The sequence below is a fragment of the Agelaius tricolor genome, unplaced genomic scaffold, assembly GCF_023055355.1.
Source record: "Agelaius tricolor isolate 1412-34295 unplaced genomic scaffold, bAgeTri1.0.p SCAF_9, whole genome shotgun sequence".
NCBI lineage: Eukaryota > Metazoa > Chordata > Aves > Passeriformes > Icteridae > Agelaius > Agelaius tricolor.
In genome coordinates, this window is record NW_027269269.1 from 37,363,707 (window position 1) to 37,507,885 (window position 144,179).

General features: G+C 37.8%; 2 protein-coding genes across 4 annotated transcripts; one reads left to right on the plus strand and one right to left on the minus strand.

Annotated features, from left to right (window-relative positions):
- The first annotated feature begins 18,033 nt into the window (after nucleotides 1–18,033).
- Nucleotides 18,034–70,841, plus strand: TMPRSS15 (transmembrane serine protease 15). The gene is given in 27 exon segments (XM_071433929.1): nucleotides 18,034–18,308; nucleotides 21,018–21,148; nucleotides 21,578–21,645; nucleotides 22,465–22,506; nucleotides 24,723–24,859; nucleotides 26,616–26,660; nucleotides 29,482–29,589; nucleotides 31,531–31,650; nucleotides 38,062–38,170; nucleotides 40,857–40,966; nucleotides 41,837–41,974; nucleotides 42,557–42,706; nucleotides 44,988–45,090; nucleotides 45,543–45,693; nucleotides 46,870–47,011; nucleotides 50,634–50,723; nucleotides 51,988–52,113; nucleotides 52,582–52,713; nucleotides 55,165–55,275; nucleotides 58,095–58,227; nucleotides 61,869–61,964; nucleotides 65,202–65,251; nucleotides 65,715–65,889; nucleotides 67,457–67,638; nucleotides 67,837–67,932; nucleotides 68,842–68,981; nucleotides 70,671–70,841. Coding segments are annotated over 27 exon segments (3,201 nt in total). The 5' UTR covers nucleotides 18,034–18,163.
- A 3,841-nt stretch (nucleotides 70,842–74,682) lies between these two features.
- Nucleotides 74,683–101,025, minus strand: CHODL (chondrolectin). Of its 3 annotated transcripts, XM_071433669.1 has the most exons (8): nucleotides 100,815–101,025; nucleotides 85,598–85,910; nucleotides 84,771–84,928; nucleotides 81,021–81,068; nucleotides 80,568–80,651; nucleotides 79,143–79,245; nucleotides 76,773–76,851; nucleotides 75,097–75,226 (listed from the first exon to the last, which is right to left on the minus strand). In XM_071433669.1, exons 1-8 carry the CDS (start codon nucleotides 100,903–100,905, stop codon nucleotides 75,224–75,226), a joined length of 879 nt encoding a protein of 292 aa, XP_071289770.1. In that variant the 5' UTR covers nucleotides 100,906–101,025; the 3' UTR covers nucleotides 75,097–75,223. The 3 variants fall into 3 exon arrangements, with proteins under 3 accessions (XP_071289769.1, XP_071289771.1, XP_071289770.1); XM_071433668.1 differs by lacking the exon at nucleotides 76,773–76,851 and having other exon boundaries at nucleotides 74,683–75,226; nucleotides 100,815–101,017; XM_071433670.1 differs by lacking the exons at nucleotides 76,773–76,851; nucleotides 81,021–81,068 and having other exon boundaries at nucleotides 74,683–75,226.
- Nucleotides 101,026–144,179: the final 43,154 nt, after the last annotated feature.

Sequence of the window (144,179 nt, forward strand, 5' to 3'; positions counted from 1 at the left end):
TCAGGAACATAATTCCATAATTCTTTCCCAAAGACAGCTATCATTTTCTTCTGCCTATAAATAATGATCCACACATAAATCTCCTTTGACATATTCAATCTCATTTCCCATCTACAGCTGTTGTTGAGCTTGGATGGATTTCATTAAAAATCCTGTAGAAAAGACTACACTAAATTGTGCATAAAATCACCACCATGCTGGAGATGTATCACCTGAGAAATCCTGTGGGATACTTCTGGGTTCTGTAAACATAAAGAAAAAATTTTGATGCTTTATTTTCCTGTGCTGAAATCCTGAGTGATTAAAAACCACTGTGTCCTCTTCACACATTTGAAGTTGATTAAATAGTAATATTTACATAGGTACTGGTAAAGCAGAACCTAAGGAATGCTTGTCTCATCTTAATGAGTGCAGTATAGAAGGTAAGAACCAATGCTAATAAAAAAGCATCTCTATTTTTCTGAATAAAAACCATCAACAGCTTTTACTCCTTTTTTATCTTAAACTGAAAGTTTTCAACAAAAATAGTCTAAATTAATTTTTGGTGGTGTGCTACCTTGTCTTCAATGATTTGAAGAAAAAATTAGTCTAGAAGATGCAGAAACATGCATGCCTAAGGAGTCTGTGAAGCCATCTGGAATGCATTGCTTTTCCTGATTTTTAGGAAGAGGCAATCCTTTTATCAAGAAGCAGAATTGTTCTAGCAAAGTCTGTGTGATCATCAATTTCCAAGTGAATGAAAGAATAAAACTGTTTTGATAATTACGCAGAGACCCAAATGTAATGCTTGAAGAATAAATACAACAATTTCTGGTAACTGCAGTTTTTACCAGAAACAAAGTTTGTTTGTAGTTATTTTCTAAAATTTCATAACCGTAATCATAATAATAAATCAGGAAAAATGTCTCTAGAGTAGGAAATCAAGGCTGGCATTTTCAGAAATAGAGTTTATTGTTAAATTCTTTCTTTTTTATGTAATTCAAACTGAGATCTATTATTTCTATCAAAGTTGCATAGGCTGAGTATTGTCAAATCAGGGTGAAACTTAGCTGTGGGAGTATCCACACAAAGATTTCCTGCAAACATGGTTTCAGTGGTTACTTAACTCCATCCAGAAGATAACTTTGGGAACATTTCTGTGTGTTTTCCCTATCCTAAGCTGTCAGAGCAACACTAAGAGCAGCAGTACCACTGCACTTTACAAAGATGCATCCTGAAACCCAGGCTTCTTTCTAACGCTTGTCCTTTTTTCCCCTTCCAAGTAAAAGAGGAAAAATAGGGGATTTGGAAAGAGCAGCACTGCCCTCCGGTGGGCAGATTAATCCTTCACAGGGGGAAGCCTTGGTTTTCCTTGAGATCTTAGAATATTTAAAAATATGAATATGAATGATGAAAACCCTTTGATTTTGGAGGGTTTGCGGGGGGGGTGTGTGTTGTGTTTTGGGTTTTGTGCTTTTGGTTTTTGCGCTTTTGGTTTTTGCCTTTTTTTTTTTTTTCAGAAATCTGAAAAATACTTCTATGTAAGATTAGAAATCACTGTAAAATAGAAGGGGAGTGTCTTTTGTAAGACACATGAAGAAGACACATGTGGCTTTTGTAACCTGAAACCACTACAGTGTCAGTAAAGGTGAGTTTACTTCCTTCATGTCTGATTCACTGCCTCACATTTTCAACCCTGAATGACCATTTGCAATTAATCTGATTGGAACAAAATATTCTGCTTTTAGTTATTGAACAGAGCACAATAAAGACTAACTCAAATCAATAGCAAAAATCTTTTTGTTATTGGACAAAGCACAATAAAAACTAACTCAAATCAATAGCAAAATAGTTTTATTCGAAGTTAATCAGAAACAGCAAAGGAATAAAATGTGTATGTTTTAAATTTGCATATATACAACTATGTTTACATAGAAATAATGTTGTTAAGCAGTTGTTTCTGCTGAAATATAATTCTTATGGAACCCTTTCACAGGCTTCCTTCCAGGTACCAGCTCTTTTTCCTTTTTTTTCTAAATATATTATGTGGTGAAAGTCCTTCTGGATTCCTTTACCACTAGTAGTTTAAGATTAATTTAGGGAGATGTTTGGGGTCTTTTAAGTACCTTAAGAAAAATTTCCTCATACCCAGTTAGCTGAGAGCATGTGTTTAACACTAAGAACTCTCTCACCAGGACTTTTTCACCCATACTTCGAGCTAAGACCTGCTCTTGCAATATTCACTCTTCTAGCCATATGGGCATGGCTGAAATTTCCTATAAAGAAACAACATTTGCTCCTTTGCTGATTTTATTGGCACACCTTCCCTTAAAAAATTTATTTTTAATGCTCCAACTAATTTCCTACCCTTGGATAATCTCTCAGGCTCAACAGACATTCCTCAGAGGGAGGACTTTTTACTTCACTTTGAGGCTGACTTGACTTACCGGCTCTGTGTTAGCTTTAAGCATGTGTTTTCATATTTTACTGAATTGGTGTTAAAATTCTGAATCAGGTTTAATTTTCTCTTGCTGATTTTCCAACTGCCACAGCAGTATGCTTCCCTCAACAATTAATTTGTTTCGTAGTCATGATCATGCAATTTATTCTAAAACCATTCTCAAGATTATCACCATCTCACCTAAAACCATTGTTAAAATGTGGGACTAAACTTCACTGTAGAGTTATTAGTTGAAATAATAATGGACTTTTAAGGTGGCTTAGCTCCTTTTTATATGCTGAGAATAGTTTAAAACTAAGCTGACTCTTTCATGAATGCAATAACTCAATGAGATATACATTAAAGTTTGTTAGAAAATTACTTTTAAACATTGTTTCTTAATTAGATATATGTTTAAAAAGCTGTATTTGAATATAGATTTAAAACATTACTGAAATTACTTTTAAACATTGTTTCTTAATTAAATATATGTTTAAAAAGCTATATAGATTTAAAACATTACTGAAATCTGAGATATTTACCTTGAATTTCAGTTTTATTTAACCAGTATAAATATGAAGTGTAGTAAGATTAAAATACAGGTATGATTTTTAATTTTTTTTTTTTTTTGTAAATATAATCACCATTCTGTGATGTCCTGGGCCTTGCTCTACCACCAGTGATGGCTGCAATGGTGATGTCAGTGAGAGTCTCCCAGTTTGAGTGGGCTTTGGATCAGGCCTGTTTACATCAACTTCCAACACCAGCTGGATTTATAAGAGTTGCTTGACATAATTCCTGGAAAAATGGTGGGCTGTTTCTGGAGAAACAGGCACTACATCCCCAAGCTTAGCTGATACTTCTAGATATTAGAAGAGACAATTTAATTATCTGTATCTGTACATTTTGGGTGATGAAAGGGACATATCTCCCTGCTATCTAAATTCCAATATACAGAAAAAAGACCTAATGAAGCTGAACTCACAGCTCCAGGAAAGAACATTTTAGTTCTATTATTCTCCAAAATTGCAAAAGGACTAATACAGCCTGAGGAGGATTGTAAAATGAATTATCCTTAGCTGCACTTTTCCTTATGGCCTGATTCCAAAGCAAAGCACTTTCCTTTCACTCCCTATGAATATCTTTTGCTGTCATTCTTTGGTTTATTTTACTTCAGGGACACGGTCAGCTTTTATCTGCCATTAGAGATCCATTTCTGACAGCAGGTAATGATATTTGAAACCTTTTCCCTGCACTATCACTTTAGACTCTTTGTGCCATGAAATTGGTCTTTTTTTTTTCTTTTTCTCCTTCTTAGTTTGCAGATAGTGAGTTGATGCATCTGCCTCCTTGATGTTTCCCATTGGGCACTAGGAAATGACCAGGCAAAAAAGCCAAGTCTGGGTGAGATCAACACAGAAAGCAAAACCAGAAAAAAAAATAAAAAAACCACAAAAAAAAAAAAAAAAAAACAAAAAAAAAACAAAAAAAAAAAACACCACCAAAACCAAGAGGTTTTTTCCCCTCAACTTTTCATTTAGCTAGAATTTTATATTGACTCCCAAACATGACAGACTGACTTTTTCCAAAACTCCCTTTTTTTAAGAATTGAAAGCTGTTAAAAACTGAAAGGTTCAGTTCTTGGCTTAAATCCATCTTTAAAATTATAGAAGAAAAAAAAAAAAATCTATGATTAGTTCAGTCACTTTGCCTACCTTGATGTCTAAGGTCAAGGAAGTAGCAAGTGACTCAGGGTGTTTGCAGGGCTGCCAGACTCTGGTTCCATATGTAGCCCACTGAATTGAGCCTGAGCATAGGTCCTGAATTTGTCTCCCTTATCCATGCTGCACAACCTATGTATCACTTCATCAGCACCACAATCCCTGGGATCACCTGCCTGGATTTGCTTTGATGTTGTTAGGCAGTGTGAGGAGACCACATGTCGTTTTCTGTGAGCAGCTCAGTGGTATGGAGTGAAGGGTTAATTCTCTCTGACCCCTCTTCAGTCATGTCTGGCTTAGCTGAGCCAGCTCAAGGAGCACAATTTTAATCTGATATAGCCCAGTGGCAAAAAAAAACCCCTCTCCTTTAGAGAGTCCAGAATGTGCTTAGAAAGCACAAAAGGTTGTGTGACTCAGAGAAATCTGTTAGGGTCACAGATCATATGGGCTTTGCCTAAATGTGCACTTAGCCAAGAGAAGGATGTCAGACAGCTGGAAACAAGCTATTTCCCACTCACATTGACATTCTCTAATATTCTATTCCACATTCCATAGAGTCAGAATGGCCTAGGTTGGAAAGGCCCTTGCAGATCATCTAGTTCCAAGCCACTACAGTGGAGAGAGACACCTTCCACTAATTCAGAAACCTTCAGAAGTTCTTGAAAAAGTTTTGATGTACCAGGGGTCTAAAATCTCTGTAAGCACTCTTTATGAAGGAGGCCTTTTAGAAAGATATATCTTAAAGTGTCTGAAAATAGGACCTGTCCATCAGGTCCCAAAATTATCATTACTGGTATGTTGTTCAGTGAGCCCAGTAGACATGCTACAGTCAAATGTCTGTTTCAAATTTGTAATATTGACTTCAATGCACAGTGGAACATGACTGTGAAAGTTAAACAGACTGTAAAAGAAAGAAAGGATGCTCAGTGTAAATCCTGTAGCAAAAAGCAGAAATCCCAGCAGTTCATACAGTGGTATAAAACCTGATCAATAAGTACCAAAAAACTTGTTTTCTAACATAGAAAAAGAAAACAATGTTTTATTTTTCTGAGCTAAAATAGGACTACTGTGCAGAGAATAAGATCCAACAATAAACACAGTGGCTGCCTCCTGATATTGAATATATTGTTTCCAAAAGTGTGGCAGATCAACAAGGAGTGTGATTTTTAACAATATTGGTCTGACTGTGAATTTTGTTAATGCAGAAATTGGTATCTTCTTACAACTTTTCAGAATTGAGCCGTTAGATAAGAGTTTCCTTCCCAGGAGGTTAAAATTCCCCATTACCTAAATAGTGGTAAAAGCATTGGGAAAATCACCTTTACATTTCTTTTTTTCCCCTCTTTACCTTGTCATTTAGTGTCACCAACTGTCACCAGTGTGAAAGCTTCATATCATTGAAGTAGATGTGGTGGTTATCATATCTACTTTATTAATATTTATTTACTCACTAAATTGCATCATTAGATTAAGTAATATTCTTTTTATCTATTGTACTGGGTCCAGCTGGGGTAGAGTTGATGTTCTTCACAGCAGCCTGTATAGCCCCATGTTTTGTAATCAACTCTGAAACTCTCTCATATTCTGGCTGTGGCTGAGCAGTGCCCAGGTTTTCTTGGTTTTCCATTCTGACTCCCACACTGAGCAGGCTGGGACAAATTCAGGTCAGAGGGATATTCCATGCCATATAACATCATGCTTAGCAATGAAAAGCACTTCAAAAACACTGGCCTGTATTTTATTGAAGCTTTGGAATTCCTTGCTATGGTTTGGAAGTGGCGGTGCCAACGCAAGACCGATGGCACCTCTGTAGGAGTCACTGGTGTGTGTTTGTCCCTGTCCAGCTGTAGTGCAGAAACAGCTTTGACATCAGCAAAGCCACATTCAGCAAGGGAAATTCAGAGCACCCTTTCCCAGCTCCCTACAACCAGGCTCCAGTGTTGCAGGCAAATGCAGTGCTCTGACACGTTTAGTAGAGAAATTTCTATCCAAAATTTTAGAGGTCAACAAGTCAGGATAAAATCACAGAATGTTAAAGGGTTGGAATGGACCTTAGAGACCATCTTGTTCCAAACCCCTATCATGGACAGGGACACCTTCCACTGTCCCAGGGTGCTCCAAGCCCCATCCAGCCTGGCCTTGGACACTTCCAGGGATGGGGCATCCACAACTTCTCTGGGAAACCTGTGCCAAGACCTCGCCACCCTCTCAAGGAAGAATTTCTTCCTAATATCTAACCTAAATTTCCCCTCCTTTAATTTGTACCCATTATCCTATCACTACAGGTCCCAATGGAATGTCTTTCTTCAGCTTCCTGGTGTATACTCACTGTTCCTTTCAACAGCTTAAATACTGCTTAACAGATATTTTCTTCACTGTAATATGCAAAATTTTGCATTACTGTAGAGAAGAGAAAGCAATGAGTTTCTTTAAGAAAAATTTGAATAATTAACACTTGAATTACTCATAGCTGGCAAATTTTTTTTCCACATTATGTCCTTGTTTAGTCTATACATTGTGATATTTTCAAAATACATTACCTTCTCTCGTTTTTGGGGTTTTTTGTTTTTTTTTTTTTTTTATTTTACCTTTTCTGATATTTCTGGTATTTTTTACCTGGATTGCGGGTTTTTTTCTAGTTTTCTGGCATAGTCTTCCAACATGTTACCTCTTTAACTTTCATCTTACCATATCTAAAACTCACTTTGAACAGAAGGTCTCCTAATTCTATGTATTTTAATTTTCTCTCTGATGATTGAAATTAAGAAATTAAGTGAAAATTCAGCTTTTGTCCTTTATTTAACAAATTGTTTGTCTTCATTTCTGTGATTTTTTAAATGACCAAGTACATCTTGTTGACTTTCCCAAGGGGAGTGTAAATGCTATTAACAACCTCATCTATTTCAAAAACGTTGTGTTTTTCATGTATTTACAGGAGATGGTTTAAAAATATTTTAAGTGAAAATATCTCTAAATATTTGAATTTGTTTCACATAATTCCTAGCTAATAGAGAGCATATGAAATTATACGATGGGAAGAAATTATATTTATAATTCCATTATCCTTTTACTTAAGTGTTTGGAATTTGAATAAATATGATAATTTGTACAGTTGCACTATTCCACCATTTAATAGGCATTTTACTAGCCTGCTTCCTCCTGAAAAGTTACCCTTTTCCTTTGTATTTGACTGTTCATGTGTTCAGATGTGACTGCAGTGAAAATCACTTTTTTGTGGGAGATTATGCTGTTATCAGCCTCCACATACACTTTTCTCTTGAAAATGCTGCAAAAATATGTGTGGCAACAGAATTTGACTTTATTTTTTATGACCTCTTTTTTCTCTTGGATAAACTTGATCTCAAAGATAAAATCTCAAAGATAACCAGCAAAAACAAGTGTTACTGGGCTGGAGAAGGAAAATGCAGGATCTTAGTGTCTCCAAATGAAACTGTAAGCTCATGGAAGAAAGTCAGATATGTGCTACAGTGTAGGAAAATATTTTCTTAAGAAATAAGAAAAAAAAATAAACTAGATTAACTTGTCATGTATGCTTGTTTAAAAGCAGTCATCAATCATGATTAGTCTTTCTTCTGGACAAGAAATAGAAGCTTAAAATTTGTTATAAAATATGTGGGACTCATTCAGCATTTACAGATTCTAAATGTTATATCTGTCTTGTTCTGTCAACTTAAATCTCTAAAAACCTGTTAGACTTAAAAGTCCTTATTCCTTCAGAGCAGAGACTTTAAGGCCATTTTATAGCAGACTGTGCTAAAAGTTTTTGTCCCCAAGACAATAAATCTACTAACTGTAAATATATATGGTATTTTTTCAGTTCATAGTAACAGGAAAATTTTGCAATACAGTTGTACACCAACAATGATTCCTAAAATTATATTTTCAACTCAATATGATCTTACCATTTTAAATTCAAGTTCAGTCTTTTGTGACTGAAACAGTTTAATTTCCCATTTATAATTTGAAGAATTGACAGAAGTATGAGAGAGGGAACTGCAGCCCTTTAGCAACAAAATTTCCAACTTGGTTCCACTTCTGTAAGCTTTTATCAATTCCATATGTAAATGAAAAAAAGCAGAGATCTCAAATCCATCTGCTGTGTTTGTACTTAACAAAACTTATTTTCAAAGGTAAATTGATTCAAAATGTGTTGTTTCTGAAAAGCTGGGAGAAAATCAAAGGGTTTATGAGCAATATAATGTTTGCAGGGTTATGACTTTTCTATTGAAATAATTTATATATATGTTAGCTGGAAATGCTAAAACTCCTGTGTAATTGTATAGTGATAGATGAATACAAGCTAAAATGCAGATATATTTGCAAGGTTTTAAATGCTTTTTATGCTTTTAAATGCAATTCAGTAGAATTGCACTGAATCATCCCATTCCCATTGCCTGTCCCTTCCTTCCTACAAGGGAAAAAAAATGAAATCTGAAATATTGGTCACTTCTATAAGGGTTTTGTAAGCCCTGATTTTTGACATCATTGCATTTGATCTGTTTCTAATAATTTTTATGCTTTTTCCATGTTTCAGTCTGACTTAAAAGAGCAAGTTTTTTTTCCTTTTTTGCTTTTGTTTCTTTGTTTCTTTTCCTTCAAACCATATGAAATCTGTCAGAGTTGATTTACATTGGGATGTAAATCCTTCCACACAGATTAGTCCTGTGTCTCAGTGGTCCAGTTCTCATTGATTTTTCAGTGGCAATTCCAATTTTTAAATGAAGAAAAACTGAAGCTGAAGGCTTGTAATAGAGAAAAGCTATAAAATTTCAAATATCATTGTTAGTATTTTCTGCTGTGTTTGATATCAGGGTTTTTTTCCCAATTTAGACAGGCATTAAAAAAATCAGCTGTTGATAGATTCAACAACAGGGTTATAAAATATTTTTCCATTCAGTATCTTGGGAGCATTTACAGAGTTTTGAAATTAAAAATGTTCTCTTTGTAGTACCTACAATGGGTAATGAGGAACAATTTGAACACAATGACCAAAATTTGGAGTCCTGTTCAAATAGGTGAGCCCAGTTATTTGAATCTTTGAGAAAGTAATTACATGCTTAGTTGCTTTCAAAATCCAACAGCATTCTCCTCGTCCTTCTGTGCTACCTGTCAGCTACTGCTAAAATAATTATTGTGTTAAAATAAAACCAAGAAACCAATTGTACTTAATTTTGTTTATTAATCATCTTGTCAAAGGTCCAATGTGAAAAGTTAATTTGGTGCAAGAAGCTAAATGGATTATCATAGAGGTCTGACGTGAATATCTCTCCACATGTGTCCAAAAGAATATAAATTACTTTTAGTTCAGTAGTTATTTAGGGGGTTTTATACAGAGGACAAGAAAATAAGAATGACCAAATCATTTAGTGCTCTAACATGAGATCTGTGTAACCTGGTTTGGGGAATCTTTTAAGAAGAGGTACAATGGTTTTCTTGCCATACCTTTCCTCCAAAGTTATGGACGAGACAACACATAATTGTTTTCTTGCTGTTATGTTAGGTGGGATTTTTCAAAGGATATAAATCACTGATATAAATCTTTTTCAAGTCAGGCTCAGCTTCTACTGAAAGCTGCACTACAAATTTCAAAAGGAAAGGAGCAAGGCTGAGGCTGAATGCTTTTGGAAGGATGTGTAGATAATTTTTAACATCAAAAAATGTCATGCTCCCAAAATGCTTTGGAATATGTGTATTTAGAGAGTAAGCTTATTCTTACACTTGACACACTGAGCACTAGGTAAATGCTTATCAGTTTTGTTTTACAGCCTCTCTGGCCTCAGCTCTCACCTCATTTTTTGTGCTATTTGGGAGTGAACTGCAAGGATTTCAGATTTACTTCTTCCCATCTTCTCCCTTTATTTGGCTAATCCGTTTCTGACCCACGTATCTGATTTTCCTTTGCTCTGCCTGATGTGAACAACAAAAAAGTAACCACATGAGGTGGCAACAAAAGGTATAATAATGGAGAAATTTGAGGGTTTGTTTCTTATGGTCTGCCCTGCAGAATCTCAGGCAGTTAAGTTACATCCATAACACAGATACACAGGAGAACAAATGCTTCATAAAACCAGACTGGATTTCACATAGAGATTTCCAAAATCATTCCAAAAGGTTATGGACAAGCTATCTTTGTATTATTGATTGTATAAGTTAGCAATAGAGATGATTATTGCTCCTTAAGCATTTCTTACTTCTCCTATTATGGAGATACCAATGGTTAGGGTTTTTCATAGTCTTAAGAAAAGAGATCAGCTTAAATATCTGTTGGTCTAAAAGAGACAGATATTTAGCAAGAGGATCTGGGAATTTTAAAGTACTTAAATTTCAAAGAAACACATGTTACTCTTATTTTTAATAGTTAAAATTTAATGGCCTTTTAAGTACCTGCTGCAAGCCAATATGTAGAAAAGGGCATAGCAATGCTTATCAAGATCTGCAGTCAAGAATGTTCAGTGAACAGTTGAAATAACAATCATGAAATACAGATCTTAATGTTTTAATTATTATTTGAACATGAATTTTCCCATTTCTTCATATTTTTGAGACAAAAATCTCTGAATATTCATCAAGAATAACAGTTTTTTAAGTATCATGGACAAACTTTGGAAAGACTGTTGCAAACTACACAAAAGATGAAGATGCATTTTAATGACAGCTAACTTTTCCCCAGATTTTTCCCCATATTTTGCAGTGGTTATAGATATCCTGAAGTGGTTTACATAGGACAGAAAGAGTCTAAATTATCCCAGATTTAAGTCCTTGTTTCAGACCTTTCCCTCTTCTGTGTTTTGTGGCCCTTTAACCTGCAAACATAGATGAAGATTTTCTTTCAAACTTCTTTGGAAACAAATATATACTGACAAAGCCCTTTGATGTCTAGTACAGAAAACTTTGTTTGCATTTATTCTATCATTCTGATCAAAAGGTAAGGATGAAAGAGGAGAACCATTCCCCTGCCTCTTGAATTTTCTTTTCAATGCTTCCATAATAGCCTACAAGGCACAAATCTTTATAGATAACAACATCCCTGTGATTTGTTTTATTCATAGAAACCATCACTTTGTGGCAGATTTACTGCTGTTTTCAGTGATTGCTCCACAATGGCAACAATTTACATCAGTTAATCAGAGAATTCAGAGAAGCAATAATGTTGCTACTTCCTCTTGACCTTTGTCTTTTACCTGCCTGTTTTGCTGTGCGGTGTTATCAGCTGAGTTGGCTCTGATTCTTTCCCTGGTGTGCCATATCTGCTCCTAACTCATCCCATTTACTTGTCACAGAGAACTTTGCATTGACATGCTCTTTCCATTGCTCAGATGGTTCATGCTGTTTTCTGTTTTCTTCTTGATTGCTACTGTCTTCATTTTATTCCCATGACCCACACCTTTTTTCCCCTAATAATAAGGGGGAATATAAGGAAATTTGTGCATGCAGTTGTTTAAACTCAGCTAAATAATTCAATGTGGTCTATCAGTTTATTTTTTGAATGCAAGGCATAATGTTATTCTCATTTTATCTAATTTTGATTTATTAAAAATTTTACATTTATGATAAGATATTTATTTATGATATTTTGTCAATGTAGAAGGATTTTATTGCCTCCAGAAGCAAATTCTTACCCTCACTATTGGATCTCTAAAGCTGGGTGAAATTCTACCTTTATTCTCAGTGCCTGTTGCTGGTTCTGTGATCCCTTCTGCTGAAGTCAGCTGGATTAATCATAGATTTCCTCTGGATACTTTTAATTAGCCCCACTTTTTATTATAATACATTCAGAAACATATTTCTCTGAGTCCAATTTAAAATAAGATTCTTTGATTCTGTGTTGGAAACTGCTGGGAAAAGGAAGTGAATGTTGAGCTGCAGCTAACCAGTCAGACATGCCATGGACTGACCCAGAAAAGAAGCTCAGTGCTGTCCTGTGAGATCTTCCTGGATGTGCTGAAACAAGGTCAGTTTTCTGTTTGCTTTAAAAAGGCCTTCCTCCAAATTGAGGGAAAGGTGACATGTTCCAGTTTTGCTTTCTGTGCAATTTTTTTTCCCAAGACAGTCTGAAGAACTATTGCTTATGACAGCAGTGCCTTTTTAATTACTTTACATAGATACAGATTTTTTTAACATGAAGACAGATTACTCACCAGCAATTTATTTGGATCTTTTAATTGAGTAGTTCAGCTTAATCCATATTTCTGAACACTTTTCAAGGGATATATAAAATCTGTAAGGGATTTATACTTTTTTTCTTCCTTTTTGTTATGGTCTTACTGGAAGTCAGAATTTAAACTATGAATGCACAAAACAAGAGATATTTGCTCATGTGATAGGAATCTAAAACTCCTCAGAACTGCTTCTGTATGGTCTTCCACACAAAGTAAATGTATTGGTTGCTTCATTCATTACTAAATTATCCATTACTGTATTATTTTGCACATTACACATCTCCTCTGTTTAGTTAGATTCACCCTTAGGAATCTTTTTAGGTGTGCATGTGAAGGTTCTTGGGCAGTGTCTCAGAGCAAACACTCACATGACTCCATGAGAAGATCTTCCCACTACAGTAAATCTTCCCGTGTGATGAGGTCACCAGACATCAACTCAGAGATTTCAATAATTTCTAGCTCAATATACACTTAGACCCAGGATTTGGGGAATGTTTAGGGACTGAAGGCAGATATCAGGTCCATTTCCCTTCTCTATCTTCCCACCTTTGACATACCACAGCCAAATGGAGACCTACCTAACCTAGACCTAAGGACACCTACACTTGTTCCATGGCCTTGAAAGCAGGTTGGAGTGCTTTCAGTTTGGTTTTGTAGGGCTTGCCATGGTCCATTGGTTGGTTTTTTAATTATCATAAACCGTGTGACTTCAGGAGGGAAATGGAGACACTGTTCCTTCATACCTTTCTCTTGATTAAAATACAGGTGTTCCCAAATTTGTTCAACACTTTTGTGTTCTACAGCATAGTTTTCTCACCACCTCTAATCCAATTTAAATAAAATAATATTGCTCATTTCTGATATCTTTAATACTGCATGCACTTTTAAAATTTTGTGATCTTCTCTAAGAACATCAGGATAAGAAATAACATTCCAGAAAACAGAAGATTTAGCAAGTCCTCCAAGCTGGGTTATTCTGGAAACAGGTGAAAAGAGAGTGAATACAAGGACTATGTACTCCTCTGCTCCCATGACTCGATCTTTGAAGAGAGTATAGCATATTATTAATGTATATTATGTTACTTGGGTAACATTTAATAATGAATTGCACAAATAATTCTGATAAAATTTCTGATAACTTGTTTAGTAAATGAGTTTTCCTTTCATATGAAGTTTCACAGTTGGATGATCACTACCATGGATCTTTTTTTTTTTTTCTTTACTATGGTGTTACTGCAACCCAGCTCTGGGGTCCCCAGCACTGGAGGAACATGGAGCTGTTGGAGCACATCCAAAGAAGGGCCACCAAGGTGATCAGAGGGATGGAGCACCTCTCCTGTGAAGAAAGGCTGAGAGAATTGGGATTGCTCAGCCTGGAGAAGAGAAGGCTTTGGGGTGACCTAATTGCAGCCTTCCAGTACCTGAAGGGAGCCAAGAGAAAAGATGGAGAGAGTCTATTTGCACCTGGAGTGACAGGACAAGGAGGAATGACTGCACACTGAAATGTGGTAGGTTTAGATAGGATATTAGGAAGGAATTCTTTACTTTGGGGGTGGTGAGGCACAGGCACAGGTTGGATGGGCCTCTGAGCAACCTCATCTAGTGGGAGGTGGTCCTGTCCATGGCAGGAAGGTTGGAATGAGATGATCTTTAAGTTCCCTTTCAACCCAGGCCAGTCTATGATTACTGAGAAGTTGTTCTTCCATGTGATCTCCATTTTAAACTTCTCCTTTTGCCCCAAGGGTGAAAATAGCTTATGGTCTGTTTCTGTACCTTCACAGCAATCTTTTCCTTTGGTTTTCTATCTCCCTCTCTGGAATTCTGCATAGGGGAAGGGACAAACACTTTAGACATCTGAAAAGAGCTGCCAAAAGGAAGCAGATTTTCATTTCATTTTGGTAGGTCAAGGCAAGTCTGTGGGGGTGACAAAATGTTTTCCCACAGAGAGCTGGCTATTAATGTAATGTCAGGCTTTAAGTATGTTTGTGATAGTCTGGGTATTAGAGGAATTATCTGAGCAGAACATCCCCTCTCCTCCTATGTCAGCAGTCTTTTCATCCTGTGCTGGAGACTGATCAAGCAAGGAAATGCAAACAGCCAAATAAAGCTAGAAAACCTGTGGAGCTGCAGATAGGGATGCAGTATAAATGACTTAAATTGTGAATCTGTTAGATTTCAACCCTGTCAATGGCCTATTTCTTTAAAAATGACCTAACCTGATGATTCCCTTGTATGGCTATATTAATTTATAGAAACCTTGATTATCAAAATTAAATAAGTTGTCATCTTTCTCTGGGTTTTATCACACTAATAGAGTATTTGCCTTTATATATTTAAAGTATTTTAAAATCATGTTGTATTATTTTATCATAAAGTTCATAAGTAGTGTCATAAAACTAGAGTTTAGAAAATAGCATATAACTGATTTTATTAGTTTAAACTGAGTAATCTCATTTATTTTTAATTTTTAATTATTTCCTTAGGTGATTAATTTCTTTGCTGCAAGGTGTCCATGACCTGTGAGTATTCACAACTTGCAGTAGATGGTAGTAAACTGTTAGTAACAGTGCTAATGCTCAGTCTTTTCCTGAGTGGATCATATCATTTCACCAGTTTAGTCATGTAGCAAACCAACCAAATCCAACTTTCAAGAGTCCTATCAATCCACAAAAGAAATTAAAGTGAGAAACAAATTTTAGGATTATGACAAAAATTAAAAAAAAATGCAATTAAGACTGTAGAAGAAGAATGAACAAGTAATTATATGAGGACTATAAATAGAAGCAAATTAAGTCAATGTCTAGAGGGCAGTTTGCAGTCACAGGATGTGCTTGTCATTAAAAAGCATAGAAATGGCCTGGAATAAACTCCATAATGTTCAACCAAGGTCAGCAAGTCCAAACTCCAGCATCTGGGGTGAAATAACCCAATGTCCCAGCACTGATTGAGCCTGATAAGCTGATAGGGATGTCTTATTGCTGCCTTCAGATATCTAAGGGATGATTGCAGGGAAGGCAAATGGACTCTTCTCAGAATTGCAAAGACCCAAGAGGCAACAAACACAAAGTGCAGCAGCTGATATTCCAATAAGACACGGAGGGGAGAAGAAAGTCACTATGCAGGGAGTCAATGCATGGTGTTTATGGAGTCTTCCACCTTGGAAGTATGTAGATCTTGCCTTGACATGGCCCTGAAGAGCCTGATCTAATTTCAGTTAACCCTGTCTCAAGCAGCAGTGGGACCAGATGCTTATCATAGGTCCTTTTCAGCATAAGCCTCCTTGCTTCTGTAATTCCTGACTGCTGGCAAGGAAGCATTGGCACACTGTTGAATTTTGCTTCCTTCATATTGAAGGTTTACAAATGAAAATGTGGAAACATAGGTTCTTAGACTGTAAGAACTTCTAACCAGCTCATACTAGTACAGACTATAATATTGTGCAAACAAATTAATCCAAGAACTCACTTTTAATTGCTATCAGCTCAGTGTCCAGGGCTTGCCTATTAATTATTGCTACCATGGCCTTATTGCCAGATAACATTGTTTAACAAATGACTTCATTTGCAGGAGTCACAACTCCAACTTGAGACTACCCATGCTAAGCTATGTCTTTGGCCAGACTGTAATCAATCTGTATGAACTGTAAGTGGCCACAGTTTTTACTCTTCTGGGCTAATGTCTTCACCATCAGAGCATTAATTCAGAATTTAAAATCCAGAGGCATCTTTGGGTAATAGTGTTTGTCTTATATTAATGATAAATAGTGTCAATGATACAAACAGGGAAATTATGCAAAATATGACAAACGAATCCAAAGTCCATCAACACAACACTCCTCAGATTTGTGACAAAAAGTATTTGAGTAGGAATAAGACAGGACTAAACTAGTATTGTTTCAGGCAGCATGGACAATTGCAGTGTTTTAACCTTGCCTGGCTGCCAGCTGCCCACCCAGAAGATTCCTCAGTGCCCTCCTCAACACAGCAGGGCAAAAGTAATTTACGGCCATCCTCAAGTGGTGCAGGGAGATCAGGACTGAGGGCTTGTGGTCAGTCCACAACAGCTCTCTGTCACTCCCTCCTCTTCACGTTCTTTCCCTACTCCCTGCAATGGCACAACTCTGCTAGGTGTGGGATAACCTAATATATGTAGCTGAGGAAAGTGAATTATTTAGAGACGTCATCAATTTGTGTGGTAGAGTCAGTGCTCAGGAAGATGTCGAAACTTAAACTCCTTGCAATGAAGGATATTAAAATTATTGCTGAGAAAGCACAAAAAGTTACAAAGACCCCACTATGGCACAGTTCAGCAGAGCTCAGCACTACAAACATGACCTGGCCATAATTATGCATCTATATCTACACACATTTGTATTCATATATGTGTGTGTCTGTGAGATACAATATATACAAGAGCAATTCCTACTCTCTCTAGCAAGATGACCCAGAGATCTAATCCATTTGCAAGATACAGACTCAGTTTTCTCTTGCTCTGTAAGGGCAGTATGTTTAAGCTGATTTTGTTTTAAAAACTTTGGGTTTAAGTAAATAATTATTTATTTTTAGTAAGGTGAAATATTGCTGTATTGCTTTCATTATGGTATAATGTTACACTAAATTGAGGTTCCTGATGTCAGGCCAAGATTTTGATTCTGATTTAGTGCTTTATATCCTTTCAAATGGCAATTCTTTCAAATCCCATAGTTCTCAAAGAGTGAGACAAGGGACTAGTTCTCAAACTAGTGAAGAAACTATGGTCTGCTATGTCATCCAAGGGTCTCATTTCAAGACTTTCTCATTTTTTCCCAATTTATATTATCTCCATTTTTGCCAACTAACAGATAGGTGGAGCTTCTCTCTTCCAAAGATTGGCTCAGAAGTTTCCCTTTCCTTTGACAGGCAGGAATATGGCTGGTGTGCCCAGTTTCTCCACAAGGAAGAGTGTCATGCCACAAATCTGGGTTTAGCACTCTGATTGAGAGTCAGAAATAGTAACTCCCAGGGCTCAGAACATAGAATCAGTATGGTTTTACTTTTCTGAAGCTTAAAAGTTTTGACAGATTAAATTTATAAAAAAATGGTTCCACTGGTTACTACACTACCTGTTTTATTTACTCTTGCTCTACTACAGCTGCAGCTCTCACCCTCCACAGCACTTTAACTTTATCAAGGACTTGCATCCCATGGCACATTTATGCCTGGCAAGAAAATACAAAACAAGCATGCATTTCATAATGTCTTCTCTGATTAGTTCTCCAGTTCTGTGGTCAAAGAACCATGTCTTACACAGATTAAATTTGTGCTGCTGAATTACTGTTCAGTGCTGAACATGTTGCTGAGCTATGGCACATTACTAAACAATTCATTTCCCAGCACTTCCTTTATAAATGAAATTACTTTTAAAAAACTTTCTAAGTAGAATGAGGAAAGATACAGCTTTCACTGTTGTCCTCATAAATACCCTTGTAAAGAATTATCAAAAGAAAACTGTATAAGCAATAAATTTGGCAGCAATATTTTATATTGTCACTTAAAAATATCAAATTACAAGAAATAGTGCAAATCCAGTGACCTACCTTACATTTCTGTGGGTTTGCTTGTTCTTTATTTGAGACAAGTATCTTCAGTGCTTCCCCTCTGAGTGGATTTCTTTTCTTCTTATTTACATATCCTGTGCATGATTATCTCTGCTCAGAATGTTGTAAAAACCTATGTCAGTGAAGTTTTATGATGTAATTCATTTACAAGCATCTCCTATAAATATCTGTTTGTGTGGATTATTACTTTCCTTCTCAGGCTGTGTCTTTTGTCAGGCCTTAATTCACAGAAGTTTTTGAGACAGAAATGAAGCTGAAAAAATCATCTGATGAGAAATATGTTTCTCCTAGTAGCTATGAGATTTTCTTTGCTTCTCTGCTTGCAATTTTTGTGTGTGTTTGTGTTGGACTGATTGTACTTTCTTGGTTATCAATCCAGGAGTTGGAACGAGGTAAGCAGCCAACCTTTAGCTACAGATCTTTAGGAATTTCTTAGACTTTGAAGACATTGCTCTTAAAATTGTAGGGTTTTTTTTAATTTTGTTGTTGTTGTTGTTTTGTTTTTCTTTTTTGGGGGGTTTTTTATTTCATGCTATGTTTTTAATGCTGGGAGGGGAAGTGGTGTTTTAGGGTTTATGTGTTTTCCTTCCCTGAAAAATGATGTGAACAAAATAGGGGGAAAAACTAAGCACTGGAATCATGCTCTGAAGGCATATAAAATAATTTTCATGGTTTAGGCTTTGGAAAAGATCCCTAAGATGCAATCCAAGCCATAAAGCTTGAGTTATTCCACCATATTTACCAGCCGGTGAAGGTAATATGGAAAACTGTGAAATTTTACCTTTTTCTCCATGTATGAGTTTTGAATCAGAATACAAATAATCCACTGAAAAGCTAATAATCTCCTAGAGTTTGTGGGGCCCATCTCTTGGAATCTATTAATTTCTTTTTTATTTAAAAAATATTTTTAAGTCATTTCTTGGTATGAGAGAGTTCCTGCATCAGTCAGTTGCTTGCCCCAGGTAAAGTCACTCTTAGTCTTTATTCAGTGCTCTGAATTTAATGGATGAAGTTACTGATACTCAAAGCAAACTAAACAAAAATATCAATATATATATTGATATCTATCTCTCTATCTATATATATATATAAAAAATACATATATTAATATATATAAATATATATATATATATGATAGATGATAGATAGATAGATAGATAGATAGATAGATAGATAGATAGATAGATATAAAGTTTCATGATTTTTAAATGGAATTAAAATTTTGGTTAAGGAATCGTGTGGATATAAGTTAAGTGGGAGGGCCACACCTTGAGGACTGCATCTAGTTCAGGGCTCCAAAACATGAGAGGGATATGGAGCTACTAGAGAGAGTCTCAAAGTGATTTTTGTTGCTGAAGAAATATTCTGCTGCATTGAGGATTTTCCTGCTTTCATTAGCCAAAAACCCATACTATTTCATTCTGATGGCTAAATTTTCATGAAGACTAAACTTTCTTTAAGACTTTTGTTAAAAAAATAAAAACAATCATCCTAAGCCATTACATCAGAATACCATGTTTGTTCCTTCAATTGCCATTGGTTTTGTTTCCAGATTTTAAAATTGCAACACCTACCAACTTTCTTACCCTCTTACCAGGATGTTATCACACTCCTGTAAAATAAAAGGGTGCATTATTGAATCTAGAGACAGGCTTTTATTTAATGACTTGTTTTTAGAAGAAAAATAGGAAAATATTTTAAAAAGTATGATTAGAACGTATTTTTAATTATAGTTGATATATAATTTTAAAAGGCTTTTGCTATTTAGAAATATTTTTAAACAGATTTGCAATTATTTTAAAGGCCAGCCTACAAAGAAACTCAGTCTGCTATTATTTGTTGATATTCAGTTGGTGTCACTATGCTATGCCTTCCATAATAAACTGTTCATTGTAGTATTTATTGCTTATCTGCTGTTGTGATTCAGTTATTAAATTTATTAGAAATGCCTCTGCCCAAATTAATGTGCAAATGAGACCGTATGCCAAAGTCAATAGTATGGGTTTTATCTAACAGTAAACAAGAGAGAGATAAAAAGGAAGGAATAGGAAAGAGGGGACTGGGAGGGGAGAGTAAGTTGGAGACTGATTAAGTAGAAAACATCAACACTCCATGGATCCCAATGGCATCCTGTTGATCTTCTTGGTGGTGAGGGTTTCTTGAAAAACACAGAATCCAGTGGATTAATATACATTTGGGCCAGGTGGGAATGCCCAGGTTCCTGTTACGAGGTGTCCTCAGGGAGGAGAGGGCTTTGGTGGTCACAACCTCTTTATGCATTTTAACCATAATGGACAAAACTCCTTTATAACAAAGTTTAAGCCATAAACTATAATATTTCAGTCTCTGACCTCTGCTTTTGTCTCCAAACTTGCTTTGATGTTAATGCCTTCAAACACAACCTAAAATATCACTGGTACTGCAAGCAGTAAGCAAAAGGCATTTCCTATCAATCAACTTTAATTCACATATTTTCTGAGAATTTCCAGTGTGTTACACAGTGAAGAATTTTTTTTTTAATGTATCATGAATTCCTTTATGTATACCTCATGTCCTGTAGCATATTAAAATCAAGATTAAATTTGCAGCAAGGATCAGTTGTCTAATTTCTTTATAAATTCTCCCAGAATTTCATGTATTATTGAGAAAGGTCAGGTCAAAAATAGTTTAACTATTCTGACACTGGATGTTTCCAGTGCCATCATCGAAAACAGTTTACACATATAAAAAAGGACAAAAATACATAAAGTGTGAGGCAATAATTCATAATTTTTTTTTTCCAGAACATACAAAATACTCATAATTCACTATTTGCCTTCCCATTTACCTCTGTCCCTTGTGTTAGACATAACTGGGCATATCATTGTGTCCTTTATGCACTCACAGTGTTGCAGGAAAACAGCATCTCAAACAAAACTGAAAGTAATGAAAGCTAAGGGCAAATAGAATTAATTAAAATATGATTACCATTATAATTATTGTAAACCAGTAAAAAAAGCCGTAGAAATTATTGTTTTGATGATCTGTGTGAAATAAAGTCTAATGTAATATTTTTCTTTTTTTTCTATATAATTAAAACACCTTATTTTTTCATTATCTAGCTGAAGCAGATGTGAATACTCATAGCTATATGGGAACATTAAAAATAGTCTCTGGCACATCTTTCACTTCAACCTTACAAAACAGTTCCTCAGCTGATTTCAAAGTCCTTGCCTTTGATGTCGAAAAATTGGTAAGAACTTATCAGGTTGTGGTTTATTTAAGACTATTTGTAGGTACATTAATTCCTTAGCATTAACTGCTGTTAATATTTTTTTCTTTCCAAAAAAGAGTTATTTCAGGTCCTAAGCCTGCTCAGAACCCAGTGTATTCCTTATTTGAGAAAATCAGTGAATCATCAAAGCCATTGTTTCTGTAGTCTAGAAAAAGTTATTTAGTACTGAAACCATGATTATAGTGTGAGAATGTGTGTCTATTTAATTATTATCACATTATTATTATTATTATTATTATTATTATTATTATTATTATTATTATTATTATTGTTGTTGTTGTTGTTGTTGTTGTTGTATTGTTATATATTATTATAATGATATTATTATATTATTATTTAATTTTAAAAAATTATTGTACTGGTTCAAGATTTCTCTTTTTCTTATAGATACAAAATATCTTTCATGAAAGTGATCTGAAACACAAGTTTGAGAGATGTGAAATCTTCCAGTTCAAGTAGGTACCGCTTAATTTAACTTTGAAAATAAATGTCAAAAGTCCTTACTTAGATATTTCTCTCAGAAGTATTTACCCTGATTATCAAGACATCCTTGGTTACCTCCTATGTTATGCCTTTCACATCTTACATCTTCCAGTGTGCTCAGTTTGACACCAGTGTGTTTCCTTGGGCAAACTTCCTTCTCAAGCTGATGTGTGTTCCTGCCTTGACCAGAAAGGAGGAGCCCTAATACCCACTCAGAAAAATTCCATATTTCAAAGGACTGCTGAGTTATTTTTTTGTCAAGGTGCTGTTTGCAGGGTTGCTGATCCTTGCCATCTAGAACAAATTTCAGGTTAGAGATCTCCTGGCCTAAGCCTGGAGGCTCAGGCATTCATATGCCCCTATGATCCACTTAATTCACATTCCTTAGGGCGTTAGCAAGTAAGGCTGTCATTTGACACCAGGAAAAACTGCAGCCTCTGTGTCCTAAAGATCCTGTGACTCTGCTTCATTTAGTAAAGCTCATTTTCAATAGTCTGGGGTGTTGGTTGACCTACTGAAGGGCAGCTGACAAAAGTTATACAGCCATGTCTGTGGTGTTAATTCCATCTGCACTATTCTTAATAAGGTCCTGATTCAGCAAAACACATGTAACAATAGCTCTCATTATTAAACAATTGTTCATTATTAATGAACAATTAACAAATGTTCATTATTAAACAATTCCAGGACATGTCCCCATCCTGTCCAAAGCATTCTAATCTCTGTGGGAGCCATGTGGTGTTGGTTGTGGTTTTTCTTTTTCTTTTTTATTGTTGCTTCTTTTTCTATAGGAAATCGGAAGTTGACCGTGACAGATTGACATCAGAGACCAGGTAATTGTATATGAAAAAGTTTACTTAAAATATAGGCAAGAGACAATGATACTACTAATTTAGACAATTCTTCTGTGGACTGTGAATAGATTTAAAAAAAGAAAAACCCCAAACATTTTTAGAATTTAGATAAGGCCCTCTAAAAAGGATGAAGCTTCAAGACATATATTTTCTCTTAAAATTTCCTTTAGGATTAGATTTAAAAAAAAAGTAATAGTCCCTGGGACTGTAGATTTAGAAAGAAAAATGGAAGAGTGAGAAAGGTAAGAAACTATCTAGAAAGGAAAAGATATAGGTTTGTGCTGAGTTTGCTCATGTAAAGCTGCTTAAACTGAGGGCAGATCTCATGTCACTACCAGTAACTCAAGTTTTAAATCAAGAGAAGTCTAATGACACACTGTGATAGGCAAGAACAAAACAGAGGAAAAAGATTGACTCTAGCAGAACTGAAGAACCCTGGGAAATTAATGGTATAACTGGCTGTCTCACGGGTGAACCTAGAAAATTAAAGTACACATTACATGAAAACAGATCAATAGTTTTGTGCTACCACATGTTCTTGTGGTATCAGTGTAATTACATAAAGTTGATAAATATGTAGAGGAGATTAGTTTATTTGAATGACTGTCCTTGGAAAAAAAAAACACAAACAAGATATTGGGGTATTATCTGACCATGAATATCAGTAAGGAGTGGGAAGCAGATTTACATTGGAGCAATCTTTTCATGGTGAGGACAAAACCCTATTAGCTAGAAAGCAGAGTATGATCACTTTATGAAGGATCATATAATATTAAGGGAATGGACTGCACAGCAGCAGGAGTGGGCCACTTCCTAAGTGTTGTCCTTGTGAAGGTAGATCCAGTCAGGAAATTTGGGTTCTGCACAAAGAAAGGGACTATTCTCATCAAAATTTGGGCATCAAACATGGAGACATCTCTGAGCGGTTTGCTCAAGATTGCCTTTGTAAGTGCTGGGTTTTTAGTTTTCTCATCTGGTCAATTTAGATGCCTTTTAGGAGGAGACCAATTATGCCAAATAACAGCTTATTTCTTTCTATCAACCAAAATGGGAATCTAGATATCTGCACTGTAAATAACTGTGTTGGCAAAACTCATCCCACCACTGTATCTTGACACAACAATCATAGGGATTGCAGAAAATCTGCTGGTTTTGAATGTTGGATCTTGTTTTTAATACAACAGTAAGGATCTGTCTTAACTTCTGCATCTAATAACTTTGTCTCAGACATTACTTTCTTTTCATTTAAAAAGTGTTTACCCCTTCAGGCAATCTGCTTGGCATTTCACCCTTGAAACGCTGCTGCTGAGTCACAAGGAGAGCAATAAAAGCTTTTGTTTGCTCAGCATGGCCTAGAGGTTATCAGAAATATGCAAGAAAGGGAGCTTTTCTACATATTGCAAACCACAAACTATGCTCAGCAAAACGACAGGATTAATCACTCCTTACAAAGAGCACTACTGAGTCAGTTGCAAGTGGGTAGTTTAAGGGTAAAAAAGTTTACACCTGAATTTAGGTAAAGGAGAAAATGTTTATCTTTGGCAAGTGTCACACTTCAACATTACCTTACTCCAGCTACAAACAAAAAAACTTCATAATAGTGTCTAGAAAGGATGGAGAGAACAAACAGAAAACACTCTGGATAAAATTCATAGAAGTTAAATGCAGTTTAACCACAATTTCTAAATATCTCTGTTTTTAGCCATCATTGTTTCCTTGTGAGAATCCAGGCAATCACTGAGCAGATCTGCAAAAATGCAGAATCCACAGATTTGCTTTATAAAAATGGTCACTTTGTGTTATATTTTGCCATATTATACAATTTTCATAATACTTCCAGGTTCACCTTCAGTATTCTAGGGCTAAAACTAATAGACCTGTTGAACAACAGTAAAGCTATTTCTTTAGTTCAACTCCATTACAGCAATTGAAATGAATGTTGCCTTGTTGGGTTTTTTTTCTGATAGTGAGAGTAAGAGTAGATAAAGAAAAAACAAAGTTTCTCCAAGATTTAATCTGACCTCATGATTAAGAGATGTTTCTTTATGTCATCTTTGCCAGTCAATATTTAAAAATCAATCTGCCTTTGCCATTGGAACCAGAGTTAGAATGAGATATTGTCTAGATGATTTCACATAGCAGATTTTTTTCATCAGTTTGAATAACTAATTAATTTCTCTGTTTTGTATTGCTAGTGTGGTTGTGATCCTCACCCTTTATTTTACCCAGATGGTAACACTTGAGAAAATAAAAAATGAGCTGGTTTTGGGTGTCACTGCAAATAACCCTACCAAGACTTTGAAAATTGATGTGAACAGCATACAAATCACAGGTAATATTAGAAAGATTTTTTTTTGAGGTTTTTGTTTCTTTTTTTTTTTGGGGGGGGGGGGGGTTGTTTGTTTGTTTGTTTTTGGGGTTTTTGGTTGTTTTAATTCTAAAAATGCCTCAGAACTGCAGGTACCAGGAATTAGCTCCCAGACAGCAGTTGGATTGCTACTTTTTCTCTTAGGTGCCCTCCTCCCCCATTACATAACTTTCAGTAACAGCTTAAAGAAGAATTTACAACCTTTTCTACTAGAAAGTATGAGCCAGCACTGTGTACATTCCCTAGGGAGGGAGTAAAGGGCAAAGTAACGGTTTCCCAGTGAAAACCACTCAGTTCCACCTCTTATGAGGCATAATATTTGTAATTTTTAGCCCTCTAATTAAAGCAATTAAGACCCAACCATGTTGTTTCATAAGTAAATACAGTCACAATTTTATTCTGCTAAAGAATGAGAAAAGGGCTCAGAATTGCAGTGAGTAAAGACTCATTTACTGAAAAATATGTCCTGTAGAAAAACAAACTGCTTTGGGAGCAGTGCATCCAGGGAACATTCTCCATATTCTTGTAGAGCTTAGGCAAATGAAAGTGGTGAAGAAAGGAACAGGGCTTTGAGGATTTGTAGCTTTAAATTCTGTAAATATACAGATATTTTATGTAAGTACTAGAAAATATATCAAAGTCTAAGTGGAAACCCTTCAAGATCAATGGGGATCCTTTTCTCTTACCTGAATAAACCTTCAAAACAGCCCATCACTGAGGATGAGGTTAAAAAACAATCTTTGAATTCTTTGAAGCAGAAGTGGATAAGCTGACATTTGAAGACCTGCTGGAGTTACTATTAAGTAAAAACTGAGGAATGGCAATCTGCTGTGCCATGTCTCTTAATCTATACTAAAAGCTGCATTTTTTTCCTAAGTACTTCAAGTATTCAAAGGCTAAATTCAGAGTCTGGGCATATTTAGTTCTCTTTGCTGCTTGTTTATTGCAAATTACTGCACAACACTGTGGAAATTGATTGCTCATTATACTTCAGAAATGCCACCAAAAAAATAATTAAGAGCCTCTTAAAAGGTTCATCCACTGATGAACTTTGAAGTAGTCAAACTTTTACTGCTGTGGATCATTAAAATGCCTCTTTTCACATGAGAAATCACCTGTCCATTCTCCCAGGAGTGCTTCAATAAAATAATTGTAACTGATTAACAATCACAATCATACGAGGCACTTTTGAATCATGCATTTCAATATGTTCTGCTAGAGACAATATTCCTATTTCAGAGAGGGAGAGAGGTGTCACACAGGCATGACTTGCTTGAAGTGAGTTTTCACAGTGATTAAAAGTAACTTTCTTTCTTGTAAACTATGCCAGGTCAACTTTAACTCATTCATCTCTTCTAAATACTGTTCTCTAAGACACAGGGGCTCTGCAAATCTGTATAGAATAAAAAGCCTCGAGAGAGATTTCCCAGGTGAAAACATTCTATGTGCAATACAATCAATAGGGACTGAGGATTGAAAGGAACTGCAGTGGCTTTGAAACCTCATAACTCCAACTCATTTTTGGGATCTTTCTTCCTTGGAAGATCATGGAGTTTGAGAAAAGATTGGGAACAGGATGAGGCAAAAGGGGGGAAGAGGGAACTGACAGTGATTCAATGAGAAATAGCCACAGATGATTTCTTTTTATTCTTTATTTCCGTCATCTAAAACTAGACACTGTGCTATAAAAGAAGTTTATAATGAACTTGTTTTCTTCCAGTAGCTGCTGAAAATCCTACTACAACAACACCTTTAACCTCATCAGGTCAGTATCTTTCTCAAAGCAGGCACTAATTTCTGTTACCAATACAAGATGAAGGAAAACAAGAATTGCTGTTCAGCTCACATAACTTAGTAAGGCTTGCCTGGCTGCAGCTGGGGCTTGACTGCCAGGGTCCATTCAGTGATAATTAACTGCTTTCACCATTTCTGACTATTTGAGAAAGCAGTGAGTGCTCTGTAGTCTGTACAAAATCTGTAGGAGCTTAATTGGAGTATCAAACCAAAACTGAGTCTCCATTAACCAGCTGAGCTGCAAGCTGAAGATTTTGCAGATTTAGGGAGGTAGATCAGGCTGGGGAGTCCTGCTCTCATGTTGTGGTTATTGATTTACTAAGCAATGTTGACAGATTTTCCTTCCACTATCCCTAGAAGTTTTACAATGATAAGACACGAAGCAGACAAACTCAGTCTCAGAAACCTGCCAAAAGTCAGCAATCAAGATAAATAATACAGTAAGTGCTTTATAGCACTAGGTGCAGGTAGTAACACACAAACTGCATTCAAATTATCACACACAAACTCTCCAGGGCACAGGGTACCAGACCAGAAGCTAAATAACTGCCCCTATAAATATAGGAGACAAGTATTTATTGATATTCTAATTACAGCCATAGTAATGAAAGAGTTACTGTTAGTCTGGTTATGGGCCTACCAACGTGTATAGTCCAAAGTGTGCAAGTACTGTGTCTATTCCCAAAGATACAGTTTCAACTGCTAACATTCAGTTTTTTCCCTATCTGTCCCTTCCTCTGGTATGCTATCTTAATGCTCCCCTGGTCCTAAGTTCGATGTTGCTAATCTTCCTCAAGCAAAATTTGGAGACTGGGGGAGGTTCCTAAGCAAAGGGGAAGGGAGTTGGGAATTGTCAGCACCCAAGGTTGGAATGGCAACAATATTCCTGGTGTGAATTTCTTCTCCCTCGGCCTTGGGTCTGCTTGAGGTCATTTTTCTAGTTTTGTTAATATTGCCTGCTTCCTTGTTCTTTATGTTTCAGTCCAAAAGTCACAAAATACTTACATTTTACCATACCGGGTACATTTACACCTGCTGGATGCAGGGTTATGGCTCTGCTGTCCCTAAAAACATCCTTTGCCATCTCAACCTGTTACTTTAGTGAGGTTTTCTAGTAATTGTGCTTATATCACTGCTGCTTCTGTCATTCTCCTGTGTTTTCCTTTAGGGATTTTGCTGTAGAATTGTGCATGCACTTTTTGGAACATCTGTAGCAACCACAATTTTTTCAGCAGTTTTCAAGATGCAGCTCCCTGATAACTGTTTTCTTAGAACTGTTTGCTCCTGCATGCATCTATGTTTTAGGTCTTGGCATGTTTAATTCCTTCTAAATTGGTTATCCTGTAGTAAATGTATAGGCAGATATGTTGGTATAAATATATATATATGTGTGTATCTCTTTAAAAACCTCTGATAAAATGTGATAGAATAAATTAAGCTTTTTTTTCTCTGCAGTAGCTGTGAGAACAGTCCATCTATTCACTGCTCTTCTCTCTCTCTGCCAAAGAAACTGTGTCCCTAAATTTGCTGACACAGAATGTAACCAGTTCAGCTTAACAGTATTTGCTAAATAAGGATGTTTTGATCAAAAATTGGTGGGAAATCCTCCTGCAAGTTTGTGCACTAGGTCTGGGAGAGCAGGAATACCTAACAAAAGTAAGTTGGTGATGGCCAGTGGTGAGCAGCTTCTGCCCACAAAACTGATGGGTGACAAACTATAGAGAGAAATCCTTACAGCATCTTCCACTCTATTCCTTCAGGCCCCTCATCCTATAAACTGAGGTACAGGACCCAGTACCTGCAGTGACTTGGGGATTGTTTTCAGTCAAAGACATCATTATCCTACTCACATATTTGAGTCTTAATTTAGAAAGTAGAAATAGTAAACAGAGATACTAAAGAAGATACAGAGAGGAAAAGAAAAAAAGACTGTTTGGGAGCTGGAAATGCCCAGTGCATCCTCAATGAAGTGGAACTTCTGTTGGAGCAATCACAAATACACATTCCATTTTTCCAGAATGTTTTGCAGTTTACAATCACTCATACAAATCTGCTTATTTACCCAGGCATTCGTTCATGTGTAAATATGTACACCCACAATGTGTGTATATATATATATATGTATATGTATATATGTATATATATACACCTCTGTATGTAAATAGACAAACACTCGATAGGTTTGAGGCTCCTAATTGATTTGTAGAGCAATTTTATTTGTCAGAAAATGTACATTTACCTTCTAGTACTACTGCTGAAGTTGCCATCACTTTTCTTGTTTCAACAGATCCCACGAGTTTAATTACAAGTTCCCTGGCACCAACTTCAGGTGAGAATATTTACAGGGGAAGACAAGAAAAGAATTGCTCCTCTTTTAGTGGGGGGAAGGTGGAAGGAGGAAAGAAATCTTTTGAAATTATTGAAACACTTGGGTTTCACATAATTTTTTCTTATGTTTATTGTGACACTTGAGCTTCAGGACCAAGCCAGTCAAGCTGGCACTACCTGGAGGATGGGGAGCATTTTTTCTCTTTTTTTTTCTTTAATATCTGCAATAATGCAGCTAAAATAATAAAAGCAGATTGGCTGCTGCTTAATTCTGCCCAAGCAACTATAGAGGTGTTCCCAGAGAGCAAGAAGTAGAGTTCTAACCTTGGGTTATGTTTGTCCAGGTTCAGGACAACTCACCACAAGCAAACCCTCAACAACAGTGGGTGAGTAACTCTGTGTGTGTGGAGGGGACAAGAAGTAGAATTCTAGCTTTGGGTTGTGTTTGTCCAGGTTCAGGACAGCTGAGGGGTTCAGGAGCAGGGAGGGAGCAAGGAGTAGAGTTCTAACCTTGGGTTGTGTTTGTGCAGGTTCAGGACAACTCACCACAAGCAAACCCTCAACAACAGTGGGTGAGTAATTCTCTGTGTGTGTGGAGGAGCAGGGAGGTTTCACAGAGCAATCTGAGATTGCAAAATTGCACTGCTCATGTGCAGACTCTCCCCACAGCATTCAATCCTTGTATTCCATTCCTGAAAATTCAGGATATGCAGGTTTACCTTAGACCAAAGATCTAGTCCCTTCCAGGAGAAGGGACTTCTAAGACTGTACATGCTACAAAAATGCTGCATGTGTTATGCATGTTTGTTGCATACATTGACACTAATACTAGCTGCTTCCTTTTTTTTACAATTCATATTATTTCTTTGCTTTTATGAGGAAAATAAAATAAATAAGCAAGTGATAGCAAAGTATGACTTCCAATGGACAGAAAGCTGAAGATGTTTGAGTCTCTGAAAACATTCCCTGGCCTTCTTACATAGTGAAATATATATAATTTCTACAAGCAATCTAATGTGTTCAAGTCTTATTTGTTTACTGCCCTTATTAAATTGAATGTAACACTTAAAACACAATTTAGGGTAATTTGCCATTTAAAAGAGAAGTCATAATGTTTAAGCAGGAAAAGTTGATTTCTTTCAGTCCAGGAGGTGGCAGTGCTGTTTAGTTTTCTGAGTTGAATAAGCCCAGAATTGATCATGTTGTGTGTAAACAATGATTTCTTCCCTGATGGGCTTGTGCAAAATCTCTTCCTGGGTTATTGGTTGGAATTTTTGCTCTGGGTCTAGAATGCACAGTTTTGTCTCTGCTCGTCTGTGGAGATTCATTCACTGGCCCTGTGTCACCTCCAACACTTTACTGGAGTATGTTTGGTTCATTTTAATTTCCAGTTGGATGCAAAATGGTAAATCTTGTGGCTTTGTAACCTTTGCATTGCCAACACTGAGGGTTGTAAGGTTTTGTAAAGCACTTTGAAGTGCTACAATACATCCACACCAATGTCAGTCTGGGACACACAGTACAGTATCATACTTAATCTGATTATAGAACTAATAGCTCTATTTAAAAAAAAAAAAAACATGAAAAAGATGAAATTTTACAGATTACTATTTTTCCTTCTTGCATCAGAAATGTTGACCTTTTTCTGTAAGCATTTATTGGAGAAGAGACAAGGAACTGTGATTAAATTCTATAGAATTTAATGCAATTTTAACAATTTTCAAATCATTAGTTCTCCAAAGCTTTGTTTAGCTGCATGTTTCTGTTCACTTTAATAAGACCTACTTCAATTCTAAAGATATCTAAGACCAAAACCCTCTAAAGACTAAGAGAATTTTTTGCAGTAGATGAACATTTATGCTCTAGGAAAAGGCTATTAGCAAGATCTACAATTTGAAGGATCTGCCCATGTATTCTTCTAACAGAAATTTGCTCTTAACTTATACATGTAATTTGTAAATCTGAACAGAATATTTTTTCTGATAATTCTGGTGTTTAAGGATCTAAAGGCTCTTTTTTTTAGGATATGCTGGTTAAAAAATCAGATTTCTTAGCATGATGAGGTGCAACAGTATGATGTGTTAAAGCTGAAGAAATCAATTAAATTCTATTTACCTAAACTCAGAGATTATTCACGGTTATTTAAACCAAAGTACAGTTTTCTCACATTATTTGAACATAAGAAATTGGAAAATGTCATTCATTGTATTGCATAAAGTAGTTTATTTGTGTAAAGGGAAAAAAAAAGGAATTCACAAACATTTTTTTCCAGCCTTGCTTCAAGCTTGGTTTCAAAGCATATTTCACTTCTGAGAACTCTCTCCATTCTCTGCCAAATTTATCTTTTTAGTATGTGATATTTCATTCCAGGCTTCTAAAAATGCAGTTTTGTAAAACACAATAGAGTGGCTGATTTGATTTGTGGTAAAGCAACCAGAGGTAAAGTCAATTTTCCTTTGTAGTGAGACTGCATTACTGTTGTGCTGTTATTGCTCTCATCCTTATTATTCCAGCTGAGTGTTTGCCACCTGCTGAACTCTGTGCTGATGGTGCAACCTGCATTAGTGAAGAATTCTTTTGTGATGGAGTCTTGAACTGCCCAGATGGTTCAGATGAATCTGAAAAAAGATGTGGTAAGAATGTAAACTCCTGTAAATCAGTCTTTTTACACATGCTTAACACTGTCAGTAGTTTGTAAATAGTTTGTGGGCAATAAACTGCACAGTGAAGTCCAAATCAATTCTATTAAACATAACAATGAGTGATTTTTATAATATTTAGCTTGCAAGAAGAAACAATGTTCTGTAAAATTCTCACTAATGAAGCATATGCTTAATAAATAATGAAATATTAGAGTTTTTCTGTTTTAATATAAAGTTATACATTTGTTGCTTACTATAAAAATATTACTAACATAAATCCTATGTAAATTACAAAATAATATAAGAATTTAATATGAAAATTTGCATCAGTGATATGAAACAGTGTTCAGAGCAGATGACCTATACAGGTCCCATTCAACCTCAGGCCATCTCTGATTCTACAAAATTACAGACCTGAAACCCCATTGGAATTTAACAAAAAGAGCTTTTATCCTGCTGTGCCAGCCAGTTTGTTTGCTTTTGCATTATCTTTGAGTACTGTGTCCATTTCTGGGCCACTCACTACAAGAAGGACACTGAGGGACTGGAGAGGAAGGGCAAAAAAATAGCAGAATAATCCATGTGAGGAGCTCATGGATTATTATTGGAGGCCTCATCGTGGAGCAGAGGCAGCTCAGGGATCAGCTTCTCACTCTGTACAACTCCCTGACAGGAGGGAGGAGCCAGGGGCAGGTCGGGCTCTTCTCCCAGGTAACCGGTGACTGGACAAGAGGAAATGGCCTCAAGCTGTGCCAGGGACATTCAGGCTGGACATCAGGAAGAATTTCTTCACAGAAATGGTTGTCCAGCATTGGAATGAGCTGCCCAGGGAGGTGGTGGAGTCACCATCCTTGGAGGTGTTTGAGAAAGGACCGGACATGGTCTGGTAGACAAGGTGGTAATCCGGCAAAGGCTGAATTCAATGACCTTGGAGGTCTTTCCTAACCTAAATGATTCTACTCCATGATTCCATCTGGATTCCTGGTTTCCCCAAGAAACTGTTTGTACCAAGGAATTGACTGCAGTGCTTCTTACCCAACTGCTCTGTAGTTTTGTTGGGAGGCGTGTGGGTTAATGCTGCCTGCATTGCTCTCCACAGCCCCAGCTCTCAGTTGAAAGTCTGTCAAGTTGTCTCTCAAGTAGAGCATTGCAAATGTTTTAGGAGAAATGGGAGCAATTAACTCCCTGAGAGTTTTGTTTGCTTGTTTGTTTTTTGGGTTTGTTTTTATTTAATATAAAATTTGATGCTAGAAATCTGGAAAGTTTCTTTCCATTCTGCTGTGAGAAGAGGAAAACAGTGAGGGCATTCTGCTTCGAGCTTTCAGAAACATGTGAAATGCTGGGCTCTAAAAACAAACAAACAACTAAAAGACCAATTATGCTTTCAAAGAATCTGAAAGCTTGATCCTGAAGGCTTGTGACAGGCTGAACCTCTCTCTCAAAAGTGCAATTTACTTCAGAAAAAAAGAAAAGAGAATTCCAGATTCTCTGCCCATTATCTACATTTTTTTCTAACTGCAGTCAGCTCAGAAGGGAGACTTGGCTGAATATTTTGGGGAAATATCCATCAGAATACTTCAGTACTATATCCATTGAAGCACATCAAAATGTCTACTTATTATAAAAGCTGCATCTAGCTAGATCATAATAAATATTGGCTCTGAGCTGGTCCTTCTACAGCTGAGGAAATCAGAAGGTCCTAAGGTTCAGCTAGATCTTAGTTCCATGGAAAGCATTAAATAACATAACCCCAAGTAGTTATTGAGTCATTCATTTCTACCATCATAGGGGTTTTTTTTTTGAGACAGATATTATTCTGGGGATATTTGTTTGATTTAATGTTTTTTTTTTTTTTAATTTCAGGCATTGCTAAATAAGAAAAATGTAGACCTTATATTCATAAATTAATATTATAGATCTCATAAAATGAGCGCTTTTTACTTGGCCTGGGATGGAAAGGACCTTAAAGATCATCTCATTCCAACCCTCTGCCAGGTACAGGGACACCTTACACTAGACCAGGTTGCTCAGAGCCCCATCCAACCTGGCCTTGAACACTCCCAGGGATGGGACATCCATACAGTTTCTGAGCAACCTGTTCCAGAAGCTTTTCCTAATATCTGATCTAAACTTATTCTCTGTCACTTTGACTCCATTCCCCCTTGTCCTGTCACTCCAGGCCCTCGTAAATAGACTCTCTCCATCTCTATTGTAGGGTCCCTTCAGAGAAAGGACACAATTACGTCACCCCAAAAAAGGACACAATTATGTCACCCTTTTTTCTCCAAGTTGAACAATCCCAGTTCTTTCAGCCTTTCCTCAAAGCAGAAGAGCTCCATCCCTCTGATCAACTTGGTGGCCACCTCTGGACTCGCTCTAGCAGGCCACTTCCCTAACCAGGTCCAAATTTACAAGTTTCACTCACATTTTGTTGAAGATATTACATTCATACCTATTATATATGACAGAATTTAATTGATATTACATATTGGTAGGTACAGACAAAAATAAGCTCAAATACTTGAAGTCAAAGCTGTGTAGACATGACTCAGCTGTGCCTCAGAGGCCACACAGGGGTTTAAGTTATGAATTGTGCTTGAGTAGAGTTTTTCAGCTGAGGCATAGACTCTTATGCACATGGTTTTTGGATGTGGTTAGCACATCTCCCCAAATATAATTTGTGAATGTTTTCCCCTTTGTAACTGAGGATGTTATTCCTCATTTCAGCACGACTGAGCTAAAAATTTCAGGAATGTGCATACTTAATAAAAGTAGTAAATAAAATAAATAAGTACAAATAATGAAAGTAATAAAAGTATAAAATAAAAGTATAAAATAAATATTAATAAGAGTAAAAATAGTCAGTGACAGAAGGGAAAATGACTGTAGTTGCAGTTCAGAGAGCTGGATGATTTACCCCTGTTCATCTTCACTGAGGCCTGGTATTTCCAAACAATTTGGTCAGTTACCACTAGTGCAGCATTTTTGGCTCATAACCTTATAGAAGTACAGTTCTGGCTGGAGGACAAATTGTTGATCCATGTTTCTCATATTACATTGTCAGTCTTTCCTACCCAAAATCTCAGAGCTTCTCTAATTTTATCTATTTAAGTTTCCTAGCAGATTTTATAAAACCAGTGGAATGAGGGGCTGCAGAAGAAGCTGGATGCACCTTTGGGATAGCTGCCAATTTTTCCACACCTTTAATGTTTCACATTTGTCCCATTCCTAGAAACTTAATATGGTCACATGAAATCTAAAATTGTTTAGAAGTTCTTTAGAGTTTCACATTGAGATTTGTGACCAATTCATAAGTCGTTCTACAAGTGCTCCTGCATATAAAAAGGAGTTGCTGTCCTCTAAAAAACTTGGTTTGTTTTTCATCTGGATTGTTATTCCCTCTAGTATTTCTGATTTCATAGTGTCAATGGTTTAAAAATATAGGATTAAAATGTGAATTTTAGTCATCTCTTTCCTGCATTAGAGAGAATTCAGCAAAATCTCAGATTCTCAGAAGAGACTCAATCAACCGAACACCCTTTTTTTGCTCTGTTTTATTGATTAAAATTATCTTGAAAGGTTTCTTTCTGGCTCTGCAATGCAGTGCAGTAACAAAAGACTTCACACAAGTACAGCTAGCAATTTCAGTGAAAGGGTCTCTAGAGAAATGTGAAGTCTGAGCAGCAGCCACTAATAATGACTGGCATTGCTGTAAAGCAGCCACGTAGCACGTAGGGGTACAGAAAGGGAGACTGGAGGCTGATCCCAGGAGGGGTTTCTGCAGACTCTTTGCAGTTATTATGTGTCTAGACTATCATTTCTGTGATTACTCACCTCACAGCATCACTACAGCACTGAGAGAGATTAATCAGAAAGTAATGGACTGGCCTGTGGCAGAGAAAGATCCTGTCAAGTGAAATATGTGGGCTGGATTTGACCGGTTTGGGGAGCTTCTCCCTCAAATTCAAGGCTAACAAGATGAAGCCCTCATAATGTCCCATGTATGGAACAGAATTAAATAGAAGTGAATAGCAAGATACACATTGGGGAAAGAGTAAAGTGGCTCCTTCAAAGAATATCTCCTGTCCTTAAGAGATCAACTGCAGCTTTTCTTTGGGCTCCAGGATGAGGCAAAAATGTAATGACTTCCATGCCCATCCATCTTTGACCCCAGCTGCTTTCTCCCTGCAGGGAGGAAGCACTGGGAGGTTCTCTAGGGAAAAAGGACCAGTCCCTGCTGTCTTCCTGCTCATTCCTGACACACTAAGCACTGAATATTGCCAGGTCTACCTAAGGACCTGTTTGAATTTAGTCATTGTCTCTTAAGAGATAAGGAACAAATAAAAGAGAACAATAAGAAGAACAATCATAATAATAGGGGGCTGGAGCATCTTTCTTATTGAGGAAAGGCTGAGGCAGCTGGGGCTGTTCTGCCTTGAGAAGAGATGACTGAGAAGGGACCTCATCAGTGTCTGTCAGTGGCTGCAGGGAGGGGTCAGAGCAGGGACCAGGCTCTGCTCAGTGCTGCCCAGCAATGGGGCAAGGGGCAACGGGCAGGAATTGATGCACAGGAAATTTCACCTGAACATGGGGAAGTGCTTCCTTACTGTGCAGTGACCACACACTGGAATAGATCACACAGAGGGTGTGGAGTCTCCCTCACTGGAGATATTCCAGAACCATCTGGACACAATCCTCTGCCATGTGCTCTAGGTTGATCCTGCTTGAGCGGGGAGGTTGGACCCATTATGGTCCCTTCCCACCTGACCCGTTCTGTGATTCTAAGAGAAATGAATGAGCAAACACTTGTCATCAATTTTATTAAAAAGTTTTATCTTTTTTATTATTGTCCATGCTGTAAGATTCCTTTTAGATCAGGTTATGTCTTACTCGTTAACAGCACCACTTTTTTGTAATTTTCATTGATAACAAGCTGGGCGCTGATTTTCTCCTTCTCATTGACAAAGACAGGAAATATGTGAATTAAAGCGGAGAAAAAAAGTACTTCTATAGCAATACCCAGCTCTAATGCTAATATAGAATAATAACTATCATTCATGGACCTTTTCTCTCTATGTACTTAAAATCTTATGTGTTCTGCTTTTTCCTCTCAAAGATTGCAAAAGGGAATATGTTTCTATTTCAGCTCATGGATTAGGCATGTTGGCAAAGTTCATTCTGCACAGTCTTTATTTATGGTGTACGGCTGCATGAAACAAAGCTTGACTTTTATTTTGTGTTTGCTACAGTGATATGCAGAAAGAATTTTACACTTATAAAATGAACACACAAGGAGGCCCAATTTATCCTTTTATATATAATTTCCCAGAGGAGGACTATGCTCAATAAAATTCCCATTTAATTTTCAATATGTTTGGTTATTCATAATTTGGACAGTCATTATAGGTATGATTTCATTTCTGAAATTAATTAAAAGCTCTGTATAATTTCTGATCAGCTGCCTCAAATTGATGAACTTGTCCTTACCTCTCCAGATAATCATGTGTGGTACTGATTTTATCTTTATGTGAAACCACTATGATACTTTTTGAACAACTGAAGAGAAAACATTATTAGACAGATTCTAATAAAATGTTCAAGAGATGAAGCAAAACCTTCAGCAGTTTCTCAGTGTCTGCTGAAATAAAAATCTCTACATGAATTATCATTTACAATCTTGCTGAGGCTTAAAAATACTTTTTTCCCCTATTTTTAAAGTGAAGAATTTTCATAGAATAGAATACCAACACCAAGGGGAAAAAAAAAACTATTGAAAGCCCTTTGAAAAAATAGATGATGATAAGTGACATTTACCTCAGCTGAATGAATTCAATAGCTGGCAGGAAACTTGGGAGATCCACTTATCTCTTCGAGTACTCAGTAATATATAAGGCAAGGAACCAGGGAGCTTATAAAAGTAGAGATAACAATAGTCAACCATATCCCCTTTTGCTTTTCTTCCTGTGATATCAAATTTTCTCTGGTAGTACAAACACAGTTTTCTGATTTAAAGTAGTTGAAGATAAGAACTGGTAAGGCAAGATCCTGTTTCTTTATAAAAGTATGGAGTAAAATGAAAGTATTGGATTAGCTAAATCCAGTTGCTGTTTTTGAATTATTTGGATTGGTTTAGACTAGTTTGGATTAGTTGGATTGTGTCTAATTTAAAAACGAATTTTCTGTACTGCTTTTCTTCTCATATAGTACTCTGAGATCAAACAGTGATAAGAATTAGAAATGGGAATAAGTTGACAGTGTATTTTATTTTGTCTTCCTATTGCTGCTTACAAAGCAGTTCCAAGGTAATCCATGTAAATCAATATCCAGGGTCACCCACATTTTGGTTCTGATTCTGTTTTTCAAATGTCATTCTGACAAATGTTCTTCATTATATCGTTACAGCTGCAGTTTGTGATGGAAAATTCATGTTGACTGGCTCCTCTGGGTTTTTTCACTCTATGAATTATCCAAAGCCATATAATGAAAACATTGTTTGCAAATGGATAATAGTGTAAGCCATTTTCCAATAATTTTGTACCTAACATTTTTTTTTGGATTATGAGGTGATCTTGTTTCCTGTACAATAGTCTTAGGCCATTTGCTTTTATTCCCAAATACCCCAGCATAGAAAATATATACTATCATTTTCTCCTTTCTGTTTATGTGACTTTTCTTTAAAAAACCTTCATGCATGAGCTCCATAACTATATTGATAATTTTTCCACTTACAAAAATTCTTAGGTACAATTTTGAGAAATCTTGTGTCTTTTTACATCCAGAGGAACATAAGTGTAAGTTTAAAATAAATCACATAACTCAAAATAATTGCAAGATTTTTTTCCCCCAAAGGATTATATTAAATTATAGTCTTCAGATACTGGCTTTATATGATGTAATTCTTATTTAACAGAGTTTTCAAGAATTCCCTTGTCACTTAGGTGTAAAGGTTTTATATGTGAATTAAGAGTACCCGTGTACTTATGTAATTTAGAAATATATTTTAGAATTGCATAGTTAGCATTTTACATAATAACACCAAAAGCCTGTTAAGCCTTAGGAACAAGAAGTGGGATTTTTTTTTTTTATCAAGGATATATACCTACAGACAGGGACAACTGTTTGATTTTGACTCTCTAGGTCCAGTTCTTAGGACAGGGAGAAAAAAGCCACACTATATGATCAATCTCATCCAAAAGTACATATTGAAAAAAACTGGATGATCACAATTTAGACAGTCCTAAAAATCTTTCCTATGACTGCCAATTCAGAAGTTACTGCTTTGAAAGGCAGTTATTCTTATTATGGTTTCATAATAATGGCTGCTCTTTGATTCTGAGAAGTATTAATTTGGCAGAAGATTTCAAAGGAGATTAAGAAATTGCCTTTAAAATTCAAAAGGTTTGAGCTTCTCATTCCAAAGGCTCCTTTGAAAGTGTTAAGCTTTGATTTTGTTCAGAACTTTCATCTTTACCCTGAAATCCTGGTTTCCTTCTGTTTAGCACATTTTTTCCTTCTCATCCTCAGTGGTACTGTTCACCAGTAATTACTGACAACACCTGGCTTTAAAATACAGGTGTGTCCCAGGAAAAGAAAACATTTTTTTCCCTTCTGAATACATCTGCCTTGTTCCTCATTTCGTGGCATTGCAGAATTTGAGCCCAGTAAATAAACGTGACCCCAGTGCCCTCCCTCCTTTCACACTGTTGCTGTTGCTCCAAGTGCTGCTATAGCTGCAAGAAGCATTGTATTAGGTAGATATCTATACCAGGGATGTAGCTGGTAAAAACATCGTTTTGGAAAGAATAGTGAGCAATTGCAAATAATACGGTAGAGCTTCTGCAGATTTGTGTAATTACAGATTGAAAAACGACAAAAAACAAGCTTCTGAATTTATTTTCTACTTAAATGCTTTAAGAAATCAGGCAACTCTGAGAGTAAAGCCCTAAGAAATTCAAAGTGGAAGTCAAATTTTTTCTTTCTTTCAGAGTTGTTTCCATGAGGGAACTTTTGGGTTTTCCAATAACCTACATTTTTTATTATCCCTACAAAAATATGTTAAAAGGCACCCTATAATACATCCAAGATTGGATTTTTCTTGTGCCTAATTTTGTCTAGAAATATTTCCCCATTACCTTTAGGAAGAGCTTTTTTCATGCCCTTTAACTCTAAATGAAGATCCAATCTCCTCTCCTTAGAGAGCAATATGCTCAATATTTCCCTGAAAGTTTAGCTTCCTGAACCTTCCAACTATATGTTTTACTCTTTTCTAACCAAAGCCATTTCTTCTATCTGGAGAAATATAAAATTACAACAACAACAACAAATTTTAAAAAGCAAAATATCTAAGTATTTATTCCACACTTTTCTACTTATCATTACTGATAAGCACCAGCAGATTGCTGTTAAAAGCTTATTTTCATTGATGCTCTGAATTCTGAAAAAAAACCCCATTGTGGTAGCTAAGCTGGTAATGTTTTAGAATTTGGACCACCATATGTGTCTAGTGGAAAGGAAATGGGAGAACAAATTAAATATAGATTATTCATAAAGCATAACAGTATCAAAATAAGATCAAGAATTTTTACACTTTACTTCAAGTCACTTCTGTCATTAAACTTTGTGTGTGATGATTTGGATTTATAACAATTTCCCAAAGGGTGGTTTTGAGATCATCAAATCTGCACGTGCATCCTGGTTTTGTCATAAGAGACAGTGTTTGGGACTTTCAGGAGAGAGATTTTGATGTCTTGCTGTTCATATTGATATCTTGATACTGTTCCTCTGGGTTCAAGAAGTCTACCTGAGCAGTGAGATATCTTAGAGTAACATGTGTGAAAAATGTGATTACAATTCAATGAGATGCAGAGGGCAACAGAACCCAGCCAAAACCATCCAAAAAAACCCTTCTAGAACTGAAAATCACATTCTAGAGTTCAGAACATTCAGTTTCTGGAAAACACTTAACTCCAGTGTGTAAAGGTGTGCGCACACTGTTACAAAAGGTTTATGTCAAATTTCTTTGGCAATTTTACAAGCTGAAAGTTAGACAAATAGATCATCTTGATTAGTACTCTTGATTAAAATGATTTCATGTTGCTTCTGAACTTATCATTCAAGCACTCAATGACTTCAGTGAATTTACTGAAGTCAAATAACAGATTTTCAGTTTTGAGTTTATGTTTCTTTTGTTGCCTTAGAGTGCCTCAAGGGTTGTCCATTAAACTGAACTTCACTTCTTTTGAAACACAACCATATGCAGATGAGCTGAGTATTTTTGAAGGATTAGGACAAAACAAGGTTTTAAGAGGTAAGTTTATTTTTCAGCTAATAATACTAAAATCTGAGTGGTAAAATAAGCATTTTGAGGCATCAAAAGCTGCATGTGTATGTTTAAAAGGGAGACTGGATCTGAATAAAATTACCCTGTTAGACAATTAAACTCAATATACTTGTCTGCCTTTTAATTTGACCAGATAAAACCCTTATACATTATGAAATTTCTACTTGTTTTTTGAGATCTTATTTGAATGATCTTGATAACTTCATCAGCCTCATGGTCTTGTGGGGTCCATGTTTCATTGAAAATGTATTTTCAGAAGTTCCTGTAATATCACACACAGTAACAGAAAATGAAAGCATATAAACTAAACAGGTGGGAGAATTGCTACAAAACTTCCTGAAAATCTTTACAAGTATTTGTAAATACATTGTTTTTCCCAGATCTTGAAATACTGATGATACCTTGTCTCTCCATTCTACTCTGAAACCTGGGATTCTACCCATTTTTCATAAGACTCAGTCTATACAGCTGAATTCTATCAGAGATGAAAAACATATTCTGAGGACAGACAATAGGAAGATAAGTATATCAGAAAGATATATTATTATTTATCCTTATTTTTGGAAATAGGTAGAGAACGAGAATGAGGAATGGCAAAAGACTAGCTGATATCCATATTGGTGGATATGAGAGGTGGAATATGCAGAATATTTATATGTCAGCCAGACAGCTAAATGCTTCAAGAGTTTGAAGCTATTGTGGCAGGATCACAGTACAACAGGAAAAGTATTCCTTAAGACTCAATAAACTAAACCACTGTGGTTTTCTGACAACACTGGAAATTTTAATGTGCCTGTGATTATTTTCTCTCTGACTTTATGTTTTTTTTGTTTTCAGCTTCTCTGTCAGGGACCAATCTTGAAACAATTTACATTTTTTCTCATGAGGCTACAGCACAGTTTATGTCCGATTATTCAGAAAATTATAATGGCTTTAATGCAACATACACTGCATTTAATGCAAGTGAACTAAACAGTAAGTGTTCTCTCTATATGTGTGTGTGTGCATGTGTTTGGTTTCTTTGTTTCTTTTTTATCCCAAAATTTTGGTGAATCTACACTTTAAGTTTGAGAAAATGGCAGTGGGAAGGGAAGCAGCATTTTCTGGCCTCAGTCCAATAACTAGATCCACTTTGAATAAATTCATACTGATTTAAATATCAAATAAATTATTTCTCTAAGGCAATTCACATGTTTACAGGCCTGTATCTAGCAGTAGGGTGACCTCTTACAAAACTCATCTGTGTAAATAAAACTGTGTCTGCACCTCCATCAGATTCCTCTCAGCCAGTTGGTTCACTAAACAACATTATGAAACCATTGACCAAAATGTCTTCATAAAATAAAGCATTCAGAACAACATCTAGAAACAACATTCAGGAAAACACACTTATTTGAGTAATTTTGTTGCATTGCATAAAGAGGATATTAAGTTACTGTGGGCTGGTTTACAAGCATATTTAAAAATTGACATTATTCATCACTGCTCCCCATGTAATTCTAAGAAAAAACTTACCATCTCTGTCATCTTTTATTTACTAGAAGTTCTTATTCACAGATTATGAGAAAATCAATTGCACTTTTGAAGATGGCTTTTGTTTCTGGATACAAGATTTAGATGATGATTCAGACTGGGACAGAGTTCAGGGTCCTACCTTTCCCTTGATGAGTGGTCCTGATTTTGATCATACATTTGGCAACTTGTCAGGTAAGATCAAAAAAGTGGCTTGAAGATTAAAGGAAAAACTTGATTTAGCTTACGTCACTGCGTTATGGATTCTTCAGAGTGGTATTACTAAGATGTTGTATTATTCTGCCATAAAAATGGCAGGGCTACCAGATAAAATGTTTTCTCCTTCTGATTGTCATCTTGTGGAAACATACCAAAACTAAGAGGGAAAAAAAAAAAAACAGTAAAATTATTTAAGTGTGAGGTGCTAAAAAATTCAATGCTTTTATTACACCAAAATGCCTTATCTGAGAAAGGAATTTCTATTGGGCAAAAATGTTATAGGTCAAAAACCTTTATGTTTAACTTGAGGGGAAAAAAACATATAATTGCATGATTAGGCAAATCACTTCTGTTTCATCCCTCTCTACTGCTAACATCCTAATGGTTGTCACAAAATAATTTTGATTTAAATAAAGCTGACCTGCAGTTTACAGAGGGCATCTGTGTCCCTAGTTACTGCACAGCAAACACACCTACTGTGCCAAACACCCCACAAACACTCCAGTAACTGCTTCAGGTAAATAACTTAATTGGAAGAGTGGTCATATCAAAAGTGGAATTTATTTAAAGAGACAATGCAGATAGGAATTGAATTTTGAATGTATCATGAATCCTTATACCAGCATTAGACTCCTTATGGTTTTTTATGCTTCAACAATAAAGCCAAACAATCACTCTCTCAGCTGATTTGTCAGTCCAGCTAAAACCAGATAAAATACAAATTGGATTTTGCAATGTTTATATATATTCTATGCAAGACTTACATAAAATTTATTCAGTGAGTGGAAAAATTGCAAATTATTCTGAAAAAAGTTACTCCTGGGAAAAGAAAAATAGCATTCTGCACTTTATATAGATAGATAGAAATTATGCACCCCTCTCTAAGTAAATGCACATTTTCTAAACAATCTTCAGAACACTGTTTTATCCTCCCACTTGGCTCCTAGAATGCAAATCAGATGAAAGAATGTAAATATTTTTAACAAAACACTTGACAATGATTTCTCTCTCTCAAAAATATTAATCCATTTTAGGTGCTCTCAGTTTTCCTATGCCAAGTCTAAGCTGACATATGTAATGTTCTTGTGTGTAATGTTACTATTGTATTGCATATTTAAATTTCTGTGGCCTGTATTTTGAGTAAATTGCATCATTAATATCAAGCTATTGCATTCATGAAACACTATTTTTTGGTTTTTTCTTCTGCTGAAAAGTAAAGGCCTTAATACACATTCAAAAATTGATTCTGAGTGCTCAGAGAATTGATGAAACAAAGACAGAGAATTGTCCCTTTGACTATGTAAAGAACTTTTTCTTTAAGTCAGGCACCATGTCTATTTTACTGCAGGCTCTCTAAGTCAAGGGAGGAAATTAAAAGCCTGATTCATATTTCAGATTAATTTTCAGGAATTTTAGCCTCTCACATGAAAACAACTAGGTAATCTGGAAGTATAAATAACAGAATACAGTGCATATAACTTAATTAATATAATTATAATTATATTAATTTGAAAATTCTGTTAATATAATATTTGCATATATATCTATTAGATAGAAGAAAATAGGAGATTACACCCATTATTTGAATAAAGCAAGAATTTTATTTTAAAGTTGCCTAAGTTTGCATCTCTTATGACAAATCCCAGTGTTTCTATGGCCTGGCTTCATATGGCAACAAGAAGCCCAAATTCCCAGCTGCAGCAAATTATCTTAGAAAAAAGCTATAAACCCAATTTCACAAATAAAGGAGGGGTTTTTTGTTTATAATGCCTCACCTTGCTATAAAATATTCACACAGTCATTCTGTCACCCTCTCAACACGCAATCCATATTTCCCATTGTCATTTGTGGATACAAATTATGAAAATGTTGGGAAATTCTTTGGCAAAATCACTACTAATATCAAACAGTAAGACATTTTTATAAAGGCAGGAGAATTGCTCCCTTCACAGAATATAAAGCAGAATTCCCACTGACTTGGAAAGGACTAGTATAAGGACTACATAGGACTAGTATAGCCCATTGCTTATCTAGTTCTGAGGAGTATCCAAGAAGCTTAAAGCTCAATTTAATATCTCATTGACTGATGAACATATCTTGGGATAATCCCTCACATTTACTGCGTCAGGAATCTTCCAAATCCTTAACACCATCTGTGCTTGATGTTATTTTAAATATACAAACTCTAATTCAATAAGTAAAAAAGTAAAAAAGAAATTTCTTCTGTCCTGGCTAAAGTATGGCCATTATCTTGCAGGATTTTATATTTCAACACCCGTTGGACTTGGATTCATAGAAGAGCGGGTCCGGATTCTGAGTTTGCCTTTGGTCCCTTCAGATACATATTGTCTAAGCTTCTGGTATTGTTACATAATTCCTAAACCTGGTTTTTGTTTAAGAATATACCCAAAGGGCTTTCTTACATTTAAAATATTAATCCCACTCAGTGTGCCAGCAACACCAGCCTGGTTCTGTTTGGATTTCCACAATCAGTCTCAGCTCCAGGCCTAAAGTTAAACTCCTTCATAGCTTTGACTTTTGCAGTTAGCTATGATTTATTTTCTTTATCACCCTGCATCCAATATTCATTTCTATGCAAAAATGATATTAAGAATCCCTGAATTTTTTTTTATGAAGCTTAACTAGGCCTCTACACTTCCAGGTGTAATTTAAACATACAATTAATATTATTTTCATGCTTGCTTCAAATTAATCCTAATTTCATGAAACATTATAAAATAAAAAGAGTGACATTTTTTTTCATGAAATTTGACTTGGTTCTAATAATATCAAAATGCTTTTCCTCCTCTAGGTATTTCATGTATGGGGCCAATGTTTACCGTTTAAGAGTTAGCACAAGTGATGAGAGTGGTCAGGAAAAGATAATTTTTGAGAAAGAAGGAAACTATGGAAACAACTGGAATTATGGACAAGTAACTTTAAATGAAACATCTGATTTTAAGGTTTGTTAAGCTGCCTTTTTTTTTTTTATTTATTTTAGCTAAACTGATATCAGAGATTTTTGTGAAATGAATCCAAAATTCCACTGTTCCAAAGATAATACTTAGTATCCTTTAAAAATACCTGCCATCAAATAAATATTAGCATGCAGAAGATTGTAATCTTCATTTGAATTCTCACAGTCCCTCTTCCCTACGCTGGAATTTAAAGTATTAATATTTCAGCAAACATGATTATTGTCAAGGAACAACAAATGTTATCATGAGAGCTTTCCACAAAATAAGAGTGTTCAAAGCCTATCAAAATCTGTTGTGGAATATAAAATCTCAATAGTGAGGGTGATGTGAAGCATTTAGCCATGAGAAGATTTAAATTTAAATTACTTCAGATTGTGAATCAGTGTTTTCACTAATTACTTCCAGATTAATCCACTGAAAGTGTGTTGCAGATGGAAGTGCAATGATTAACAACTGACTTGACTTATCTGTAAACAAAAGGAGGAAGTTTATTCTAGACAATTCTTTCAGCACCTCTCTTTTGAAAACAATTTCTTTTTATAGGCATTTGGGATGGTTTGCCTTGCTACAGTAGTTTTGATTGATTTCTGGCAAGCATGGCTAGAAAGATGCATTTAACATCTGAGGAAATGAATGTATCTGAGACCTGGCTGCATCAGATTTCCAGGAAATCTGTAACCACATATGATCTCAAGAAGATTGCTAAACCTAACTGTAATTCACCAGCACTAACTCCTTGTTTGCAGGATCACTTTAAGTATGTGGATATTAAAGAGCAGCTAAGAACAAATGAGATTAATTTTAGCTTTTTGTGCCCCTGGTTCAGGAGACGTTTGGGCTGATGAGCAATGCAGAATTGCCTCTAAAATTACTTTTTAAAAATACATATAAAAATCAAAGGTATTGAATATTTTTGAATCATGATGATCATTTAAATGAAGAAGCTACTACATTCCTTAGAATGACCCACTCAGTTTGTATGGTGCTGTTTTGTTTTGTGACAAATTCTGTCTCATCCCCAACACCTTCCCCTGAGTGTAGCAGCAATGTAGATTACAGTGGAAATAAGAGCATTCAAGCAAAGACAGAATGGTACAGCATAAGAAGCTGAAAATGGTTCATTAAATTATAAAATTCTAATTTTTTTTTTCCCAAATTCAGGTTATTTTTGATGCCTTTAAAAGGCGTGGTCCCAGTGACATTGCCGTGGACGACACTGCCCTGACGAAGGGAAAGTGTAACGAAGACAATTATGTAGAGCCAACTGCGAGGCCAACTGCTGCCACCACCCCGTTAGTTCCCAGTAAGTCAACACCAAATCACTGCTGATTTCCTATTGCTGTATTTGTGTTGGATGGGTCAGAATTTTCAGCCTCAGCTTTATAAAAACCTCTCATCAGCGTCATAACGTTATCTCCAGGATAACACACTGAGATCAAGTTCCATGCCTCTCCAGACAGGTTGTACAGCTTGAGCCAGACTCTTCTGGCTGCAGAGTATTTCAGAGGAAAGCACAGAGGTTTATGCTTCCTCAAAATATTCCAGTTTCACAGAGCTAAACAGGAAAATCTCACAGAACAAAAAAAAAAACCACCAAAAAAAACCACCAACAACAAAACAACAACAAAAAACCAAAACAGCAACAAACAAAAAAAAAAAAAGAGAAAATACCTGTAACTATCCTTATAAATCTGGATAACTTGTATAAAAGAGAGAGGAAACATTGTATTTGATGATAAAGGAGTCCAAGCCCATTCAAAGCAAAAACCAAAAAAAATTGAAATCTGATAAAATCTAAAAAATCGGATATTTTAATGGTTTTCCCTTGCTTTGTAATTTATTCTGCAAGTGGATGGATTTTTGGAAAAAAAATTTCTCAAAAGGCCTATTCAGATATAGCTTCAAATCATTAAAGCAAACATTGAGCATGTTCCAGGACTGCCTTTTATTAGATTTACCGTGCCTTTCAAAGCACAGCTGGTTTCTCTCTTGATTAAAAAAAAAAAATTAAAAGATAGCATAAATGCTCTAAAATTAAAATAATGTAAGGCTGTTCACGTTGTATTCATGTTGAAACACTGTATGTCATTATAATTCTCTCAAATCTGTCACCTCCAAATCTACTGCATCAGCACAGGTAAGCAAAACCCTTCTAAATGGAAGAGTAAAATGCAGTTTCAGAGCTCCATCATGAGACACAGGGAGGTAAAGTTCAACAAGGTGTGTCTGTCAGCAAAATGAAATTTTAATAGCAGAAGTAATTTCAGTCCTAGTTTCTCAAAATGAGTATTGGAATTCAAGAGCAGTTTTTATTAAAGTAATTTTGCGGAGAGATGCTGATGTCTGCCCCCTCCAGCTAACCTTCAGGTGCTGTGGGTAAACACACCTCACAAGCCAGCAGCAGTCTCATGATTCGTGGTTTCTCAGTGCTTCTGAGAAACACCAAAGGAATATCAAGCTATACATCTCTACCCAATGCATGGTCATAAAATGTTAGCATTCAAAAAAGGGACATGGTAATATGGCTTATAACTCCTTATGAAAGAGATTAAAGAGATCCAGCTGTTGCTGGGGAAAAATAACTTGTTTTCATAATTTTATTGGTACATGCTACTACGTGCTATCTGTAACCTGATGAAAAAAAATTGAATGTTATCAATCATCTTCAAAGTATGAAATTACTTTGATGAATGTGTACAAGCTTACTAACACTAATGATTTCAGAACAAATGTCATGTCCATAAACAAGACATGAAAGAATTTGAGCTGAGTCAATTTCTTTTACTAGAATTAGAGCTTCAGTACGAGTCACTGGCATCATTCACAGTGCCACAAAAGCTCCTTGAAATGTAAAAAAGGAGATTTTTGATCGTGGCATGGGAAAGCCGGATTTGCTTTTGTCTTTCGTACAAGTCTTTCACCTTACACTTTCATCTAAAACAAAGATTGCTTTCATCTTCATGTTAATTTATAATCTATCTTTTAATACAAACAACAGTGTGGAAAAGACAGTGTGCATTCCACACTTATGTCAATATAAACTGAAGTTTTGGCCAAAGCACAGAGATACAGGTCACATACAATTTCTAAAATGTTGAGTAAAGTTGTGCTCTCTCACATCTCTTGTGCTCAACCAGGATTGTTGCTAGTGATTACTATTTGGTTCTCTAATATGCAACAGCTGTATGAATAACTCCATATGAATTTATGTTCAAAGATCACTGGAAATTTTTAAAACATTATTTCAAGCCATGAGTCAATTCAATTTCTTCTCTCATTTTTCCATGATAGACAAAGATCACTACTAATGTGCCTTATGTGTAGTCAAGACCAGACCAGATTTCACAAGCCATAATATTCCATTAAAAAACATGTCATCTTTATCTGTTGTCCATGGTATTTATAGAAAATAATCTTCCTTGTGAGCCATATGGCTGAAACATAACATAATTATTAGTCAGGTGAAACAAAACATAATTATTAGTCAGGATGAGATTGTTAACAGTTCCTTTTCCTTTCGGAGCTTTTGGTTTTTCTTGCCAGAAGTGATTCAGTGAAATAGAAAGTTCTAGAAAATGACTTTTATGAGGAAGTTCAAGTTTTTCTTGGTTTTGGGTTTGTTTTTTTTTGTTAGCTTTCTCCCAGTGAGATTTGGTGGTCAGACTTGGACTTGTAGATTATGCAGTCCCCAACCCAGAGGCTCAGAGTGTGAGATGCTATCAGACATCATGGCATGCAAATTTGAGCCATAAGGGATGGGGAGGAGAGAGTTAAAGTTTAGCCAAAGTCTGAGAGTTAAAAATAAAAAAACAAACCCAAAAAAACCACAAAACAAACACAAAAAAAACCAAATAAGGTAAAGCTCTTTTGCCTTAACCATGATTTCCTGAAGCAAGTGGAGGAGCACTGTTCATTTTTGAATGAAGTAATTGTGAGCAACAAAATTGGGAAAACACCAAAGTTTATTCTCATGGTTCATTTAGGTCATTCTGATGGCTAAAATGAAAAGAAATAATATTTCTCAATATCAAGTAAAGTTTTTGAACATGAAGCTGACATATTTGGGATGTAAACCACCATCAAAATTATAATTGAAACAGAATATTGATTATATATATACAGTTAGTTAGCTGTGTCCCTGTTGTGAGTGCATGTTTATGTGTGTACACATATCTACAATGTTTGCTTTTACATAAATTTTATGAATTTTTATCTGTAAAAATACACATACACATCTTTAAAATATACACATACACATCTTTATGACAAACTTTCCTACTAGAACAGTTGTTTTAAGGAAAAAGCAAATGACTGGTTTAACCACTGAGAAGTTTTAGCTGTAAAAATTTTGGGGTCCTGAAGAAAAAAAAAGGAACAGTTTGTGTTTTTTGCTAAAAGTTTACTTGCTAGATGACAAAAGGAGCTTTAGGTTTGAGTATCTCTGTTGATGCTGCAAGGATAATTTCTCCACCAAAAGAATGGTCAGGCATTGGAAGAGCTACCCTGGGAGGTGATGGAGTCACTGTCCCTGGGGGTGCTCAGGGCATGGTCTGGTTGATAAGGTCCTGTTGACCAGTCAAAGGCTGGACTCAATGATCTCAGAGGTCTTTTCCAGCCTGAATGATTTTGTGATTCTGAGATGGATCAGATAACAAGAAAGTCATACAAGCAAAGTGCATGAACTGGTTGTATTTGGAGGCCTCTCTTACTCTCAGCATTTCCTAGCTTTTTCATTTCCTAGCTTTTATTAATTACTGTATTATTATATAACAAGAATTATATATTCTTGTCTTCATATTTCTGTCATGGTTACAGTGTGCCAACCAATAATCATGAATATTACTTTTAGAAATTATCGTTGTTACCACAGATTAAAAGATTAAGACAGCAGGTTAATTATGTTTTTGAAATGTTTTCTTTTCCAGCTGACTGTGGAGGGCCAGTTGAACTCTGGGAGCCAAACAGTACATTCAGCTCTGCAAACTTTCCAAACAATTACCCTAATTTAGCTTCTTGTAAGTCATTCTTTTCCAAATCTTCACGAGAAGTTTAACCATCTAAAAGCAGAGACACTAAATCTGCTTTTCCAACTCAGACACTGTCAAACAAAAAAACCAAAAAAAGATCTAAGGTATATACAGTGGGATCTTTTAACTGCATTCAATATGGTACTGAGCAGAAGCTAAGGAAGCACGTGCCAGCTGAATAAAAATGGATAATCCCTTTTTATTATATATAATAAGACAAGCATCATCCAATGGAACAGGTCCAGACAGGCCAATTCCATCCTGCCTCTTATGTCAGATGTCTATGTCAATGCAGCAGCACAAAAGGTGATGAAAGTCCCCATTTTACCATAGCCTGGTGTATCTGCCAGGTTAATATCATCACTTCTGCTGTTAAATAGCTCAAATTTTCTAAAGGCAAAGAATATGTACATGCATTTTATAAAGAATCCTCTCTTTATTGAATGTTTCTCCACATACTAGTGAGAAGATGTTATTCTACTGGTGTTACTTGATTTAGATTAAATGAGAGCTGGAGAAAGTGAATGCTTCAAGGAGGCTCACTATGTCTTGTTGATGGATAAAGCAAGAGAGCTTTGTCATTGCTTCTTAATGAAATTTAAATTATTTATCCCTTCAGTTCTGAAGAATTGTGCTGGGATGGTAATCATAAGAGTTGTCATTTTGTGTTTCTGTTCACTTGAGATATGGCTCACATTTCCAGGATTCCTTCCACAAGTTCCCAAATGAGATTCCTGCTAGTGAGAAAATACTTTTCACTCCATGAATTATTATTTTTTTTTTATTTTCTTTACAAGGTTTGTATAGTATCCACACTTAGATTAAATATGAGAAAGTATAGGCTAAACAGAAGCAAAGAGCTATTTTAACTTGAAAGACAGGCTTCTGTGACTGATTACAAAAATTATCTTACTATCAAATGAGACTTAAGTGACAAGACTATTTGTCACATTGTCACTGTCAGAAAATTATGGGATATACTACCTTGGGAAAACTCACAGCTGACATGAATGATTAAAAACACATGTGTATATGTTGTAGAAGCCTTTAGTTTTCAAAAATGTTTTAAGAACGAGAATTTGGATCTTGACAGCTTTTAAATACAAGATTTAAACTTAATTTCTTGGGTGATTATTAACAATTTAGGAGATTTTTTTTTTCCTCAAAGCCCTTCAACAGGAAAAAGGCACAGTAAATGTAACTACTGAAAAGGTGATTTGTATGTGTGTGTGTGTGTTTTACTATTTTCCAGGTGTGTGGTACTTGAATGCTGAAAGTGGAAAAAACATCCAACTTCACTTTCAGGTCTTTGATCTGGAAAATATTCATGATGTGGTTGAAATCAGAGATGGCAGAGGACCAGATTCTTTACTTTTGGGCAAGTAGCAGCAGTGGGTACTAAAATGAATGTAATCAGACAGCTGGAGCAAACTGATGGATATAATATCATGGAAATTAAATTCCTCTCACTTCATTCGCATTTTTTGGGCCTCATTTCAGAGGAAATTCAGAGGAAAAAAATTGAGAAAGCATATTTTATGTGACATCAGGTTTCCAAAACATTTGCACACACTCAGCTCTCCATGCAATCCATGTGAAATTAACTTCTCAGTGAATCAGACTGTTAATGTGTGTGGACAAACAGATGGAAAATCTCTCAGCTGAACCCTATAGTTCTATGCTGATTAGTCAAATCTGGTGTTGGGGTCTGACCACAGCAGTGTGAGTTAGGTTTGGGGGAGCAGCTACATCCCTGTGGTGGCAGTATTTGCTTTTGAAACCAGAACATTTTGAAATACACATGAACAAAATAGGTTGAATGTACTCATGTTTTCCTGTTGAATAGCTGTCTACACAGAGAGAGGCCCACTGCCAGATGTCTTCTCTACAACAAACCAGATGACAGTGATCCTCAGGACAGACAAGTCTTCAACTGGGAAGGGATTTCTTGCAAAGTTCACTACTGGCTACCATCTGAGTAAGCATCTGAACCTTTGTATTTAAGAGGTTAAACCACTGGCCAAATGTATTTCAGAAAACACGGAGAGTGCAAAGTCACTCTCAGCACTTGCTCAGTAGAAAAAAATGCAAATGTTCAAGAGAAAAAGGCCGGTTACTCATCTGTACTTTATATTTCCTGGCAGAAAAAGTGATGGGTTTGTTCCTTAGCGTAATTGGAGCAATGTCCAGATCATGTGCAACTCTGTGATATTATGCGGAAAATTGACTCATTATTTTGACCAAAATATTTTCAGATGTTAGGAGGGCAAAGACTAACAATTCCCTATTAAAAAAATAAAACAAACCCCCCAAAAAAACCAAAAACCACAAACAACCCCCCCCCAAAAAAAACAGGAAAAAGTATCACTTTTTAAATAATTTCAGTGTGTCATTAAAGTCTGTTTAAATGCATTTGTAAAATATATTTACTATTTATAACATGCACTAGAAAAGAAAATATATCACTGTATGTGGTAACTGATCAATATTTGTAATATGGTCCTTCTTACATCTCTAAAAATTTGGTTTTCAGTGTGTAAATAATCTAAGAACTAGTCTCTGAAATATTTGGACAGCAGTGTTTCTGGTTCCAGCCAGATCCCTTCTGAAAGGCTCTTGATTTTCTTGGGGACTGCAATTAGACTTGTCACTCATAATTCAGCAATCAACTCACCAAAATATGCAGAATGAAGCATAATGCAAATTACATGGAAGAGTAATAGGCTTATGGGGACAAATAATTATACAAACTCTAGGCCAGATCTTGACTGCATTAATTAGAGGCTTTGTATAACTTCTGTGGAAGTCTGACAGGAGAAAAACAGAGAAAGAAAAAGCAGTATAAATTGAGAGATGTGTGAAGTACCATGCAGTTACCTGAACAGAAAATCAACAAGGATCTAGGCTCTTTTTCTTACTTTAACTCTCAGAAATGGCAACTTTCTCCCAGCTTGTTTAGCCAGTGGCAGATTTTTCATGGATTCACAGTAGTAACAACATTACTTTTCTTAATATTTTTAAAAATCTTCACCTTTGGTCTTCATTTATAAAATTAACTTTGTTTAATCCCATTGTGCAAGACTGAGATGCTAGTTTAAATGTCCACATGAAAATTTTGCTGCTTCTTGTTCTGCCTTCCCAATCACATTTGTTCAGTCCAATAACTCTCTGCCTTTTCCTTTTTTAGCTGGTTCAGCATCTTTGCTGGGCCAGCCTTGCCCATACTTTGTAAAATGAAAATTAAGCTTAGCAAGGCAGAATTCTCAGAGTTGCCATTGCCAGGTCTGGTTAAATATATTTTAAATGTTCCACTTGCAAAAGAATTATGCTTATTCATGATCTTTGCAGCCAAAGGAGAGAGACTAATATCATTAGCATGCAGGCATAAGGATAAAAGGATTGTCAGTAAAAAAATTATCTTTAAAAGAAAGTCAGATTTTTCTTTGTGTTTTATTTTTTCTATGAAATATTGGTTTTTGGAAAAGTAAGAATTATTTGAACAGAAATAATTTTTGGCAGGATGCAATATAATAAAAACACTTTCAATTAAGAACTAAGTTCTGTGTAAGATCTGTCATTAGTTATGGACACTGAATGTGTGAAAATCAGGTTCAAGCTTTTTATAAACCATATTCTTCTGTTTCCATTTGGTACAAACCATGCTGATTGATGAATGAATCATTTTATAAGAATACTAAAAATTCAGAAGTAAAGCAATTATCTTGCTTTAAATAAGATTTCTAGATAATTAAATATTTCTGTCAGTACGTCCAGAAAGGTAAAATAAACAATTTTTTGAATTTATGTTTATGCTGGTATATTTCCTGTAATACAAATGAAGCGATTAAAAATACACCTTGGCCACAGAAAGAATTATAACTTTACATTTACTCTTTCCCTCATTTGTTTTTATTATATAACTGATTCTGAAGTAGCTTCATGAATGCTTTCCTCATTCATTCTGTTTACTTTTGTTTCTTCCACCTTTCCTAACAAATACATTTCAGAAGGAGACTCTCAGCTCTCATTGCCTCTTTGCTCATATGCTTGATTTGACAGAGCTTAACGTCTCTAAAATTTGTGAAAGTGCTGAACATTTGAAAATTGACATCATTAGTCACTTTTGACATGATCTGGCTTTTCACTCCCATCTTTATCACTTGCAATGGAAGAACATTACTAACTGAGCAACACTAACTGGAGCAGAAAATATAAGGCAGAGTACCACAGATTTTATTCTTAATTATCTTCTATTTATCTGAAAATTATATTTATTTTGAAAGAGAGATGGATGGAAATGGAAAGAAAAGGAAATCACAGGCTCTTCATACTATCTACAGAGTTTTCTCCAGGTGAACTGTAAGACCTCCTGTGAACATCAACCTTCCTCACAACTACAGATTAATTTTCCTCTCTTGTTTCCCTTCAGGGGCTTGCAGACTTGATGAGCATCAGTGTGGTAGTGGGAAATGCATCCCATTGCACAACCTGTGTGACAACATCCCTCAGTGTGAAGATGGCTCTGACGAAGCAAAATGCAGTAAGGTTTCCTTCTTACAAAGAAATCATAGAATAATTTAGGTTGGGAAAGATTCTTAAGATCATCAAGTCCAACCATTAATCCAGCACTGCTAAGTTCACTGATAAACCATGTCCCTCAGTGCTGCATCTCCACATCTTTTAAGGATGGTGACTCCAGCATTTTGCAGGTTGACATGCTTAGCAGCCCTTTTAGTGAAGATATTTTTCCTAATATCAAAGCCAAGCCATGCATATTTGGCAGGAATTGCCTAGGAAAACAGCCACAGAAGCTCAGCTAATGTAGACCACTGCAGGGCATGCCAATTTGGACAGCAGACCCTCACTGAGCTTGTCAGGGCCAGCAAAAGGGTCACTTTTCTGAGATAGCATATGGAATCTGGTGAAGAACTCTGGAAAAGGTAGGAAGCTTCTCTGTGATGGAAACTGTAGTTGTTTATAATTGCCTCAAAAGTAAATGAAACCTCAACATATGCTTTTCTTCTGAATTCACTTTATATTTCCCAATTCTACTGGGTTTTGCTGTAATTAATTAGAGTTTCACAGCAGTAAAAATTCTGCAGTGCAGGGTAGAGAATAAACATGTTCTTGGTGGAAATTCCCAAATAGTTTTGTGAGTGTGAAGTCAAACTCTAACACACGGCACCCTCCAGCCCACCTGGACTACATGGGGTGACTGGATGGAACAGCTTCATAAGCAGCATTCATTGTTCACTGCTATTCCTTACTTCTCTGGGAAAGCGGTTCTTTAAAAATGCATGTGTACAGTATCTGAATTCATTTTACACAGCAGGGAAATAAGATTCTCTAAAACAATAATTTAAATGTAGGTCTAATGCTAAAATCATGTTTGGCCTAGCACAGAAGTTAAACTTAGCACAATTCCTTTGTTCTAAAGAGCTCTACTAGGGATCAGCTATGTTTTTAGATGTGTGCTGACAGTTGCTGATTTCAACATTTTTTTACATGCATATGTATAAAAATATACATAGCATATGTAACTACATGTAGATAGATGATAGATAGATAGATAGATAGATAGATAGATAGATAAATAGATAGATAGATAGATAGATAGATAGATAGATAGATGTCTGAAGACACAGATTCATTCCTCAAATTAGTTCCATTGGCTATTTTGTGGCAAAATAGCCACATATTCTTCCTTTAAAATGTATAGAATAAAATTCACTTCAGTTTCTTCTTAAGCAAAGAAAACTTGAATTTATTTTTCCAGTCATTGCTGAAGAAGATCTGAACAAGAAAACCATCACCTACATTAACATGACGTACATTTTCCCAAAGATTTATTTTGCCACTGATTGTCTATTACTTCATAACAAATTGCCTCACATGAAAAGCCTGGGAGATTTGTTTCCAAAAATCCATTTAATCCAAACTTTGGCTAAATCAATCTACGTCTTAAAAGAAAATGAAAATTCAATTAGAAACTCTCACATTGAGTCTTTCCAGTGTCCAAAAGCCTTGCTCATTTTCCTGAAACCAATTTCAATGACTTATCAGAAGTGGCAACTTGAACTAGACAAACTGTCTTTTCAGATCTTCCAACTTCTGAAACTTCCAGGGACTGCAAAGAAATGCCAAAATTCTAAAATATATAATATCTGAATTAAGCAGTTGTTGGATTTTCAATGACTTTATTATTCCCTACCAATAATGTATTTGGAGAAGAACATGGATCTGATGAGAAAGGAAAAGGACTCATAGTTCAAGTTTTCTCAAGAAAAGAGGTGTCAAAAGTAATTTGGAGAAATCTTTCAGTGCATACAATTCCAAGATGTTTAAGCGCAAAAAATTTAATTTAATCTAAAATTTGCCATTAATTAATTAATCACTGTAAATCACCTCTTTCATTCATGCACTCCAGGTGTCACAGAGACATTTCTAGACATCTAAATGTTTTATTTACTATGACAGGTACTCTGTGAAAGCATTTTGGTGAAAAATGTTTTTTGCACAAGTAAGATTTTTTTTAAAAAATATTTTGGAAAACAATAAATGTCAATGCATTGCTTGCTTTCCTTTACTTCACAATGGCAATACATGTAATCTGCCCGAAATGCAGCTGTAGCTGCTAAGACATATATGAAACTCTGTTGACATTATTATATATAAATCTAAGATTATATAATAAAATTCTTATTTTATATAGATGTATATACATGAGATTCTGTTGGCCACACAGTCCAACTTCCTCAGTCTCTATGCCGACAGCATAAGACTTTTTACCAATAAGTTAGTTTTTCTGAATTCTTGTTCTGAATATTTTCTTTTGGGAAAAGTTTTTATAGAAGGACTGGGTTTTGAGTGAGCTTTAATTATTAGTAGGAATGTTTTAACTAAAACTGCAGTGAGAACAGTAGCAATTGGAACTGGAAATCTATTTTTTTTCATCAACAAGCATTTTAACCTTATTTCCAGTCAGTATTACTGAGCATCGTGGTACTAAGGCTTCACTCATTATTTGGAAATTATATAATGCTGACTAAGAAAACAATACATTGTTTAGAGTTGATGGAAAATGTACTGTTTATTGTCTATTTCTGAGACATTTGCAAAATACAAGGTATGAAACTCTCCTGTGGCAGAAATATAGGAAATAACAATAGCATTTCCTTCCTGTGGGAACACAACATTCTGGAGGTGCTGGGTTTACTACCTCTGTAAAGCATTTAAATTTTTTCGTGCTCTCCCATGGCAATAATAAATCTCTTTATATTACATTTCTGTTTGCTTGGGGTGGGGGAGGAAAGTGGTTTGCCACGTATCTAAAATGCTTCTGCATGTTTTGTTCTCCAGTGAGATTACTCAATGGTTCTCTGAGCACCGAAGGGCTGGTACAGGCCAGGGTTGGGAAGTTGTGGCACCTGGCATGTGCAGATCATTGGAGCAGAGAGATTTCAGACAGTGTTTGCCAGCTGCTGGGGTTGGGGTGAGTGATAAATATTCATTGTCCTTTGTGACTTGTTTGCAGATTTGTTGAGTGTATATTGGCATTTTCCTCCTCATTTTACTGGTGTACTCTCCAAAAAAATGGCAAGTGTATCTGTCTCTGTCAAGCGGAGTGCTTGGTGTGCCAACAAACTTGAGAATGTGGCAAACCCTGTCTTGATAACATTCAGCACAGGATTGATGACTCTGAACGTGGCAGGCTGGGCATGAGGATGCATATTGGAGAACACTGGGAAAGTGTTGTGGATGCATCACCCTTTTATCACTTTTTGTCATCATTTACATCTTCACTTTCATAAGGATGGCTCAAAGCTGGAGCCAACAGCAGCCTTGGCTGCTCTGCCTTTGTAGTGCTGCTGATCATTCCAAGTAGAGATCATCACTTGGATACTCTGCTAGAATAGAATGGAATTCTAGAATTCTGCTAGGTAGAATGGAATTTTGAGGGAGACTTAGAGCAGGGATGGAGTAGGGAAGTATATGGCAGAAAAATAGATTTGGCTTTAGTCCCTGCTAAAATTCAGAAGAATTTTCAGGGGAAACATGGGGATTGCTGAGTGCAGGGTATTGCATTTTCAATCTGTGGTAAAATTTATGACCTAAATTTTGGCCTTATTTACATCATGTGCTACTCTACTTCCATCCACTAAATAATAATTAGTTTTCCTGCAGTGCTGAGGTTTTTTTGGGAATGTCATTCACCCAACCAATAATCAAACTAAATTCTGAGCTTGCAATTCACTATTTTTGGTCTGTGACCAAAGAAAGATGCTTACAAATCCCCTTCTGGTAAATTAATTGCAGCAATCACAGAGTTAGAATGACTTAGAAAAATATCCAAGTGTTATTTCAGAAATGCTTCTAATTAGATGAATGTCTGCTGGTTTATTGGGTTTTTACTTTTTTCCTTTGGGTGAGTACTGAGTTTACATAAAATCAGGTAGCTACATGCAGAAATCCTGACTGTAATTTATGTATCCATGCATGTAAGAACACACAAACTGTGTTTAAATGTGCTTCTGGTCAAATACCTTGTTCCTTAGAGTGGCCAGTGACCTTCTTCCTCTGATTCTTTCTGCCCCTGCCCTGCCTCCTTTCCCTTCTCAACGGAAGTAATTTTGTGGTCTACTGATTTAATTGTCATATTTGATAAGCTTCAACAAGCTTTGCCTTCCATGGTATTCTAGCTTTTAAATATTAGTTAATGCTTTTTTTTCTTCATAGCATTCTCAGTTTATTACATACTCCCATTGTCTAGCAAAAATATTTTTAAACCTAACTTGCATTACATTTTTGTAACCTGGGTGCTACTGCAGTTACAGCATAGGACAAAATTCTCATATGGGTGTGTCTATATTTATGTATGTATTAATATATTAATAGGTATATATATATGTGTGTGTCTGTGTGTGTTTTTGTGTGTGTGTGTGACTTCTGTGAGCATCATACTATTCTGCTTTCCTTGAATCCCCCTGTAGCAGCATATTTCTTAATAACCATCACCATATTTGTTACTAAATGGATGTTTGCAATAGCAGGTCCTGAGTAGGCTGTAGCTCATGCTCCTACCCTGAATTACTCCCTAGAATCATGTTTTATTAGACAGACAGGCTAAAGTTCTTCTAGGACAATTTAGTTTTACTATTAATTGCTTATACATTTGCTAGTTTCACTTTCTATTTAATTTATGAAAAGGACTGAGCTGATAGGAGTCCTGTATCATATCCTGATTATTTATGTACATGGGCTACAAAGTGCAATGTTCCTCACAGGTTCCAGTAAATCTCAGTGTGAATCCTTTTGCCTCCATTTCTCAAATATGTGGCTGTTGCATTTGTGATTTGTACCAAACAAGAAGCCAGTCTGGGGACATGCTTATTGTGCATCTACAAAATACAGCTTAGGCAAATAATTTACAAATCTTCTTAATGAGTCTGGGCTGCAAGATGAACAAATTGATGCTCTGGAGAAACCTGAAAATAATCCTTTGCTCAGCTTGCACTTGTAGCTGTGTGCCTCTGACAGCACTGCTAAAATCTGTTGTCAGCATCTTATTTCCTGGAACCAAGAAAATCACACACTGAGCTTTTCACCATTGCATTGGGCCAATGCAAAACAATCCTGTTTCCCTGGGACCAGAGCCAGCTGGGTCTTTGCTAAATTGTACCCAGGAATGGGGGTAGACCTGGCAATTTTATCACACCTAAAAATCCAACAAGAGTGAGCGTTTTTAGTCTTTACTCTGCAACCCTTCCTTCTATTTTCTTCATGAACTTGCAACATTCTTCAGAAGGAAATTAGGTCCAGGGAATACTTTGCTGGTCTCAGCAAAGTTCTTAATCATAGAATTTGACTCTGCCTACCTGGCCTGGCACTTTACTGCTCTCTCAGACTGTCTAAAAGCACTCTCCAGGCTGAGAAATGCAGCAGCAGCGACTTTTCCAGCAGGTGGATCGTACAACTCTCCTGGTGGCACAGGCAGGGTTGTTGAACACCTCTTTACTTCACACACAGCAGATTTGCAGGCAGATTCCAGACTTCATCCTTCCCAGGAGAGTGAGATTTACTGCATTTGAAGAGAAGACTCAGTGCAGGTGCTCCCTGTGCATTAAACCCGCAGGTGCTCCTTGTGTGTGAAACAAATGGTTCCCTTCTTGCTCCTGAGATGTTTAAGGTTAAAAGGCCACATGGGAGGTTGTCATCCCCCCAAAAATTATTCAGTCTAACCACAGCTATCTTTTTTCCCCATGCTTCCTCAAGGGAAAGCAAATATGTTTCACAGATATGTGTTCCAAACTGGTCATATGAGCTATCACAAAGTGCATGATGCAGAATGGACTATAAAGTAAATCTGGATGTGGGTTCTAAATGTCAAAACAATTTCTCTCACCAATAGTACACAGAATTCAAATTTCAAAAAGCCATTGCTAAAAAAAAAAAAGTTAGTTGAAGAATAGACTATTTGATTCTTTTAAATTGACTACATGACCTTTATAGGTGCCATCCAACCCAAACTGTTCTGTGATTCTATGAATACATCCCACTCTTGATCAATACCAAACATGACACTCTTGACTTATTCCACAGCTACTCTGATTTCAACAGATCTATGAGATGAAAATTAACTTTATTTTTACTCCATTAGATTCTTCATTATACAAAATATAATTTCATTTATTTCCTAGGCATTATAGTAAAACTGCACCCCTCAAAAAAGCAAGACTGTGATACCCCAGGTTTCAGCTATTACTGCCCTTTTTGGCATACTAAGTTCTAGCTCCATACATTTAAGAACTGGTATTTCAAACCCATCATTGTGGCACAGAAAAACCAAACTAAATATTTACTGCTGTCAAAATAACTATTAATATCTCTTTCAATATGAATGTAGCATTAGAAATCTTAGACTAAGATGTAAGACTGGAAGTAAGAGACTCACATTGTAATACAAACAAATTTCAAGCCTCAAAAATCCCCTGCTAAAGGGTCATTATTTGAGGAGAAGAAAAAAGTAATTAAAAAGCTGGTGTTTATTCTGTCAGCATAATCATTTCCCACATATTGCTCCACTGGTGGAATAGGATATATATCTAAAAATATTCATGTGTCTTTTTGACCCAGGAATACAAATATGTCATCATCTGTATTATTCACTGGAAATGGCCCATTTGTCACCATTACCAAAGGAGGTAACCAGAAGCTAATTTTTACAAAAAGGTGAGTACAGGGAGGTTTATTCCTCATACAAATGATGTTTTTAAGTATTGTGGTGATTATGTATGCACTAATGTATAGCTCAAATCCTAATTTCTTTCTACATCTCTATCCATTTACTGTGGAAATTATATGCTCTTTTATGAAAATATTTCTTATCTAGAAATCTCAAAATTATGAGTATATAATATAGTAGAATTAAGACTACCTATATATAATATAGAAGAATTAGGATGGAGTGACAATCACTCATAGTTATAGAGTAGTTATCACAGTAGGTTCTCTCTGTAATCAGCAGAGAAAAATAAGCTCTCCAAAATGTGATCCATCAAGGCATTTCTTGAAATATGATGAGTCACACTCTATAGTCCTTTAACTTTATTGATATAGACTTTGGACACACTGAGGATTGCTAATTTAAGCCATCCACAGACAGGAATCTATATTTAAACAAACTATCCCCACTCAAAAGATGACTTCTGGATTTGTCTCCACCTTTACAAGTGAATCATTAGATTACATGATCCTTAAAATACATTTGATTCTACTCTTACCTTTCTCAGTCCAAATAACTGCTGAAGGGATTCTGAAGAGTACTAAAAACTGTTAATTTCTTGTAGATTTAATGAAAATGTGATATTAGCCCAGGATTACCTCCTCAGGAAATAGTGGGATTTACAACACAACTCCCAAGCAGAAAGGCTTGCCATCATCAGTTTAAAGAATTGTAATGACTGTTTTCTGTTTATAAGAGGCTTTACTGTATAATTTTTTCTGGATTTCTACCAGAACACTGAGCCAGAAAATTACTGTCTAATTGCTAAAATGCTGAAACCATGTTGAGGACAGCAAGAGTCCATGTTCTTTCAGTTTCCCTTAATAAACGTAACACATAGTGACAAAACAAGAGACATGTCTTAATTTTCTATGGTCTATTATTTTGTCTTCACAAAAAAAAAAAAAAAATTAAAAGTTACATTTTATGTTCTGATTATACTCTGTTAACCCCAAACATTTATCATTCTCATGGGTGGCGAAAGTATCTTAAACTAATGGAATATCATTGGAGGCTATTTTTCTTCTTTTCTTGAGTGAATGTCTAAACCAGCATTTCCACAAGACATCTTGAAGAGCAGTAATGATTTAAAGATGTCTTCTCTTACTACCTGTTAAACACTAAAAGTGATTAAAGCAGGAGGAAATGGAATAAATTCATTTATCTAAGTTGTATTTCTGTTGCAGAAATAGGTGTCTTCTCCCATGTTTCATCTGGACAGCTGCTAGGAATCATTTTGCAGGGTGACACCATTGCAGATTCTCACATGGTTTTTCTACATATAATGAATGCTAGAAAGATCACACAGATTTGATAATTTAAGCAACTGAATTCATTAACTGGTAATCCAATTATAAAATGTATTTCTCACATTGCCTTTGTTTTTTTTATTCAAGTGCATCCATCATTGAAACAAAGGAGGGCACATATAATAGGGCTTGAAATCTGCAGTGACAGAGACAGCAAAAGAATTCTCTGGTGCCCTTAGGTAATGTGATTTTTGGCAGGATAGTTTGTAAGAGCCCCAGATCCTGCCTTTTTGACACATGTGAGCAGATTCCACAGGGACTAATTGGTTTTGCCAGTTCTAAGTGAAGATCATGCTCACAGATACCCTAACTACTCCAGATTTCTGCCTGGCATGCTGCTTGACAGCTGACACTCAGAGAGGCACAGAGGAGGGGGTTCAGCACATGCCTCTGGTGCCTTTTGGCCACTCCTGTGCAGACCAAGAGGCAGCTGAGAACTGTTGGGCTGAAGTGCAGGCAAGGGAGTGCTTCTCCTGCTGGGAGCTAGCTCCAAAAGGAAGGAAAAGCAGAGGGAAATGAAGTAATTTCTGCTGAAGCAACCAACCAGTAGGTACTCGTGGTGGGACAGGCAACTCCCTGTACAGTGAAAATTACAGGCACAAATCTGACACTTTGGTTGTTAGTTCAGGTAGTTTATGCATCTACCTATGAGAAAGAATAGGATTAGATAAAAGACCCACTGACTCCCCCATTGAAAGCCTATGAAGGCATCATGGAAAAGTGTATTTAGTTGCTATGAAGTTTATGCAGATGGTGGTTTTGGTTTCTTGCATTTTTGGTTTCTTGCATTTTTGGTTTCTTAATATTTGTCTGGTTACGTATTTGGATACAGAAAATGTATGTCACAGAAAATGGTTTTCACTTTTTAAATTACAGCTTTAAAATTAGATACCTACCTTGAAATGGAAAATGGCAACCTGGGACTATTCAGGGCCAAAGGAATATCTCATTTGCACCCCACTATAGTGAAGGTTTAACTGGGGAGGTGGTGGGTGGTTGCAGTTCCCACTTTATTTCATGTCCCTCTGTGCCACTGGGAAATAACTGGGTCACATCTCACTCACAGCAGATATCCAATTTTAGAGCAAACACAGTTGAGAGATACATCATTCCCTATCATGTTTAAAGTATCCTCACCTACTCTATTTACAAATAGAATGTTGGCAAAGCTTGCTTTTCTGTCTTCCCCTCATTCTCATTTTTGTGCGTATCAGATTTGAATTGCTAGCACGCACACTGTCCCAAGTGCCTCAGATTCATTATAGACTATGAACATAATATTAAAACCTCTGGGTATCAGAAATGCTCGAGCAGTTTTGATCTATGGTCTTGTGCTCTTCAGACTCTGGCTTCATATATTTGCTAAATAATTTCTAACCTAGCATATGCAACTGCGTATTTTACAGTAGCATTATTTTCTTAGTAAAATGATCCAGGGATATAAAACTAACCTCTTAAATTCTTTGGCCACACTGATCTCTAGTGGTAAGGTATTGAAAACATCTCAAAAGGTAGGAAAAAATGCCATAGGCAGCTATAAGTTTATTGAAAATCTGTCTCGGGCAGATGACCCATTTCCCTAAAACACAAGAAGAGTCTATTTTTATTTCCATAATATAAATCAATTAAGTGCCCACAGAAGAGGAATATGTACATTTAAAGTTGTAGAACCTATAATGTTGTATACTTATAATTGAAACATAATTTAAACTTGTAGCATTAGTTATTATCCTTACCAGCCTGATACTGCTAAATGAATGTACTTTCATATATATGATTGTATAAATTTCTCTGTGTGTGCATGTATATATATTTGACAGTCAGAGTTATCTGATGTGTGCAGATACTTGTCATTTAATTGCACTTTCATTCTAGAGAACAGTGTTGGGACAACCTGGTGGTTCATCTGCAATGTAACATTCAATGTAAGTACAATGATATTTAATGTAAGTACACAGAATCCAGGAATATTTCACAGAGAGATCAAATTGTTCAGACCATAAAGCCAAATGTTTATAGCTTGAATGGAAAGGTTAGGGAATGGACTATAAATGCTATACTCATAAATAATATAAACAAAGGAAAATTTAGCCTTCACTTGATTTCAGTGTTAAGTGTACACTAGAGATGGATCTGTAGTGAAAACATTTATAAAATAAATGTATAAAAATTCCAGAAGATCCGAGGAAAGAAAACATCTAAATCCAACTTAGACAGTCGCATCTTGATTTCAGCTATAAAAAGCCAAACTTTTTTCCACGGTATTTTTGAATAGCAGTTCAGATTCTACAAAGCCTTGTTTTTCCCAAGAAAATTGATTATAGTCTAACAAAATATGCTACATCCCTTTAATAATTTCTTATTTGATTTTATTTTGTTTTATCGTAGCTTGTGGAAAAAACCTGGTAACTCAGAATAATGGAACAAGAATTGTAGGTGGAAATGATGCCAGAAGAGGGGCTTGGCCTTGGATAGTTTCCCTCCATTTTAATTTCCTACCCGTTTGTGGAGCTTCCCTTGTCAGTGACGAGTGGCTGGTAACAGGAGCACACTGTGTCTATGGGTAAAGTTCTTTTATGTCCAAGTTCACTAAGGAGGCATCAGATTATGAACAAATTGTGACACTGATATGAAAAATTAACAACTAGCTCCTGGTTTAATTACCATGGTTTGAATCACTTGTAGGCTCCTTTACTTCCTGGTAAATCCTTAGTCCTTACTTTAATGCAGAAAATGATGGAACCAAGCAGTATTTCCTGAATAATAAGGAACTGCACTTTACATGCATGGTATTAATACTGAGCATTGGTACTTAATCCATAATTGTTGTGGGTCTCCATAAATTGGGTGAATTCCTCTACCAGTGGTATAAAAGGTGATATAAGCCATAAATTAAACCCAGTGTTCCTCCTACATATTATCCTGGATTGATCAAGATTTATTGTGCATCACTGGAACAAATCTTGATTTATGTGCATTGATTAGGCAATATTGGATATCCTCTCTATGGTGTAATTTGTACCATTCAAAGAAGAGATGCATATTGAAATATTTTTTAGGATATTTCATAATATCTACAATAAAAACAGAAGTTGTAAAAGACATATAGAAACTGGAATGGCAAAAAAAAAATCAACCAAAAAAACCCAAAACCAAAATTAGAGTAGGGCTTTCACTACAAATAGCTAAATAGTAAGGCAGTGGAGACTATGCCAAAACCCTAACACTGCCTCATGGTATGACGAGCGCTACATTCTACACAAAGACACTAAAATGAAAAGGATTAAGCCCCTTAGTTTCCACACAATAAGTCCACAGTTGTCTTGATACTTCCTTTTCATGTGAATCACCTTTCTATTTTCAACTAAATCTAATTTTGCCTTTGCTAGAATTTTCCTAAATTGAAGCTTGCAGTTTCACACTTTTTAAACATTTAACTTGGACACTCCTAGTTTAGAACAAAAGAACATCTTGATGTCAAACCAAAAGATGAGCAAAAACCAATTCAGTCCAACAATCAGGCTGAAAATGTACTTTTTAAACCATAAAAGGATTGATTAAAAACCAGAAAATATTTAAGTTCTCTGATGAACACGGTCTCAAACCAGCATATGTAGATTAGGAAAAAAATGCAGATTATGCCATATTTTGTCTTAGCATATCTTGTTTGATTGAGATTAAAAACTAAGAAACTAGTTTTCTGAGTCTGTGAGCTGCAGCATTTCCAACATCTCAGACCTCCCATTCCTTAGACATTCCATTACACTTTTCTAACTAGGACCAATATTAATTGCCAGCAGTCAGCAGTATTCCTCATAGTGTTTAAAAAGCCATGGTAATTTAGTTAATGTATTTTCCTCCTCTGCACCACCATCTGATTAATTCATTATAAATAATGCATTATAAGCTCACCATAAAAAAAAATCAGCAACACATATCTGCAGCGTGGATGTTTAAGACAGTGATACTCACAGAATTCTAAGCACATCTACCCCGTTCTATTTATTTGACAAAAATTGCAAATGCTACGGGTTGCCACGAGGCTAAATATCAGCATTTTATCTGATACACGTTTTTCAAGACTTCCATTAATCATTCCTAATTGTGAATACTCTCTTTGCAATTTCTAGGAGACAACTGAAGCCATCCCGCTGGCAGGCAGTTCTTGGCTTGTACAGCCAGTCGGACCTGGCACAGCCTCCAACAGTGGTTCGGAACATTGACAGAATAATTATAAATCCTCATTACATGAAGGAAACAAAAGACAGTGATATTGCTCTGATGCACCTTCAACACAAAGTGCAGTATACAGGTGAGTTTTTGTTTTCCCAAAACTCACCCATTTATTCTATTATGCTAAGCATATGAGGGTGGTGGGGAGTCTGCTCAGTAATTCCTGGATATCTTGGCAAAAAGGGGGTTTGAATTAATGAACATTTTCTGGTATGACTTCATAAAAACCTGAATACAGGGAAGAGGTTGAAATTGATTACTTGTTTCTCATTCACAGATTACATACAACCTATCTGCCTACCAGAAAAAAACCAACAGTTTTCACCAGGAATTATCTGCTCCATTGCTGGCTGGGGACATATTAGCAATGGAGGTGGGTTGTCTGCTTGGAAAATTCTGACAGGCATGTAGCTGTGAGAGGAGGCTTGTTTCTATTCCACAGGAGTTGCTAAGGTCAAATAGTTTAGAGAGCTACTATTCCATATGAAAATTTAGGAACTATCCCATTCCAATATTTCTTCTCTGAAGCAAAATTATACTTATAACATATCTCTTAGGAAAAAAACCATGCATATCTAAGTTCATTAGGCTATAAAGAAATCTTCTTACATCCACTTAGAAGTTATGATGACTACTTTTCTCAACATGAAATATGTACATCTCAGTTCCAGATATTGGGTGGGGTAAGAGGAAGATAAGTCTTTCTGACAATGTGCAAATGATTTTCCCCAGAAGTCAAGAAAGCTGACTGCAGTGTGAAATGTATGTTCTGTTTGTATGTCATATGCTCCAGATTTGGAGTCTCTCTGAAATAATAAACATGCCATTTCACTTCCACAGTTGAATACATTGACTTCTACCTTAAATTGCATTTAAAATTTTGAGTAGGAATTAATAAAATAATTTTTTAAGAAAACTTTAAATAACCAAAGGTACACAATAAACACTGAGGAAACACTAGACAACCCATATTCCTAAGTCTTTAATCATCCCTTAGATCTCCCCACAGTGAGTTCATAGTCATTGATTTTTGTAATCTTGATTCAATTATAACCAAATTCAGTCCCATTACAAAAATGAAAGACAGAATTCAGTTAATGAGCCCTGTTTAATCAGAGACTGTGTTACAGGGGCATAAGCCTGAGTAGTACAGCAGTAAGGCAGGGATTCCTGCTGCTCAGGAGTGTGCTGAGCATGTTGGAACAGGAACAAAACCATCAGTGTTCCCAGTGGGATGCATGTATTTAATGCTGCACGTAAATGTACTTTGTATTCTCCTCAGGTCCCTCTTCAAATATATTGCAAGAAGCAGAGGTTCCTCTCCTTTCCAATGAAAAATGCCAGCAATGGCTGCCAAAATATAATATTACTGAGAATATGCTCTGTGCAGGATATGACATGGGAGGCATAGATTCCTGCCAGGTAAGTAGAAGCAACTCATTTCCACTGGTGGCATAAACTTCATCTAGTTACTGAATAAAACTCTCTCTGATCCTCCACTCATGAAAAACAGAACAATCCCTGTCCATTAATGTAACTTCTACTCATGGTACTTTGCCCATTTAATATTTTATCAGGATACAAGTTAAAATTATTTTTGTGTGCGTGTGTCATCTTGGCATAAACAATCATGGAGGGAGATAAATATGAGGACTGGGAATTTTTTGCAGTAGGCTTTGAATAATTCCTGCTGAGTAATTCCATGAAGGAGAGAGGCACATACTTAGAGAAATGCAGAGAACAGAGAAATAAATACCAAATAGACTGAAGTCTCAGAAATCCTTCATTATGGGAAAGAGAGAGAGCAAAGCTGCTTTTCCCCAGAATCTGTAGACTCTGGAGACCTTTCCTAAGCAGACACCACAGCATTTCAGAGAGGCTGCCTTTCTGCAGTGATATATGCTCGTGTGGCTTTCGTATTTATCCATTCCAGCTCTCTTTTTAACTTGCTGCTTCTCTTTGAGAATGTCCTCAGAGGTGGCTGCCACATGGCTTTTCTTCCATCAATATGGAGTCTGTGGCATGGAGACTGGCTGGCTTCCCTCCAGGCTGATGAGAAGCCTTCTCACATAATTCCTATTGCCTTGCCCTACCAACCTAAGCTTTCACCACTGCCCTGACTTTGCCCAGTTTAGTCTAGAACAAGGACTCTATTCAAGCCTAATGTCCTTTTCCCTCATGGTTTTCCTCTTTCCCTTTTTCTTTCTGAACCTTATACTGAACAAAACCAAAAACAAAACAGCAACAAAAAGAAACCCAAAACAAAACAAAAAACAATTCCATGTAGGACCACAGGCTGATAGAGAGTACAAGTGACCAGCACTGTGATCAATGACCAGTCAGCCATGAGCTAAGATAAACAACTGATTCCTGATAGCACATCCCCCTTTAGGCTGCTGTCACAGCCTTTAACATTCTGGGATGCCCCAGGGTTATGGGCAGAAGTATTTTAATGGCCGAGTCCTTGCAGAATTCTCTGGTCAAGATCCATTCACAGGGCCTGGAGAAGACACAATTAATACTGGTTCAACTAACTTGATATACAATGAAAAATAGTAATTGTTTTCTTTCTCATCAAAACAAGACACCCACGGCTGACTCATTCCCACTCAAGCTAAGTCAAATTCAGTCTCTATTACAATGCTACGTATGCTAAACTATTGAAAAGGAGGTGAGAGAAAAGAACACCTCTTCTGGCAATCTTGTTCTTTTGTTTTCTAAAATTGAAACTGTGGAAACTCTTGAGTGACTGAAAACAGAACTGTTTTGGCTGAATATATTCAACTGAACAAAATACTCCGCATTTACTCGGGCTTTGTGATATATGAAGGGCTGAACATGTAAGGAATATGATTTAAAAAAATCTATTGAAGTCCAGTCTTGCATTGGAAGACTGATGTCACATCATTTAAAAAATAAAGAAAAAAAGTAATGGATAATTTCCATTTTTTTTTTCATTTGGAAATATTCATATTGATCTCACTTGCTGGTGCTCAGGACATACAGGGGTAGAGCATCTATGATTAAGGAACAAAATGAACAAACATCATAAACAGGCTCTGCCTGGGAGTTGACACTGTTCACTTTTAACTTTTGAATTTGTCATTGCAGGGGGATTCAGGTGGCCCTCTGACATTCCAAGATGGGGACAGGTGGTTTTTGGTTGGTGTGACATCATTTGGAGAAGGGTGTGCACTTCCCCAGCGACCAGGAGTGTATGCCCGAGTCACCATGTTTGTGGACTGGATCAAAAACATCATCTATTAGCTTGATATTTTTTAATTATAGCAATGGAGTTCAGATGTTGAAAGTAAATATTCCATAATGATGTACACTAGGCTGCCATTTCAACCTCACAGAGAAAATAAATAAACACATAACTCTTGGTGAGGAAAACATTGGTAACTTCTGTTTGTTTATAAGATCCATTTCCAAGTGAGCACAATATTTCAAAAGAGATGCTGTGGTTTTGTTAATAAATAGTTTTGTCATTTTACCTTTTTGTTTTATATAAAGGATCTTAGGAAAACAGAGTCTTTGAACATCAGTGCATTAACTGCACAGTGGAGGGCTTTACAAAGCACAGGCAGTAAAAACATGTTTGCAAACTGTAAATGCTGCACTGGAAAAGAATCAAAATTGTCAATATCAAGTGAAATATTATCTGGTTTATGTTTTTACATTGTGTTTTTCAATGTGCAATTTCATATTAATGCAGAGTCAACTCTTCCCAGCAATCTCTCTGCACATCAAAATGAAGGTGTATGTCCTCTCTTCAAACTGGGCTCATGGGAGTTCCTCTGCCTTGCCTCTTACAAAAGTGAGGTTTTGTAAGAGGCACTCACTCTGGAGTGAGGTTTATGGATTGTGCAGAAAGGCTGACCATGGATCATGCTGCTTTCTAATGAACAAACTGAATGTCAGCCAAATGTTCTCTCTTGTGTAATGTGCTTGGAATTAATAGAGTTAAAAAAGGATTGAATGAAGCTTTTTAGTTTTCTTTCTAGGCAAGTGTTTGGCAATTATTCAAACAATTATAGAGATGTGCTTTTCCACACCCAATTAAAGACTCACAATACCACAACTTCTTATAAAAAGTGATATTTCTAAAAACATTTGACAATAATGAGTACCAGTTCTTCCTCAAGATTAATAGTGTTTCCATATTACATGCTTTTTCTGTACTGGTGATTTTTAATATATATTTTGTATTTTGTAAAAAAAAAAAACAGCAGGGTTTCCCATTACAGCATTCTAAAGGGAAAGAATATGAAAACTAAAATAAGGGGTTTATCTTCTTGAGCTCTTTTATAAATCAGTTTCTATTAAAATATAATTACTTACTTGTTCAAATGCCTTAAATTCCACAGTATTAGTGTAATATGATGCACTTCTTTATTTCTGTTTCCAGACCAGTATAGGATTTTAATGTATTTATCATTCCACTGTACCAAAACTACAAAATGCACTTTCACTTACTGTATAAGTGTACATATACACACAGGTGTTTTAAGCTCCTGGATTTGGTTCTTACAACCCTAAATGAAGGTATGAAATGCTTACAAACAGATGTTGGCAGTCACTGATAAAAAAACTCAAGTTCCAAACTGCTTTCAGGTCTTTGTAATTAGAGAATTAGGTCCAGACCAAAATCTGCAGCTTTATCAAGACATCTGTGATCACAAAGAACACAGGTAAACATAATTATGACAGAGAGAAGGTAAGAAGCTGTTTTAGACACAGTCTCTCATATGAAAGACACAGGTTTTTGACATTAAAATATTAGAGCTGCAAATTTTATCTTTCATAGTGAACCATTGTTTCTCTTATTACTCTAAAAAGTAGAGCATCTTGCTACCAGTATAAATTGATTTGGATTAAGCAATTACATTAAAATGCTTAAGTAAAATATGACCTGATTTTTTGCATTATTTACCATAGATCACTATTGTACATTGTGTTTCAGTCTGTTAATGAAACACAAAAGCCAACTGAAAGCAAATCCAGTCACTAGCAAATATGCTTCCCAGGAATACAGTAAGATACTTTTATCTGTGTGCATTTTCTTGCTTTCCAAAATGCAAAGAATATTTTGAGATATACATTGATAAAACAACTCATCAGATTGAAAAAATTGTATACTTATACAGTATACTACTCTTTAAGTATATATAAATATATATATTTATAATATATTATATATAATATATTTCTACTAGATAAACCCTGGCATAAAAAGCTATATCACATCAACTATATTTATTTTAAAAACTATTTTGTTTAAACTAATTATGTTTAGATAAAACTAACACAACCTCAGTCAATCACATTCTAGCCTTTGGTCAACATCCACGGCTTCAGTTGCCTGCAAATTAACCTGTGAAGAAACCAGTCAATACTTTGTTAAAACACTTGGGCAGAACAGATTATTTGCAATTGAGTCAGTTCCAAGATGCTTTGAAACAGAGGATGGATATGGTGATAGATATGGAAATATTTCGTCCCAATTGTCAATATTTCTTATTTCTACATAAAATCTGAGCACACCACAACAGAAGCACTGGATGCCACTTCCCCATCTGTCTTCACGCAGAGTTTGAGACAGGTCTGTGCCGATGCCTGCCTATTCATCACTTTCACTCCATAAAAAGCACTCCTGAAGGTATTTTCATTCTCCTAACTGCTGCTTCACAATCACTTCTGCTGCCATTAACCATGATATTGATAGCGACAACTTTACGTGTCCTTTGGAAGTATGAGTATGAAGAAATACTTAATCCTTAAGTTAAAGGGAGTTAATCCTTCAAGACCATAAAAATTAACTAAGTCCTTTTTACCACAACTCTTCTCAAGAAAGAGGTCTCTCCTCCCCTCAGTTGAGTTCATCAATATTTACATCAGTAGGAAAACAATTCTGGTCTTGGTGATCATGTAGGATCATAGTATTTTCTCACTGCAAAGGAAACTGAAGTAAAGGATTGAACAAAGAAAGAAGTTCCTACTCACTGGAAGAACCATAGAACACTTTAAGTGGAATAACAATACTTAACCTGAACAACAGGAGGAGTTTTCTTTGAAAAGAAAGCAAAACCACTGCATAACAGCAGCTTTACGATACTTCCAAAAGTGCTTCAGCAGCTAATTGCACAATTAGTATAAATGAAAACTTTCAAATATTTTTTTCTGTACTCAGAAAATTGAGACACATTTGTGTCTGAAGTGATGCGGTGAACATCAGCCAGCACAGTGCGGGCAACCCCTCAGTTCTGCTTTGGTCAGTCTCTCTCTCCCCAGCCAGTGGTAGTTATCAATCTGTGTTAAAACCAGCAAGGCTGAACTCAGGCTCTTGACCTCCTGCTGCAACAGCAGTAAAATTCCTGAACTTTTGCTCTGACATCAGATTGTCACCAACAAATCAACCTGAGTGTTACTGCCACCTCCCAGACTGCTCCTAATGACTGGCACAACCATTCTTAAGGCACAGGATGCTCTTAAGCTACCAAAGAGAATGGACATTAATGATGTTAATCATAACTCTAAAAGACAGCTTTAAATGTATCACATTTACCTCTAACTCTATCCATCAATTAATATAATTAATGTGTTTCTAGATAATAGTCTGAGTAATGTAGGAGTCAATCTATGAGTGCCACTTCCAAGAAAAAGCCTTTTTCTTCTCTTTGTTCCAACATTATATTATTCCTAACAAACTATTAGCTATATTTAAATGACCTTTAATGTCTTTTTTATGTAGACTTACTGAAACAGTAATTTTAATCTTAAACTCTTGCCCACTGTGATTTTTTTTCCATCAGAGAAATATTTTACTGAAGTAACAACTAATAGCTGCCTTTAAAGGGCACAGCATTAACGAGGTATCACTTTCCAAGTTTTATGTTGACCTTGAGCCAATATGAAAAAAGGTTATAGTCATTCCCTGGCAAAATGAATTCATTCTATGACAGCAAAGGGCTTTGATGAATCCTTGAATTTTGCCACATCAGGTTGATGTCACAATACGGTGGCTGTTTCTGTCAGCAACCATGTCATTATTTAATAAAATAATATTTGTTCCCGAGGTTCAAAAACTGTGTTAAGTGTGCAAATAAATACTAAACAAACATTTTGTATCAAACTTTTATGCAAAGATAAATAATTGTTACACTGTAAAATTGTCAGTTCCATTTACTGTACATTGACTATACAATACAATGCATGAGAGACTAAAAGAAACAGAGGAGGTTTGTTTAACTACAAAGTCTTAAAACTGACATACACTGTGGATATTTCCCCATAAAAACTTCAAATGCTCTGTTCATTTCATTGCTCACAACTAGCTAACTTACATCTCTTAGCAAAATAAACACATACCCTTTATTTAGCATGGCATATTTTGTTACTGAATTAATAAACAAACATCATATAAAAATGATCTGAACATTTGCCTCAAGGGGGAGCTTACAGTTCATTCTTGTAGATCCTTTGCATTTTCAAGCCATTCCAAGCTAATGTTCTTTGACGACATTATAATACAGCCTCACTGCAAAATGTTATTTTTGCCTCATTTTCAGTCAGTAAATCATTATACCTCCATGCTACTGTCCTTCCTAGGCGTCTTTGAAATCCATAGTGTGGACTGGTTTGGACTGGTTTTTGTTCTTCCTTTACTGAAAAATAAAAATACAAACTATTTTCAGTGCACATGTGCCTGCACAGTCCTGATTCAGCTCTGTGATCAGACCTGAGCATTCCATCCCCAGATCTCAAGGCCACATTTGGTGCTCTCACAGTGTGGGTTTCCCATCCACAGTGGCACTGTTACCAAAAATACCAGACCACTCTGCTTAGCAGTGCTGCTCCCAGGAACTGCACTGAATTGGCCTGGATGGTTTTTTATTTATTTTTTTCCCAGTTCCCATCCAACCACACCTCTCGTACAGAGTAGTCTTTTCAGAGAAGGACTCTGTTTGACCAGGGCTGGTGAGAGCTGAGCACTTCCCTTGTCTGGGGGGAAGCAGAGCACACAGACCCCCTAAACCCATGCCCAAGGTGCAGCCCACCCATCCCAGTGGGTACCAGACCCCTGCCCACCCTGGGTACACCGACGGGGTCACTGCGCACCCCTGCGCCAGCGAGCCCCTTCCCTTCGGGGCTTGACCTGACATCTCATGAAGTGATGGGACATGAATCAGACTCCTGGCAATGAATGACTGGTAGAAAGCTTCCTTAGGGCTAGTTTTCAGTCAAAACTGTCAATAGCAGGTTTTGTGTTTGGCGTTTTTTCAATTTAAAAAAAGAGAGAAAACTGGTTCCAAAAAGTACTTGCTCTGCAATACTGCTAATGTGTTTTCCCTGATTTTTCCAGGGAGCCCTGAGGCACCCCAAAAGTTTACGGCAGTCTTTCCACATGGCTACAAATGCCACAATACACCATCTTCCCTCACTTAGACTGGGAGATGACAGTGCACTGCAGACTACTGAAAGAGGAGCCACTTCAAGAGCCATTGCTGCTCCATTTCAGTGAAAATGCTTCAATCTCTGGGTTGAATATTTCACACTGATGTTTTTGTTTTTTTCCCAATTAAGTAAAAACCAGAAGAGGAGAAGTAGCCCTACATAACTCTGTAAGGTGGAAACCTAAGAGTCCCAACAGTCCTATACATCCAGTTTTACTCCTTTCCTGGTGTGTAACTGCAAGCGAGTCTGAGTTGATTTAAAATGTACTTCGAGGGTGCTGAATGCTACAGCAGTTTTCAGTCCCTCCAGACTTACCTCTGAGGTCCTACAAAATAATGCATTATGTACCTGAGCCCATTGGAGTAATTGGAAAGACTCCCTTTGGCTTCAGTGGACTTTAGATCAGGCCACAATGCTATAAACAAAGCAATTGCAATGAAATCGAGTAGTTCCAGCGCTTCCTTCTTAAAGAAACGAAGTCACTACTTCCCTCTGGATTAATCCAGCAAAAGCAGGCACAAATTAATGATGAAACAATTTGAATGGAGGGTCCTTGCCACACAGCAGGAACAATTTCTAAATACCTTGGATCAGAACTCGAGCTGTATCAAATGAGCTTGTCTTCAACAAACCTATGCTGATTTTCACAGCTGGTTCAGAAAACAGATTTTAGTGACAAAGGTAAGATGCAATAAATAGCTTGAGCATATTGGTGTTTTGACCATCAAATGCAATCATAGAAACTGAGAAATATACCAGGTTGGAATTTAAACTTTCTGCAAGGCATTCAGATGATAATGGAGATGGGTCTTTGAAGCAGTTTCTCCTTGCTTCCCTGGAAGAAATGAAAGGGAGAGCATCTAAGCATGAATGAGCTGATCATTTCTGCCAGCTACAGGGACGAGGTGTTGCTCTGCCTTATTACTACCCTTCAAGAGCCCAATCACAGGCAAAATTAGTCATGACCTTTCAAGCTAGGCATGTCCTGGTTGGCCATGGGTTGTGGCTTTCAGAGGAAAGGTCACCATGTTGTGGAAGCCTAAAAAAGAATGAGAAGTCAGGTTCACGTGGAAAGTTGGGGGTCCCTCCTTCCCCAGCAGGACAGAATCCCTTTCCTAAAGTTCTACTGTGTCCAGATGATAAATTCAAGCGATTGTTTCTTCTTTTGATTTGGCTTTTGCCCGAGAGCTGCATATTTGTGATGAACAAAAATGGTTTGCAAGGCAGATCGTAGGTGGAAATCGAAAATAGATAGGAAAGTATTTTTAAAAACAAAGTTTTGTTTCAAAAAAATACTTTATTTTTGGTGATAGTTTTTTTGATCTAAATGATTTTTTTTAAATGCTTTAATTTCTTTAATTAAAGGTTTTGATGTAACTCAAAATGGACGTTCTGGGAACAAAAACAAACAAACAAACAAAAACGAGAGCCCTGTTTTGCACCAAAACCATTTTGTCCTTGATTTTTGTACCATTTCATCTATCAAACTAATCAACTGACAGAAAAAAAAAAAAAAAAAGGGAAATCTTCCAAGGTGAATTTCCAATATCTGTTTCATGCAATTTTGAAGTCTTGGAAGGTCAGATGAATTACTTCTGCATGAAGTGCTATAGCATCAAAGGCCTGATCAAAGCCCACTGAAGTCAACACTACTTTTTCTATTGATTTCAGTGGGCCATGAATCTCTCACTGCTTTCCCAGGAGTATTCAAGGGCTGAAACTTTTCTCAGAAGATAAGTACCTGCTAGAAAAGCTACTAAGATGTACCATACTTACCAGGAAATCCAGGGCCACTGTAATAAGGGTTCCAGCATTCAATTACTATGCAATTGTTAATGTTATACATATTACTATTTTACTACTCTTTTCTGCTTTGAGCTTCCAACCAGTGGTGAAGTTTATATATAACATTTCACAGGCCTTGTGAAATGTTTGTTTGCCTGTCATAAGATGGGTTGGAAAGTGTTTATTTTCCTTTTCTTTATAGAAAATGCATTTAAAAAAATCAAGTTTGTTATGCAGACCTCCTAATGTTTGTTCTTTATGGCTACTTGCTTCTATGAAGCATGGTATCAAGGAGTACTGCAAATATCACTGTACATTCACTCACACAGACAGAAACAGTCTTCACATTTGGAGTGTTTTCTTGCCTGAAATAAGTTACTGCAGCTATTGGCAGGAAATACTAAGTAAAAATCATAAGGAAAAAATAAAGGGCTAAAAATAAGGAGGATTTTTTTTTAGATTTCTTAAAACAGTGATATCATATTCCTTTTAGTTGTTCCTGGTCTTCAAGAGGGAAAACAGCTTACAAATTATATTTGAGAGTTTCAGAAACACCAGTTCAGAAAAAAAATAAATTATATGTTTTCATGTCTTTATGTATCTATATCATATTTTGAGAAAAATGAAAAGTCCAAAGAATTTAAAAGCCTGAAGCAAATTGTACTGTATTTCAAAGGCTGAAATGTTTCCTTTTTGCATAATAGTACCCCTGCTTGATACCACAGCTATGAATACATATCTATTTATTTTCTGCATCCTCTTAAGCACATACATGATGTACAAAGGATGTCACACTAGTGTGTGGCTCAAAGCAAGCTTTTGCTTTTCATTTTCAATTTCTGTGCCCCAGTGGTCCATCTGTTGTTTGTATGGTATGTGCAGTGGAACAGGATTAAGCAGCTGCTGGCCCTTAGGTTTGTCCTTGGAACAAATTTTTACTTTGGCTTAGAAATTGAGCTCACCCCGTATCTGTGAGGAACCCCTCTACTATTTCCCATAGTCCAGGTATTTTACAGGTGGTAATCACTATGAAAGAGGTGAAATAAAAGTGCTGACAACAGCCCTGACTATCAAGTGGTCTGCAAAGAGACTTTCTTCAGGAACAGGTGGAGTCCCAGCAGCAGCATTCTTTGAGACCTAGAATTATCTCAGCATGTTGTGGAAAAAGCCTGAAGGTGAATGTTCAGCTGTAACAGCTGTAAACTACTTGCATTTTAATAGATGAAAAGGCACTTATTTGCATATTTGGGGATAGATGTAAGCAGTCTTTCAGTAGGAATAGCTTGCCAATGGAAATATGAATTCTGCATCATAAAACCACTATGGATGAGTATATTTTACCTTTTATGAAGCATCTGGAAACAGCAAGTCCCAAAAGCCACCAGTATCAACAGCAGCAGTGGTATAGTGGGTATTACAACATAAATTAAATTCGGAATTATACCTACAAGACAAAAATTCTCATTAATGTCTCCCATGCTGAAATGCTTTTAACCATGTCAGGAAAAATCTGGAGTAAAATAACAGGAATACATTAACTTACACAAAAGAACACATATATTCCTTCTATAGGAAGAGCTCCAAAGAGAAGTAAGCAGTATCAAGAATAAAGCAGCACTTGAGTTATGTGCAAAACATATCTTAAGGTCTTCAATTCTGATATTTTCCAATCTTTTAATTCACAATTCAAGTGTTTTGATGGAGTACACTTCACAGCCTAATTTTTTTACGGTCCGTTTCAACTGCAGACTCTTTCATCCTTGTATCTGGACTCCCTGCCCATGCAGGACCACAGGAGGAATGAGCCTGGCTCTCATCTTCCCTTTTCCCTTAAAAGACACATAAAGCCTCTCCTTGACTAATGGGGAGAGCTAAAGGTGCTCCTCTGCAGGTCCCTGCACAAAAGGAGTGGGAAATGGTGCAAGCTGAGGCTCCATCATCTGTCTGCAACAGAGGATGGGGTCTGCAGCTTCCAGAAGGGTACTGTTTCCCAGTAACTGTATGCCCATGTTTTGCACTAGTACACATTTAATGTACAGATTGTGGAGCTTTTCTTACCTATTGTCCTATTTTGAAAATATTTTCCCTAGCAAGAATAAATGTGAATATTCACGTTGTGTTTGAGTTTTAGTCTTTGCACAGATTGTATTAAAAGGTATGATTGATTACAAACCACAGTTCATCCATATAATAATTCCTCTGGAGTTAAAAATAATGGAAACACCAGTTAGGAAGCTGGCTCAAATCCAGACAACCAGTGGGCAAACAAAGCACCCCCTTTCAATAATCCCAATCCTGTAAAATCCAGGGCTGCTCCATAGACATGTTCCGTTCCTTGAACTAAAGTCATGCTACAACTCTTCCTGAGCCTTGGGACTCTGTTGAGGAGATAAATTGCTGAATGAAGCGGCCAGGGGCAGTGCAGAACCTGGGCAGCAGGTATCCACTTCCCAAATATCAAGACTCATCTCTACTGGGAATCTTAGCAAGGCACTGAACTCCTCTTAACATGTGGTTTTCCAAAAACACAGGATTCTTGGGGGAGCTATGGACATGGTGTTTATTCTAAGTTTGGTGAGACAAGGAAATAATTTGTTTCCACAGCAACTAAAACTCTTGAAATGTTATTCAAATATATGGATTTTCAGGGCACTTCCCAGGGAAACAGACTGTTTCTTCCTATTGACAAAAATGGAAACTGAAAGATTAATTTAATTCTACTGTTAATATTTTTAGCAGAACACTACATTCACATGAACACATTACCTGTTTCAGTAGCAATAATATGATACTGATCTTCTGGTTTGCTTGTGTCATAAGGATTTCCTGCTGGCACTGTTGGAAAAATATCTGAAAAGGAGATCAGGCATTTTAGGAAAACAGTAAAAAATATGGCCATTATGTTATTAAATAAATGAATAGTAATTACATTTTAATTTTTATTGGTAAAATGAACATTTTTATGATTTATTAAATATACACGTGAACAGGATTTTATTACAAAATTCGAATTATATCTGTAAGAAGAATTACAAGCAGTGTTATTCTGAACAACAGCCATATATTTGTAGCTGTTGCTCTCTGAAGAATTCATCTTTCCTATGTTCCAGTTCTTAACTGTGCCTGTTAAAATTGAGTAATTTTGGAGACCCTTGAATGGTATCCTTATAATTATGTATTTACCAGTGCAATGGAATTTAATGTGTCAAAATTTCTTACCGTATTCTGGCTCTGCTCTGTCTCCTAATTCTTTTTCTAAGACATTATCTGTTAAATCAATATTTGAAATTGATTGTTGAAGAATGAAAAATGTGTGCAATAAAACAGATGTTTCCATTTTTTTCATGCAGTATCACAGAAATAGATACATTCCCCCAAACAATAATTGCTTAATTCTTCAGCATTTCATCTTCTTACCAAAGACTCTTTGCAAACTAGTGTCAGATCACCTCTAGTTCATACTTTCACCTCTAGTTCATACTTTTTGCTCCTTAGAAGGCTATAATTTAGTCTAGTTTCAATTCTTGGTGGCCTCTGATTTAATGGCTAATGGTTAAACCCTAACTTCTTGTGCTGAATAAAGTGCCTGACATACCCAAAGCTTCATTTGTGCAGACAATTCTAAAACCACATATGAAGTTCTCTCTATCATAAGGTTATAGTAACTTAACAGTGCTATGAGACTACAGTTCTGAGGGTCTTGACACATACAAACTGCTAAGAGAAATCAAAACAGCAATAAAGCCTACTAAATAAAGGTAATTATTTCACCTACTCTGGTAAAAAAAATAGCTACATTTGGCCTTATATAAAGAAAGACACCAAGATACTCCAAAGAACTGAGCTGCTGTCTCTTGACAGCAGAAGAGGAGATGAGTTTTTAATTTGATTGCATAATCAAACCTACAGGAGCTGGACAGGAACTAAATGAGGTCACAATTACCAACCTATAATTAAGTTTAAGATTGCTGAATGATCAATATGACCCAAAGCCAGACTGAACATTGCAACAGTAAACGCTGTCAAGGGAGGGCTTGGAAAAATAAAAGTGTCCACCAGAAATGTAGTTGCTGCTTGAGCAAGGCTGCCTAATGAGCACTGTCCTGGACCTGCTGATGATACAATTAGATGCAACTTTATCAAAGTCACCTGCAACCTGTTTTGGCCTGTGGCTGGTATCATGCACCCTATATTGAATACAGAGAGGAGAGTTGTGAAAAACAACATGCTCAGATAACAAACTGAAATTCAATATGCATGTGGCACTTTAGCACTCCTGGTGAAATGGATGTATTTTGCACTGCTAAGAGCTGACATTGAAGCCTTTGCAGTGATTTGAGGGAGGAAAAAGGTCTTTTGTAAGTCTCACTTGGTTTGAGATAACAAAAGTAATTTTCCTACAAACATTGTGTTACTTTCTTCAGGCAGTGAAAAAAATGTCATATATCTATTTATATACATTTTTGCATCCACTCCTTTCCTCCATGTGACAGAAAAATACATTTCTGGAGAATAGTCTGTTTTGCTAAAGAGCACAATTCCAGCAGTTTGAAAAATAAATAGCTACAATTCAGTAGTACTGCATTTAGCTGCATAACAATGTCAATACTAGCAATAATCTACCTATGCATTGTTTGCCTTATATGCCTCATTATAAACTAATAATCCACTTTCTACCTAGAGAAAGAAATACAAATGTATTTTCATTGTTACTGTTATCACCTTGTTTTCTGACAATCCAAAATATCCAGCATTTTTTCAGATGGTAAAAGCAATAGAAAAAGCAATTCTTTATCACATCTCAACAAGAATGGTAAGTAGTTCACTAGTACAGAATAATTATCTAATTTAAATTTGTTTGCTTTTAAAGCTACAAAATAGACCTGAAACCAAACCTTTTTAATAAAGCCTGCAATTTCTCACATAAAAATGTTGGGTTTTTAACAACATGAAACATTTTTATTTTGTTACGTTATTTCAAAATAATTCTAACAGTTCTAAAAGTGATAAAATTGTCACATTTCCTTGAAAGGCCTATGATGATTACTGATCATCATAAAGTAGTGATAACCACTAAAAATTTCAAAAGTAGGAAAAGGTTTTGGGGGTGGCAGTATGCCAAAACACGTTGATATATCAACTCTGCCACATATTTAATATTTGCTTGTAATATTAATTACCATTAATATCCTCATTAAGTGACCAAAAAGTGAAAAAGATACGTATCCACCAAAACCAGAGGAACAAAATGGCCTGGATCTCTACAGACAGACCTCTACAAAGAGAGTGATTGTTGTTTGATCAGCAGCATAGAGAAAGAAGAAAGGAAATTGCAGAATTATATAGGTCAAACAGCTGCTAAGAGTAGGATTTCATAGAATGGTTTAGGTTGGAAGGGACCTTAAATAATAGCTTTTTTCCAACTCCCTACCATGGGCTGGAACACCTTCCACTAGACCAGGGTGCTCAGAGCCCCATCCAACCTGGCCTTAAACGTTCCCAGGGATGGGGCATCTACAAATTCACTTGTGCCAGGGCCTCATCACACTCACAGCAAAGAATATCTTCCTACTACCTAATCTAAGCCTACTGTCTTTCAGTTTGAAGCCATTCCCCCTTGTCCTGTCACTCCAGACCCTTGTAAATAGTCTTTCTCCATCTTTCCTGTGGGCTCCCTTCAGGCACTGGAAGGCCCCAGTGAGGTCACCCCAAGGCCTTCTCTTTTCCAGGCTGAACAATCCCAGTTCTCCCAGCCTTTCCTCCCAGCAGAGCTGCTCCATCCCTGTGATCCCCTTGGTGCCTGCTCTGGCCTGGCTCCAGCAGGTCCCTGTCCTTGCTGTGCTGGAGCCCAGAGCTGATGCAGCCCTGCAGGTGGGGTCTCAGCAGAGGGGGCAGAGGGGCAGAATCCCCTCCCTGCCCTGCTGCCCACGGGGCTCTGGATGAGCCCAGCACACGGGGGGCTCTGGGCTCCCAATGGCCAGGGCATGGCCAGCCTCTCACCCACCAGCACCCCCAGCTCCTCCTCCCAGGGCTGCTCTGGCTCTGCTCATGCCCAGCCTGCATTGGTGCTGGGGCTGCCCTGACCCAGGTGCAGCACCTTGGACTTGGTCTGTCAAACCTCATGAGATTCCCAAGGTCCACCCCTTGAGTTTTTATTAATTAATAAATGAAAAAAATCCATAATTTCCTATGCATTCTTTTAGCTTAGTTTTGAAAAACAAACACACCAAAAATTATTTGAAAACATTTGCAAGGTCCTGCTGAAAATCACGTTTTCATTTACTGTAAGTATCGCCAAGAACAGAAAATTTTACAGGCTCAAACTGGAAAGTTTACTTTTTATGTCCTTTCTGGTTTTGCACCTTGTTCTAGTTTATAGTTCACTTTTCCTCTATTGACATATACAGAACTTATGTCATGTCTGAAAGTACAGCCAAATTGCCTAAGATCTGTTTTTTCTGTCACCATCTCAACTAGCATGCATCTGCTTTTCATATCTCTCTAAGTCTACATGCATGAATGCAGAAATTTTTCCTGCTGTTCTGGACTTCATTCTTCAAGCCATAACTTTTTAAAACAACCACCACGTGTAAGTTGGTATAAAATGGGAGGGCTGCAACAATGAGGACAGCGCAATTTTTTTTACAGGAGGACCAAGATGTCTTGGTCATCCTACCTAGAAAGTAGAAAATGTACACTTAAAATGCTTTGTGAAGTAAGGGAATTAAATAAAATAAAACCCTGGAAAGGCATGATAGTGAAGCTAAATTTCTTATTATATATAAACAGGTTTATTTAAATGTATTAAAAATGTATTTTAATAGTTATTATTGACACATAATATCCCCTGCTAATGCCAGCTCAGGCACACACCAAAGGAACCAGTACCAAAGGCCAAAAGACACTTGAAGATTCCCTCACAAACAAGACCATGTCCCACCAGTGAAATATAGCTTCAGTTTTACCTACCTGGGGCATATTTGCAGATAAAATTGTGCTTCATGTTGCATCTATCATCATTCCACTGATAAAGATAAGGCCCTCCCAGACCAGGGTTTGCAGTTGGCTGGTGATACATCACCACACAGGCTTCACTTCCACAGGAAGGCTCATCTGTGTACCAGTTTCTAGTTTTTGAAGATAAGGTTCATCAGGATGACAAAGAAAAGTGTATGCATCAATGTAGAAATATCAACCCAAACAGTCCCACCCTCTTCAAAGGCATCCTGCATTTCCCACAACCCTTCTGTGAAAGGCCCAAGAACATCTCTGAATCTTAAAACAATTCTGATCAAAGCACCTCTGCAGAAATAACACCCTACTAGACTCTTATCTGTCCCCTTGTCTTGAGTTCTATGAGTTGTTGCTACTCTGGCCTTTGGCTTCATCAGGAAGTTAAAGGTTTTTCAAAAAGGGTAGAAACAGAACAATTTACACTCAGCATCTCACAATAATTTATTTGGTGGCTGGCTCCCTGATTTGAGGTGGCCAGATCCTTGCAGAATTTACCTGCCTGCTTTCAGACCACACCTGAAGGACTCTGTGTGTGGCAGAACAACCTCCAAACATCCTGCAGAGGCAAACTCTGTGGGTGGGAGCAAAGAAATTTGTAGGCTGTAGCCGCACAATGCCATCCTGTCACAGCTTCAAATTCAAACCCCCGATTGCCAGTTACCCTTCATCTGGAGAAGTCAAGGGGGGGAATCCACAAACTTCATGCTGTCAGGCAAGGTTTGGCATTTCAGGCTCCATTCCTTTCCTTGGAACCTTCTCAATGAGCAGTTTCACACCCTTACCTGAATGGTGACATACTTCCATCAGCCCACTGGTAGAGGTCAGGGCAAGCACTCGACGTGGCCAGTCCATCGCCACTTCTCCACAGCCCAATCCAGAAATCACCGTCAGAAATCCCAGAGCCTGATTTGGTGAGGTTTTGCAGCATGTTTTCTATCAGCTGCTGCTCAGCTTCACTTTCCAAGCTCAGTAAAGCCCCACCATCGATTTCACAGGCCTGGCGGGCCTCCTGGAAGCCCACGCGTCTGGTCAAGTCCTGGAAATAGGCTAGTTTGTAACACGAGTGCTTGAAGGCACCATAGCACACCTTCTGGCCTGAAAAACAAAAACATGGGGCTGTTCAGAGCACAGTGATGAATATCAAAGCTGCAAGAAAAGAATACAGCACATCATGCATATGCTGGTGAAGGATGGGAGATTTTTGCCTGAGAGGATTCACGGTGATAACCTAGCACCACTGAAATCCTTTGTTCTAATTTAAATTTCAAACAGCACACAGTTCATGGGAATTTATGCCATCCTGCCATGGCCTGTGAAACTCTCCAAAACACTGAAGATTCCCAATAGGCTCTAGGAAAATATTTACTTTCTAATGACTGTACCATCAGGTCTCTCTGTTATAGCCAGGATCTGTTTGGAGCATATTCCTTGACTATTGCATACTAATGGACCAACTTCACTTTTATTGTGTAATCAGAGCTATTCAATTTTAAAAAAATAAGTTTCAAATACACATGTTTAGTGGCAAGAAGCAGCTGAATTTTTTTTTGATACCTCAACTTTGAGAGGCTGTATATGAGAGAAACCCATAGCTGCTCTTCACTACAATGTGCCTAAGCACAACCTGTAAAGGTCTGTGGGAGGAGAGAATCTGCTCTTTACAGTTCTTTGTCTGAGAAAGATATATGTCTGTTTCCCAAAAAGGAAAAATAATTATCATTTTCAACTACTAAGACTCTCTAGAGTTCATTCAAGGTATACAAGATGAGGAACTAACACACCCACTTATCAGCCACAACTGAACTCCAGTAGGCTTATTTAGGGACAGAAAAAGGTTTCTAAATAGAAACATCTCTTAAAAAAAAAAAAAAAAAAAAAAAACAAGTTTTTCCAGTATAGAAATTTATGACTGGAGAAGAAAAGTAGGAAATTTTATTTTGTTAAGTAAGAATGACTGAAGGATACCAAAGTAACAAAAAACTACCAGGCATTATCTACACTGTTTAGAAATCAACAATAGTCATTATTTTACTGGAAAATTTGGACAATGGATAATGGAAAATCACACAATAGGCTGAGCTGGAAGGGATCATTGAGGACCATGGAGTTCCAACTCCCAGCCCTGTGAAAAACAGCCCAAGAGTCACATCATGTGCCTGAGAGCATTGTCCAAATGCTTCTCGAGCTCTGTCAGGTTTGGTGCTGTGACCACTGCCCTGGGGAGCCTGTTCAGTGCCCAGCCACCCTCTGGGTGAAAAACCTTTTCCTGATATCCAGTCTAAACCTCCCCTGACACAGCTTCAGGCCATTCCCTGGGTCCTGTCACTGATCACCAGAGGGAAGAGATCAGTGTCTGCCTCTCCCTCTTGTGAGGATGTTGAAGATCAAAATGAGATCTCCCCTCAGTCTCCTCCAGGCAGAACAGACCAAGTGACCTGAGTGGGTCCTCATACAGCTTCCCCTCAAGGTCCTTCACCATCCTCATAGCTCTCCTTTGGGCACTCTTTAAAGGCTTTTTATGCTTCACATATTGAGGCACCCCAAACTGCTCACTGCACTTGAGGTAAAGCCACACCAGTACAAAGTACAGTAGTTTATTGTACTATATCAGATTTGCATTTGAAAATATTGTATTTAGTCTCACTTTTCAGCAAACCCAGATATGTGACTCATGTAAATACCATTTGAACAAGATTTATCCTTTTTCACCTTAAAAAAAGTTATAATTTGTCACTGGGAAACAGCAACATCCTCACATAACTTCAGCTATATTTATGTTTTCCCAGGCAATCTTTTTCTGTGCACAAAGAGTAAATATCAAAGCAAACAAAAAACCTTAAAAGCTACATCAAGTTTATTCTTTTTGCATTAGCATTGCTTCATTTTTGTATTTAATAAGTAGGATATTTCCAATAGCAGACAGCACAAGGGCTGCGTCAAAGACATCTCTGTATTTGCACAGAGCATAGTTTCAAGTATTTGCAGAGAATAAGCAGATTGTAACAAAGATGCATTAATATAGGAATGGGAAAACAGGATCAGCTCTTGACTTTTAGCTAAATCTGAAAATAACTCATTTTCTTGGACCATTTCTGTTGTAGAAAGCTAAATTATAGGGGCAACAGAGATATACTATGCTTAACTTTCTAGGGTTTCCTAAAATTCCTGTAATCTTTCTAGAAAAAAAAAACCAAAAAAAAAACCAAAAAAACCAAAAAAACCAACAAACTCTGAAACCTTCACTTTATAATACCCTATTAAAGTTTATCTTGAGAAGGACTATCAGGAAGAAAAGCATCTTTTTAATCTCATTCTTACCTTGGCAGACAGACTTCTGAAAATTTTGTTGTTTATCAGTAATTAATCTACCAAAATAACACAGGAACAAGAACAGTCTAAAAAAAGGACAAGCCTGCGCCACAGATATGGAAAAAAACAGGCTCTGAGATCAGGCAGAGAGTGCCAATTTTGACTTTCTCTGATAATGTCCTGACAACACAATGTATGCCCCAATTTCTTTCCTGATACTTCCCTTTACTCATACAGGTTAGGAGCCTTGCTCCCAATAAATGCAGCAAGGACCATGGTCCTAGCTGGGCAGTGATGCTGAAGCAAGGGAAATTCCATTTAACAGAGGTGCATATGAAATAATGGGCTTCCTCCTGGACTTCTTCAACAAAAAATACTACTGTTATCAAAGTAACAAAGTGATAAGTCTAAATGTTGCAAAGTGGGAAGTACAACAATGAAAGCTCATTGTTGAAATTAAATCCCAGCTCACTCCCTTCCTCTACAATGCTGGAATTCCAATTTTGCTAACATGATCGATTTTCCCCCAGGAGCTGTGTCTCACTGACAGGACAGAGTGCACAGGGAAGGAGGAGCTGATCACATTTTGACCCTCACTGCTGGGTGAGTGACAATGGCTCATTGCCAGAGCACACATGTGTATACAGCAGCACAAAGAGCCAAAGCCCAGCACTGAATTATGCAGGACACTAATCACTTCCAAGGAAAAGTGGCCACCCATCTCCCTGTAGTTGAAGACTGGATTCAAAGCATTAATTCAAGATGTACATGCAAATTTAGGAACAATGCTTTGTCCATTGTCTTGCTCTTTTTATTTTCCCAGACAATCTTTGAAATAAACTCTTCCTTGGTTTCCTTTCATTCTGTGCACATACTTCTTGACATCAAGCAGCAAGTTATGAGCAAATTCAGGTGTCAAAATATCCTGGTCACAGTTTCAGTCATGCAGGAATTTTCAACCAACTGTGATGAGCAGGCTGATCACTATGGATCATAATTTTCATGGGAAAACAGCTAACTTTGCCTTTATAACACACCATCCACTCCCCCCCACCCATGCATGTTTCTCAGGTGGCTGAAGTGCTCCCCTCACACTCTGTTCTCACGCACAGCCTCTGCTTTTCTGTGACTCTCCCAAAAAATCTGAGCCAAACCTTCTAGCAGAAGAAATGGATCCTTGCTGGCTGCCTAGCTGAGCTTTCTCAGGATGCTCATCTGCCAGTCAGCTGCTGCATGGGGACTCCAGCAGAATCATAGAATCTTTTAGGCTGGCAAGGACCTTGAAGACCATCAAGTCACAGCAAGGGCTGTTTCTGACCTGCTCCAAGGCCTGTATCCATAAGCTGTGCTGTGTTCTTGTCCAACACAGGGGCTCTGTATCAATGCTCAGCTCCATCACCCACACCAAGGAAACCAGGTGGGGCTGCATGGAGCAGCAAGGAGGATGACGAGCATTTGTGATGCACAAAGGCAAAGAGCTACTGCAGCCCCTAATATGTGCCCTGCCTGCTCCCATTGTGCACTCAAAGCAGGGAGCCCTCTCAGAGCCATCAGAATACAAATGTGAAGGCCCAACTTCTATCCAAGGGTTTCCAGGTTAAAACATTGTGGCTTTGTGGAAGACATTTTCTTTCTTCCCTTAAACTGACCAGAATAATTTTTAAAGACACCATTTTTACTGCAGATATTTGGGCAGGGTTAAGTAACTCTAAAATCAAGTTTTACAAAGTGAAAGAATTGAAAAAATGAAAATTTGAATGAAATCCAACTCCTAAATTACTGCTCTTTCATTTTTTTGCTCTCTCTACCTGTGGCAAAAGGAATAATTTCCTCCTCACAGGCTGATCATTTCTGCAAGAATATACCTCCAGAAACCAACAGAGAAAACAGCAAGAAACAAAGAAATAATTGGCATTAAAACCCATAGACCCAAAGAGTGTGAATGAAGTGTGTGAGGCAGAGCAGTGGGCTTTCTGGAAGAAGCTGTGAATTTCTCTTGTTCTAGTTAATTTCATCCCTGTGTTTAGGCAGTGACCTGCTCTGAATCTTTTCTTTCTTCTTTTGAAGCAGACTTTGAACCAGTTCCACCGTGGCAGATAAATGTGTTAATGGAAATCTGCAGTTGTGCCTTAATAGCTGGCAAATCAGTTGACATTTTAGTGCTCTTCTCGGAACACACTGAGATGTCAGGTTTTAAAGCTTCATTTTTTCCTCTCACTACTAATTTCTGAACTACAAAGCAGAAATAATTTACCACTGAAAAAACAACAGAATGGACCACATTGTACAGGAGACAAGATAAGTATGGAAATATTAACTATGTGCTACTTTACCTTATCCTAACACCTTTCAGCAGACTCCACAGTTAGTTCAAAAGCAACATTTTTGTTATTTCAGCTGTATAAATTGAGTTCCAATTTTTCTGTCCCAATTGAATAGAAACTGGATTTGTAAGCAAGACTATTGGAATGAATCATGCTAAGATACTATGCAACATGAATAATCTTTTTGTTGGTCTCATCATTCCATTAGCTGATGAAAGCAAGTGAACAAGATTTGCTCCAGAAAGTGCCTGCTACCATTTACATGGGTCAATTTTCATCTTTGGGTGTTTCACAAAAGCTCCATAGTAGAATGCTTAGATATCAGCCTCAGAACAAAGATATTTTTAAACTAAATTACCCATTAAAATATTTCTGCAGATAATCGTACAGGGGGGAAAAAAATCTCCTTCAAGAAAAAAAGAAATAAGCAAATTGCAAGCTGTTATTTCAATCAGTTATATCTCCATTATGTTTTAATAACCATGCTTCATTAAACAATTAATAGGTTCCTTGATCACTGTCATGACAGAAGTTACAGCAAAGTGTCATTTAGAAGCAAAATTGCTGATAAAATACCCAGGTCAAAGACTTCTCTCCCTAAGAGCATCAGGCTTATTTCTAAACTAAACCCCCACAGGCCCATGAGGGGCACAAAGGTCATTTAGAGTGACACACCTTGCTTAGCTGGAGTCTTTGAAGACATCAGGTAGAAGATAAGCTCCCTGCTGATAAATCCCACTCCTCTTCCTTCTGAACCTTACAAACTGACCCTTCTTGAACCTCACAAACTAACCTGCCATCCAGGGTTTGACACCATTAGCACCCACCTAGATTAGGTCAGCCACTGCATGTGCACAGCATATGTGAAGAGAGACAAAAATGAGTGATGTAGCCTGATGTATTAAACTCCATTATGCTTTTGTATTTTGACTTTTTTTTTTCTCCCTAAGGTAATGGATTCAGCAGAAAAATCAGAAGAGCACTTGGCAAAAAGCAGTGTGAAATATTTAACATTAACCAGAGCAGCAAGAGCTTGATGGAAACCTCTAAAAACAAAGTGACAAACAAAAACACAAGGACTTAAAATGAAAGAGATAATGAAATAGCAAAACAGAAATCTATGGCAATTAACCAAAATATTCTCTGCCTGTGTTATGAAGACCAGTCTTGGTCTTGAGCTTGCATGAGCTTAGTGACCTCAGGGATGACCAACCAGCATGCAGGACACTGGGCACAATTTGTTCTCACCTGTCCCCACACCAAGTCCCAGTGATGCACTCCAGAACGTGGCCAGGAAGAGACTAAGTGGTAATAAATTTTCCTAATCACATTTTGTTCCAAAGCTGATGCATCTTGTCAGATGGTCTTTGTATCACCCAGTCAGATTTTGCCTGGGTTCAGCTGCTGGTCACATTTTGCTATATTACATTACTGCTGTTGATGTTTTACTGTATCCTATTTGCATCCATCCACCAAATATAATCTTTTTTTATGATTCATATTACTATTTTAAAAAAAACAACTGTGATAACATTTCATAATTACATTCTGTCTGCATTTATGATAAAAGCAAGTGGCCATCTTTTCTCCCAAAATTTGTAACACTCAAGACACGTTCTCCAGCTGAGTCAGTGTTCAAAGCACTGATGTTTCTCAGCTCACAGTCCTGAGCAGTTTAAGGAATTCCACATGCTCATAAATTTGACATTCAAATAAAACCTGCTGTACAGATCAAAAGCCAGCCTTGATCTGTACTGATATCTTCATAGCAATCTCTTCCATCCCTTAGCAGGTACTTTTTCCTCCAATCCTCCTGAAAACCAAGCCTTCTGAGGGAAAAGGAAGTTGTTAGTGATTTATTCTGGATTAAGGATTATGCCTAAAATGTCATCATAGAGTTTTTTCTTAAGTGATTTTCCAGGGTGAAAAATTTTCAAAGGTTCCAGGTCACTTTTAATGGCTTATATAAAAACCCCTGAGGGCCACATTTGCCTATGCAGCAGCTGTGCTTCAGGCAGATGTGCACACAGACAGCTTGAATGTAACATATCACTGCATGCAGACCATGGCTAAGGTGGCTAAATGGAGGAGCCTGCCCCCAACCTCTCGTGCAAAACTCATCTATCAGCCATTCTTAAAATATTTCTTACAATGGATATCCTTCTTGCTAAATTCTTGGGCAAGTAAAAGCTATGGATGCATTTATAGACAGCAAGTCTAAAATGATAAATAGGATTTTTTTTTTCTATTCTCTCTCAAACACAGGCCAGATAAGGTAACTTCAGCCATTAAGCATCCCATATCTTGTGAATTAGCAAAGATGATGCAAGAGGTCCTCAGACAAATCCTCTAGGATTAATGCAACTTTTGCAAAGAGAAAAAAACAGGGATGATGAAGTTTTAAGTAAAATCAAATTACTGTATTATACCATTTATACACAGATTTAGTACAGTCATGCAGAATATGAAGCTACACAAGATGCATTTACCCTGTCCAGTCCTTGACTTTATTTTTTTCTTTTGCCATGGCAAGTGATTCTCAGTAGATTTATTGCTGAAAATGGGTTTTCACCTGTATGTTAGCCTCTACTAGATCAGTTATTGTGTTTCTAAGCACTTTTGGGGACAGGGAATGTGCTTATTTCTGAATGACAACTGTCCTCAATAGACCCATTATAGCTACACCTTTAAAAAAACGAAGCAATCAAAAAGGAGACAGTGCAAAGGAGCACCTGGCAGTGCCCATTTATATATTAAATAAAACTCATCCCTAACACCTGGATTTTGCCATCAGCTGAATAGAAGTGCAATTAAAATTGGATCTGCGAGCTTCCCTGCACAATGCAGCAAGGTTGCTGGTCACAAAAATGGGTAGTTAAGAGACCCCTTATGACAAGTATTGATCCAAGCAGGTTATTTTTGGGGAGGTTTGTCAAAGCCTCTGTGTGCTCTCTTTTTTTAGGTCTTGGGAGGATGCAGGAGGATTTCTTGTCCTGAAAAATCTTTTTCATCGTGTTGAAAAAATTGGTGGGAGAATTTGTCTTCTCCCCAGCAGATTAAAAGTTTGTCTGGATTTTCAAAATCCCTAATGTGGTGCTTTAGGCTTCTTCTTGAGGTACTGGGAACTGGAATACCAGCCAGCATGAAAGCTGCCATCTTCACACAGCAATTCACTTATTTCCCAAAGGAAACAACACACATTTATTCCTTAAACTCAGCTTCTAAGCCCTTGTGCACAAAGGAGGGAACTCAGGTCATTGACAACAGAGCTGTAAAGAAGTAGCTTGATGTCTAAACCTCATTAGAAGCTAATCAACACTTCACCCTCCATAATTACCATTGCAGAAAAACATACAATTACATGAATCAATACTGTCTTCAACTGGAAAATTAATATCCATTTTTATGAAAAAGTTTTAGTCACTGACTCAAGTCATAACTCAGTCAGAAAAAAAAAAATCTCTAAAGTATTTCCCAAAAACTATTCCTTTTTTCCCCCAGGTCAAATCATTAAAGCCCTGACAGCTTTCCTTTCTTCTAAGTGAAACATATCTTCATTTTGGCATCAGCTTGGTTTCAGCTATCTAACACATCATAAATTTCAAGCATGAGATCCATTTAGCTTTTCCTGTAATAACTATTTTCCCTTCTTCTGATCATGTGAACTTTACAGGTGTATATCACAGCACTCACCATGGCAGTCAGCCACTTCCTTCTCTAAGGGGCCAGCTCACAGCTGCACTGTCCTGGGGGTTCACAAAAAGTGGCAACATAGCTGCTAAAACAACCCCCTAAATCTACCAATTGCCTTCCCTTTTTTAAGGAAAGACTTGGACAGAATGAGGCCAATGATAACACTCAAGTGTCAATGGCATCTATTTGAACCCATTCAAAATAAGAGGAACTAGAGTGTGTTGGAAAGGGCTACAAGTCTGCTCTGGGATCTGGATTATTTTACCCAGAACTTTAAAACCTCAGAACAAAAAAACCCAACCAAACAAAATCTCCCTTAACAGCAGAAGCTGTTGGCAGTGGGTTTGCTTAATTTTGTTTTTTCAGTTCTTATAAACACAGTAACACATGGGTTAATTCTTATACACAGTGACACAATAAATTTTTATATATCATAACCTGAAGACACGCTAAGTACTCTAAAATTTCAGCTGTTTATTAAAAAAGCATAAACACTGACTGGCCCAGAGAAACTGTGGGTGTCCCATCCCTGGAAGTGCTCAAGGCCAGGCTGGATGGGGTCCTGAGCAATCTGGTCTACTGGAAGATGTCCCTGCCCATGGCAGAGGGTTGGGATGAGATGATCTTTAAGGTCCCTTCCAACCCAAACAGTTCTGTGGTTCAAATTAATCCCATTCATCAGTAGTTTTCAGTGTAGCCATGAAGCCCAGAACAGAATTCACAGAAGATTTTAAGACAGACATACTATGGCAGCTAAGAAGTTGTTAACTTGCTGTGGAATAGACATAACAGACAAAAATTGTAGTCTGAATGTTTTAAGTGTGTGTGCTGCCAAGGGGAGCAGGGAATAGTTTTATTCTTCTATCCCAAACCAGCAGACATTTTCACAAATACCCATTTTATACTTATCAGTCAGTTCCCTCAACAGGTTTTCTCCCAGGCATAAATGTAGGCACTTTTGACAGTTTCTGCTGATGGCTTATGTCTTATTTTTGCCTCCAGAAGGAAACAGTTCACAACTCTTTGGTCATATAATCACAGAGTATCGTTCATTTGGAAGAGACCCCCAAAGATCATCAAGTCCAACTCCTGGCCCTGAACAGGACCAGCCCCAAGAAGCCCATCAAGAGTGTTGGCCAACTCTTTTTGAGGTCTGTCAGGCTTGGTCACACCTCCCTGGGGAACCTGTTCTTGTGCCCAACCACCCTCTGAATGAAGAACCTTTTTTTTCCTAATTAACACAAATCTCCCCAGTCAGCAAATCCCCCTATGTCAATTAAATGAAGAAAAAATGAGAAGAGAAAAAACATACTCCTTCTCAATTATTTTTCATAGCAAGCATCATCCATTCTCAGTAATCTTCAGTGAAATTTTTAAGTCTTTTTTCCAAGTAGGTGTAGTTTCATGCATTTGTTACCAAAGTATTTGCAGTAGATTTAGGCAATATATATGGCTGCAAATTATATTAATTTCCTTGGTTCAAGAGCTTCCTAGGATGCAACACCCTTTATGCATTTCAGTACAGGAGTGTAGAGTGCTTTCTTTTTGTGGCAGTTCCACAATTAAAAGAGAAAGCAACAAGCAAAGACTTGCTCATTCACCTGCTCCTAAGAGTAGTGGGAGAAGCCAATCCACATGGAATCTTAAAATTGGTGACAGTTCACTTAAGGCAAAAATCGAGAAAAAGTTTGAGGGGAGGAGAAGTCTGTTAGAATATTTTGAAGGATAATTTGCACTAAGAGAAAATTCAGAGGTATAAAGTATCACTGGTTAATTCACATTACATGTAGTCCTTGAGATACAGTGTGGGATTCATCTCACCAAACTTAAATTCTTCCCAATAACCTGTCCATACCTAAACTGACTCACTGACCTCACTGCGTAGACAGCTGAACAAATCAAACACAGAGAGCAGTATCCACTAGTGCAGATCTGCAATATAGTCAAAATCCAAATTTCAATTAAATTAATCTCACTCTTAAAATATCAACTTTTTTCCTTCCCTTCTTATAAAGTGAGCCTAGATTAGCTGGATACTGCAGCTACATTCAGATTTACCTGGAGACATGCCAACTTTTTAGTTAGGACTCATTAATTCTTAATATTGTTTAGAACCAAAGGTCTCACTCTTTGTCAGTGGTGGCAGTAGGGACTGCTTCAGCCAGAGACTCAACTTCCAACTAGTGAGTGAGAGGTAAGAGTACGGGATTAGAGTGTAGCAATTACTACCAAAGGATTGTTTCATCTTACATATTGTACATTAGCATCTACCATCTTTTCTGATCCATCAGAGATTTGCAAAGAGAAAGCCATTATGGGAATTAGTTTCAGGAAAAATAATGCTGTACAGAATCCTTTATGAACCAAAGCATGTTCCCCTGCAAACATCCTACAACCGAGAAGTTTGATCTGCATAGGATCAGACCTGACCTACAGAGAGTTAAATTCAAGGTACAGAACATGAGTTCAAGCAGGCAGGTGCCCAGGTTTCCCTCTCTGGGAGCAAGAAAAGCCATGTGAAAGCAAGCAGATTGTCCATACCATTCCACAAGGTTTTCACCAGAGCTCCCTCCATGGCAGGCATTTCCTCTTGGGCTCTTTAGCCAAGTGGAAAACTGGGACTTGACAATTGTGAGTTTGAGCTTTGCAATGCCTTTCTATTTTTGAAGAAAATGCTGTGAGCAAAAAGCTGTATTCCTGGGAAAGCATGCTGGTCTGAGACACAGCCCTAGGATTTTCCATGTCTCTTTCCTTATCCCTGAACAGAACTGCAGCCTGGCCAACCTGCTCAACTCTCACTCCTGGGAAAGGTAAGCTATACATGGTTGACAAAGAGGGAGGGGGGTCACCTCTAATACAGAAATCTGACTCTAGAAACTGATTTAAGTACTTGGGTATTTCTACCCTGCTACAGAAGGACTCCTCCACCATCAGAGGTCTCATCAAAACTGGGTTCTCATTCCACAGGTTATCATGGAATTTCTTGGTTTGTAGCAAGGTGTGTTTAGCAGAAACCTGCATTATATCCAAAATCATCACCTCATTTCACTCTAAGACTCCAGATCATTCATCTGCCCCCAAGAAGACAGTGCTCAATACAGCTGGATAAGGAGAAGAAATAATAAAGGAGTCCATGGGAATTCAATGCCCAACTTCTCCTGCATTTCTCCAAGTCTCAGCTTAAGTGATTCCTGAGACCTTCAACTGAGCAAAAGGATCTTACACTATCTGGGCATGCCTATCCAAGAAAAGCTTTTGTAGTACGGAACTAAATGCTGCATATTTCCAACAAAATGTGTTCAAAACACACCTGTTGCACATGGAGATTAGATGGCAGGCTTTTTATCAGGTTGTATCTTTTCAAATTCTGAGCTGCATATGTGTCTTGAAATTTACAGTTCACACCAAAATAAAAAACAAAAAAAAAACAAAACAACCCACATCTTTACAGTAGAAGGTTTCATCTAGAGAAAATGCTTGCACTTTCACAGGCAAAACTCAGGTGTAATAAGCAGGGCAAGCAAATTAAATTAAATTAAACTAAACAATGCATCTTTTGAGAAAGGGTTTGTTATCTCTAGTCAATCCAGTATCCATGAAGACACTGCTTTAATTCTCTTACTTTGCAGCACTTTATGCAGAACTCAAATCTGATCATAAGCCATGTGAAGAACATATTCACTTCTTTAAAGGCATCTGAAACAACAAAGTCTATAGTTTAGGGGCAACTCTGGTAGTTTCCTGACTCACCAAGTGGTTTTCCTCATTTCATATTTTATATATCCAGATACTTTTGCACCAAAATAGATACATACTGCTCTAAAATACTACATCACTATTTAATCTGCTATTGATGCACAGCAATAACAAAGAGCAAAACTTTAAAAGCAGTAGAAATACAACTAGACAAACAGCAGTCATTAAGCTATAATATCTATGATTAATACATAGGCTGTTAAATGATTAGTAATAAGATTAGCTTGCATCTCTCCTGCCCAATAGATACTTAAAGTAATTGCATCTTTGCAAACTGCATTATCATCACTTCATACTCCTTATGATGTCATGGGACAGCAAGGCAGACTCAGCACTTTCTCCTGAGACTGCTTTGGGTTTTTTTCCTATAGGAATTAATTCTCTGGCAACACTAGATGGTTGGATATGGAGGCTGTCAGCACTGCTCACAAAACACCTGTCTAGATATATTAAAAATTAAAAAGCATTTTGCATCACTGTTTAAAACCTCCCAAATTAAAGATGGCAAAGAAATAACACCAAAATGCAAATTGTTTGATGCCAACAATAGTTTTGATTATATCCTAGGAAAACTAACATATTGGAAAAAGCAACAGACACCCTTTACTTTAAAAAATGGTATTTCAAAAAGGCAGGCCTTTTCTCCTCTGTCCTTGTGACACTGTGATCAAAATGGGAGCAAATTTCCAGTTATTTCTAGGTCTGCTGCAAACTTACTGCAGTCAGTGGGACTCTTCACAAGGTCCAACCAGCTCTCAAGCAGCCTCACAAACAACTTTAGGTGAGTGATAGAAACTACATATTTATTTGGAATGAGAGCAGTGGAATTTCCTGCTATGCCAGATGCCAGATTATTAATCATGACTGAAGCACAAATATGTATATATATATATATATATATATTTTTTTTTTTTAGGAATAGGTCTGTTTAAGGTATAGACTCATGATTTCAAACATAAACTTGCTTAAGTCCAAACTGCTGGTTCTTATGCAAGAGAGAGGTAAGACAGATGGGAGTCAGGTGACAGCACACACTGCCCAATTATTCAATGGTACTATTTCTTGCTTAAAATAATGTCAGCTACTGCTAATACTGCACCTATCCATGTGCATGTGCCAGAATATGGGTGTGGTCCTTGAGAGAAAGAAAGGGGGGAAAAAAAGTTCTTCCAGTACATAAGAATATCTGCAATAATCATAAATAAATAAATGTGGCTGTTATTGTTTAGGAAACCTTTATCTAATGAACACAACTTCAACCAATAAACTAATAGTACGTAAATGGTTCTTTCTGTAAGTGGCTTCAAACCCTCTCCTGTATTTTACCAGACAAAAACTATCAGCATAATACAGTGATATGAGGCTCATCGTATGGTTTGAAATGCTTCAGGGAAATATGGGGCAGAGTCCGTGTCCTATCAAAATCCCCAAAGCCTAATGTGCATCTAGGAACATTCTGACAAGGCAGTATACACATATCCCACATGGCTTTAAAAGCTGGACCTCAGTTTCCTATGTCTCAGTTAAACACAGAAGCTGCAGCTGGAAGATCAAGGGACTGGCTTTCCTCAGCCACACGGATTCCTGCACGGAGACTGCTAATGCCAACTGCATCTCATTGATAATTAATCTCCACTATTCCTTAAAAAAAACCCAGTGTTCCATAGCAGTCATATAAATTATAATGCTTAGAACTTTGATGTATCATATCAACCAGTATAATTCACAGTATAACAGAGGTAGATGAAACATTTCAGGTTACTGTTGAGGCAAACAAGATTTTTCAAAGTGATGGAAGTAGTGCTACTTAGCCATTGTTTCCTGAAGATGCTGTTTTACCAAAACCCCAAGAGCCCATCTCAGCTGTAGCATTGGAACCTGCTTCAAACAGAACATGATCAAAATGGTCCAGTGACTGCCCTCCCCCAGCAACTAAGAAAGTTCTCTGAATTCAGCAATCAAATGCTTGCAACAACAACAAAAATAAAAAAATAACCTACAAAAGTTTTGTCGATATGCTACTGCTACAGCCTCTGAAACAATAGTATACAAATAATTTGCATTGTTCTGGAGACAGTTTGTAAGAGCCACGTTCTTACACCCACATATACACACAAAACTTGCTGACAAGCAGAGTGGAGTGTGTAAATCTTTGTTTCCAGGCAAATGCACAGATCTAGAGGCACACAGAACATATCCCCAAGAGCCTGTCAGCTTTAGTCTGGAGGGTCTGAACCAAAGTAAGCTTAAAAGGGGTCTTTTCATTAAATTTTGCAGTTTCTGAGCATATACACCTGTATACTGCAAACACACAGTGGGAGTCTACAGCTCTTAAATTAAACCTAAGCTCCAATGTCAGACACAGGTTTCTTAAATATTGTCTTCCTCTTGGTTTTGAGAGTTGTGGACGCACCCACACACAACAACAATATTTTACACCGCACGCTCTTAAAAGTTTGCCCTCTCCTCCCAACAACACCGCAGACAAAGAAGAAACATCCCCGTCCAGCTGCCAACAAAACTCGGCGCACCGACAGACGCTCCTCGGCAAGACGCTCCATCTTTTGAAGCAATTCGAACGCAGCCGGCAATGAACAGGAGCTCTGCGAAGACGGAGCAAGGCAGGACTTGGGGCTGCCTCGGGAGCCCGCATCCCCCGCGCTGGCCCCGCATCCCCCCGCGTTCCCCGCAGCAGCAACAGCAGCAGCATCCCCGCTCCGCCGGGGCAGGTGCGCCCGGGATGCGCTCCCGGCGCTCGCTCGCCGCCGATGCACGGAGGGTTCGGCAGCGGACTCGGTCCCGGGTTCGGGCTCGGCCCCGGGTCCGGCCAGCGGGCTCGGTTCCCGGGTTCGGGTTCGGCCCCGGGTCCGCTCCCGGAGCGCTGCGCTCCCGCACCGGCCCCGCACCGCGCACTCACCGCTAAGGACGCGCCCGGCGAGCGCCCCGGGCCCGCACAGCACCGCGGCCGCCAGCACGGCCGCCAGCCCCAGCCCTCCTCCGGCCCCCATGGCGCTGCCCCGCTGGCGCCGAGAGTCACTCAAGGCTGGGCGATGCCGGCGGGGAGCGAGGGACCCGCACTCAGCTCCGCTGCTGCCCTCCGCCAGCTCCTCGCCGCCCGCCGCCCTGCCTTTATCTGCTTCCCCCGGGGAGGGACCGCCCCCGCACCGCCCCCAGCCCCTGCCCCAACCCCTGTCCCAGCTCCAGCCCCAATCCCTGTCCCAACTCTAGTCCCAGCTCCAGCCCCAATCCCTGTCCCAACTCTAGTCCCAGCCCCTGCCCCAACCCCTGTCCCAATCCCTGTCCCAGCCCCAGCCCCTGCCCCAGCCCCTGATCCTGCCCCTGCCCCAACCCCTGTATCAGCTCCAGCCCCTGATCCAGCGCCTGCCCCAGCCCCTGTCCCTGCCCCAACCCCTATCCCAGTCTTGCCCCAATTTCTATCCCAGCGCCTGCCCCAACCCCTGCCCCAGGCCCTATGCCAGCGCCTGCCCCTGATCCAGCCCCTGCCCCAGTCCCTCCTGCCCGGCCCCTTCCCCGCAGAGGTTCCGGCACACGTAGCCGGTGTGCGGTCGCTCCCGCTCCTGGCTGCAGGCTGCGGGGCGGCGGGTCCCTCCCAGCCTCGCTGCCGGGTCATTTAGGGTTAGTCACTGTCCCGGTGTGATCCATACCCAGGTGTGGGCTTCATATCTGTTAAGAGCTTTGTAGATCTTCCTGGTCTGTGTTTTGTCTAAGAAGAATAAAAATGTTTTGTTGCCAGCTTGGAAATGTGGGAATATATGTGTACAGGTATATACTGGAAAGCGCATACACACAGCAGACTATAAGTATATACACTGGAAAGTCCCCTTTTCTCGTTGCCCCAGAAGATACTGTGGTTAAATCCACGTTGCTGTCACTCCAAAAATGCACTGGTAATTCTCTGGATCTCTTCAAAGGACCATTTCCAAGACTTGCTCATTCTTCAGTCACGCTGAGGTTTTATCAACAAATACAGTTCAGAGATTTCTGTGATTACTCGTGTACTTCGTGCACTTTGCTTTTAAATGTAATAGATCACTGCAGATGTGCTTAAGAGACATCTTGTATGCAAATTACTAGATGGTTTACCAGTTAATTTCATCTTTCTCAGAACTCAAAGATCATATATGGCATATTGTTAAGTAATTTTCCCTTTGGATGTTTATAGCCGGGTTTAGAAGTCAATACATCTCAGATTATTATGGATTTTAAAACATTTGATGGATTCCTAGCTGCCTTAAAACTACCTAGGATCAGTTTTTTACTAAAAAAAGCCCCAAATCCTTGAGGTTCATAAGTAGCATTGGAAAATTTTTTCAAGAACTGTTGTGTTTTGCTACCAACTTTTTCGATTTAATAGCAGAGTTATTTGTTTGTTTGACTGTTACAGATTTTTTTCAAGTGAATTTCTTCTTCCAGGCAATAACTAATTTTTCTCTGTGTCTATAGGTAAGTTGAGCAGTGATCATACCGAAAAATACATTCTGAAATGGAGAAGTTACCTTGAATCTCCATGGCATCTGAGATTCAACCTTACCTTCATGTAAAGCTGATGCAGAAAAAGAAGAGCACAATCCAGACCTAAGATGAATACAATGAGAATTTCAAAGCATTTTTGGTAATCCATATGTTTTTAACCTTTTCCTAAGTTGCTAATATGAGGGAGTTCAAGTTTCTTTAAATAATCTTGGATCTCAAGCGGTGTCCAGCCAAAGGAGGTGGGAGAATTTAGAAAGGTGTTACTAGTTTTCTGGAATGTGTAGTGTGAGACTACTCTGACACTGTCTCAGAAATGATGAATGGATAATAAGGGACAAACCCCTCCAAATTGATGGGAATCATGTGTTGAATACCACCCTGAATACCAGACTGAAAAAGGCCTTCTCTCTTTTTCTTATGCCTTTGCAAGCTCTCTTAGCTTGCCAGCCCCTAAAGTCATTTTGAAATGCAGCAATTGTATATTTGCACAGCTAAAGAAAGTTTCCAGGCATCCACACCACCTCTTTTCCAATGAAATTAGCAGAATTCAAGGGAAACATAACAAATTCTGTCTTTAGTAAATAGTGCATCACCTTTCTGACATGCTTTGTGCTAGTTTATTTGCCAAAATTGTATACACAGTGTTGTAAAGTGACTGGGCAACCTAGAATTTTAGCAAATACAATAATTGCATTCTAATTCTGAAGCCTAACAATACATATTTCAAGATTTTGGTACCCAGAATATGAATAACATCCAGTGCATTAAAATTTTATAATTATTTTGGCTAAATCCTAGCAACTTGTATGTCCATGAAAATACTCTTTGAAGAAAGACTGTGTTTTCTCTGGCATCATTAATTTGCCATGATGCAAAGTTTTATTTCGTCATTTGGAGAATAAGAAATTGGAAAGAGAACAGTTTAGCTGAACATAAAGCTTTCAAAATGTTGCTATCTTCAAATCAGGGCTAGGTACTTTTCTAAGGTAACTTTTCTTCTGAGTAAAATTATTTAATAAATCAAAGAAGAAAATTGGTAAAATTGAGCAGTGCTGTTCCAAAAAGTAGGTGAATATTTTTTTTAATAAATATGATCATTAAATGCTTCTCATTGCTTTATGAACACTTGAAAGACCAGATTTGGACAATTTTAAAAGATTACTACTATTCAGTATCACTAATCAATTTTCAAATAAACCTAGAAGGGTAAAAAAAATCTATTAAGTTGGAATAGTTGCTCTTTGCAGCAACTTAAGAATTCCTCTACTTTGTGATTCCCCAAAGTGGCAGAGCTCTGTATTCTGCTTTCATGAAATGCTGTTTAAAATCCGAGTTACAGTTGTTTTCTGAGTTCATTTCTCAGCAATGAATATTTTCTTTTTAGTTTTCTCACTCATGTGAGAAAACTTCTATCCTTCTGACATTTGCCCATGAGTTTAGTCTTTGGAGCTGCCCTGGTACAGAACTGAAAGTAGGAGGAGAAAGCAGTGGCTTGCACATGGGTAATTTATTAGATAACTTTGCTAGAACTCCATCAATTTGATATCTCATTGGCTTACAAAAATGGTTTAAGCTACTTAGATTCTTCTGCCAAGTTTCTTGGGGCCGTAATGGCATTATATTTTTAATGGGTTATTTATTCTGTAGTTATGGAAAAGAATTCAGTACTGATGTTAAAAACATTTGAGAAAATATAAGGTGTACTAGAGGAAGGAAGGGGATGGCAAAAATTTTAAGTTTCCTTCACCCCTTTTGGCATTAACCCAGGTAGCATTCACCCATAAAAGAAAGAAAAGGTCAAAAGAAAAATAAATAAATGAATAAATAAATAAGTAAAAGGGGAACAGGAGAGGAGAATGGAACTGTACCATTAATTGGTATTCAAGAGTCTTAAAAATTTATGTCCACCCTGCACAATGTGGTGTGGCTTAGAAATTCCCAAACTCCTTGGATCTCAAGCAGCTACTGGTTTGCCTGGCTGGGGCCAGTGGTGCCCCAGGTGCCCTGGCAGAGCTCCCACCTCGGGCTGTGCAGCTCCCAGGACAGCTAATTCAGCACTACCTCGGGTGTTTCTGCAGAGTGCTGCATTGCACAGCGCAAAACGCCACCGTGGCTCTGCATGCAGTGCAGCAGGACTGACAGCTACAACAAGTTCTGCCAAGGAGCACCAAAGTAATTGAATTTCCTTCTATTATAATCCATTTAGATGTAACATATAGCAGAAGTAGCTTTAAAAAAAAAAAAAAAAAAAAAAAAAAAGAAAGAACAAAACGGTTTCGATAAACAGGATTTCTTAAAGGCCACAGGACTTTTTTTATAAATCAGCACAAAAATTTTAAGTTCACAATTTTTTTTAATATTCTTAAACTGTGATATCTTGCATCTACTAAAATGACATGCTTCCCTCCCCCTCACCACCCCTTAAAGTCCCATTAAATCTAGTTCCTCAGCAAAATCTTCATGGATAGAGGCCCAAATTATTAATATCTCTTGGGCTTGGATCAGACTAATCAGTAATGGAACTCTGCATGTTAATTAAGCCTGATTCTCAAACCAGCAGCAATTCTTAAGTCAGCAGCAGTTCTGTCCCAAACTGAGATAGTAAACTGAGTTTCAAACTGCCAAACAGAACATTTTGACAACTTTAAAGCTTTATTATGAAAACACATTCAAGGCAAGGAGGTAAATGAAAACTACTATTGTTCAAAAATTTATTTTTCTGGGTAAAAGTACTTGTTCACTGGAATTAACAGCTGAGTCAAATTTCTAGCCCTTTCTTTCCTTGTCTTCTCAGTGGAAGCAACAAGTGCATAGCAATATTCCCTTAAGACATGCCCAGCTTCCAAGTCCAGCTGGTCTCTACTGGAGGAATTTAGGTTCTGTCTCTGGATGATAACAAGCACGTGCATATCTTTATTTGATCCTTGACTTGAATGAGAACTCAAGCCCTGGTTATTGGTGATTGTCAAATTCACACAGCAAATTTGTGAGAGTGAAAGTATTGAGATTAGTATTCCTCTTTCACAGGGTTATCCTGTTTTCTCTGCATACCAGAGATGATGACAGGACCTCATTTGGCTGCTGGGATCTCTATGTATTACAGCTACTAACAGAATTTACATAAGCCTTGTACCTTGCTGCATGAAAGATGCACTGCAAATTTCCCTCTTGCTGTGACCCTTGTGATGTTTAATCTGATTTTGTGTTTATTTTCTCCTAAAAACTTTCTCTGTTTCTTAAAACATGACTACTGGGCCAACACACCCATTCTTTCCTTCTAAACTGCTTTCAGGCATTTGAAAAGAAAATGTGATTTAAAGGAGATGCTCTGGCCAATAAAGATGACTCAGGTCTGCTCAGCAGTAGAGATCACCTGTCAGCCTCAGGATCTTTCCTTGCCATGTGGAACTGAGCTGTGGGTTGTGTTTTGCTGTTTCTTCTTTCCCCTGGAGGCATTTGTACCTGCCAATAGAAAGGGTTCAAGGCTGTGGAGACAAAAGGAATGTCATGTATTGCTTTTGGGTGCATAGTGATTTTTTCTTTCTAGCACTTCATTGCAAAGATTCTCTCTTTTCCTTGGCTCTACCAAAGCTTATTCTGTTCCTCTACACTTCACCAGTTCTCCCCATTTGATCATTCTGAGGGTTTTTCTGCAAGAATCCTGCAATGTTTCCCTGTCTGAACCCTCTCCCTACAGAAGTTGTTCTCCTGAACTCTGCAGATGCTGACAAAACTGCAGCTCATTCTTGCTCCTCCTGATAAGTCTGAACCATGTCCTGCAAGCCCCATAATGCCATGAAAGCAACTCTGCAGTGCTGTTTAGTCCTGGTCTCCTAAACAGCAAGGTTCTGTTAAGCCCTGATGCTGACACACAGGATCCACCATCAGATGAAGAAGTGAGAGTACTCAGGCAGCTGTGGAGTGGCAGGGATGTCTTCTCTCTCTTCTTCTCTGGAGAGGACTTCGTATTTCTTAAGTATAACAAGTAGTCCTTCTTGTTCCTCTGTCTTTGATTTTGTCAATATCTGAACTTTTTAACAAACTAAACTAAAATCAGCATTCAAGTAGCAGAGAAAATCGGTCCTTTTTTTCACAACCTTGTCCTGTTTCCTAATGTATTCTGATCAAATTTTGCAATTTGTTTGCAAAAACTCTCACCACGCTTTGTGTTATGAGTTTGTGGTGCATGTGTTCCTCTCTCTTCCAAGCAGGAGAAGGGGCAATGTTGATGCTGGCAACATAACCCCAACTCTTCTTCACAGAATGAGCTGCTTGAATCTGTTCCTCCCAGCTGGGATAGGTCAGCTCATATCTCTTAGCCAGCCTGACTGATGGGTTTTCCCGTGATGCAGAGGGAGTGAAAGAGAGTATGTTGTGTGTTGTGTCAAAGCAGACCAAACTGTGCTCAATATCAAGCTGGATGCACCCAGAGTGCAATGAGCATGTGTGCAGAGGTGACTTCTGACACATCTGCTGCCTGAGCTTTGTGGACTCTGAGTTAACGGAGTCAGGACCAACCGAGGCCAAAATACAAGAACAAAGCAAAAGAGACACCAGAAACCTACAAGATGATCTAATGTGGCTCCAGAGGCTATTTGGGTGTCACCAGCTGATGATTCAAATTTTTCCTGCTGCCTTTCTGGTCCACTCTTGCCAGTCATAACAATACCACTTAAAAACCCCCAAGGAGAAACATGTTTCCTGGAAAAAAATCATTATCCTTCTTGAAGAGCCACACCAAAATTCCACACAAGAGGCCTGACACAAGAAAGTCAGCTTACATTAGTGCTATGTAATCAGTGCTTCCCAACCTTGTGTGAACTTCCAGCCTGGAAAGGCCTCTCTGCCTGGGACTGAAGCAGAAGTAAGAAATCCCTGGATATCTGACCTGCATTTCCTTGCTGGCCTTGAAAAGGCTCATAGCTTGAAATTTTTATATTGCCTCCCAGCTCATGACATCCTCATGTGGACACACCAGATCTGATCGACTTCTGTCACTTCAGTCTGGATTTCCACTAAGAAAGAGCTCCATTTAGGGAGAGGACAGTCCTCTGGTGTGTAACTTCTTCAACCCAAATTTGATGGGAGAGAGGCCAAGATCAGAGACACTGTAGGTGTCTGTAGTATAACAGCAGGCTAAAGCCTCAGAACACTGAAGGATAACTGTGAACTTCACATCCAGTGGCTTAGCTCTTTAATTCCTCTCTATGAGAAGGAATCATCCTAGTTCTTAAGCTTCACTGCTGAAGAGTAATGGTTAGGTGCTGCTTCCCTTGCTGCCTTGGTCTTTTCATTCCCACACAGAACACATTTCTTGCACATTTCTTCACAGCTCTGGCTTTGTTTTAACCCCAAGTGCTGAAAGTCAGGGCTCCCCAAAGCTGCCCCTCTCTGGAAGCATAGGAGGTGATGAGGAGGAGAATGCTGCCCTCCTCTTTGTGCTTTGGCTGCTGATGACCGGGTGCCAAGGCAGCCTTTCTGTCTGGGCAGTCAATGTCTCAGACTTGTGTACATTTGGGAATTTTTTTGTGTGTTGGAACTGTTTAAAAGTGAAAGTTTTCTGTAATGAAGATGGGCAGCTTGTATGAATATGGTGCCCTGGTCTTTTAAGATTTTCTAAGCCTTCTGATGTTGACATTCTTGTAGGGAACTTTCTCACACACTTTCTGTAAATAACTCATTGCTTTGCATTCCTTTATGGAGGAGGATAAATTTGATGGACTGTTGGTCTGTCCAGTGGCATTGGAGAGGTGGCACTGTCACCCTCCAATCCACTGTCACTTTTGGAAAACTATAAATGTTGGAGTCAGAAGATAAACTTCCCTTTTCTTCTTCACCTTGAGAGCAGCGGTGTGTGCGCTCATGTTGTTTTGTATCTTATAGTGACATGAATACAGCTTGAGAAAAGGAAGAGGATGGGGTGGAGAAAAACTGGAGTCCAGCTGCTACCTAGATGCACATTAAGCAAAACCTACAAGCATAGACTTGTTAGATCAAGCACATATAACCTTTAAAATTCCAATTATGGATAATGCTCAGCTCTAGCAAGATTACTGCCTTTTATTCATACCCTACATTGCCTTGTTTACTGGTCTTTTAGCATTTCATTTAAAAGACTAGACAGTATGGCTCATTATTAACATGATCTACCTCTCTGACTGGAAGCAAATGAGTTGTGATGATGAAGCTCTGGATGAAGCTGTCCCAAATGTCACATTGCTCTTCTAATCTAACATGTAACTCTAAACCAGTGACCCCCGTGGATTTTTTTGTCTTGAACAAATGGTGGGGTTCTCAGATGAAACACTACTTAGACCTCAGGGCATTGCTCCATCACAGATCTGCCTTCAATGGGGATTACCAGCATGGCCTCACAGCTCTGAGTATTTTAGAGGGTGGTGATGATGGCAGCAACTCCTCACTGTTTCAGGATTCTAATTCCTGGAGAGCTGGGCTTAATTCTATTGCAGATGTCACTTGTTGCTAATTCAGCTCTGCAGCAATAAGGTGGCTGATTCAGCAGGACAGAGAATTCATTTTCTTCTAGACACATATCTGGTATCTCTTTTCATGAGCTAAGCTATTTGTGATCCTCCCTACTTTGCAGAAGCAGGAGTGCCAGTTATAACTACTGTTCTTGCATTCCCAATGAGGTTTAATCAATGTTAGGGATGCCAGGAACTCTGGAGACTTGGCTTTCATGCTTCTGTCCAAAGCTGAGCTTTGGCAACTGACACCATCTGAACATGCTACAGCTCTTAAATTGTTCTGTTTTCCTCCTTTCCATCACTTAATCCCTGTAACTTCTTGAAGTGCACTTGGGGAAGGGGGAAGTTAATCCACATAAAATCCTCTGCATCATCTACTTGAATGGATAACATACATGAAATAATAAAAAAAACCATCCTCTCTCTCAAGTCTAATCAGTAGATTTTACTTCATCGTTACAGAGAAGACTGAATAATCTCATGAGACTGCATTGTTGAATTAAAGCTTCCATTCTTTCAAAAGTTGAAGATTTTGTTCAAGGAAAGAAAATTGACGGAATCTCCATCACAAAAAGAAATCTAGAAATTAAAGACATAAAAATTCCAATACAAAAAGCTGGATTAGTAAAATCCTGGAAAAGAATGTGTATCTTTATAGAAGAAGATTCTGTTCCTTAAGAACATCTGACAAAGCTTATTTTTATTGCAAGAGGATACACTACCCAGGATGCTACTTCAAAAACAAACATCTGAGGGACTTTATCCTAAGTGAACCTAAGTAAAAACAAACACAGGCACTTCAAGACTTCTGGCTGCACTTGGTACAACAAAAGCTCCATGTAATAAGCTTGTGCAATACATTCTCTGACTTTAAATATGTGGCGTACCTTAAGGATATATGCTCATTAAAATGATTCTTGTCAAACACTATATTGAACAAACTGACCCATGGCTTTTTATGAGTTTCCAAACTTGGAATGCCTTCAGCTCTCCAGAGCTGAACATCAAATGACAGGTAGTATCTATGAGGAGAGGGGATGGAAATTGCTTCATGTCCTCTTGGAGGAAATTTGCTGCAGAAAACTGATCACAATGCTTTTTATTTCTTTTGGAGTTACCAGGCCATTCTTCTGTATGTGGTGTGAACCTTTGCCCTCAGTTTTGCAAATGAGCTGTAGAACAACTCAGCTGTTAGGGAATGGATGTGGTGAAACTGCTGACATGGCTGGTATTGCCAACAAAGCTTCCACCATATGGACAGCTCCACAGGTGAGAAAACTAAAGATGGCTGTTAACTTTTTTGGATCATCTTCCCAAGTGAAAGCCAGTGTCTCTCAATGTGTTTGGACTCTCTTTTTATCAAAATACTGCTAACAAGGACTTTGGTGAGCTAAATATACTATTTAACTAACAATAAAAGCCAGTTACTTTTCACAGTTCAGCTAAATAAAACTAAATAAGTAATAACAGTAAAATAGAAGAATAAAGACTAAAAGTTACTATGGAATCAGCCTTTGGTGTCTATTAGCTTAGCTTTGGAAGCATCAGATTAGTAGACTGCTCATGAGATTTTAAACTATACCTATAAGCAGCAACAGAAAACCTGCTCATTCATCTTTGAAAGCTCACATTATGGACTAAATATCTGTTCTTTTGAAGTTGTTGATTAATTCGAATTACTTCAATAGGAGAAAAATCTAGAAAACTATTTTTTTAACATTTAGTTTCAGGGAGATAGAAATGTGTCAAGTATCAGAGAATATATATTATATCGACATATATATATATAGTTATATAGTAATATGTGTTGGTACGTATTCTACATGTGTGTACATATAGAGTATAATATTCCCCAAAACTGAAATAGAGTGATGATATCTATAAAATAATCAAGTGCTGTAAGCATGAGTTTATCTGTTACAAAGTAATGCAAAAACCTACTAATTCCTATGTTCTGCACGACCTTCTTCAGCCATAAAACTGAAAAGGATATTGGTCATATCATTTGGTGCATGTATCCATCTTTTTTTCTGGAATTTAAAGAGTTCTAGAGGCATATCTGACACAATCAGGAATGTTAGATTGCCATATCTTCCTAGCTTAACTTTAGCCAAGTGATCAGGTTTAAGTACTTGTGTCTTTTTAAAGTGTTTGGATTGTTTACTTGGGTTGACTTGGGCTTTTCTGAGAGGAAATAAAACTAAACAAGTAATTAAAACATTAAGAGTGTGCCTGCTGGGGTCAGGGGATGTCAGGAAAGTGTCTTTGCACCTGTAAATGCACAACTGCTACTTTCTTACTCCTCCATATAATAATTTTTTAAAAAAAAATAATAATATCAGGCTATTTTCTCTCCTTTCTTTGTAGATTCTCCTTTCCCTTCTTCATGGATTTTTGCATGAGGCCAGTCTCCTGTCTTGCACTCAAATTGAGAAATCAAACTCCCAACAGAACCATACTGTTTTTCCTTGATTTCTCTTGCTTTCATGTTTAAATATTTGTTATTCTTCAAGTTAGAAGTAAATTTCCCAGTCATGGAAATAACTCCAGTACATCCTGATCATTCACTAGATGAATCTTTTCCTTTGGATGCTGCTTTACCTCTCTTTTATCCCTCTTTATTGCCTCAACTTCTACTCCTCCAATGTTGGCTGCACACAATTCCTCTCTGTAGAGAGCAGGGAGCAAAATTGATTAAATCATTAAATGCAAAACATCTTAGTGTTTGTGGCTGTTCCAGCTGCCTAATATGCAAAACCTGAGAGTGTTTTTTCAGTATGATGGACTACAGAATTGCAGCCAAGTAGATGCATGGGGACTGTGATAGAATTAGTGATCTTAGTTGGCTGTGGGAATGTTGTGGTGCTGAATTAACTCAGGAAGTAATTGCTCTTGTCTCGTTCTTAAAAACATCAGAAAAAGGTATGAGATAAATTGCACATGCTGCAAGACACTTTATTTCTAACAATCTCCTAAGCATGTTAAGGAAATTAATATAACCACAAGGCATCTTTGAGAACTTGCAACAGCTTTGCTGTAGGAAAATCTGAGTGGAAATTAATTTTTACTTTAACTTTTGGGGTTTTTTTGTCTCTCCTTAAGTATTCTTCCTAGTTTTCCATTTACATGAAAAATGTTTTCCATCTTGAAACACAGAGGCCCAGGAATAAGAGGTTCTGCTGTCTGTTATAGGAGCTGCATTTCAGAAGTTTTGAGTATCTGAACACCTTAAATCAAGTTTTTCTGATCTAGATGTTATAAACAAAATCTGAAAAATGTCAAGGCATCCTATTCTAATCACATGTGTGTCACAGACCTTGCTCTTCTTGCCTTGAGGCCTATGAGGAGCTTGCTGCTGTCTTGAATGACCCAAGACTTTGGAATCCTCTTTCCACAAATAATACAAACTCAGCATCTCTTTGGGGCTTTATTGATCTTGATTGACATGATGCCACAGAAATATTCCCAAATATCCTCCATATGTTCCCAGGCTGCCATGACCTCATGGAGCTGTGTCTGGGATGGTTTTGAGACACGAGATGCGTTCTTCTGGAGATGGGTGGATTCCTCTTTAGTCAATGTGAATAAGGTCATGGACAAAATTCTATTTTAAAATTAATACTAACAGTTAGAAAGCATTGCTGATAAAAACTGGGCAAAAATTGTGGCCCTGCTAAGACTGTCACTACATTGCCATTCTCCAGGGGTACAGAGGGAAAAAGACTAAAACAGTGAAACATGAGCAATGAATTTAAGGAGAATATCCTCTATTTTAAAAGGCTCAAAAAGCTCCTCAATGACTTTCTAAACTAATTTGCAGACATCAGGAAACACAAGGATGCTAAATTCCCTTTTGCACCTTCCTGACCTCTGAATAACCTGTGCAGTATCATTTCTGATGATTCAGTACTCCTCTGTTTAGTACTTTTGATCTGTCCATGTAGAGCACAGAAAAATAAACAAGAGGGTCTGCTTTCATCTTCAGGCCTTTACTAAACCAAATATTTTCACATATTTTCAAATATGTTCCAAGACAAGCTGGCAAAAATTTACTTAGGAAAAGTTCTTAATTTTGGTTAAAATCTATTTGAGTTACAAGTTCGAGAGGTTTCCCTTCTGTATTATGAAAAAGGAAATTTATTTTATTGGAATAAATCTTTGTGGGAAGCATTTATCTGTGGAAACATAATGGTTGAAATCCTCCACAAAGTAAATCCAGAGGAAACAAAGGAAACAATTACGTAGAAAATATCTCGTAAAATTATTTTTTTCCTCATGATTCTAATTACAATGAATCTGGAACCTGATTGTCAAATTTGCATTTAAAAAACAACAAAAACTTATTTTTTCTTCATATTTGTTCATTCAGTGCTATTGAATGAAGTTGCCCTTTTCACACTGGTACTTTCCTGTTAATACTTTCCATTTTAAGACAAATTAAGTATTCCATATTAGGGCTTTCTGCAGGTAGAGTCAAGACTTCTGGGAATCCCAATGGGTACAAGGAGAAGTTTGACAAACTGTACTGAAAAAAAAAAGAAAGAAAAAACAAACATATTGTGATGGTGTGTCAAAATAACTCTTTGCAGTTCAGCATACTTTCTTCAAGCAATAGACTTCTCACTCGGTTATGAGATCATCACACATGGTCCATATTCCATAATTTATATTTCATCAAGTTTTCAGATTTCAGATCTACTTGCTCATCCATGAAAATCAATATAACTTCTGTATCCATTTATTAAGCTGTGGTGGAAAGGACATGAATCATCAGTGGCTAACTTTACTTTGTTCAATATGATACAGCATTAACTTAATAGCCTCTGAAGATCACATTTAGCTCTATCCCAGTGCTGTGGCAACCACTTTTCCTTTAACAATGATTTGTATGCCTTAGCCCATTCCAGTGCTGTAAATGTGTTTTAGGCATTCAGAGCTATTGGGCTCTTCAGGTGTGCAGTACTCAAGTGTATCACTGCAAATGCAAGGTGCAAAACAAAAGTGGCAAAGAAATATAAATGTTGGTTTACTTCAAGACTTTGTATTTTGACAGAGAAGAATATAATTCTTTAAATGTCACCTTGATGCCACAGAATCCTCATTGAATCACAGAATGGTTGGAAGGGACCTTAAACAACTCCTTGTTCCAGCTTCCCTGCCATGGGCGGGACATCTTCCACTGGGCCAGGTTGCTCAGAGCTCCATCCAACTTGGCCTTGAACACTTCCAGGGATCAAGAGGCAGCCACAGCTTCTCTGGGAAACCTGTTCCAGTGCCTCACCGCCCTCACAGTAAGGAATTTATTCACAATCTCTAATCTAAACATATTCTCTGTCAGTGTGAAGCCATACCCCCTTGTCCTGTCACTCCAGGCCCTTGTAAATAGTCTCTCTCCATCTTTTTTTGCAAGCTCCCCTTGGGTACAGCAAGGCTGCAATTAGATAGTCCCAAAACCTGGCTTTTTCCACTTGTCTCTGCCCACAGGGCGCTAAACTCTGCCCAACCTCTGCAGCCAGGACACTGAGGAATCATCCGTAGGAATGCCACGGTTTCCAGAATCTTGTGGTGTTCAGAATTTCGTAGTGTTTAAGTACCTCAGATGACCCTTTGATTCACTGATAAACTTGAGAAGCTCTCTGAGGCTGTTGTAATAAGGGCTTGAGTCATCACTGGCTGACTTTTCAGGCTTAGAGAGATTAGACTGAGAGAAAACCCTTCAGCACTGACCTCGGCAATAAATTTAAAGAAATTTTGGGTGTGCCAGTGAGTTCTTGATGAAAGCTGCTTGTGTTTGTGCACTAACAAAATCTGAGCTTTTCCTCTTCTTTTGTGGTGGGACAGACCAGGTAAAAGTGCAGTACCAAAAATAAGCTGGACAAGATGGACATAAAGCCCAGTTTGGCAGTCTGTAACTGCAGCTATCAAGTTACTCCTGTTGTGGATTGTGACAGTGTTCACAGGGGTTCTTGGATGAGGGAAGAGACGAGAATGTTCACTCCATGTTCAGAAGGCTTGATTTATTATTTTATGATATATATGTATATATTACATTATGACTATACTAAAAAGAAATGGAAAGGAAAGGTTTTCTCAGAAGCCAGCTAAGCTGAGAATAGAAAAGAAAGGAATGATAACAAGGGCAGCTCTCTCTGACTCTGGCCGAGATAGCTCGGTCCTTGATTGGCCATTAATTATAAACATCCAAGATGGGCCAGTCACAGGTGGACCTGTTGCATTCCACAGCAGCAGATAACCATTGTTTACATTCTGTCTCTGAGGTCTCTCAGCATCTCAGAAGGAAAAATCCTAAAGAAAGGATTTTAGTGAAAAGATGTCTGCAACAGTGGATGCTGAGAAATGTTTACCAGACAGCAACCAAGCTGCTAAAAAGATCTCTAGATACATTTTCACATGCCTTTTTTATTAATTTTGGATTATTTGAGGCAAGAGTATTGGATCAAAACTGTCTCAAGTCTTTTTCAAGGACTGTGTTGAAGACCAGACTATGTTAGTACTGGACACTGAGCACTCCTGACATGTGGTGCCATGAAACCAGTTAATGCTGTTTCCCATTTCACTGGACCCAGACCCATTCTGTAGCTGTTTGACATCCTCTGCACTGATATTACACTGATACTTGCAGCCAGGGCAGGGGAAATCAGATCTGATGAGGGAGAATCAGATCCGATGAGATGTGGTCACACAGGGCCACACATTGCACCCTGGACACCTCCTCACCTGAGAGCTGTGCTGCCCATTTGCAATATCCCTATAAGTACTGGCAATTATACCATGTGAATGGCATCCTTGGCAATTATATCATAATGGGTACTCTGCTTTTTAAAACACACTTCCTGAATAGTATCATGTGAACATTAATTAATTCTGGTAGGCTCAGAACAGGATTATGAAACTACTGGCTAGTCTATCTAATCAATTTATTGCATCAAAACAACAAATAAAGAAACAGAAATAGGGAAAAAATATTCTGGCTATAGACTAGGTTTTCTTATGCTGTGATTAAAAATATCAGTTCCCTAAGGAGGAAGAGAATTATGCTGTAAGTCTGCTGTAGCATTCATGGTAACAGAGCTAATATAATAATCATTACTCACGTCATCTTTGTGAAATAGAGGAAGAGAACAAAGGTGAACTAAATGGTCATAAAAAGTACTGGAGTTAGGGAAGGTGCTTTTCTGGAACACAGATTCTCTGCATGCTGTGGATTCAATTTTGACAATTTAAATAGACTTGATCAGAAAGCAGAATTTTCCCTTTGGAGGAATAGTCTAATTTTGCTACCTGCAAGTCCTAAAATGAAATGTAGGTGAGAAGACTCAAGACCAATAATTACAGGAACAGCACAGCAAACGCATAAATACAGATCTGATCAGTAATGCTTTACTTCTAGTTCATAATGAAAGCAAAGTATTTAACCTGAAACTGAATGCTGCAGTGGAATCACCTACTAAGAAAATCAAAACAAGTGAAGTTTTTTCCTCCCACAATGGCCATTTCTGAGCTTCTACTCTTGCCAATGGCTAATTTCAGGTGACAACAGTATGACAAGGAATAAACACAAGGACAGCTGCAGGAAGGTGGGAAGGACAAGTCCTGTATGAAACTTAAATTACACTGAAATTGATAAAAGCATATGTAGCCCTTTTCTGGAAGACTTTTAGCCTTAGGTTTGTTTCTAAGGAAACACAGTCAGGAACTTGAGGGTTGAAATGAGGCTCAAGAATGTGTCTCTGTGCTTCTCAGAGATCTGTGCTGCAGCTCTTCAGAAGCTTCCCAGCCACAGGGCCATTGCTAGTGCTGGGTCAGACTGTACTTCATGTACAGTGAAGTGTGCCCTGGAACTGCAGTACATGCTGAGGTCCCAGGGGTCTGTTACACATCCTTGTTGTGCTCAGCAGAGAGATTTTGACCTCTTCTCTCTCTTCTCTTCTCTTCTCTTCTCTTCTCTTCTCTTCTCTTCTCTTCTCTTCTCTTCTCTTCTCTTCTCTTCTCTTCTCTCATTGTTTTACCTTTGCTCAGAGATACTGCTCAAAGCTCCTATTTCATTTCAACCCACCAGAATTGCTGATAATGGCCTGGGTTGGAAGGGACTTTAAAGATCATCTCATTCCCCCTCCCCTGCTGTGGATAGAGACAGTTTTCACCAGACTAGATTGCTCAGAGCCCCATCCAACCTGGCCTTGAACTCCTCCAGGCATGGGGCAACCACAGCATCTCTGGGCAAACTGTGCCAGCATCTTGCCATCCTCACAGTAAAGATTTTTTTTTCCTAATATTTAATCTAAATCTAATCTCTTTAAGTTTGAAAACATCCCCCCCATGTCCTGTCCAATGATAAGAAAGGGTGGTTTTGTCACTGTGGCCAAGCTTTGAGATGGGCTTCATTTCCAGCTTTTTCAGCATCCTGGAATGTATCTAGCAGTACTTCAGATCCCAATCAGCAAAGTAAGGTTGACAGCACTGCTCTTACACCAGTTATCAGTATTTTCTTTTAAAAGAAGCATCTGATTTGAGGCAGGCAGGATTTCCTTCTGGATCATCCCAGCAAAGGTGGTAACAACAACAATCAGAGCTTCCGGGCAGCTGAGCAGCATAAATAATAATGCTGAGCACAAATCATTCCAGCAAGGAGCTGATAACTGCTTGCATAGAGGATCTTTTTTGCTTCTATTTTAACAGCAGTGTTTTGTCTGTATTGTCTTTGCTAAGACACTGTGCTTGACTGCCATAGCCAAAGCAGAACATCAGAGCAGAATACTGCCTGCTGATAAGTTTCTTCTGCAAATTAGTCGGTCTCATTTCTCCTCAAAGAGAAAAATGTCTCCTTTCATCTGCCTTTTGGGTTGGCTGGTAATTAGTCTTCTGAACTGTGTCACTGGACATCATCAGGCACTGGGAAATCTTGACAACCTCTTCAGCTGGTAGATAAGGTAGTAAAAACAGTTCTGTTTTTCTATTGTCTTCAATATTACAAAATATCAACATTTAATATTCATAAGTTAGCTGCTAAGTATTTACATGTTTTGTCACTGCAATATCTAAACTCTTATCATAATGCTAACCAGTGAAAATAATTTTATTTTTTTAAAGAATTGTATAGTGTACTCACAGACTGTTTGCAGCATGCCATTTGCACAAATGAGCTCAATCTGAAAAAATGTCAGGTTCAGAAGAACTAGAAATTATAATGGCAAAAAATGCATTCAGCACTAAAAGAGATGTGGTGTTAAACACCCTAGAAAAAAACCTGGTGAATGTGCACAGATCACAGTCAAACTACACAAAATTTGTGTCATTATGAAATTGTCAGAAAAGTGATTGGGGAAAAAGACTTCTGATTTTGCTTTGTCTGAGTGTTCCTTTTGCACGTCTAAATGGAGTAAGTGTTGCCAGGTATGTGGTTTCTTTTTTATTTCCTGCTGCTGTGCCAATCCAAAAAGAGAACGATTTACATCTGGATGCCAGTTCTTCTGTCATAACATATTTGCCTTTATATGTGTAACCTCCTCATCTGTTACACCTTCTGTGTAATTGCATAGACTGAAGTCCTTATTAAGGACAAGACTAGTGTCAGTTTGAGCAGGGGTGAAATTAGGCCACCAGAGACCTCATTTCTACTGGAAAATGCATGAGCTGGGAAGAAAAAAGTAGCTTGGCTTTCAGATTTAAGCATGCTGTGACAGAACTGCTAGTAATAAAATCCAAACAAAACACTGTTTTGCATGTGAACTGAGCAAATGTAATCTGAAAGTCACCGATTCTCAGCGTACCCAGAATCCTGAAACCAGTGTGGTGTGGCAGGGCCATATGGCCTGTCTGAGAGGAGCTATTTGCAATACCCAAGTCTTGCATGCCATTCCTTATCTTGAAGAAAACTCTAAGAGTTTGTGCAGGTTTTGGCTGGGGTAGAGTTAATTCTCTCCAGAGAGGCTGGTGTGGAGCTGTGCTTTGGGTTTGTGCTGAACACAGAGCAGATAATCTAGAGATGTTTTTGTTATTGCACAGAGCCAAGGCCTTTTCTGCTTTTCATACTGCCATGCAGTTTCCTTCACAAATGTACATGTGTGCCTGTTCATCTGCCCATTTTTTAGTGCACTCATAATGCCCACTACAGATGGTATTTTGTTCCCGTGGATGGCGTGATGGTTCCGTCAAAATTTTTGACAGAAGCCAGCCCGAAGGTTGTCTAGCCAACCACTCAGCCCACACACTGAGAGATAAGTCCACCAAATAGATCCCTTTGCTGTCTGGGCTTTCCAAATTCCCAGCAAAACAAAAAAAAAAAAACCAAGACAGAGTGAAACCTTCCTGACAATTGCATTAGGTAGCCAAAGGATCACTCCATTAAGGTTAGCTTCTGGCCTGAGCTGGATCATTCTGGCTTATGCTGAGCCATCCAGAAAAACAGGAGAAGATGTACAGCTTAAGTGGCTGTGGATATTTATTTTATTTCTATAGCTCCCCTCCAGGTCATTATTTTATGTAATCATATAGTTTTAGTGAGTCTGGAGCTTTTAGGATATAGAGGTCTTCATTACAGATTTTCTGTGGAAGCCATAGTAACAATAAAGATTTTTTTAAATTATTTTTAAGGAAAATTTGATAAAATGTATTTTCTATTTAATTCAAGGGAGCAATTCTATAGGGATGAGGTTGAAACAGGCTAAGGCATCCTATGATATTTAAAACTGACTTTTATTAGAGCATAAAAGCATGCTTTTATTGGTTCACTGCAGAATTTACAACTACAGTTAAGAATATTACCTTACAGTATATTTCAAAGAATTCTATTTTCTCTAACATACTAGCTACCTTAGCTGGTAAGTTTTTCTGATATATGTACATTACTTTATTGACTTGCACTTTGCTCCATGATAGATTTATTCCTTTAAGTGACACTGAAAGTAATAAATACAAGACTTCAGATGAAAAACACTTTTATTGGCACACTAGAGAGAGAAAGTAAAAGCAGTGTATAAAAGCTTGGTACAAGCAGTCTGCATTTGTGAAATGGGGCCAAATTAATGAGGAAAACCAGTTAAATGGAGCTTCAGCATACTGTTCATTTTCCAAGAGGTAAAAAAAAAAAAAAAAGAAACACTGAAGGCCAGGTTGTGAATTTTTTGCTGAAGTGCATGCAGTAGTATATTTTATTGTCTTATGGAAAATTGAGGGGTTTTCCCATTTCCAAAAATATCTCCCTGCACTCCTTGCCACGGTTCCTTATTACTGTGGATACTGCTCAGAAGTGGGCTGTGGAGATGAAATTCACTGTCAGAGTTCATCATGCTGTGCAGGAGGGCTGGAAAAAAAAAGCAACACATTTCTGCTGCAGTCAGGTTAGTTCAGGTTATCAGCACAGAGGCAGAGGTCTGGTCTTATGTACACAGCAAGAAGCTCAAGAGCTGCTTTGCCCTGAGGAGGTGCCAGTTCTTTTCACATCCCGTAAGAAATGCACTCACAATGCAGATAACTATTCATTAGTAGCCCAAAAAGGGTGATAGCAGTTATAAAATCTAATTTCTGATGCTGGGAACCCTGAGGTGATGCTGTATGAGAAGGATCTATGGTCAGGGCACAGCTGGCAGTGCAGAACCCAGCCATAGTGAGGTTCTCCAGCTCAAAGATCCCTGGAATTCTCACAGAGCCTTGGTCAAAATACATATTTCTCAATCAGTGACAACCATCAGGACTGGAATATGCACTTAGGTTTGAAGAGTCCCTTGGATATGCAGTTTAATATTCTCATTAATAAAGCTGCAGTTCCTGAGCAGGTGCATACAATATTCCAGTGGAACAAGACAATATCCATTTACTCAATATTGATGCACATTAACTGCAGGTACATCTACAGACTGTAGCTGACTGTACAGATATTGACTAGATAGCTGCCACATGACATCCACACCACAGAGGCACTCACCTAGATTAACCATGATGGGGATCACAGAGTCCTGTGGTATTCTTCCAGGCTAACCAGTGCAAGGGCAGTTTGAGCTTTGTTGCTGAGATCTGAAATAAAGGCAAGCTACTGTGCATAGACAAGAAGATTAGCAGGTTTTTGGAAAACTGAATTGCCAATTGAAGTTCATATAATAATAATAATAATAATAATAATAATAATAATAATAATAATAATAATAATGTTACAGTTTTCAATTTCTAGCCATTAGTGATTTAGAACAATGAACCTCAAATTCCATGGGAATATTTATTCCAATAATACCTATGTTATTTATCAAATCCATTAAGTGTCTTAAATTTTCTGTTTTAACCTTGGCTGGTCTCTCCATACCTTACACACTGTGCTTATTTAACTCCTGCCTTCCCTCACTGTTTAAGAAGTCTGCTGTGCAAGCCCACTGAAGCCTGAAGAGGAGGGCTGTTGTATTTTCTGGGACTCCCATCATCAGAAGGAACCTGACTCCATGTTCTCAGAAGGCTAATTTATTATTTTATGATCTATATTATATTAAAGAATAATAAACTAAACTATTCTAAAGATTACAGAAAGGATACAGACAGAAGGCTAAGAGACACTAATGAAAACTTGTGACTGTCTTCAGAGTCCAACACAGCTTGGCCCCAATTGGCCAATAAGTCAAAACAATTCACAGCAGAAACCAATGGAACACTCACCTGCTGGATAAACAATCTCCAACCACATTCCAAAGCAGCAAAACATAGGAGAAGCAAATCAGATAATTATTGTTTTCATTTTCCTCTGAGGCTTCTCAGCTTCCCAGGAGAAAATCCTGGGCAAAGAGATTTTTCAGAAAATATGACAGTGACAGAGGGTTGTGGTAGAGATTGACCTGCAGCCTGGAGAGGTCCATGACAGAGGAAAGATCCACCTGCAGCCCATGAGGAGCCCTTGCTGGAGCAGGTGGATGCACAAAAGAGGCTGTGACTCCATGGGAAGCCCAGGCTGGAGCAGGTTTGTTGGCAGGACTTGTGACCCCATGGGAGACCCACACTGGAGCACTTCATGAAGAGTTGGAGACCACGGGAAGGACTTCAGCTGGAGAAGTTCATGGAGGACTGGCTCCCATGGGAGGGACTCAGCACTGGAACAGGGAAAGAGTGTGAGGAATCCTCCCTCTGTGTAAGAAGCAGGAGCAGAGACAACCTGTGATGAACTGACCACAGGCACCATTCCCCATCATCCTGTCCCACTGTGGGGGGAGGAAGCAGAGAAAATCAGGAGTGAAGCTGAGTCTGTGAAGAAGGCAGGGGGTGGGAGAAAGGTGCTTTTTTAAGATTTTCTTTTATTTCTAATTACCCTACTCTTATATGATTTGTAATAAATTAAATTGATTTCCCCAAGTCGAGTCTATTTTGCCCATGGCATTAATTAGTGAATTATTGCCACCTGGGGTCTCTGTACAAATCGCGAATGGGCCGGGGCTGCTGTGGAACGTGCCTTGAGCTGTTTCATTTTCCAGCATCAGTCTCATTACATGGTTATGACAATGGGAAGATGCCACCAGCTCACATCCCAGGCAGCAGACCAAGAACTTAATGTTACAACTCACTTTATAAGTTTTTTGCCCAATCACACAAAGCAAAAGCATATTGACAGTAGTTCCATCCAACCACTGTAAGCACACGTACCTTTGGTTAAAACAATGCTTGCTTGTTTGAATACTATACCTGCTTGTAAGCCTTAAAACACAGTGCACAGAGCTCCATTATTAAGCTTAGAACTTCCTAATGTCTTGCTAGATAAACTTTCCTGTAGCTTAGGGAGTTATTCTAGACAAGCATTAATACACAGACCCTTGTTCTATTTGTCCTTGCTTTTCTACTTTTTAAATAATTTTTCTGCTGACCTATCTCATGGCTACTGCTTAGCTCTAATCACAGTTCTGCTGTCTCTGAGGCTTGCCTTTTGCAGCTTTCCCAAAACCCTCTGATTTTGTGGATTCCCACAGTGAATGATCTCTCCCTGTCCTTTATCTACACCCAATTTTTTTTTCTGTCTTTATTCTCTCTCCTGCGCAGTTGGTAAGGGGAGTATAGAATGGCTTTGGTGGGTACCTGGCAGCCAGCCAAGGCCCAGCCAACACAGAATCAATCAGTGAAAGGTTTCAGATGGAAAAACCTGGCCAAAATGGATAGACAAACAACTTCTAGAGGCCAATACAGACTCAATATTCCTGGTGTGCAGTTCTCTGCACTTCTGCTTGTGTTCTGCTGGTCATTCACCTCCCAGCAGCCAGGCATGTGACACTGGGGTGATGGTCAAGAAGGAAGTGTAGATCTTCTGTGGCAATAAACTTTTGGAATCAAATGAAAATGGTCCTGATGTTTAACAGAATAATAAAAATTAGTATATTCAAAACCCATATCCTTTCTTTAAGGAGAACAAACCAGATCAATTCAGTAATAGCACATAAATATCTTGTCCTTTTTAACATTTACTAGCAAAGGCAGTCATTCATGTACTTCTTTATCCTGGCATTAAGGCTGGGCGAGTTTTGCTAATTTGAGACTTCCCTGACCACCCAGAAAGATGCCATCTCGGGTCATCTGAAATAAAGGTGTTTGCAGTGTTTTTCACTGGGAAACTTTCGCTGCATAAATTTATCAGTGTCATTTTTTGGCTTCTACATGGTTAATTAGACCATGACAAATTTCCTGCTTTAGCAAGGTGGTTTCTAGGTTTCATATCAGTCTGTTTTCAAGCTCATTTAGGTATCTCTGCTGCCATAAAACTTGTACTATGCACACATTGTTGAGGAGACCAAACAGAATCTAAGAATCCAGATTAAATGAATAGTAGAAATTCTTTCTACACATTCCAGCAACAAACCAATTGCACTTATTTCATTATTTTAACTTTTTTAATAGCCTTCAAAACTACAGAGAACAGGCAGCGTTGAACTGGGAGCACCCTGTTGATCAGTCAATATTATCTGGTGATAATATCATGTAACTTTTCCCATGGCCTTGCAAATCAGCCTGATCTGCTCATGAACATTATCTGTCTGCAGTGATACAAATAATACCTTCTTTTTTTTAACTGAAAGTAGTGAAGTGATGAAAACTATTAATTGGCATCGGTGATTACAATTTTCTATTAATGGATGGTGCTTGTTTAGGTAAGAAACATTGAAATAGCAGACTGCTCTCTCACTGATTATTCCATTAGTTTGTAATCCTGAGTTAGACAGAATAGTGAAAATGATACATTTATCGTGTGAATAAGATATTTTATGACAGTCTGAATTGTATTGTTCAGCTATTTCTGATTAAAAGCACTCAGATTTGAGATTCCAAGTTGTTTTGTGACTGAGATGGCACAACCAGACATCCTGGTACTCAGAAGCATTCTTTTCTTACTGAATCTTTGGTAAACTCCCTGTCTAGCCTAAACACTCTGGATGCACTGTGGTATTTTCTGGGGTCCCCATCGTAGGGAGGAAATAATGAATCTGACTCCATGTTCTTAGAGGGCTAATTCATTATTTAATGATCTATATTATATTAAAGAATACTATACTAAAACTATACTAAAGAATAGAGAAAGGATACAGACAGTAGGCTAAAAGATACTAATAAAAACTCGTGACTCCTTCCAGAGTCCCAACACAGCTGGACCATGACTGATCATTAAGTAAAAATAATTCACATGTTGGATAAACAATCTCCAACCACATTCCAAAGCAGCAAAACAAGGGAGAAGCAAATGAGATAACATTGTTTTCCTTTTTCTCTGAGGCATCTCAGCTTCCCAGGAGGGAAATCCTGGACAAAGAGATTTTTCAGAAAATATGATGGTGACAATGCACCAATCAGCATCAGTGGGAGAATAAAGCTCATTGCTACTAAGGCAGTGAAACACCCTAATAGTCCCTCTCCTTTAGAAGATTCTGATTAGAAGATCATAATCGTAGAATGCCTTGGGTTGGAAGGTTAAAGATTACTTAGTTCCACCCCCCTGCCATGGAGCAGGGCCGCCTTCCTAGACCAGGTTGCTCAGAGCACTGTCACACCCTGAACACTTCCAGGGATGGGTCATCCCTCAGAGTAAAGATATTTTTTTTCTGATATCTACTCCCTGTAGCCTTAAGTAAATAACCTTTTCAGAGGGGAATACATTGATCAGAGAATCTTTTCAGTTTTAACACCTCTGAGCACACCTGTATTTCCATTATTTCTACTTGATTTTCCTCCCACAACTTTGTCATTACTTTTGGTCTATCCAAACATAAGTTCATCATTCTGATGGACATGTAATGCTGACTGCTATATATAGTTATAGGAATAGGACATGCAGGAGAATTGTAGCCAGAGTCAGCAGTTAACATATCTGCAATGAGGAAGGCAGGAATTTATGTTTATGGAATTGGAATTAAGCTCTGCAGGTGCCAACCCATAGAAGTTCACTGAAACTTCATGGCCAACAGCCACGGAAATTAAATATCTGCTGAATAGGGTGTTAAATTAGCAGGGCTGCTGAAGCAGGCTTGCTGATACAACGTTGTCATATTTTAGTGTCAGAACTGTTTTGTGCATGTTTCTGACAAAAAAAAAAAGAGATTAATTTCACATGACAGATCTCTTGTTCAGAGAGAGCAGGGGGATTAAGCTGTTAATACAGTTTTCTATTATTTCTATGCAAGTATTCAAAGAGTATTTCTTTAAATACAGCTCCACGTTGTGTGGCAAAGGTTGAGGCACCTGTGCAGCAGTGAATGAAGACTATCTAAATATGAATGACTAATTATCAGGGAACAGGAAAACACTAGTTTTCTTTCATGACTGAGATGGCTTCATCCTATTCAGAATAATCTGTTGGGAAAATAATTAGCATAAAGAAGATGGAGTTTTGATAAATAACTTTGATGTTCATAATTATAGTAATTTTTTGTATAATTTCTTTCCTTTATGCTCATGTTTTATTTCAGTTTTTTTCTTTCAGTCATAAAAGCTGATATTAAATTTTTAAAGCAAACCTATCTCACTGTAGACAGACTCCTTAGGAAAGAGTCTTATCTTTGTATAATAACAGTGGACTTAGCACAAATTTGCTGTTGGGATTTCTTTCCATTTCTCTGAATTTGTCTTCCCTATCATAATAAATCACACTGATTAATGTGTCAGGAAGGATGTAGAATTATTAAATTTAACAACTCATTAAATGAAACCTTTTTCACTTTGTTTGTATAGTATTTTATATTTTAAACTTTATTCTAGGCAAAAAATCAACCTCTGACGTGTTGAGCAGAGCGGAAGTACTTGGATCATTGTGCCATCTAGCAATTTCCAAGCTTAGCTCCAGATTCTGAAGGAATAGTGACTGTTAGAGAGCTCTGGATGTTGCCAGCTTGAACAGTGCTTGTTGTTGTGCTTAGTGGTGTAAAAAGATTCTTATTCTGTCCCAGCTTTCTTTAAGGCTCTATAAAACGTCTCAGTGTTCTGAGAATAGAATTTCTTACACAACATTTCTTTACACAAAAATGAAAAAAAAATCACTTTGGATATTAGTAATGCTTTTCAGATCTATTTAAAGATGACTCTATAGAATAATTGCTACATCTTCTCTCTCATTTGCTCTCTAAGGAATTAACTGCTGGGTACTCCTAGTAGCTAATTTGGTGTTAAATTGCTCATATTGTTCTTCCTATCATAGACCAGTACTGAACAGTTATTTCTCTCCTTTTTCATTTATTCCAGTGTTTGTGTGCACGTGTTTTTTAGTAAGAATGCTAGAAATTTGGGTTGCTTGCTCTCTGAAACCCTGCTTAAAAACACCATGTTGTTGTGAAGGATATTTTAATGCTTTTTTTCTCCACAAACTCTGTTATTTAAAAAAGTCTATCAGCTTTCTCATAGCAGGTGTAGTTAAATTCTCTCCTGTCTACTCAGGGATAGCTATTTATGAATACCTATTTATGGCCAGCTATGCTACAAGAAGAAGATGCATGAAACACAGGCGTGTTCATCAAAGGATGAATTGTTACATGCATCCCATCAAAATCCAGGGATACTTTAGTGCAATAAAATGCTTGTTGTGCAGCTGTGAAACAGCACTGAGTGAAGTCTGGGATAACTTGACCAGCACAAGTCCATGGAATCATCCAAAGGTGATGACAGAGCTGGTCAAGGCACTTGCAAAGCCACTGTCATATTTGAAAGGACATGGAAATCACAGGAACACAGGAATTCAAAAAATGGCCAAGTGATCCAACCAGGGAACTGCAGGCTGGTCAGCTGCACTTCAGTCCCACGAAGGAATCTGCTTTGGAATGTATTTTACTGAATGTGGAGCAGAATGTGGTGATGGGGACAGCAGTGGATTTATGAAGGGTGAATCATGCCTGACCTGTCTGATTACCTTCTGAGGTGAAACACCTTGGTCTGTGAATCAAGGAAGAGTAGTAGATATAGAACCATAGAATGGCCTGGGTTGGAAGGGAATTTAAAGATCACTTAGTTCCAGTCCCCTGCCATGGGCAGGGACACCTCCCACTATTCCAGGTTGCTCAGAGCCCATCCAGCCTGGCCTTGAACACTTCCAGGGATGGGGCAGCCACAGCTTCTCTGGGCAACCTGTGCTAGTGCCCCACCACCCTCACATAGAAGAATTGTTGCCTAAAATCTAATCTAAACCTACTTTCTGTCAGTTTGAATCCGTTCCCCCTTGTCCTGTCTCTCCAGACCCTTGTAAGTAGTTTCTCTCCATCTTCCTTGTTGGTTCCCTTGGAACCTGGAAGGCCACAATCAGATCACCCCAAAGCCTTCCCTTCTCCAGACTGAACAATCCCAATTCTCTCAGCCTTTCCTCATGGGAGAGGTGCTCGATTAAATTCCATTTACCTTGATTTTATCAAAGCTTTTTACACTTTCCACTTTGACACATTTGTGTTCAAATCACAGTTTTATGGCCCAGATGGTTGTCCAAAACTGGCTTGATGATCCAGCTGAGAGAATGATGCAGTTATTCCTACCCTAACCACAGGCTATTAACAAGTGGAATATTGATGAGGGTTATCCTGGGATCTGTCCTGTTTGATCTGTACCTGCAGCCTGAGGACAGGTAGACAATGGAGCAGGTTGTCCAGAGAGATTTCACACACCCCATCCCTGAGGTTTTCAAGACCTCCCTGGACAAAGCTCTGAGCCCCCTGTACAGCCATGTAGCTTACACTGCTTTGGATGAGCAACAGACCCTAAGAGGTCCTTTCCAAACTGTGAACTTAAATATGGGGTTTGAGATGCTCAGTTACAGGAAATCACTGGCTGAATGATCTGCTAATAGGTGGATTCCATTAAATTCTCCTTTTCTTGGTCTTATTAATGTCAAATTGCATATTTTTTGCATAATATGGCAGAAATAACAGAAAGGATAGAAAGATGTGGCAAATGCACTGATAGTCTCAAAAAGTTGATTTGATTCCAGTTCTTTTTTTTTTCCTGATTACTTAGTGCTTTGGACATCATGGATTAGGAAAAAAAAAAAAACCCAAACAAAAAAAAACCCATGTAATTGGCTCCTTGAAGCCAGATTCCTTAACCCTGTACAGCTTGCATTTCAGAAACACACATTTTCCTGCACATCAGAGTAACAGGAATTGCTGCTAATCACCATCACCAGAAGCCTATGGTAAAAAATTAATATCATTCAAATAAAATTGATGTCCTTAATAATTGAACAAATTTCTTTTTTTTAAAATTTATTTATTTTCATTCTATTTAAGTCCAGTTGCTACTAGTAGTATGCAGTGCCTTCTTAGAGACTTTTTACTACCCATTCTGTCTTCCCACTTTGCTGACTTCTTTGTAATTTTTTGGATCCTTTAAAATAGGAATATTCTTCCATTTCTATTAAAAATGCATTTTTGACTGTTGCTTGAGGTGTACTTGCTCAGAATAATTTTCCTGAACATTGAGTTCCAGTTTATATTTTTGATGTGTTTGAGACCTCTGTACAGGAATGCTTTGATAGCACAGCTGCTTCCTAGTAGTTCCAGATTCTGGACCATGGGGATAAAGTGAAAAGTCTGGAGAACATCATCAGGGAAGTGGCTTTTATTTCAGAGTCTGTTTAGTAAGAAGTAATAGGAGTGGTCCGCACATGTTTTCCTGAAAATTATTTCCCTGTTTTATTTGTGTTTGTGAGGATGAAATAGCAAACTAAAGCAGATTTTATCTGATTACAACTTGAGCAATTGCAATTGATGATTCAATACCTTTTGTTAAGAAAATTAGTAAGAAATCATGAGCCAGACTGTTGTGAAATTCAAAATGATGAATTTGTTTATTTGACGTGAGTGCAAAAGAAATGCCATGAAAGGAGTGAAGATTAAAAATTCTGCTTGTCTTCATCAGTTGTGATGAAGAATGTAAATGTATAATAAAATAACCTTAGGGCAAAGTAGAGGTGTATTCAAAGCATCCAGTTAGTGAGTCTGGCAATGGTATTAAAGAAATAATGATGAGACAAAATGTTTGAAATGTTGGCTAAGTGATAGAAATGAGGCAATTAGAAACTGGTGTGGCAAAGAGATTCAAGCCTTCACCAAAAGGTGTTTTACCAGTGATGAGAATCTGTTTTACTGCTATTCTCAAGTCAGGGCCTGCAGAAACAGCATCAACAATTGCCACACAGCTGGGGCCAGTGTGCAGGCACTCAGTGCTGTGCTCTTCAGGAAATCCACCGGCAGAAAGGGACCTGCCGTGTCTCTGGTCATTCCATTTGTCACATTCTTTGCCCTCTCTCAATATCCTAGCACTTCATTCTCCTACATAATTCCTACTTCTTCCCTTGTGTTATTTCCATATCCATGTGTCCTTTTATTGTCTCCTTCTCTCTGCGTATAAATCTCCAAATCACCTAAGACGCTTACACAAACACTGCTTTAACACCTCATTTGTCCATTGTCCTGAACCTCATAATTTAACATTTCTCCATCAAAATTACTTGTTATTCAATTCCTTCTCCTCATCTGCATCCTGCTGTGATGCTTGTTTTCACCAGTAACAGCTCAACATTTAAAACAAAAAGCGTTACAGTCCTTTGACCCACATTGTTCAATTTTATTTGTGCCTGGATTTTTGAGCATGTCTTTTATGCACACTTTTTTAATGTTAATGTGTATGTAATTTCTCTTAAATTAATTTGGTGTTCCAAGATGCCCATGGTCTTCTATCTGAAAGAAAAATGAAGAAATAAGAAGGTTAATAACGTAAATAGTTGTGGGGATTTGACCATGGCTGGACATAAGGTGCCCACCAAAGCCACTCTATCACTCCCATTTTCAGCTGGACAGAGGAGTGAAAAATACAGCAAAAGGCTCGTGGGTCAAGCTAAGGACAGGGAGTGTCACCAGTTACCAACAAGGGCAATACAGACTTAACTTGGGGAAAATAGTTTCATTTATTATCAATCAAATCATAGTAGGAGTATAAGGAGTAAACTCAATTCTTAAAAACCCCTTCCAAGCAGCCCTCCACCCTTTGTAGGCTTAATTTTTCCTGATTCTTCACTCTTCCCCCTGCACAGCACAGGGGGATGGGGGCTGTGGTCAGTTCATCTCAAGTTATCTCTGATGTTTCTGCAAATATTTTAGGGCCAGGTAGTGAAAAATTATATGCAAATTAAAGAAAAAGAAACCAAAAACTATGCAGCAAAGCAAAGACTGTAGTATTTCAGGTCTAGATTTATACTTCAGCTATTATTTGCTGGTAGAAAACTCCAGCACATGATTCTGGAATAATGAGATTGAGTTTAAAGCAAAGCACCATTGTAGACATAAACACACACAGGCAGGAGAGACGCTGTCCTTGATGAGGAGATTCTAAGGGGATTTACAATCATGAGTATTCTGCAATTATCCATGCTGAATTTTTGATGCATTAAACCTCTGCACAATGTAAGCAATGCTTTAGTCTTATGCTGAGCCATTATTGGTTCAGATAGAAAAAGATAAGAGATTATTCTGCCAGGAGTATGAATGAAGATAATTTGTCATGCTAAAACATCATTGATACTGTATCCTTATATATCTGCTCTGAAGAAAAATGGGCTTGAAAAATAAAAAAAAAAACCCACTGTATCAGATCATCATGATAAAACTGAGAGAACTCTTCCCTTAAAAGCAGCAATATTTTTCAGTCTAAACAGCCTCCAAAAAGCCACTCCCTTTTGCTGTGTTTATCTTAGACTACGTCATAGCCTGAATGCCATAACTGCTTGGTTATTTGTGCTGCTGGATGTGTTTTTTTCCTTCGTGAGTGTCCTTTCTCTGAGAGAACCTCAGAATGTTTACATTTGAAATTTAGGGAGGTTCATTAGGTAAATCCCTTTTCTATTATTGTGTATATATATTCTGTTTGTTTCAAACCAGAGTCAGATAACCTATTCAAGTTGTACCATGAGTCAAATTCATGTTGCTCTAACTGGAACAATCCGCAAATAACACCAGCCAGGCAGAACTGGTATTATTGTATTATAAGCTTGTATTATACACTTTGCCTCAGAAAATCTATTGAGATGCTATTGCAGTTGCTTGTCCCCAGACAGAAACAGCAAAGGCACTCAGAGATACTTTCAGATTAGAATTTGACTCTACACAGAATCATAACTATCATTCAAAGAAATCCTGAATACCATGTTGTCAGACTAAATGATCAACTCAAAATTTATGATTTACTGTTTGTCTCTCTTCCCTGATACAAAACAAGGAATCTATTGATTTTTTTTGAGGCCAATTTTTATTGTGGTGCAAGGCATCAAAATTGCTATTAACTATAATATTGTATGGGCAGTGAAATAGTCAGTGCTATTAGTTAATGTGCAAGCAAACATCGACCAGCAATTCTGAACAATAAATATAATGATATGAGACATGAGTGTTTGTTCAGCATTTATTCTTACAATCCAACAACTGAAGAAAATCTCAGAGTTGGAATCTAGCTACCATTAAAAATTATGTAGTTGTTTCTATTCATCTAGGTTTGGAAAAACTGGCTGTGTTCCAAAGGCCTGATGACTTTATCTTTAGAAGAAAATCAATAGTATGTAAATAGCTATTGAATTGTCCGAGACTAAGCAAAGCAGCTCAAAGATTTAAACAAAAGGAGGGGTTTTAACTCAAAGAACAAAAAACAGTTTGCTACTATTTCCCTTGGATGCAGCCAATGTTTGTATTAGTGGGGATTTTTTTTTGTTTGGTTAGGGAATAGTAATGGGATGCTGAGTGGCAGGCACATCTAACAGTGTAGTTACCAGGAACCTCGTGACAGGAGGAGAAATATTTTAATTTTTGCATGCATGTGAGAGCACTTCTGCAACAATCTCTCTGCCATGCCTCAGTGCGTGGCACAGAGCCTCTCCTGGTGCCCCTTGGCTTCTGCAGAGCTGCATTCCCCAGAATTCACAGAATTCACAGACCTTGTCTTGGGAAGGCTGCACTTCTCAGGCTGCACCCCACTGATGTCACAAAGATGAATGCAGTTTGTTACCCAATAAATATGATTTTGTACCTGCCCTGGGCTGAGCTAACTTTAACAGGTGTCTCATGGCCAAATTAATGGGAATGGCTTGCAAGGAAAAAAATAAAGTTTGAATTAACAATACAGAAAAGAAATTAATATTTCTCGGACTAAATTATGGTATAGCTGGTGAATATTTAATACTAGAGGAATTGTTTATTTGGTGAGTTCTTTTCACGCATGAGTAATGCCCCTTTTCAGATTTGAATATTGAAATTAGAGAGATTGCTGCTGGAGACCTGCAGAAAAGTGAGAAATAGTTGCTATCTATTTTGTGTAGGGCAGGATGTGTTGAAATGAAACAGAAGAGTTGCTGACCTCTTTATTGAAAACCAAATGATTTTTCTGTTAACATTAGCTTATACCACTAAAAGATGAAAGATTTATTATTGAATTACTAGGAAACACAAAGAATACAATTAAGATCTGAATCTGTGGCTGCATGTTTTTAATTCTTCATCACAGGCAGGTCTTTCATAAATCACTCATCTTTTATGAAATACATTATGAGAATATGCGTAATGTTCATTTTCTCAAAAAAGGAATTAGAAGGAAGTCAATTATTTCAGTAGACTATATTATTTTAAAACACTGTTTTCCATCAGTTTTGTCAGTTTGTCAGTACAGAATAGTTGCCCTTCATTTTTTTTTTAATTAATAATATTACATTGTCACCCAGGAAGCGTCTCACACTTGTCCCTGCTGGGAGATATCCCAGGGGTGGCTCCCAGGGGTGTCTGGACTGAGAGGGGCTGAACTGGGTTCCCAGAGTGTCCTTGCCCAGCTCCTGCTCTGGGAATGCTGCCAGAGAAGGGGCTGGCAGCCCCAGGCAGCTTTCACTCCTTCCCTGGGGGCAGGAGTTAGGGAGAAAGCTGAGGGGAGAAGCTGTGGAATGAAGAGGAATGAGACATGAGATTTGGAAAGCAGCACAGGCAAGGGGGCAATGCCAGGAAGGTGGTTTTGTACATGTATCAACTTTGACTGTATTATTAATAAGGCTTTTTCTTTGTATTAAATAATTTGGAGTATTTGACTTTGGAAATGCTAATTGGGCAAGCATACTACACACTGCCTATTCCCATATCAGTATTTAGAGGGTAAGAATATTTACCACAGTGTCTCAGTTTATAGAAAAATTTAGGAGAGGACACTCTGGAATGAGTTGTACCCTCTTAAAAGGGTTCCCACAATCTCTTTCTACCAACATGAAATAAATACTAGTGCAAGAAAGTGGGAAAAAAAATAAAAACACAACAGTTTATTAACAAACAGAATGCCCATAAGGCATGGCAAAAAAAAAAAAAGTAAATAAACGCTAGGTATGAAGCTGTCAGACCTTACCCCCATACACAAAGTGGAACAAAAACCCCTATTGGGAAGGATGAAAGTTTGACAAGAAAGTCTCACAGATATGTATGCTTGGCAGAAAGATTTTTGAATGTGGAATCTTAAGAAGAAATTAAAATGAAAGCAAGTTTTGATATAGAAGAAGAGAATTGATGAGCCAGTTTTACCGGATAAATAAGAAGGCAAAGGGTATGTTAGTTAGAAGGGGTTTTTATGGCTTAGAGCAAAGGATAAACCCACCTCAAACAAAAAGATGTTTTTCCCAAGCAGAAAGATTCCACAGGCAAACAAGCATGCCGATGTTGCAAGTAGAAAAAAGGCCTCAGAATTTTTCACTGCAAGAAAATGAAAAACAACTTATAGCTTAAACTGTAATGTACTAACTTTTAGTGACTGGAGAATAGTAACATGAATATGGTAATTATAGTAGTTATGATAGGCTATAGATAAAAGTTAAGGTATAGATTGGTTCTTCTGTATTAAGATGCTCAGTAAAGGAAAGTCTATAATGCATTGTAACCAAAACCAAAGGGTGTCCAGGCCTGCCTGCAGCTGGAGCTGACAGCTGTAGGCACAGGCTCTGTCACCCACCACCCTGGACTGCTGTAACATCTTGGATACAATAAACTGCATTTTGAAGAGCCACCTGGAGTCCTGCATCTCTCATTGAGGCTCTTACAAACCCAAAATGCCAGGGAAAAAATACCAGCTCATGCCATATTGGGGCATGATATTGGGGACTTCTCTCCGTGGAAAACAAACAGGAGCTTCACACAGCAGTTCAGGCAGACACATGAAAACCTCTGGCACTGCCCTCCTCTTCAGCAGCAGATGAAGCTTGTTGTGTTCTCTGTCCCAGGCTCAGCTTTCCCGAGGTTTGGGGCCGGGATGGAGCAGCCCCTCTCTCTCTCCTGCTGGTCCTGACCCGCCCCTCTCCTGCAGGTCCCATTTTGTCTCTCTGGTCCTGGGCTAAACAAGCTGTCCTTGAAAGATTGCCCAAGGGTTGCTGCTGCAGCTTCTCCAAGGCCAGGGAAAGGAAAACCTTCTCACCTGGGCTAACAAAACCCAGACCACAGCTCAGCCCACACACCTGGGGAGTGAGGCTTTGGAAAAAAGCACCAGCAAGGGCAAGGCTCATCCCTGCTCTGAACCCACCTCAAGGATACAGCAACCATTCTGGGGCATAAAGCAGAGAATCAGGGAATACACTGTCATCACAGAGCACCCCAAGACATACAGACAATACATCTAATTTATGTTAGATGCTAATTATTATGATTAAAAAATAATTTGTTTTTAAAATTGTGCTGGAAAGTGCACAGGTGATTAACTTTTCCTCTTGTATAATGAGTAGTTAAAGCAACCTTGTCCCTCAGTTAATTTGTGCATTAAGGACCCTTCAGATGTAATTTGCTGCCTGTTCTCCTTTCATGTCAACTGCAGCAAGCCATATTTCTGTTCAGCATCTCAAACACCTGACTTTCTCACTGATTCCAGTGCAATATCCTTGTAAAATGCTTGAGAAACAGGAAAACTCCTGCATAACTTACCACCCAAGGCACAGAAACAGTGACTTAACAGTGGTTTTTGGAGTGGGGAATTAAACCTTGGCACTGCAAGGCTCAGAGTTCAAATACCTACTGTCACTAACAGCAAAGTTCACCCATAATGCTACTCATTCCTAAAAATATGAGTGACCATAACACTGATTAGGAGCTATGGACAGGAGCAAAGACAGCAAAAGGATCCTGCTTTGAGATTACTGGTTGCTCAGAAGAACTCATGGTCTGGAATTGTATCTGATCATTTACAAAGTCAAGATGTGTCTTCAGGACCTCAGATGTGATGGTTGGTGTCCAAAGATTCATCTGCCTCTGGCAGCAGGGTTTTGTGCACTGAGCAGGAGTAGGTTTTGTGGTTAATGCTCTACAGAGCTGTAAAAACATCTTGCAGGTGTTAAATCATTGTTGGTAAGTGATCACAGTATCCTCACTGCGACAAGATCAGTGATGGTTGTGCAGGATTTCACAGCTGACAGAGTCCATCTCCACAGCTCCCACGGCCACTCTTCCTCTGCTTTTCACCATTTCTCTCTCCCAATGGCGCAGAAAGGAGTGGATGTTTTCCTTCTCTTCCCCCTCAGGTGCTCTGGCAGGGAAGAGAGCAGATTCCACAGGAATCTCTGTCTCTTTGGCACCATCAAAGACTCTCTCTTGGAGAAACATCTGCAAGATAAAGGGTATCAAAGGTGATATTTTTACAGGACTCACAAGCAGAAGTGAAGATGGTACATTAGCAGAAAGTATTTGCTAATAAAGTCCTACTTCTCTTTTGGCTTGAAAGCCTTTAAGTGGAGCAGATGGCAGCACTATCAAAGTAATGTAAGATAAGGGATGTCGGCTCATACTGGAATACTACTGACCTGCTTGATACTATTTATGCACTTGGAGAATTTTTCTTTCTTTTTTCATTTTTAATAATTTGATTCCCTTTATCAGGCAGGAATTACTTCCAAGGAGGCACTGTTGTTGTCTGGAAGTCATCTGGAAATTATTCAAATATTGTAAAGGTCAAATTAAATGACTGTCCTTATTTCCAGAGTGATATACTTCAAACCATAAGATCCCTTCACACTGAAGCAATTATGAACCTTTTCTTACAGAGAGAGTGGATTTTTGATAAAGAATTATTGGGAGAGTTTTCTAAAAACAGGTGAAAACGGGCTGAGAGAATTGGGAAAATCCAGTCAGTGCAGACGGGGATTCATTGCCTTTGATGGTTTCAATATTCATTACTCAAGCAGCCACAAATAAAAGCCAGACATCCAAATTTTGGAGGATTTCAGAGCTCACTGGATCTGGAAGTCACCATTTTTTAAAAAAACAGAATTACAACTGTTTATCTGAAAGAGTGGAGCACACGGACTGGTACTAAGTAGATGCACAATATTAGACTGAAGGCACAGTCCTACTTGACCTCTAGTTAATACACATTGCCAAAATATTGTCTGAATTGTAATTGTTAAGTTTGGATTTTCTAATTAACCCATCTTGTTCATAGTGATTGATGGAGGACTGTAAGATCTTTAAATTTTGACAAGTAAATCAAATATCTTTGCTACAGAATTCAATCCAGAATCTAAACCTATTAGCTTTTTAGGATATCTCGCCAGTAGGAAATTATTTAATCTATTTATTTTAATTCTTTTGCCTGTAGGACATCTCTCTATGTCTTGGAAATAACATTTGACAAGGACTTCAAGATTATATTGTTAAGATTATAATAATAATTAGATCCATTTGCAACATTTCCTAGTCATATTATAATACAACAGCACTGTAGAAGGAACTATTCAGTGCTTGGAAGAAAGAGTCTAATTGTTGTCTTGTGGACATTGCAGATTCTCAGGTGGTGTAAATCAACATTGCTTCCAAGAGCTGAATATCTTGGCTTCTTTGCTTTAAACATACTTTGTTCACAAGGTTATTTCAGAAGCATTGTGATGGTAATTTTTTCCCTGGCAATTATCAGTTTTTCCAGTTGCAGGTTTTCTTTTTTCTATCTTGCTTTCATTGAAAGCGAAATGAAGGAGGTATTTTTTCATATCATCATTAGTTTGGTGACTTGATAAATGATGTTTAGTTAGCATAAATTTTACTGACAAGAGGAGAGGCCTTTTTAATTCTGTTGTTGTCCCAGAGTAAATAGTATAGATCTTTCATAAGTAGTGGTGATTTTAAATTTCTTAGGTAAAGTAATAGGAGTTAGACATTATTTCCAGTTATTTCCACATATATTGATGTGGACACTGTGTTAAAATGTCCTATCTGAGATCTGACTAGTAGGTTTTGCTTTGTATTTATACACTCAAAGTGAAATCTTCCACAAGAAGTAGTAATTCCAATCGCTGAACTTTGGTTCCCTCACAGTTCAAACTCACAGCTCAAACTCACAGTCAAACTTCTCTCCCTCTAAACCTTTTCTGTTCATAACTTTTCTGTTGACAGATCTGTTATTAGCTGTTAGTCTTCTGTGCAAATATCATGTTTCTTGTCTCTCACTCAGTTCATAGGTCTTTCCAGCTTTTACTCTGCTTACAATTCCACTTAGGTATTTTGTGAAGCAGGTACACCTGTTCCCTATATTCCCTCCTTCCTGAAGATCATTTATGTCTTTTTTCATTCTTTCTAAAGAGCCACCTGTTCTCCAAGGTGATGTGGTGGCTGTTTTGCTCCACTCCTCCATTCTGCACTGATTTGCTCATTTGCTTCACAGTACCTGAGTTTCTCTGGCACATTCATTCCCCTCCTCAGTCATGCTGATCTACTCTTGGCTCAATCAGGTGAATCTTTTCTCCTTTATTCAGGAAAAATCTTCAGTGATGAGCAATATTTGACCTTACATCAGAGGTCCTAAAAACCTTTTTTTTCCACAGGTGGTTTTAAATTAATCTTAATCCCCTGTAGGTTTTTACAGTATCAGCTTCCAAAATTATGAACAGAGCCTAACTAACAAACAAGTCATGATATTGACTGAAAAAACAGTATGTGACATGACAGCCACAACATTGTATTAATACAGATGAATTGTGTAGACTGCAGAAAATACAATTTCTTAAATGCAGGAGGTGAGATTTGCTTCTGCATATTTGCCATGGATGGGATCATTTACGTGGTTTTTGCTCTATCCATGGTCTGAGCTTGGGAAGATGCACTGAAGCCACTCAACAGGACTGTACCTGCTCATTGGGATGGAGTGTATGTATAACTCTGTCTCACACAGTACAAATCCTGCTTGGAAAAGGGTGATTTTGACTCTGAAATGGATTTCCACATGAATAGCAGAATGTTTCAAGCATGGTTGGTGCTCTTTTTACACAGCAAAGCTTTGCAGTAAACTGTAGAGGGTAATGTCAATGTCAAGAACAGGTTGCAAGAATATATTATAAATGAAAGTGTAAGCTGTGTTTGGCATAGCAGCCTTTATTCTCTCCAATGGAACAGTAGTTACTTCATCCAGAACTGTGTAAGATATCATTACTTGAAGACTGAGTAGATGATTGCTGCTCTTTTTGGCAGCATTTGGTGCAGAAACGGGGCCATTGCTGGAGCACTATCATGTGCAGCACTGTCGGAATCCACAAAATCAGATGGTTTTGGGAAAGCTGCAAAAGGCAGGCCTCAGAGACAGCAGAACTGTGATTAGAGCTAAGCAGCAGCCATGAGATAGGTCAGCAGAAAAATTATTTAAAAAGTAGAAAAGCAAGGACAAATAGAACAATGGTCTGTGTATTAACCCTTGTCTAACTCCCTAAGCTACAGAAAGGTTTATCTAGCAAAATATTAGGAAGTTTGAAGCTTAATAATGGAGCTCTGTGCATTGTGTTTTAAGGCTTACAAGTAGGTATAATATTTTAAATAAGCAAGCAGTGTTTTAACCAAAGGTACGTGTGCTTATAGTGGTTGGATGGAACTACTGTCAATGTGCTTTTGCTTCATGTGATTGGGCAAAAAACTTATAAAGTGAGTTGTAACATTCAGTTCTTGGTCTGCTGCCTGGGATCTGGTGAGCTGGTGGCATCTTCCCATTGTCATAACCATGTAACGAGACTGATGCTGGAAAATGAAACAGCTCAAGGCAGTTCCACAGCAGCCCCGTCCCGTTTGTGGTTTGTACACAGCCCCCGGCCGGTGATACAGCACCATCAGCCTCCCTGTGGATCAGACAAGAACCAAGATGTAAAGGTTGCTAAGGCACACTTTCCAGCTGATGGAATATTCTGGATAGCTTAACGTGCCAAAGTAAACAACATCTGAAAGAAAAATGTAATGGACTCCAACTGGCCCCTAAGGACTTCTAAGTGCTTTTAATTTTCAGGCAGTTTCTTTCAACTGTTGGCCTCTAAAACACATTGTTTGCTGCTCCAAATGAGGATTGGCCTCAGTTAATGACAAATGCTTTTCATTAACTAAGTTTTCATGAGATAATCATCCTGGTTCTTTGACCTCTTACGTGAAAGACAATTTCTGACACTGTAACAAATCCATTTATCACTTTGAGCTTGCAAAATTTTAGTTTTAGGATAACGCCTGTAAATTTAGTCAAGCTGTAGTTCAAATCTGAGTTCCTCATCCTCAGCTGATAGAAAAACTGATGGATTGTTAGTCTCTTTTTCTGTTTTTCCCTTTTTGTTGTTTTGGTTTGTTTGGTTTTTTGCCTGTGTGATTTGCAAGCTGTAAAAATCATCACCATTTCAGTGTACACACTTACTGTGCAATTTTGTTACTCGGTCTCTTCAGAAGTTGACTGTCAATTCTCTTTGGTGCCTGGCCTTTATGAAGTAGAGATCAGGTCAGTTTGCTAATTATTAGGGATAAGCAAGCCAAGCCAGACAGACAATATGCAATACAGTATTAATAATGAAGTTTATAAAAATATTCATAATAAATGACGTAAATTTGAACAAGTTTTCTAGTATTAAACAGCCTTTCTAATGAGTGTATTGCAGTAACACATGGTGTAAGACCAGAACTATTTCCTGACCATGTTTTTCCCTCATTTAATCCCTGACAGTCCATGGGAAAGGTGCTGTCTACTAAACTGACTCATTTTTATACACATTTCTCAGCTTGCAGCTTGCCTGCAATGTCCCTAGGACTTCTAATATGTCTTTTGTCTTCTTTCTTCAGGGAAAAATGCTGGAAATATCATCCATCTACCCTCATGGATGTGAGAGTAAGGTTGTTGGATCCACAGAGCAAGATGATGATGTGTGTTTTGAGTCTCTTGAGATACTTGTCATGTGAAAATACACTTAGCAAAATGCCTCACAATGAACAAGAGAAAAACCAAGCTGCTTGCTTTGGACAGCAGCTATGACCTGGATGAGGAACCTTTGTGCTGTGTTCTCTGTCTCCCTTTTCCCCCTCACGTTGGCTGGGTTGGTGGGTGGGCAGTTAAGAGCATGCCAAAACAGCCACTGTGATGCCATTTTCCACCATTTCCAGCTATTCCTAAGCAGTTTCCTAGAATTGCCTGAGCAGAGATCAATAAAGGTTCTTTAAGAGTGAGCCCGGGTTTCTATTGGCATTTCTGTCTAAGAAATCATAGAGAAATGGAAAAAAAGCTTCAACAACCCAGGCACCTAAAAACAAACAAAAAAGTCTTGGAAACAGAGACGTGACAGCATAGTTTAGCTTGTTGGGTTTTTTCTTCCCAGTTAATGAAAGAAAGAGGGGAACAGTGCATTGGAAGGAGTCCAGAAGAAGGATGGTTGATGTCTTCTGTAGGGCAGGTGTGTGATGGAGCCAGACACCCTGGTACCTGGATCATGCAGCCTGAGAAGGCTGTGCCTGTGCTTCCCATGGCTGTCCACCTAGCCTTCCCTTCTAATAAAAACCTGAGTGGTGAGGTCTCCTTGCACTATAAATGACATTGCAGCTTTGCAAACTCTTTTCCAGTTACAGAGATCCCGGCAGTATCTGCATAACTACAGGCAGTGGCCCTGTTCCTCCACTGTTCTTCAACCTGTGAATGCACTGTAAGAAGTTTTCACAGGTGTTTGGGTCAAAAAACATGGTCAGGGCATTTGTGTCCCATGTGGCATTAAAGATCAAGGTTCACTTTCCAGGAAATATTAAACTTTCAATGCAATTCCTGTTACTGCATTCACAAAATCTTTGATGGTGGCAGATATCTTAGATATTGCCACTCTATATTTATATTTAAGTATGCAATAACATTTTGGTCTTTTGTGATTCCTACCATGCTTGTAGAAGAGAAAGAGATTACAGGGCTGGGATAATGGCACCTTGTGCCTCACTCTGCACTTCCCATCCCTTCTTTCCCACTGATGTAAGGAGCTCAGCTTGAGTGCCCAAGCCACTCTTTTCAGTTTGACAAATTGGAAAGTGAATGAACGTGTTAACTAAAGCCTTGGACATCTCTATCTCAATGAAAGGTGTTGAAGTTTGTAATTTAAAATCTATCTCCTTCACATAATCCAGTTGAACACAGTGAGATGCAAGAGACAGAATGGAAATTTTGTCTGTGCTTGACTTTGGGAGAACTTTTCCACTGAAGAGTTTTATTACAAATATTTTTTTAATTATTTCTCAAAGCCTAGTTAGCCTGCTAACTAAAATTTTTAGTGAACCTGGCTAGCAACATCATTAATATCACCTGGTAACAACATTGCTTTTGTAACAATGATGTTTATAAGAGGAGAAACTGCTCTGAAGGGGAATGGGGGGAAGAAGCAGAATATTCATACAAAGGAAATCAAGCAATTGTGTGAGCTCATGACAGGAAGTGTCTGAGAATTTGGAAGGAATTATAATCACTGTGCCTTTTATTGTACAGTATTGAGGAATCTTTCAAATGTCACAAGACTGGTATTTCCTGTAAGAGGGATACAGGAGATTTTATCTTCCATTAATTGTGTCTAGTTAAGCAATCAGTATCAGTAAAGCTGCTGATAAAATAGGGCATTTCTGTTTCCTAAGCAAGGATATTCTAAGACACACTCAAATGAAACACCTTGCCTGTCCTTAGCTGTGCATTGCAGATGGGCTATTGCTGTGGGAAAGAGGAGCATAAAGCAAAATATGATACTACAAACAAATGATGGGAAAAATAGTACTGGGAAATTGAACTTTTCATTTACCTTATGAGCAAAAGCATTTTTACACAATGGGACACCTGGTATTCTGCCAGAGTGAATTAGCAAATCAGTATTGGTGGAACTTGAGAGAAGGAATAGGAAACTGCATGTTTTATTTGCACTCTGCCAAAGGTGATTAGAATAGCATGTCCTATGCTAATGACTTAAGCAGAAACAAAATATATTCTGTTTGTGAACAAATTCTTGACTTCCTAACTGAATATGTTCTATGAGCTCTAGCATAAATATAATAAATACCCATATTGCTTATTTTGGCACCATTTATTTAGTGTTTTCAGGGAATCTTCTCATGTATCAGTTACAAGAATTTCTGTGTCCTGCTTTTCATAAATGTTTCTGCTGATTCCCACAAGTCCTAGTTTCACTGTCTTTCAGCAGAGATGGGGATAACAACCCCATGCACTGAAGAAGAGGCTGGCAATTTGACAGAAATTAAAATGACAGGAGGTGGGATAATTTACATCCTCCAGCAGAGCCAGAAGCAATATAGCTGGAGCAGTGAGCCTTAGGTGCTCAGTCCATCCAAGACCACAGGAATATGGCAGGATGCTTAGGGAAGCATGTGCCTCTGGATAGAATCATTCTGCAACAGATTATTGTCCCTGTCCCATTTGGCACCAATTAATTGGTTTTCTGAACTCCTCTTTGCTCAGTATAGATGTCACTATAAATTTTGGAAGCAGAAAGTCCACTGACCTCTTTTTCAGCTCTTCAGCTTAGTAAAGCTGAACGTTAACTACACATTTAAACTCATCTTTAGAAACCTTGTGGTGTTCATACATGATGAGTTCACTTGGCTTTATGTTTGATAACAGACAATAGCCTGGAATAGAGTTTGGAAACCAAGGATTAGATTTTTAGTCTCACTGTACTATTATAGAACCTTTGCTTTTTAGCAAAAAAAATGGGATGAATTAATCAAACACTGGCCAAGCTTTACACTTTAAAGTAAAAGTATGGTTATTAAAAACAATTCAAGTAACACATTGGCAAAAGCTTTATTTAAACACGGCAGATCCTTTCAGATTTCATGGACTCTTGTGATCGACTCATTCCAAGGTATTTATTGGTATCAATTTTTAGTCCTTATTTATTTTGATACATCAATTTTATTTACAATTGAAGTAGATATTTTTATACATAATCCATTCATTAATCAGAATATGTTTTTGCAGTAGTCTAAGGTAATGCCAGTATTTTTCAGGTGTGTTCATTGCTATGTTTCTGTTTGAAAGCAGAATGCAAGATAGTCTTCCATTTTACTCTAGCAAAGAAAATTGAAAGAACCCTGCTCATTTAATTCCTCTATGAGTGGCCCACAGAATTGACATTCTCTGTATAAACTATTTCATAGCACGGGAAAAAGAGGCTCCATCTGCAAGTTTTCATACAAGTTCTCTGTGGATTATTTTGCTGATAATTAATTGATTTGAAAAGCATCTATGTAAGGTAAAGATGAGCTAGTATTCCTACAATTATAATTCAACTTTTTGCCTGGCAGATATTTCTACTCATCTAGGCTTTTTATCAACCACTTAAAACCATCTAGACCACATGCTAATCTATTGCCTCTTCCCCCAAGCAACATCCTGCCTTTCTTCTTCTTTTAATCACACCTCATCCACAAACCCATCACATCCAATTCTCATCCCATCCATTCAACTGCATTATGCAGCTCAGAGTGGCTTTCTATATAATGGGAGGGGAATTCTTCTTAAAATTTCAGTAATCCTACTCAAATAATCCA

Coding starts and splice junctions, on each gene's coding strand:
- CHODL (XM_071433668.1), bottom strand. CDS start 100,905: ATGGGGGCCGGAGGAGGGCTGGGGCTGGCGGCCGTGCTGGCGGCCGCG. Junction 79,246..80,567: donor TATTATTGCTACTGAAACAG/GTAATGTGTTCA, acceptor TTTGTCTTGTAG/GTATAATTCCGAATTTAATT. Junction 75,227..79,142: donor TTCCAGATGCTTCATAAAAG/GTAAAATATACT, acceptor TTTATTTTTCAG/TAAAGGAAGAACAAAAACCA.